This window comes from Callithrix jacchus, chromosome 7, assembly GCF_049354715.1.
Source record: "Callithrix jacchus isolate 240 chromosome 7, calJac240_pri, whole genome shotgun sequence".
NCBI lineage: Eukaryota > Metazoa > Chordata > Mammalia > Primates > Cebidae > Callithrix > Callithrix jacchus.
The window spans coordinates 66,147,276-66,291,454 of record NC_133508.1 but is presented as its reverse complement, the minus strand read 5'-3'; the positions used below and the strand labels follow the sequence as shown (position 1 = coordinate 66,291,454).

Here is a 144,179-nt window from a genome sequence, read left to right as displayed (position 1 = left end):
AAAATGGACCTTCTCCTTCCCATTCCCACTGCCCGTCCCACTTCAGTTCCCACAAACACTCCCCTTATCTACATTCCTGAGTGGGTCTGCCAGTGGCCACCTCAATAGATCCTCCTGTCTTCCTTTAGAAACTGAACCTCAAACTACAGCCTTGTACATGCTGCTCAGAAAAGACAACATTTCCCAAGTTTTGGAAGGCTACACTTCAGTCCATTTTCCCTGCCTTGAGTTGGGCAAAGCCAGACCCCAGACAGGGGGAAGGGAAAGGGCAGGACACTTACGAGGCCACTGATGGGGAGGAAGGTTTTGGCTCTCCAGCTCCTGCCCACCACACCCTCTGAAAGAAGCCCTGGGCAGGGCTCAAGGACCCAGTTCTTACTGCTGGACCTGCTCTGGCCCCTGTCACCAGACCTAAAGGAGTCATCAAATAAATCCAACATTCAGATAAAGGAGTGGTGGTGGGGGACTGCAGCTGACACTTTCATGAAATCCAACAGCAATAAAAAAGAAAAATGGACCAGCTCACTCCAGATAACCACCTCCAGAGAAGTAATTACCCCACTTCTGGTCCTGAGCAAGGATGCTGGAGGCAGAGACGCCTGCACAGGTAATTCATCAGCCTGAGATTTATGAACAGAGTCCACCCTCTAGTTCACTTGAGGCAATGCTATTTAGATTTCGTGAAGATTACCGCTCTTCTCTGGCATCCCTGAGCAGGGAAGCGGGCTCCTGTGAGTCCACGGTGAACACTGGCCTGCTGGTGCCAACTCGGAAGACAAATCCTCATATGTGAGCCAGTCACTTCCAGCTTCCTGAGACCTCCCCAGGTCTTGGTTCCTCCCTCCTTTAGTCATGGAACTGCTGCTGGTGTGACACCAGGCAAACAAAGAGCCCAGCTTTGTGCTCATAAGGAATGAGACTGTGTCATGTAGAAAGTACCACAAGCCTCTGTTTTCTCACCTGTGAAGTGGGAATAAAGGTCTGAGATGATGGGGGCTCTCACTTTCTCTGCCGTTTGAAGTTTTTTTTAATGAGCATATATATATATATATATTTTTTTTTACAGAAGATAAATTTTATTCTAGAATCTAGAGCACAAGAGAAACCACTAGAGACTAATATAAACAATGCAAGACTTTCTCCAAAAAGTAAAGGAATAAGCAGAAAGAAGTACAGTATTCAGGAGATAAGCAACTAATCTAATTTTACTTTTTTTTCATTAAATGGTTTATCTTCAGTAATAAAGTATCTACAAGCTCACTTTTATGTGTCAAAACCATAGTGATAAATGCATGATAGCAAATATAACATTAGACTTTTTTAAAGAGCATTTTAAGAAGAATCTCTTCATAAAACACTGCTTTATAGAGTTATAAAACTAAAAGAATACATACAAAGATATCAGAAACTTACTGATTGATCACAGGAAGAATTTTAAGACTGTCTCTTTCCTCATTCCATTTTTTGGTCCTTTCTCCAGGATAGGTCAGGGTTAATGGGTAAGCTCATTTTGATGGTTCTCAGTGCCACAGTTTGTAATATTCACAATCTTGAGCACAGAAGTTAAAGGCCTGGGCCGGTCTGGGTGTTCTCTTCCCAGTTCCCTTTCTGAGCCTCTAAATCTTTATTCCCATGTGGCTGCAAGAGAAGAATCAACCAGTACTCTTAGAGCGGTACCACCCTAACAAGGTCTCTGGCAAAGACATCTAAGCAAATTCTGCTCCCAGTCTTAGAAACAACACAGTAGCACGACTTATGCTATCTGGTCATTACATTACTAGTGAGCTTGGGCTTTTCTCATCATGTAAGGGTAAATTTTTTTAATTGCATTTTAGGTTTTGGGGTACATGTGAAGAACATGCAAGATAGTTGCATAAGTACACACGTGGCAGTGTAATTTGCTGCCTTCCTCCCCTTCACCTATATCTGGCATTCCTCCCCATGCTATCTCTCCCCAACTCCCCACCCCCTGCTGTCACTCCCCTATTTCCCCCCAACAGACCCCAGTGTATAGTGCTCCCCTCCCTCTGTCCATGTGTTCCCATTGTTCAACACCCACCAGAGCAATCAGGCAAGAAATAGAAATAAAGGTATTCAATAGGAAAGGAGAAGCCAAATTGTCTCTATTTGCAGACGACATGATAGTATATCTAGAAGACCCCATCGTCTCAGCCCAAAATCTCCTGAAACTGATAAGCAACTTCAGCAAAGTCTCAGGATACAAAATCAATGTGCAAAAATCACAAGCATTCCTATACACCAATAACAGACTTAAAGAGAGCCAAATCAAGAATGAACTGCCATTCACAATTGCTACAAAAAGAATAAAATACCTAGGAATACAACTCACAAGGAATGTAAAGGACCTCTTCAAGGAGAGCTACAAACCACTGCTCAATGAAATAAAAGAGGACACAGATAGATGGAGAAACATTCCATGTTCATGGTTAGGAAGAATCAATATCGTGAAAATGGCCATACTGCCCAAAGTAATTTACAGATTCAATGTTATCCCCATCAAGCTACCAATGACCTTCTTCACAGAACTGGAAAAAACCACCTTGAACTTTACATGGAACCAAAAGAGAGCCTGCATAGCCAAGTCAATTCTAAGTAAAAAGAACACAGCAGGAGGCATCACACTACCGGACTTCAAACTATACTACAAGGCTACAGTAATCAAAACAGCATGGTACTGGTACCAAAACAGAGATATAGACCAATGAAACAGAACAGAGGCATAGGAGGCAATACAACATATCTACAACCAAACATTCTTTGACAAACCTGACAAAAACAAGCAATGGGGAAAGGATTCCCTGTCTAATAAACGGTGTTGGGAAAACTGGCTAGCTATGTGCAGAAAGCAGAAACCGGACACCTTCCTGACACTTTACACTAAAATTAACTCCAGATGGATTAAAGACTTAAACATAAGACCTAACACCATAAAAACCCTAGAAGAAAATCTAGGCAAAACCATTCAGGACATAGGAGTAGGCAAGGCTTCATAATCAAAACACCAAAAGCATTGGCAACAAAAGCCAAAATAGACAAATGGGACCTAATGAAACTCCACAGCTTCTGCACGGCAAAAGAAACAGTCATTAGAGTGAATCAGCAACCAACAGAATGGGAAAAAATTTTTGCAGTTTACCCATCTGACAAAGGGCTGATACCCAGAATTTATAAAGAACTCAAACAGATTTACAAGAAAAAAACAAACAAGCCCATTCAAAAATAGGCAAAGGATATGAACAGACACTTTACAAAAGAAGACATACATGAGGCCAACAAACATGAAAAAATGCTCATTATCACTGGATCACTGGTCATTAGAGAAATATAATGAGCTTTTTTTTTTTTGAAACGGAGTCTTGCTCTGTCAACCAGGCTAGAGTACAGTGGTGCAATCTTGGCTCACTGCAACCTCTTCCTCCTGGGTAATGAGCATATATTTCTTTTGCATGAAGAAAACTAAGTACAATAAAAAGGTAAATAAAATGAATATACAAGCAGGCACGCCATCAGTTGCAGCGGGTGCTCAGGACAACCCCGCACAGGTCCCAGCTCACACTGAGCACGCGATGCCTGGGCTTCCAGGTCACACTGGTTGTTGCTGTTAGAAGTCAGAGTTCTTAGAGGCTGGCCGGCCAAGACAGATGAAAGAAGTTTTCATGGCTGGGCATGGTAGCACTCACCTGTAATCCCAGCACTTTGGGAGTCTGAGGAGGGTGGATCACGAGGTCAAGAGATCGAGACCATCCTGGTCAACATGGTGAAACCCCGTCTCTACTAAAAATACAAAAAATTAGCTGGGCATGGTGGTGTGTGCCTGTAATCCCAGCTACTCGGGAGGCTGAGGTGGGAGAATTGCCTGAACCCAGGAGGAGGAGGTTGCAGTGAGCCAAGATTGCGCCATTGCACTCCAGCCTGGGTAACAAGAGTGAAACTCCATCTCAAAAAAAAGAAAAGAAAAGAAAATACAAAAGTTAGCCAGATGTGGTGGTGCATGCCTGTAATCCCAGTTAGTTGGGAGCCTGAGGCAGGAGAATCACTTGAACCCGGGAGACAGAGGTTGCAGTGAGCTGAGATCATGCCATTGCTCTCCAGCCTGGAGAAACTCCACCTCAAAAAAAAAAAAAATGAAAATGAAAATTCTTTTTGTGGCATTTCTAATACCTGAAGTCCCTGTTTGTGAGTCACCTTCGGGTTGGCGACCCTCAATGTTCAACCTTCAGGAGGAGAGGAGGTGGCTGCAGAGGCCCCTTCACTGTACCATATCCCAGTGCCTGCGCTCATCCATTATTCTTTCATTCATTCATTCATTCATTTAGACACCCAGGAATATTTATTTAGACTGTTTAGCACAGTCTCCCAGGAGCCCTATGCCTGGTGGGTAAGAAGCACACAAGAACAGGTAAGTCTGGTCCAGTGGGAGGTACTAGAAGAGCTCTGGGCAAGGCTTGTCTGAAGCTGCCCAGGGAGGTCAAGGAAGCCTCGCAGAAGTGACATTGAACTCAACAAGAAGGGCAAATAGGGATTTGTCAGGGGACATGGTGGGAAGAGCACTCCAAGTAGAGGGAACAGCATGTGCAAAGCTCAGAGGCTTGGGAGCATTTTGACCTCTTCAAGGAAGAGCACATGGTCAGGATGGCTGGAGAATGGGCTGTGGTTTAAGGGGTAGAGGAAGAGATGACGGATAAGGATGGAGAGGCCAATGTCTGGAGTTTCCTTCTCCCTGTTTCCCTATGAATAATGTTTGCAGGACTTCTTTCCATGTCTGAGTTCAAGTTCCAGCTCTGTTCTTAATCTGCTATGTGACCCTAGCAGATTCAGAGTAAGTGGCTTCACCTCTCTGAGCCTCAATTTCTTCAATGATGAAACGAAGATAAGATGTATTTCATAAGCTCATAAAAGGAGTAAAGATTTCGTTCATTCATTCATTCATTCATTCACTCATCCAGCAAGTGTTTATCAGGTGGCTCCTCTATGCCAAGCTCTACACTAGACACAGGGCCACAGCTGAGGACAACATAGACCGGGTCTCATATAACCAGCAATCTCATGAGAGACTGCTGTAAGGATGTAACTGAGCAAACAGGGAGCCAGGGATGGTGCAAAACCAATAGAGGGACCAGGATTTGTAAGGGCCTTGGGGGAGGCCCATCAAGATGTGTTTAAGGAACATTAATTAGGCTGGTGTGGCCAAGGCAGCTGAGTGAGGAGGAGAGACAAGGAAGTACAATCATAGGGGTGGCCAGGGCCCAGGTCATGGGGCCTCGGAGACAGAGTTCAGGACCATGGATGCATCCTAAAGGCAAGGAGTATGTTTGTAACCCTGAGCCTGTTACAGCTGCATTTGTTCTGAGCCCCTAGTAATCCATGGCTGATGTGACCTCCTGTTGCTGTAGTGGCTGCTGGCGGTGATCCTAAAGTGACCTTCTGGACGCAACCACACTGGCCTGGACCCCGGGCAAGGAGGCAGCTGCCAGGGAAGGAAGTGGGATTCCCGCTGTGAAAAGGGCCATGCTTTTTCCTTGGGGCCCTCCCACCCCATTGTCCTCTGCCCATCCCTTTTCCTCCCTGCCCTTCAGGGCCTCTCTTTGCCCTTGTCGAGGGCCCCACACAATAAATAAGCACAAGACCAAACAATTTTGAAAAAGAATAAAGTAAAAAGACTTACACTACCCAATTTTAAAACTTACTAGAAAACCACATTAATCAAGACAGCGCAACACTGGTGTAAAGAGAGGCATATAAATCCATCTATATGAAATGATTTGAGGGTCCAAAAATAATCCCTTCAATTTGTGATCAATCAATCTTCAACAAAGATACCAAGACCATTCATTGAAAGGATAACTTCTTCCACAAATGGTGCTGAGGCAGTTGGAAATCCACATGCCAATAAACCCTCACTTTATACAGACACAAAAATTAACTCAAAATGGATCAAAGACTTTAATGTAAAACCTAAAGCTATACAACTTCTAGAAGAAAACAAAGAGGTAATCTTGATGACCTTGGGTTAAGCAAAGAGTTTTAGAAATGCCACCAAACACATATTCTATAAAAGAAAAAAAATCAGTAAATTACTCTATCACAATTTAAAACTTTTGCTGCAAAGGACATCATTAAGAATACGAAAAGATGGCCAGGTGCGGTGGCTCACCCCTGTAATCCCAGCACTTCGGGAGGCCAAGGCGGGCAGATCATGAGGTCGGGAATTCAAGACCAGCCTGGCCAATATGGTGAAATCCTGTCTCTACTCAAACTACAAAAGTTAGCTGGGCATGGTGGCGCATGCCTGTAGTCCCAGTTACTCGGGAGGCTAAGGCAGGAGAATTGCTTGAAGCGGGGAGGCAGAGGTTGCAGTGAGCCGAGATCGTGCCACTGCACTCCAGCCTGGACAACAGAGAGAGACTCCATCTCAAAAAAAAAAACGAAAAGGTAAGCCACACACTGGGAGGAAGTATTTGTAAATCACATATCTGGTAAAGAATTTGTCTCCAGAATATATCACGAATACTTACAACTCAATAATATAATAAGATGGCAAAAAAAATTTTTTAATGGATAAAAGACTTGGATAGACATTTCACCAAAGAACAAGTATATGAATGGCTAAGTCATTCATAAAAACAAACTCAACTAATTAGTAAAATGCAACCTAAAATCACAATGAGATGCCACATGATGTCTATAATTTTTAAAAAAATGGCAATACCAATGTCAAGGATGTGGTGAAACAGGAACTCTTGTAGACATTTTTTTCATAACAGTGACTTTATTCTTGGCAAGTAGATGATACTAGACTTTCAGAATTGGCAAATTTTTCAAAATAATTTTTCTTTGTGTTTGGAAAATGTGGTCTCATTTTGACATCACTTTTTTGTATTTGTTTAAACTTTTATTAGGTTCAGGGGTACACAGGCAAGTTTGTTACATGGTAAATTTATGTCACAAGGGCTTGCTGTACAGATTATTTCATCACCCAGGTACTAAGTCTAATACGCAATAGTTATTTTGTCTGCCCCTTTTCCTCCTCCCACTCTCCACCCTCAGGTAGGCCAGAGTCTGTTGTTTCCCTCTTTGTGTGCATGCGGCACTCTCATATATCGCTGTTGGAAATGTAGGAATGTAAAATGATACAATCACTTTGAGAAAACAGTGTGGCAGTTTCTTAAAAAGCTAAACATAAACTTACCATAAGACCCAGTAATTTCATGACCAGGAATATCCCCAAGAGAAATGAAAATATGTGACCATAAAAAAATTCACACTCAAATGTTCATAGCAGCATTATTCATCATAGCCAAAATGTGGGATCAACACAAATGTCCGTCACCTGGTAAGTGGATGCACGGACGTCCATCACCTGGTAGGTGGATGCACGGACGTCCCTCACCTGGTAAGTGAATACACGGACGTCCCTCACCTGGTAGGTGGATGCACAGATGAAATATCTCAGCAATAAAAAGGAATGGACTACTGATGCACACTACCGAGGATGCACCTTTAAAATTTTATGCTAACAGTCCAGATGCAAAAGACCACATGTAGGAGGACTCCCTTTATATGAAATGCCAAACACTTAAAAAGCAAATTTATAGAAACAGACATTAGCCCTGTGAATGCCTGGGATACTGGGGAGTTGCGGAGGGTGGGGATGAACTATAAATGAACACACGGAACTTGTTGAGTGATAGAAATGGTCACCACTGGACTGTGATAGTGGTTGCACAACTCTGAACATTTATTAAAAGTCATTGGATTGCATTCTTTTTAAAAATTTTTTCTTACAGAAACATTATACATATTCATGGGGTGTGTGCAATCTTTTAATAACATACGATGTGGAACAAACTGTCAGATCACAGTATTTAGGATGTCTATCACCTCAAACATTTATCATTTCTTTGTGTTGGGAATATTTCAAATCTTCTCTTCCAGCTATTTAAAAATATACAATATACAGTCGTGAACTACAGTCACCTTCCTGTGCTATCAAACACTAGAACTCACTCCTTCCATCTAAATGGGATTTTGTACCCATTAACCAATCTCTCTTCACCACCACCCTCAAAATGTGCTTTATAAATGGGTGATTATTACTATTAATTATATCTTAATAAAAATATTTATTTTAAAATACTACATGATTTCCAGTTTCATCCATATGTCTGCAAAGACATGAACTCATCCTTTTTTATGGCTGCATAGTATTCCATGGTGTATGTGTGCCACATTTTCTTGATCCAGTCTATCATTGATGGACATTTGGGTTGGTTCCAAGTCTTTGCTATTGTAAACAGTGCCGCAATAAACACTGGAAACCATCATTCTCAGCAAACTAACACAACAGAAAACCAAACACTGCATGTTCTCACTTATAAGTAAGCGTTAAACAATGAGAACACATGGACACAGGGAGGGGAATATCACACACCAGGGCCGGTGGTGGGTAGGGGGCTAAGAGAGGGATAGCATTGGGAGAAATACCTAATGTAGATGACTGGGTGTATCCCGACATAACAAACATGCACATTCTGCACATGTACCCCAGAACTTAAAGTATAATAAAAAAATACAACATGAGTGTGCCCCACAGAGATGGCCAAATGAGGAAAACGGTAAGGAACAAACAAGTTCTGTCTTCTCTTTCCCTCCCAGTTCTTGGTTCCTTCTGAGAAGAGACAGGAGATGGAAAGCAGCCTCAGTGATTTGCATCAGTCTTAGCATGAAGGGAAAACTCCCCTGCTCTTAGGATAATGGCAGAACTCCACACGAACAGGCCCTGCTCCTCCCCACCCTTACCTTCCGCCAGATTCCCAGCCCTCATTTCCGCCCCCAAACACACTGACCTTCTTTCAGAACTGCAGGCATATTGGCACAGTCCCATTTCAGTGTCTGCCCAGCTAACTTCTACTGAGTCTCAGACCTCAGCTTCTGGGTAAGTCTTCCTTGATTTCCTGGACTAGGTCAAATTCCTCTACTCATTGATATCACAGACGTCACCCCTTTTTCCTTTATGTAACGTATCACAGCAGCAACTTTTCCTTTATTTGGGATATCATTTGATTCATGTTAGCCCAGTCCATATGAAAATAGGAACGATGTCTACTTTGCTCACCAGTGTATTCCAGGGCCCAGCACAGTGACTGCCCCACACAGCAGATGCCCGCTTATTTGTTAAATGACTTGCTGAAAGCTAAAATTCTAAACTTCTTAATATTAAGTAATTGTAGCCCCCAAACTTTTCTCATTTTGAGATGTAATTATGCAATTATTATGTCCCTGAAACATATCATGTATCAAGAGCCAAATATTACAAAACACTGTTAAAATCTGATCTTGTAGTTTATAGTTTCATTATTTAAGGAGTTTTTTTCTCCTCTGAGCAAATAAGAAAAGGAGGGAATATACAAATTACCAATGTCAGAAATTAAAGAATAGTCACCACTATTGATCCCATGGACATCAATAGGATAATAAGGGACTGAAAAGGAAACAACTCTGTGGGAACAAATTGAATAACTTAGATGAAATGATCCATTTCCTTGAAAGACACAAGATACAAAGACTATAAAAGGATAGATAACCTGAATAGCCCTATATCTATTGAAGAAATTGAATCAGTAATTGAAGACCTTCCAAAAAAGAAAACACCAGGCCCAGATATATTTACTGATAAATTCTACCAAATATTTAAGGTAGAAATATTACCAATTCTCCAGAAATCTCTTTCAGAAAATAGAGGCAGAGAGAACACTTCTTAACTCACTCTGTGAGGCCAGCATTATGCTAATCTCTAAACTAAATAAAGACATTATAGCAAAAGTCAGAGAAATACCTCCTATGAACATCAGAGACAAGAAAATCAACAAAATTTTAGCAAATCAAATTATATATTAGAATAATTGCACATAACAACCAAGTGAACTTTATTCCACGTGTGCAAAGATAGTTCAACATTTGCAAATCAGTCAATGTAATCTGTTATATCAAGAGGCTAAAGAAGAAAAGTCATATGATTCCATCTACTGATGCATAGAAAGCATTCAACAAAATCCGATACTCACTCATCATCATCAGAAACAAAAAACAACCCAATTCTCAACAAACTAGGAGTAGAGGAAAACTTTCTCAGCTCAACATGGAACATCTAAATCCACAGCTAACATCATATTCAATGGTGAGTCTAAGATCAAGAATAAGGTAAGGACATCCTCTCTCACCACACTATTCAACATTGTATTGGAAGTCCTAACTTCGCAATAAGACAAGAAAAAAAAATAAAAGGTATATCCATCTTTATTCACTGATGGCACAATTATTTATGAAAAAACCCTAAAATTCTGCAACAAAAACCTCCTAGAATTAATAAATAAGTATATCAAGGTCACAGGATACAAGGTCAATATGCAAAAATCAGTTGCTTTCCTGTATACCATCAACAAACATTAGAACTGTAAGTGTTTTTTCAAAATACCATTTAGAATAGCAACAAAAAAGTGAACTATTTAGCTATAAATCTAACAAAATATGTACAGGATCTGTATATTTTAAAATTCTAAAACATTATTAAAAGAAAAATTTAATGATCTAAATAGAAGACATATTCCATGTTCATGGATTGAAAGACTCAACATTCAATTTTTTCCAACTTGATCTATAGACACTATGTAATAACAATCAAAATGCTACAATATTTTATAGATATTGACAAACTGATTTTAAAATGTATATGGAAAGGCAAAGGATCTAGAATTGCCAATACAATACTGAAAAAGAACAAAGTTGGAGGACTCACACAAGACTAACTGTAAAGCTATGGTAAACAAAACAGTGAAAATTAGACACACAGATCAAGAGACCAGAATAGAGAGCCCAGAAACAGACCCACACAGATATAATCAACTGATTTTTTTACAAAGGAGAAAGGCAATTAAAAACTGGGGCTTGAACAATTGGACTTCCATATGCAGAAACAAAACAAAAAAAGAACCTAGGCACAGATACATCTTTCACATAAATTCATTCAAAATTGGTGATGAATCTAAATATAAAATGTAAAACTCTAAAATTCCTAGAATAAAATGTAGGAAAAAATCTAGGTGACCTTGGATTTTGCAATAAATTTACAGCTACAACACCAAAAGCATGATACATGGGGGAAACTGACAAGTTGGAGTTTATTAAAATTAAAAACTTCTACCATAAGAAAGACACAGTTTAAAAATGAAAACATAAGGCAGAGACTGACGGACCATATTTCCAAAACACATATCTGGTAGAAGATTTGTATCCAAAATATACAGAGAACTCTTAAAATTCAATAATAAGAAAACAAACAACCTAATTTAAAAATGAGCAAAAGATCTGAGCAGACTCTCCACACTCAAAAAAAAAGATACACAGGTAGTAACTAAGCACCTGAAAAAATGCTCAACCCTCAACATAATTTAAGGAATTGCAAATTTAGACAACAATGAGTTAACACTACATACCTATTAGAATAGCTAAAGGGAAAAGAGAACCGATGATGCCCATTGCTGGCAGGTATGTGGAGCAACAGGAACTCCCATTCATTACTAGTGTGAATGCAGAATGGTACAACCACTTCAGAAGACAGGCTGGCAGTTTGTCACAAAGCTAAACATGGTCTTACTAGGAGTCTCAGTAGCCATTCTCCGAGGTATTTACTCAACTGCTTTGAAAATTTATGTGTCCACAAAATAACCCTACAAATGCTTACAGCAATTTTATTCAGAATTGCCCCAAACTGCAAGCAACCAAGATGTCCCTCAATAGGTAAATAAACTACGATACATCTATAAAATGGGATATTTTTTAGCAATAAAAATAAATGATAAATAAAATTAATTAGCAATAAAAATAAAATGTTGCAAAAACACAGGTGAATTTTAAACACATATTTCCCAGGGAAAGGGGCCTATCTGAAAAGGCTACACTTCTATGATTCATTTACATGACATTCTGGAAAAAAAAAGCTATGGAGATGGTAGATCTGTTTCCTCAATACACACACTTGCACATCTCAAAGACACCTCAAACTTAACTTGTCAAATATGGAACTTGATCTACCCTTCCACACCCGGCCCTCTGTTGTCACTGTCTGTGGCTGGTACCTCCATCCACTCACCCAGTTACCCAAATTGGAAACTCAGGAATCACCATACCTCCCTCTTCCTCGTCTCCAACATCCAGCCTCTTACCAAATCCTGATGATACTATCTCTTAAATATCTTTTAAATCTGCTGCTTTACTGCTTTTCTTTGTCCACTTTCCCACACCCAGCTCATTATCTCTGGCCTGCATGACTGTGTTATAACCAATATCCCTGCAGTCTCTCTGGTCACCCTCCCTCCAGGTCATTCCCCACTCATCAGCTACTGTGATTTTGGAAAAGCAGTTATCATCATGTCATTCCTCCATGTACAGATACTTCAATAGCATCTAGTTTCCCTTGAGTTAAAAACAGACCTCTTTGGCCTTTCAAATCTCATATGGTTCAGCCTCTGCCCATCTCTCTGGGTCATCTCTCAGCATAATCCCTGTCTCCACGCAGGGCTGTGGCCTCACTGGCCTTCCCTCAACTTCTTGGCCATGTTATGCTTCGTCTCAGCACAGGGCCTTTGTCCCAAAGTGATAAAGTTCCCTCCTCCTTGACCAATGATTCCTGACTCTTCACTCTCACCCATCTCAGCTGCACTCAAAGCTCATCTACCAAAACCCATCATTTTGCAGGAAAACAAATAAATCAAAAGAAATCTATCTCTGCAACATGGCCGCAAGGATTCCCAATCCCCAAACAACAGAGGTATAAGCAGGTTCTAAAATAAAAAGGATAACTTGAGGATGAAGTAGGGCAGGGTGTGTGCCTAGTGGGGTTCCTGAAAACTCTAAAAAGGTGCTGCTCACTCCTCATCTGCCTTCTCTGTGTGTGTCTGGGACTCGTTTGCATTAATGGATTTTTCATGGTAGCTTCAAAAACCATCCTGTCAACATGTCACCCAATATTTTTCAAAAAACTTCTCTTTGGTGGAATATGCCTAGTGGTAGTAGAAGTGGGTAGAGTAGCTATTCCCCCTCCCATCTCTCAGCTACCCTTATGTCTATAGTTGAGCCCGTTCTGGCTACCCCTCCAGCCTGGGAGACCAGACTGGAGCAACTCTTCATTCTGAACTGTGGGTTGGATTTGCTTATGCTTAGTCTTGCTAAATTGCCTGTGGCATCAGCTCCTCAGGTAAGTTCTTAAAAGCTTCCTCAATGAGAGAGCTGATAGTGTCAGTTTCCTTTTGAACACAATATCTTTTTCCTTTTTTGAGATGGAGTTTCACTCTTATTGCCCAGGCTGCAGTGCAATGGTGCAATCTTGGCTCACTGCAACCTCCACTTCCTGGGTTCAAGCAATTCTCCTGCCTCAGCCTCCTGAGTAGCTGGGATTACAGGCACCCACCACTATGCCAAGCTAATTTTTTGTCTGTTTCAGCAGCTGGCCATTTCAGCAGTTACCACGTAACACTGGTCTAAGGGTTATAGTAGTCTGTTTCAGCAGCTGGGCTTGAAGAAAATTCAGTTTTGGGGAGAGCAGGAGCTATGAGGCCCAAGTGCTTTATTCCCCCGGCCCCTGACTCTGATTTAGTTGGAATATGACAAAAATGCAGTTACTCAGCTTTCCTATTTCCTTCTTATCAAGATATTTATGTGGAGGCATCAGTGAAGCATCTTGAAGTCAAGCTTCATCGTTCCTCTGTACTGGGATGGTCCTGTCCCAGCTTCTGTCCCACACTGGGGAGAAGGTATAGGAATCTGTGTCAGGGACCCAGACTACATTTGAGGAACAAAAAGGCCAGAAGGAAAAATTTTCTCAGGAAAGGCTTGTCTGGGGTCAAGCACTGAGTTTCCTTATATTAGTTCCATGGGTATTAGCAATCATCTCAAAGCCTTGGGTTAACATTATCCTGTTGGGAGAACTGGCTTTACAGAGCTTACACAGGCAACAAGAATGAAGTTTAAGGATTGGAATACGAAAAAAAATAATGAGCAACAGTATAATAAATTTACTTTGTACAAGGGTTTTGAACCAAGAACCCAAGGCTAAGGGAAACTAACTAAACAAATCAAAGACTGTGAGGGAACTGAATGAGACCTGTTGTAGCTGAGTATCATTTTATGACTGGGTTGAATTAAAGCAGAGACTGCCAACTCCATAAGAGCAACTAACTGCTAGCACAACTGTAAGAAGTTGTGTTAGGGATACTGTCAGAATTACCCACTAGGTAGATTAAAGGATTTGCAGCAGGGTATTGTGGTTTCAGGTTCTGTCTAGTGAAAAAGGTAGGCATTAAGAGGGGTTAAGAGTCTCATTATAATAGGAAGGCTTGTCCCAACACCTTGGGAAAGGCTAGCTGCAGTGTGAAAATGTCAACTTCTTATGCTGGTTTAGCTTGAATGTCTCTGGTTATGGCACTGGGTGGTTTAGTGAATTCTTTATTTGGTCCATACATCAAGCACGAGACTTGTTCCTTAAAATTTACTTTGGGCTGGGCATGGTGGCTCAAGACTGTAATCCCAGCACGTTGGGAGGCAGAGGCAAGCAGATCACCTGAGGTCAGGAGCTCGAGACCAGCCTGGCCAACATAGTGAAATCCCATCTCTACTAAAAAAAAAGAATACAAAACTTAGTCGGGTGTGGTGGTGGGTGCCTGTAATTTCAGCTACTTGGAAGGCTGAGGCAGGAGAATTGCTTGAACTCAGGAGGCTGAGGTTGCAGTGAGCCAAGATCTCACCACTGCACTCCAGCCTGGGTGACAGAGCAAGACTCTGTCTCGAAAAAAAAAAAAAAAAAAAAAAAAGTAGTTTTAACTTATATCTTCAGGAATAAAGCAGTTCCTCTTTTTAATCATTTTATGGAAGAAAGCTGGGTTGGAAGAATCTAGAAAAATTCCGAATTTAATCAAGTCCATGGTTAGATAATGAAGACTTGAAAACAGTGCACAGAGCGAGCTACAAGCTGATAACTGATACAGCTTTTCTTTAGAAATATATTTTTCTCTACATGTTGATTACAAAGGAATCTCGGATTTTTAAAAATCACTTGAGTCTAGCAAGCCAAACCAAGGCAGATGCTACATTTTACCTACAGTGTAAAGGTTCCTGAGCATTCCGGGAAGTGACCATCCTCACTGACTCACTCTAAGGCTGAGAACTCTTGAAGTCGGGCATTACATGCATATTTTAAAATATGACATTTCAGTCAAAGCCTTGGCAATATAACCAATGTTTTCAATTTTATCCTGCTATGAAGAGAGAGCAGATTTTTATTGGACTTGTGTAAATAACCATATTGCCATAAGAATACTCATGAATAGTTTTTAAATTCTGAAGGAATCCAGTAGAAATAAAAAGCAAATGTTTCCCATTCTGTTTACAAAAGTATGCTTTAACAAATTGCTGTAAACTATAGTTAGCTTAAGAGAGAAAAATGTTTTCAGTCTACAAAACAGAACAATTAAATAAAGGTCAGGCTGTTTTAAATAAAAGTCCTAAAAACATTCTATTTATCAGTCAATCCCATGTAACTAATTTCTGTTCTGCTTGATCTTGATTAGCAGTTTTATAAACCCATTAGTTTTTCATTAGAGCTTTGAAAAAAATTTCACTTGGTCCATTGATCTTAAAGATATTACAAACTTGTATTTTAAGAGTATTCGTTAGAGTCTTCCATACATCTTATTATAAATGTCTTTAGAGAAGAATTTAAAATGACAAACTGTGGATGACAAAAACTTAGAATTGTCATGGTTCAAAACCTGATAAAAGTTCATTGTCATCAGAAATTGGCAAGAAAATTTATTTTGTGGCATATAACACAATATCTAAATTTATGACTGATGGCATATCAGATTTCTAAGAATTGTATATAATTTTGGAACTTTAATATCAATGACATACCCATAAATGTAACTGGAAGAGAATCTAGCATCACTCATTATTGGACAATGTTTTCCATACAATTTATTAAATATGCCTAGTCATTTAATATATCTATGAGATGAGAGCTGCATTCTTTGAAGTTCTCCAGGGGCACAACTGGAAAATTCCAAAGTTAATTCTGGGTCAAAAAAATTTAATTTAGAATTTGATTCTGGGAAAGTTTGTCAAAGATGTCCAAAGCCTCAAAACATTTGATCAAAACAGGATGACAGGTCACTGAAATAATAGTCATTCATTTAATCAGTGATACCCCAAAGGCTTAAAAATCAATACAGAAAGTTGCAAGAATTTTAAAAACCTTAATTCTTTTAGAGCTCAGTTTTTCTAAGTAACCAAAAATCTAATAAAGATAGCACTGAAAGTTATCTTAATGAAATAGAAATGTTTTTTCAAGCCAGTTACTGAAAAGGTAAAGAAAAATCTTTTGTGGTGTGATCGTTTCTCCTTATGGGAAGCCCGTTTAGACAACCTGGAAGTTTAACCTGTTGAAAAGGTACTTGAATTTCATGAGATACAGGAAGAATATGTGTGTGAGGTTAAGAGTGTACACTATATTACAGAGGAATATAAACACGAAAACTAGTACCGAAGCTGGGAACATGTGGCTCATAGTAACAGCATGGAAAGTTTCACAGTATTATGAAACAATTCAGACACATCAAGAAATGCCAAGAGTACAAAATTAAGTGATACTGAAGAAAAACATTGTTTTTCTTTTTTAAATTTATGATAAAATATTTTAATAAATAAGAAGTTGGAATACTATGCAGCCATAAAAAACGATGAGTTTGTGTCCTTTGTAGGGACATGGATAACCTGGAAACCATCATTCTCAGCAAACTGACACAAGAACAGAAAATCAAAACCACATGTTCTCACTCATAGGCGGGTGTTGAACAATGAGAACACATGGACACAGGGAGGAGAGCATCACACACTGGGGTCCATCGGGGGGAAATAGGGGAGGGACAGTGCGGGGTGGGGAGCTGGGGAGAGATAGCATGGGGAGAAATGCCAGATATAGGTGATGGGGAGGAAGGCAGCAAATCACACTGCCATGTGTGTACCTATGCAACAATCTTGCATGTTCTTCACATGTATCCCAAAACCTAAAATGCAATAAAACAAAAGAAGTTGGGCTCAATAATACTACAAGAGTAGTGAACAATTGGATGTTAGCGCACACACAGAATCACTATGATGGTGACAGCTATAGATGGTGTTGTGTATTGGCAACTGAAAAAGCTCAAGCATTGTTGCCATAGGGGAAATGATTTTCTGAAACAGTGAACAGCTGGAATGACTAAAACAAAAAGTCAAATCATTCCTTAATTGACATAGTTGTCATGGACACAGGGAGGGGAACATCACACACTGGGGCCTGTCTTGGGGTAGGGGGATAGGAGAGGGATAGCATTAGAAGAAATATGTGATGTAGATGACGGGTTGATGGATGCAGCAAACCAGCATGGCACATGTATACCTGTGTAACAAACCTGCATGTTCTGCACATGTATCCCAGAACTTCAAGCATAATTTTTTTTTAATTTAATTTAATTTAAAAAAAGAAAAACATTGCTTTTCTAGGCCTTTAAGATAAACATTTCAGCATCAGGCCATAAAACCAGTGTTAGAACCAGAGAAAAAATTATAGGAGCTGATGAAAAACTTGAAGGAGAAAGTTATCATCCTAGGCCTTCTCAAGAGGAGAACGCACAGAAGGCAGTAATGTATGACCTGAAAATTACATGCAGTGAGATACAGCAAAAGTTGAAATTCTGAAATAAGAATCTAAGAAGCTTCAAGAGGAAAACTCTCCAAAAAATGAAATTTGCATTCTGAATGTGAAACTAGGAAAATTAAATGAAGCCTGTAAAACAGAAAAAAAGCTACTATTAATTAAAAATCAAAACCTCAAGCCAGGCGCAGTGGCTCCTGCCTGTAATCTCAGTACTTCGGGAGGCCAAGGTGGGTGGATCACCAGACGTCAGGAGTTCAAGACCAGTCTGACCAACACAGTGAAACCCCATCTCTACTAAAAATACAAAATTAGCCAGGCAAGGTGATGGACGCCTCCAATCTCAGCTACTTGGGAGGCTGAGGCAGGAGAATCACTTGAACCTGGGAGTCAGAAGTTGCAGTGAACCAAGATCGCATCATTGCACACCAGCCTGGACAACAAGAGTGAAACTCGATCTCAAAAAAATTAAAAATTAAAACCTCTTGGCATTTTTGTAAAAGCAGGTGAGTGTTTTAAGAACATCTTGTTGTGTAAACATAAGAGACCACATGTTTAGTTTTATATTAGTTTATTTTAAATATCAAAGCTCAATCTTTAGGAAGATTTATAACTAATTCCCTTTTAATTATAGTCATTGTGATCACACACATAATTCATTTTATAAATTTATCCTTTAGAAACTTTGTCATTATGCAAACCTTTGATGACGTCCTTAGACTTTCGTTGTCTTATACTTTTTCTAAATAACCAGTCATTTTATTTTAGGCAAAAGTGTATCAAAAAATGTTTTTATACAGTCATTTTTCTTTTTAACCAAAAATACATCTTTAAATCTATAAGTTTCTCTATATCTTTCTCTTACTTATAGTTTACTTTGTATCTTGATTTTATTTGATATGTATTTTGAAACAACATTTAAAGAACCCCCAAATTAGACAAAATATTTTTCTTTTTAATAAAAATACATTTTATATATTTTTTATAATTTTTACATGTATTAATACACTCAAATATATTTAGTCTTTTTATGAAATTTAAAAAACCAAGAATAAATTTATGTTCAGCAATTTATTTCCATTTTTAACCTTATTTTAGAAATGACCCACTTAATAAGTACCTATAATTAACATAACTTTAAGATTTCAAATTACATAAAAAGTCTGTCTATAAACAATTATCTCATTTACATTGACTTAACTTATTTTTAATAATTTACTCAGACTACTTATTAAAACTCAGATATTAGATAAAGCTACTCATTATTTCAAGTTCTTTTTCTATTAACCATTTTCATAGCCTAAGAATATCTGATATTCACCTAAGTAAGAACCTCAGAGTTAAATATATGGGTATTTTAAGGGGGTGGATCTGCATGATGGACTAGAAGTCTCCACTAATCATCTCCCCCTCAGAAGGACACCAGTTTAACAACTATCTACACAAAAGTAGCACCTTCTTATTAAGAACCAAAAGCTAGGTGAGCACTCACAGTACCTGGTTTTAACTTGATATTGCTGAAAGAGGCACTGAAGAGGTAAGAAACACAGTCTTGAATCACTGATGCTACCCCTCCGTCACCCCCTGGGCAGTGGCAGAATGGAACAGAGACTCTTTCTATGAGCTGGTGACAAGGAGAGGGTAGCAATTGTGAAGCATTGAACTCAGTGCTGCCCTGTTACAGCAAAAAACAAAACTGACCAAATTCAGGTGACTTCCACCCACAGAGGGAGCATTTAAACCATCCCTAGCCAAAGGGGAGTCGCTGATCCCAGTGGTCCAAACTCGAGTTTGTGTGAGGATCACCAATGAGAGCTAAAGTGCTCTTGGGCTATAAATAAACTTGAAAAGCAGTCTAGGCCACGAGGACTGCAACTCCTAGGTGAGCCCTAGCACTGAACTGTGTCCAGAGGCAATGGACTAGGGGGCCATGAGACTTATCGAGACACCAGCTGGCGTGGTTAAGGGAACGCGGATATCACCCCCTCCTAACCCCAGGCTGTACGGCTCGTGGCTCCAAAAGAGACCCTTTTGTCCACTTGAGAAGAGAGGGAAGAGTAGGGAGGACTTCGTCTTGCATCTTAGATACCAGCTCAGTCACAGCGGGATAGGACACTGGGCAGAGTCGTGAGGCCCTCTGTCCAGGCCCTAGCTCCCATACAACAATGCTGGACACACCTTGGGCTAGAAAGAAACCTGTTGCCTTAAAGGGAAGGACCCAGTCCTAGCAGAACTCATTACCTGCTAACTGAAGAGTTCTTGGGCCCTGAATAACCAGCAGCCATACCCAGATACTACATCAAGGGTCTTGGGTGAGACCCTGAGACTTGCTGGCTTCAGGTGAGACTCAGCACATTGCTAGCTATGATGGCTACAGTGCACGACTCCTTCTGCTTAAGAAAAGTGGAGGGAAATTTAACAGGGATTTTGTTTTGCACTGTAGGTACTAGCTTGGCCACAAAGGGTTAGAGCATATTTCTGACAAAATGAATTAAGGCTAAACTAACATTTTGTTTTTCCTAATTAGCAATCTTACAAAGGCTGTGAATCAAATTTTAGTTAAAGCAATTTGAGTCATTTACCGATATATTACATTTGGACAAAGTATAGTTAACTGTGAAAATGTGACTGAATTATACGAGGAAGCCCAAAAGATGAGAGTTATTATAACAAGATCTGTAGAGTATTCTCTTCACCTCAATTCATCGTCCTTGATAATAAGAGTGTTGCTCTTCCTTTTACTACAGAAGGATGTCCTTTACATGGGAATTTCATCTTTTGCTTTTAAGAAACAGCACAAAGGTCAAAGTGATTTTCTTTTGTCTCTACTGGTTTTAATATGTCTTTATTTAAATAATCAGTATGTCAGAATAATTGAGGAGTTTTTGCAAAAAAAAGAGTTTAGCTTAGAAAAAGATAAAGAGGAAGAGATGTAGAATGGAGAGGGAAAAGCTTTGGAAAGAAACAACGTCAGCTAGAATTGAGACAGTATTTTTCATTAAGGTGATCTCTTGAGTTCTGGATGTATTTTGTAGTCTTGACATACCAGTTGAGATATGCAGCCTATCTAGACTGTATAATTCTAAGGCTGCAGTCTTTTAGCTTAGTTTTAAGGAAAAGACTGTTTGAATGATCCCATAAAGTTTGAAGATACCACCATCTAGAGTCCCAGAAGTGGGAAACATTCTTGGCATGCCTTTGAACTTTGAGAGCCCATTTATAAATAAATTTTTCTAGGTGATTCAGTGTAATGGTGAATACACAAAAGACAAATTAAATCTAAGTATGCAAATGAATTGGAAAATAAGGTAAGTAATTATCAAGAAGGATGATAGACCATCTTCAATGGGAGGAAAAAAAATCCCTTTAATCACAACCAGGAGGAGGAAGACCACTCCTAACCAATTCCCAAATAAAACCAAATTCAGCCAAAAGAAAATGGAGGTCTGTCTGATCTAAGAAAGACTGACCACAGGTTAAACAGGTGACCCATGGAAGAAAAGGGGCTCAAGGGGTCCAAGTATGGATATTTCATGCCATAGTTCCAGGGGCCATCGATGTCTCCAAGGTGAGTTTGAACCCCACTCCTGACATCCAGTACGTCGAAGTCAAAATAAAATATAGACAAATCTCTATATTAAACTTGGTTGGAGGGAGGGTTGCTTGTTTTGCTTGGTTTGGTTTGGTTGCTTTGCTATGGAGTCTTGCTGTCACCCAGGCTGGAGTGCAGTGGCTCACTGCAACCTCCACCTCCCGGGCTCAAGTGATTCTTCCACCTCAGCCTCCGGAGTAGCTGGGATTACAGGCATGCGTCACCATGCCCGTCTATTTTTTATATTTTTAGTCTGCTAAAACAGGGTTTCACCATGTTGGCCAGGCTGGTCTCAAACTACTGACCTCAAGTGATCCGCCAACCTCGGCCTCCCAAAGTGCTGAGATTACAAGTGTGAGCCACTGCACCTAGCCTAAACATTTTATTTGAAAATCACAGAGTTGTAATTTGGGGCATACACACAGACCAGGATGGTCTTTAGTGTGTCTAAAAAACAAACAGAAGTTTGGGAGTTTTATTAGAAAGAGAAGTGTTACTTACCGTTTTGAAAGAAAGCTCATTGACACTAGAGAAGTTTTGGTAGCTGGCAAGCTCTGACTGATGAGTGACGGCTGTAGGTAAAAGTAGTCTTAGAGCCACAGCAGGTCATTGCAGCAGTTACTGCATAAAACCAGTCAGGGTTACAGTGATCCGTTGCACCAGCTAGGCTTGAGGAAAATTCAGTTCTTGGACCTAGTGCTATGCGTCCTTGAGTGCTTCCTTCCCTGGCCTCTTGACTGCAATTTAGTTGAGTATGACAAGAATGACCCAATTCATATAATCAACTTTCCCAGAAACGTAAAAGAAACATGTTTATAAATCAAAAATCATTTTTGTGGGTGTCTAGAGAGTGCAGCAATTCAAGGAAGGCTTTGGCAAATCTTTTTGTAAGGTGGGGAATTGCTTCATATTGTAAATATTTCTTACTTATAAGGCTGTTTCACACTCAGGTGTGTGTGTGTGTGTGTGTGTGTGTGTGTGTGTGTGTGATCAGTGAGAAAATGTAAGGGTCATATGTTACTTTGTAGGAAGAAAGGGAGTGAGGAATGGAGGAAGAGAGGGAAGAGAGAGGAAGGAAGCAATAAAAAAGACAAAAAGGAAGGGGAAAGAAAGGTAGAAGGGAGGAAGCAGGAGCAGTTGGATGTAAAGGCTTGAAATCAGGGAGAGAGAAGGCTGAGATGTAAATTTGGGAGCCATGAGTATATGAACAGCATGTAAAGACCCAGGATCTGATGACATCCCCAAGGGTGTGAGTGAAGATAAGAAGACCAAGGGTGGAGCCCTGGGATAACACAAGGTTTACAAGGCTAGGAGCCAAGAATGAATCAGCAAAGAAAATGGAGGCGGAGCAACAAGAAGGTAGAAGAAAATCAAGAGACTGTGGAGTCCCAGGTGCTGAAGGGAGAGAGGGTTTCAGAGGGGAGGAATGAGCAGCTATGCCAAACACCAATAGGCCAAGTGTTGTTGAAAGTTGACCATTAACCCGATGCTGAGGTTGTTGGTGACCTTGCCAAGAGCATTTGTAGCTGAGTGTGAGGGGTGGAATCTGAGTAGAGTGGAGTAAGAAAGACAATAGGAGAGAAACTGTTGGTACCAAGTAGGATGGCATATTGGTTTTATTGTGAAAGGAAGCAAAAGTAGCAGGAGAGATTTTGTATTGACTTGTTTTTGTTTGGAGGATTAGAGAATCAGTGGTATGCTCGTACACTAATGGAAATGGTCCTGCGGAGAAGGGGACATTGACAATGAGGTGAGAGGGGAAGGGATCTCAGAAGCAAATGGCATTGGATAAGGGGATGGAGAATTCATGTAGTCAGAGAATCTCAACCGATTAGGAAATTTCCTGAGAATCACCCAGTACAGGTGCACATCTTTCCAGATATTTATCTATGTATAAACCAAGATTATTGTCATCTTTATCATACTGTTCACATTCTCCAGCAACCCACTTTATTTAAATACATACCAGGGGCCGTCTCCCAAGTCAGATCATAGAGGCCAAACTCAATCATTTTTTTTTTTTTTGAGATGGAGTCTCGCTCTGTTGCCCAGGCTGGAGTGCAGTAGTGTGATCTTGGCTCACTGCAACCTCTGCCTCCCACGTTCAAGCAAGTCTCCTGCCTCATCCTCCTGAGTAGCTGGGACTATAGGCATGCACCGCCATGCCCAGCTAATTTTTGTATCTTTAGTAGAGACAGAGTTTCATCAGGTTGGCCAAGATGGTCTTGGTCTCTTAACCTCATAATCCACCCGCCTCTGCCTCCCAAAGTGCTGGGATTACAGGCATGAGCTACCATTCCTGGCCCAACTCAAGCATTTTAATGGCTGCTTAGTATAAAGGAGAATGGATGTGCCATAATTTAGGTAATCATAATTCATCATCTACCAATGGATATTTAAATTTGTCTAATCTTGCAATTGCAGGGAACATTCTAGTGGTGGTTCTTATATGACTTTATATTCATGAGTATTGCAGAAAAATCAACTACTAAAAGTTAAGTTGATGAGACAAAGGGTCCCAGCATTTTGAATATTGATAGATGCTGCCCAAATGTTCTCCACTAAGGTTTCCCTAATGAACAGCCTACCAGAAAGATGTGAGAGAGGGATTGTGATGCTGGGGGTAAGGGTAGGTTAGTTTGGGTTTGGACTTTTGATAGCAGACTTGTGGTTTAAGTAGCTCAAGTTGAACACAGTGTCAGAAACATAACTGATGAACCATCAACCCCTCCTCTACAGGATCAAAGTCCTAGCTAACCCAGGCTGCTCTGGGGAACTAGAGAGGCAGAGAAGTGTGACGGAGAGAAGAGACAGGCAGACAAAGGGAACAGGGACACCAATTTGGGTAAGCTGTTCGGTGCCCTGGGGCTAGCCTGGCTCCACCAGCACCTGCCTTTGGGGCCTGGGCAGGCACTCAGCCTTTCACTGCCTGTTCACCACAGCCAATGAGCTCATATGTAGATCCAACGAGGTAACAAATGTGAAAAGACGGCAGCAAGTGTTGGTGCAGAGACTGCAAGTTGTCTGTCCACTGACATTTATTTTCCTCTGCTTTCTTACTAACAGAACCCTTGTTTCATCAGGGACAATTTCCCTTCTTAAAAACAGGCAATTTCCCTCTGCAGTAGTCATATGACACAGCTCCAGCCAATGAAATGGGAAAACACTGCATTTCCGGCCCCACTCTTAGGCAGTCATGTGACACAGCTCCAGCCAATGAGGGGAAAATACTGCATTTCCAGCCCCACTCTTAGTCATGTGACACAGCTCCAGCCAATGAGAGAAGAGCAGAGGTTGCTTCAGGGAATTCTGGGAAAGCCTGTAGGACTCTACTAGAACAGCCCTTGCCCATCCTGAAAAGAGACTTGGGGTTGAGAGAAGGAACAGCCACCATGCTGTGACCTCAGGGACCATGGAGGACATGAAGGGGAAATAGAGGAGGAGACTAGCCCTGATGGCATCTTGGAGCTGCTGGGCCTTGGAGCCACTGGTGGCCACTACCAGATGTCCCTTGAAGTGGGAAAAATAAACCCCTGAATCGTTTAGGCCTCTGTTGGCCGGGTCCATCACTCTGGGCACAGCATTCCCGAGTACACAAGCAGCAGTGGGAGATGGAGGTTTGGGGGTAGACAATGCACCAGACTGGACTCCAAGAAACCTGGCCCTCTCCCTCTTCACCACTGGCCAGCTCTGTGTTGGAGCCCAAGTGGCTGGGCCTCTCTTTGCTCTGTTCCCTCATCCATAACTAGGGCAACGGTCCCAGTGATGCCATCCTATCAGGGATCCAAAGAGGATAACGTGGCACAAATTCTTTGAAAGCTTCTATCCTGCGATGCAGGGGGCTGGTCCTGATCTCTGATACGACCCCTCAGTTGTCTCATGTGTAAACAGGAGAGTGGATGCACCTTGCAAAGGGCAACAGTGTTCAAGGGGGAGAGGTGGTCAGCATGTAAGTAGGTGTCAGGGTAGTTGGTCTCTACAAAGGGCCATGAGGGTTGCAGCTCGGGACTGGTGCAGCCTGCAAGGCCAGTGGTGTGGTGGGAGAGCAGTAGAGTGGAAGCCAGGGGGCCTTCCATCTGGAGTACTCCACCTGTCTTGGAATGTAAAATACAAGGTTTTAATTAGATGACTATGAAGAGGTTCATCACTTCTCATACTCTTGGAATTAACTTTTCTAATTTCACAGACCCACAGGGAGGTGAAGTAGGAATGGCAGACATTGGGATCATCTATGCAATTGGGAGTGTGAGGTGTGAAAAGCCACAAGATCCTCAGAGACAGGCTTACACAAGATTACACAAGGTAGGAGCTGTTCATGCAGGGGAGGGGGTAGAAGGAGCCACAGATGTGGTCAGGAACCCCTTTTCCTCCAAGCCTAGGGCAAGGTGGACTCTAGCCCACAGGCTGGACTGCTGGTTTGAGCAAGGGAGAGGCTCTTTTGCAGACGGTTCATTGTAATTCCGAAGCAGCTCTGAGCAGGTGGATGCTTACTGAGATGAGCTTTCTCTGGGAAGACCTGGGTATTTCACCTGTGGGGCCTTGAGATGGTCATTTAATGCCTCTTCATTTTTCTTGTGTTATTTATAAACACGAGAGTGTCAGGTCAGGTGCTTTTGAAGGTCCTTTCAGCACTAAAACATAGGAGTCTAGATTTAGGGCAAGAGTAGTTACAATCTCACTGGGTTATTGGGAAGCTGAAATGAAATCAGTCATGCTTCATGGACGTCGGGATTCTCTTCCCCTCTCCTTCTTGGTTTTATTTAAAGCATTTGCTTTTCACGACCTTCACCCCAAGCCCAGAAGAGGGTATCTGTGGGCTTTTGCTCCCCGGTGCTCTTGCACCCTCTTGCTGGGAAAGCCATACCCAGAACTTCCCCCTCCTACTATCAGCACATCCCTGAACCTAAGCAGGTTAATCCTACCCCCTACCCAATTGCAGGATGATCCCTGATTGAATCAAGCCAACTGCCACATTCCCTCTCTCTGGCCATCCAGATTTGTCCACGATTGAGTGTGTAACCAAGGGGAATCAGCCAGGACCTTTGATTAACTCTTGGGAAGAAAAGATCTTTCTTCTCTGCTGGACTCTAGTCTGGATGGAAATCATCTAGCCCCCAAGAAGGGGGACCTGAACGTGGCCTCACATTAGAGAGAGATTTTTAAAATATGGAGATGATGCTGGTGGGATTCATCATTTGAGACCCCACAACAAGGCCCTGCCATCCATCCCTGAGCTTTTCAGTGACATAAAATCACTAACTCCTTTCTGAGTTCAAGCTGGGCTGAGTTTCCTAGTACATAAAATAAAAGCACCGTATAGCTGTCTCCCCTCTGGCACCTATGTCTCCAAGCTGAGACCCGCACAAAACTTTGCTGTCTCAGCCTCTTCTCTCTAGGTGTAAGGTTCATCTCTCCCTGCCCATTCTCCCCCATTTTCTCCTTTCCCACAGAGAAGGCTGACAAAACTACCCAGTAATGGCACCTCCAGGGGTGAGAACACATTAGCCCTAGACTCTAATGAACCGAGCAGTCCTGTCACCACCAGACCCAGCATCACACAGTGACCAGGAGGGGCTGCTGAGTCAGCACTCTGGGTTCCTGGTCCTGACTTGCCTTCTTTTGGAAGAAGGCAGTTTGTGCTGGAAAGCCGCTAGGCAGATTTTAAGAGGATTGGGTGAGGTTGGGAGTTGGTAAAGCAGGCATCACACAGAACCCTGTAGAGTCAAAGCCTAACCAGGGGAGGGGTTTTAGAAGTGACTGTTCTGTAGATGTACAGACTAAGTCCAGAGAAGGCAAGTGACTTGCCCCAGGTCACACAGTTGTTTAGAGACAGAGTTGGGCTCAGAACCCAGATTTCCCAATTCTGCGTAGTTGCTTCTTTAACTCTGCTGTCTTATCCCCCAAAGATAGATCTATGTCCTCCCCAGGAACCCCCACGGGTTCTCCTTCCCTTCTTTATGAATCCCACTAGAGTTAATCCTAAGCAGCCAGTCCCATAGGATCCTTCCTACCTCCTAGAGTCTGCACCACACTGAACACCCCCTGTTCCCAGCAAGTCTGCTCAGTTCTTCTTCCATCAGCGAATCCTACAATGGTGAATGCAGATACAGAAGGGCATTGCAGCAGCTGCTGTGCTTTTATTCCCAGGACCTGAGCTGGGCTCTGAGATCCAGCTCTATCCCTTTTCTCCTGGCTTAGGGATGTTCCCTTCATTGCTAGTCAGGATCCACCCTCCTTGCCTGCCCTTGGCCTCCAAGGTGGGTGGAGCTGAGCCTGACTGAAGACACACTGTGCTCTGCCTAAAGACAGACTGCGGGCTCTGTCTGCTGTGTTGCTGAGCACCTGGCCTGACCCTCTGGTCATCGCTCACTTGCCCCTGCCTCTCTAAATGCTGAGCGTTCCTTCCCATCAGGGGTGGCAGGGGCTGCCCCATAGCCATCTTGTCTGTTTGGGCAGGAAGGTCCCTTGCCCACATCTCTGAGTCTCACTTCTGGGCCATCTCAATGTTGACCCACTTTCCTGCTGCCCAAGGGTGCCCAGGGCCTCCTCAGATGGTCAGTAGTGGGACGAGTGAGGGCTGGAAGTCAGGGCACCACATCACACCTCACCCCAGTCAACAGCCATCTGTGCACCCAACTTGAGCCACTGACACTGATGGATTTGAGCACCTGCTGCCAGGCACTGAGCCCCATGGCCCTCACAACCACCCTGTCAGGAGGGTTCATCTGCTCTGCCTTCCAGGTGGGGAAACTGAGGCACTGAGAGGAGAATTCACTGCCCCAAGGTCACCCACCTGCCCCTAAGGAACCAGAAGGGTCAGAGGAGAAGAGAACGCACATACCTCCCTCCTTCCCACTGCCCCTGTCTGCAGAGATCTGGCTTCCAGTAACCTCCGGGAACAGCCTCCTGGACTCTCCCCTTCAAATCCTTCCTGGCCAATGTTTACCTGAACTCATCCCATCGATCCCAACAAGCAAATGTCTGAGATTGTCTCCTGAAACAGGAGGTTGTGACTATCTGGCCGGCAGATACCGGGTGAAACCCCAGCCGTGCTCCCAAGAGGGACCTGTTCAAGCGACAGTCACTGGGGCATTGTGTCTGTGAAAAAACCTGCTCCACTTTGAACTTTGTGGCAATTGCACAATGACTTGTTATCCAAAGTGATTTAGAGAGGTGGAAAGGTTTCAGATGAAGAACTCAGTGGTGGGACTGCTGGACCCAGGCAGAAATGCAAGGCCATCAGTTAGCCACTTGGGTAAAACACAATGACTGTCATGAACTTTTAATTAAACTCATACTTGTATGAATAACTAAGCATGGATTTGGGAGTGCTGACCTCCTCAGGCCTTCCCTGAAAGGAAAGCTCTGCTTCAGGTACGTGGATCTGTGAGAATCTGCAAATGCCCCCTCTACTAAGGAGCCAAACATGGGTCTTCACCGCTGTGGGCCCAGAAAGCTGCTCTCATGAGCTCTCCTCCAGGGAGACCAGTTTCTCCCCATTTCCTGCCTGGATTGGCCCTGCAGGAATTGACAAGTGAAAGTAGTGGATGGGAAGACGAGGAAAAAAAGGCAAGGGGCTGGGCGCTGGGTGTGGAGTCTGGAGTCCAGCTGACCCTCAGATACAAGTTATGATGCCGTAGTTTGTTCCCTGTAGTATCTTGAACCTCTCTGAGCTTCATTTTCCTTATCTAAAGAATACAAACTATAATTCCCATCCTTTTAGAAATGTTGATTGTTTTCTCCTCATTATTTTCTCCATCCCTCCCTGCTCAGCCTACAACCCTGCTAAGCTGCTCCTCACCCACCCACCAACCCATAGCTTATACAGTAATTAGGACACCTGACCCACACTGGCCACATTATCCAATTTCTCTCCAGGGAATCTCCATTTGGAACAGGGAATCTCCATCTGGAAGAGCACATGGCTCTGGGTCAGAGGCCACAATCTTGGTAAGGCCATTGTGGGTCAGAAGTGAGCAGAGAAGCCAGTCTACAGTGAGGGAGAAGAAGACCAAAGGGAAATAGAGATGAATTATCCACAGATCCAGGATGGGAGACAGAGGAAGACCCAGAGAGAAACGGGGTGGGGGGGGGGCTTGCTGTTGGGTGGCTCCCAGGCCCCAGGACACCTGGCTGAACTTTCTACAGTTGGGATTGAGGGGGCCCCTGCATCCTGCAAAGCCCTTTTTCTGCTTTGCAGATTTTTGTGGGTCTGTGAACCTGTTAAGGTTCTTCTCTGTTGCACATGTCAGAAAACTCAACCCAAACTGGTTTAAGCCAAAGGAGCTCCCTTGGTTTACATTGATGCATGTAATGGAAGTGTTCAGAAATAGAGCTGATTCCAGCAGTGACTTGAAGGGGCCTCTGGTGATGTCATCAGGACCTGGCTTTTCTCCATTTCTCCTGAACACATTGCTGGAAACAGATGCACAGCGCTACAAAGAAAAACCAGCAATGAGACAAAGGATTTTTTGGCAATTTTTACTTCCTGGACTGCAGGAAGGGTACCCTTGCTAGCCATCTTGCCACAAGAGTACAATGAACAAAGAAAAGCAAACATATTTATTCCTTATGGATTTAGGGCTGTCCTTACTGCTGTGTCTGATCTCCGTTGGCTGGAGCCAGACCTCACAGTCTAAACTAAAACCTGATTGGCTAACATCTTAAAACTTTTCTCAACAGGTAAAAGCAGTGGAGAGCTGGGACATGCCTGTGAGCACGTCCAGCACAGATATCTCGGTTAAAATACAAGGACACAGAGTGTACTACGTGCCTGTAAGCATGGCATGTTTAACAGCTACATAGGATAGGGCTTAACAAAGAGTTATTCGCACACTTATTCTTTAGCAAGAAAGGAAACTTTAAAGACGAACTTTTCTACTTCCCACACATATTGTTTTCATTCTTAGGCTGAACCTAAGATGATGGCAACAGCTGTAGACCATGAATTTCCAGGTGGTGAAGAGTAAGAGTGTCTTCGGCAGGAGGCCTGAGAAACACCCATTGGATCTAGGTGGTTCCCTGGATCATTGCCCTCTCTGAGCTGATTTCTGTGCTGGAAAGATATATTGCACAGGTTAGTCAAAGTGTTAGTCCCATGGCCCACTGCTGAGCTATGGGTGCAGCCTCATAGGAAGAGTAGGGAAAAGAGTGACCCACAAATGCGAGTCAGTGCAGCCGCTGTAGTGAGAGGAATACAAGCAAGCAACCTTACCTCTGCATTGCCAAAGACAAGACCCCAAGGGGGCTGGTGAGAGTGAAATGAAGTCCCTAATGAAATGCATCAGTACCAATGCTGATTTCTCTCCTTGCTCCTAAGTTGGTAGCTTTTCTGTAAAGCTCCTTGATGCTGGGAGTCGAGCCTCTTCTCTTGACCATCCAGTAACTGGGCTTTTTTGTGGCCCTGACCTTGCATGTGACCTTCCCCTGCTCTGGACTGACCTTCCCATACCTTGTCTGCTCAGGGTTTGAAATGGGGAACAGATTACTGGCTGCCAAGGTTTAGAATAGGGGACCAGTGATCACTGGGATTACGCCTGTAATCCCAGGACTTTGGGAGGCTGAGGCAGGGGATCATTTAAGGCCAGGAGTTTGAGACCAGCCTGGCCAACATGATGAAATCCCATCTCTACTAAAAATACAAAAATTAGCCAGGCATGGTGGTACATGCCTGTAATCCCAGCTACTCAGGAGGCTGAGGCAGGAGAATTGCTTGAACCCAGGAGGCAGAGGGTTGCAGTGAGCCGAGATCTTGCTACTGCACTCCAGTCTGGGTGACAGAGCAAGACTGCATCTCAAAAAAAAAAAAAAAAAATAGGGCAGAAGGGGGCAGGGGGTGGGGAGGAGTGATTTTAAAGGCACAACGGGAGGGTATACTGATGAAGGAACTATTCCAAATCTTGACGGTAGTGGGGGATAACCAAACCAACACAGGTGTTAAATTGTATAGAGCTAAACACACATACATACTTTCATAAAAACGGTACCAGTAAAAACTGGAAATGTGAGTAAGATGGGTGCATTGCACCAGGGTCAGTATCCTGGCTGTAATTCGTCCTATAGTTTTACAAGATGTTCCCATGGTGGAAAATGGGTCAAAGGTACACAAACCCTCTCTGTATTCCTTCTTTTCTTTTTTTAAATTAAGCTTTCAAATTCTCCTGTAGGGATGAAGAGCCCTTCCTGAGCTGGGCGCCTCCTTGCTGGTGTCGTGGGTGGAGTTTTCTTTAAATCCTGTGGGGAAGAGGCCTACTTGAGCCACCTTCTGTTGGGGGTAGTAGAGAAACTCCGGGCCTGGGTCTCCTTCCCCCTGGGTGGGTGAGGGGGTCTGAGATGCTTGTCACTACATTGTTCCTGCAGTCCTGGGCTTCTTAACCGGTCACACTGCTCTTTTCGGAGTGCTCCTCTGGGAGTGTCCTGTGTTACTTCCAAAGCTGATCGTTGTAGTCAGTGGGGAAGAGCAGGAATGACCTCTGTCACTCATACAACTTCATAGGACTCTACAGTTAGCTCAGAATCAAAAGGTTGATTTAAATAATGAAATAAATATATGCCGGGGGAAAAACAATACATAAGACTAAACACCAGCAATCTGAGTGACTGTGGAAAGGGAATTAACATATGCAAAGACCTTCACATGCCTATCAGTCAGGAGGTGCATCGTGGACATTCATTGCTTCTCCAGTAATTTAAGAGTGCTGTGTTCCTCAAGATTTTTGCAATTCAGAACATGTCTTTTCATAAAGCTCTGCTGTAGACTGGGGTTAGTCAGTCGAAAAGCTCTAATGGCTTGTACTGCTAATAACCATGAATAACAATATTTCTTTCAGAAAATGTAGTCCGGACTCCAGGCACAAGCAACACTTCCTCCCTTCCACAGGCCACTGTTGAGAAAGGAGAGTAAACTATTTTAGTAGGCACGGCAAAGAGAGCAAAGCAGAGTGGGACTGGGCTTTGTGGACCGGCAGCCCGGGTCAGGCCCAGGTCTATGGAGAGCAGGAGCAGGGATGCACCCTGGGTTTGCACCCATGGGAAAACCAGGGAGCCCACCCCCTGTTAGCCAGGGCTGTGTGTGTGTGTGTGTATGTGTATGTGTGTGTACGTATGTGTAAGTGTGTGTATGTGTGCATGTGTGCGTGTGTATGTGTGTGTGTGTAGTGGGAGTGTTGCACACATCAGTAATTGTCATGACCACTCATTAAGGAAGGAACTGGTAGTGACCCATTTTTCAGCTGAGGAGGCTGAGACCTTGAGAAGTTGAGGAACTTGCCTGAGCTCACAGCTTGGATCTAAATCCCAGGCCTGTGACTGCCTCCAGCCCCTGCCCCAACCACGGCACTCACCGCACGTGCTCCCAGTGTCCATTTGTGCCTCTTGGAGGGCTTATCTCCACCACCACCCTGGGAGGAAGGGGCTGATGGAAGCACTGTCCCCCCAGACCCCCCACAGATGAGAAAAGGGCCCAAAGAGGGGAGGCCACTTGTCCATAGTTAGACAGCAGGGAAGTAGAGCCAGGACTGGAAGCCCTGTGGGCCTGACTCCTCCTCCAGGGCGCCCTCCCCTGCTCCCCACCAGCCTCCCCTCAACACCTCTCATAGGAAAGCACAGACTGGGACCCCCTTCTCCCTGTAGTGAAGGAAGCCTTTGGACTCACAGAGGCCTCCATTCCTCAGCATCTCCTGTGCTGGTGGCCAATCCCCTCCTCCTTGGTCTACACTGTACCCCCATCCTGGTCCTCCTCAGAGATCCCCAGGGCTATCACTTCCTTACTGTGCCTGCTTTAATTATTATCTTCAAGAAGAGACTCGATCCAGGAGATAAACCCAAGAGACGTGCTGCTGATATTGAAGCCGTCCTGCCTCCCTGGATGCAAATGGAGAGCCGGCTGCAGCCCTGGCAATGATATGCCCTAGCTCCCATCAGGGCTGACCAGCCCCCTTAACATGCTTCATCTCCCTGTCCCACAGGTGCTGGGACCAGCACAGTGGCAGGCAGAGGAGTGTGACACCAGCATTCCACAGAGAAGAGGGGTAAATCCAGAGCCCTGGAGCTAACAGCCAAAAATGGGGTGGATCGGGGACAAAGGGGTCGGCAGACAGCCATTAGCAGCTCCAGCGTGCGGGAGAGAGGCGGCACCATGGTCTCCTTTAGCTAGGAGACCCAGCCACTCCCAGGCTGGCCTGGGCACTGCCAGTCCCAGAGGACACCGAGGGACACAAGGGGGTGTTCGGGCATCCCTCAGGACCACTGCTCCTAACCAGGCACTGCTCCCCACATACATCCCTCTGCCTTGGCTGATGGACTCAGTTTTCCTGGGCCTGGATCTCAGCTTTCCCTTGAGTCCCACTATTTACGAAGCCTCCAGACCCAGTGCCATGGCCTGCCCTGGACAGAAACAGTTCTCTGACCCTGGTTCTGCAAGATACACTCCTAAGACCAGACTCAGATCCACACACAACAAGACCTGCCCCCTTCTCCTTCCTCTCCCCTTTTCCACACACCCTGGAAAGAAGAGGTCAGCAGCGAGGAGAGATCATTTCAAGTAAAGGCTCTCTCTGTAGCAGCACCTGGGGCAGACAGTGGGGTGTGACAGCCAGCCGAGTGGCAGCAGAGCCCGGGAAGCACTGTGTACACTCGCAGGTCTCCCACAGAGTTCAGGAAGCATGGTGCACACTCACAGGTCTCCAGCAGAGGCCGGGAAGCACCGTGCACACTCACAGGTGTCCAGCAGAGCCTGGGAAACACCGTGCACACTCGCAGGTCTGCACTCTACTCCACCATTCACCATCTGTGGCATTCAGGCAATTATTTAACCTCTCTGAGTCCCAGCTTTCTCATCTGGAATGTGTGAAAAAATACCTCCTTTCTCTTTCTAGAACTCAATTTCCCTTCCATAAACTGTAAAAAAAAAAAAAAAAAAAACTAAAATTATATATGTATAATGATAATATATATATTTCTTTCAGAAAATGTAGTCCAGACTACATTTTAGTGTCATTTCTTATATTTTATATATAATTTTAGGGTTTTTTGCAGTTTGTGGAGGGGAAACTGAGATGCACACACACACACACACACCGCACAACAGCATGACAATTGACTGGCTCCTGTCTGTGCACTCAGCTGGAATATGAGCTCCATGGGGCAGGGCCAAGCCTATCTTGCACCCCATTGTATCCCAGCACCCCCAACATAGTGGGTCCTCAAGAAATACCTGTGAAATAAATGCTGTGAAATACAAGACGACCTCTCCCAGCCCCTGCTGCTCCGTGTGTGGGCTGTGTACCAGCAGCAGCAGCTCTGGGAGTTTGCTTGACCACAGCATCTCAGGGCCACCCAGCCCCCTGCATCAGAGCTGGCCCTGCACAAAAGCCCAGGGCGGGTGTGTCCATGTCCCAGGAGCCCTGGAGGCTCCGCTTCCCCTCCACAGGCCCTCCTCCTCCATGCTGACTTGTCGGGCTGCCTCCCAGGACTTCTGCCTTGCCCAGCACAATAGTACCTATTTTCCCAGAGGAAGGTTAGGACAATTGAGTGAGATCATAGCTCCAACGCACCAGCTTCACGGAGATAATCCACAAACAGGGCTCCATCTCCATCTCCGTCTCTCTGATCCAGACCTAGACCACTGCAAGAAGTCTAAGAACAGCTCACTTCCTGCTCCCGGCAGGCTCTAGAATTCACTGTGCAGCCCAGGCTGGGAATGCACCCATCAGAGGGGAGCCCTGAGCCCTGGCTACACCTGAAAGCAAACACCCTTCTCTAGACCCGTCCTCACCCCTCAACATACAGCTGCTGCCCACCCAGTTTTCCTGCCTGGCGTTGCAGCCCTTTCCAGAGCCCCTGTGGGCCACCGTGAGACCCTGGCCCCTTTCATGGGGGAGGTCTCCCTCCTCCTCACTAGAAGACTGGCTCATGTGACTCTGTCACACCTACCACCTGCACTCTCTGCTGGCCCTCCCCTTCCACCCCAGCACTGCCTCGATGCTCAGATGTCCAGCAGGTCTCTGGTCTCCCTGCTGTGGCCCTGCCTATCAAGCTGCCCACTGGGCTGTATGTTGACGCCATCCAGCTCTGATGCTCCGGAATATGTGACATTAGTTTTCTATGGCTGTCCCCTCTGTCCTCAGCTGTGTTCCTGTCCATCATGCCACCACCAGCCTTCCCCTGCCCCTACCCCTGCACTAGGTTCCAACTCTCACCTGTCGACTTGAGTCCCCATGTGGATGGAGTTCAGTAATGCCACACTGACCACATAGCAGAGTTGATGGCCAGGTCCCAGCACAGAATCCCCACCCAAACCCACTCTCCACCTGCAGGGTTGGGTTGGGCTGAGGCGGGCAATGGCTATGGCAGCAGCATGGGGACGCCCTTGTCTCAGGCAAGGCTGTATTGTGTTGGTCATAGGAGGGTCAAGTTTGCTGGTTCTGAGACCCAACTGCCCCATACACAACTTTGTTGTTAGAGACTGTAGCAGACACCTTGGGTGTCCCACCCCTGTCCCCTGGGCATCAGCCCTTCCTGAATCTGCAGTCTCAGCTCAGAGCCAGGCACAGGCTGGCCCTCAATAAACATTTGACAACTGGGCATTTAGATGAACTGAGCCCACTCCTCAAGCCCCTTGTGTGGGGAATGGGTGAGCAGGGGCCTTGTCTCCCTTCTCTCATCTCTGGTGAAGATTGGGGCTTCTGCAGCCCATTTTGCCCAGGGTCTCTGGAGCTCATTGCTCTGCATATGGCCCAGGACAGGGAAGCAGAGGAGGGCATAATTAAAGGAGAGCATGGGACCCCCTCTCCACCTCCCCTCTCCACCTCCCCCCTCCACCTCCCTTTACCCCCTCTCTTCGCCAGGCAAACCCATCACCCATCTACCCCCACCAGTGGGGAGAGAATAGCAGAGCTGGGGTAAGGACAGGAGCAGGAAATGCCACATTACACAGCAGAGAAAGTGATCCAGAACATAACAGTCCCCTGGAGAACATGAGTGCAAGTGCTTTTTGCGAGACAGGCGTTGAGAGGCACACCACACATGGCACACGTGGCCGAGCGCCCTCCTGTCTCATGTGAGACCACCCTCCATTTCCCCCTCAGCGCCTGTTTTAAGCACATTGTTTTTCTTTGTTTGATAAAGTGTAACTCATTTAAGGCTCTCTGATGGTTATTTCGGGTCTCCAAAGCATAGTTTTCATGGAAAGATCAATTTCAAGAAAACACTTAAAGTCTGTGGAAGTTAGATCCATTAACAAGTGCTAAGTGGCCACTCACTCACAGAGGAGGCCTTTGAGTAAGCCCAAGAAATGATTAAACTGACTGGGCAGCTCTGCCAGGAGCCCTGAAGCAACATTTACAACACGCAGGTTATGAGCCTTTTTTTCTCTCTCTGCCTAAAATTAAAGTCCATTTTGGAGACCAGGGAAGATTATCAAGAGGGCAGGTAGCCAGCCCCATACAGTGGACAGAGGAGGTGCTCCCAGATCACTCCTGGAAAGGGGTCTCTGCTCCTCAGAAAGACTGAATCTGTGCATCCAGGAGCCCGTGGAAGGGTGAGTCAGTCATCCTCACATGCGTGTGGGTGGCACTAGCAGGAAACCCAGAATGCCACCTCAGTGCCACAGCTTACTGAGCAAAGAAGGCCAGGTGGGAAATTCTGACGCAACAGAGACCATCTCTGGAGGAAAGGCCTGGGGGAGAGCAAGGAGAGGGAAGGACACACCACTAATCATCTGAGATCAATGATGGGGTTGACGTCGTTTGAGCCTCCTAATAATCCAGTGGGTTAAATGGTACTATGACCCCACTTTACAATGAGGAAACTGAGGCTCAGAGAGGGGAAGTCCATTATCCTGAACCATCCAAGTTACAACTCAAATCCAGATCTGTCTGATGCCAAAGCCTGAGCACGTCACTAATATTCCTCTCTCACCTCATGCTTGTATACCCCTAAGGAGGGGAACCTCACTACCTCTCAGCACAGCCCATTCCATCTTGGGACAGCTTTGACGGAAAGTCCTTCCTTCAGGCCACACTAAGGGCATCTACTTCTTCCACATGGCAGCACATGTATTTGAAGACAACTGTCATCCTTCCAGGGATTTTCTGTCCCCAGGTTCTACAATTCCTCTCCAGCCAAGCTCCTCTCTTTCTTTTGAGCTCTCTGATGCAATTTCCCAGGGAAGGTCTGCCCAGGGCAGGGCCCAGCTGAGACCTCTATCTGTCCCAAGGATCCAGCGAGCCCTGGGCCAAGTTTCTCTCTTTTGTTTTTTTGTTTTGTTTTGCTTTTGTTTTTTGCTGACCCTTCCTGAATAAGGAGCCATCTGCCCTGATATGGGGTTGGTCACGGATGATAGGGTAAATTCTCCTTTATTCCCCAACCTGTTCACCTGATTCCTGTCACAAATGTCCCCCTGAACCGTAGCAGGAGATCTGAATAATAAGAAATTTTTAACCACTTTCTTGAGCTACAACTGACATGAAATAAACTACAGGTATTTAAAATGTAAAATTAGCTATGTCTTGATGTAAATATACATCCTTGAAACCATCACCACATCAAGATAATAACTTCATCCATCACCCTGAAAGCCTCCATATGCCCCTTTCTCATCCCTCCCTCCTGTCCTCCCTGCCTTCCCCCAACCACAGCTCCAACCCCAGATAACTGTGGATCTGCTTTCTGTCACTGCAGCGTGCATTTCTTAGAATTTTATGTAATTAGAATCATACCAAAACATAGCCCTTCAAGTGTGGCTTTAAAGCAGGAGTGGCCATGAGAAACAGACCTCTCGGACGCCGAACTAGGAGGGAAGGGGTGATTTATTCTGCCTGCCCTGCCTTTATAAAGGCTCACAACTCTACAAATTACACGTGAAAGGGTCTTGGGTTTACAGCTTTAGAAATTACATGTGAAAGAGTCTTGGTCCATGGAGTAGACATGGGGTATGTGGCTTAGGTGGCTGTTTGATCTTGTTTAAGCAAAAACAAAGCCTTCCAGAAAGATTCCCCCACACCATGCCTGCGATCTACGGGAAGGTGATTAAGGTGGCGCCCGGTCTGCCAGACTTTACTTCTATTGAAATGCAGTGTGGAAGTCAAGGGGGAGATGGCCTTAGATACTTAGGTCTCCCTCTTCAGCTTCAGTGCAACTATTTTGAAACTCATCCATGTCATTGCATATAACAATAGTTATTATATTGCTAAGTGGCATCCCGTTTTACTTATATACCAAAATTCATTCATCCATTTACCTGTGAATGGACATACAGGTTGTTTCAGTTTGGGTCTACTGTAGTTAACATTGCTATGAACATTTCTCATAAATAACAAGAAGTGGAAAGGCTACATTCCAGGGTAGATGTTTAACTTTTTAAGAAATTGTCAGACTGTCTTCTGAAGTTGTCAAACCATTTTATTTTCCCACCAGCAGTTCATGAGAGTTCCAGTTCCTCCGCATCCTGGGAAGAGCTCGGTATGATCTTTTTAATTTTAGCCATCCTGATACCTCAGATGTGTAGTGGTACCTTCTTGTGGTTCTTAATGTACATTTTCCTAAGGACTAAAGCTGTCCAACATCTCTTCATGTACTCATTTACCATTCACATATCTTCTTGGGTGACGTGTTCAAATCTTTTGCCTAGTTTTTATTGATGACTTGTTTCGGGAGTTACTTACATGCCTTAGCTATAAATATTTTATCAGATACATGCTTTGAGAATATTCTCCCTGTCTGTGGCTTGTATTTTAGTTGCCTTAGCAGTGTCTTTCAGGAAACAGAAGTTTTTAATTTTTATAAAACCCAATTTATCAATGTTTTCTTTTATGAGTCATGCTTTTGGTATTATATTTAAGAAATACTTGACTAATCCAAAGTAACAAAGATTTTCTCCTCTGCTTTCTTCTGAAGTTTTATAATTTTAGGGTTTATTTGTAAGTTTAAATTTTTATGTCCTGGAAGGTGTGAATGAAAGCTCTCTGTTTTTGCTTATGAACATCCAACTGTGCCAGCATCATTTGTTGAAAAAGCTTTTTGCACTTGCATCGGAAATCAGTTGCTCTTATATGCTTGGGTCCATTTCTGAACCCTCCATTCTGTTCCATATAAACCTTTCTGTTCATATTTATGCCAATACCACCTTGTTTTGATGATGCCAACTACATTCTTTTTTTATTCTTTTTCTAAGTTTTTTATTTTGCTATTCTAGGTTTTTTGCATTTCCATATGAATTTTTTAATGACTTTGTACATTTCAGCTGGTAAATCAAAAGCCTCATGGGCTTTTGGATGGGATTGACTTGAATCTAGTTATCAATCTGGGGAGAACTGACCATTTTATCAATACCAAATCATGCAGTCCATGGACAATATATATCTCTTCATTCATTTGGGTCTTCTTTCTCTCAGTAATGTTTTTAATTGAGAGTGTATGGGTCTTGCACACCTTTTTCAGATTTATCTCTAAGTATTTTATATTTTTGATGCTGTTCTAAATGGTAACTTTTGTTTCAATCACTGATTGTTTCACTATCAGTATTTGGAAATACAATAGATTGTTCCATACAGACCTTGTATCCTTAAACTTTGCTAAACTCACTCAGTTATATCGTGTTGTTTCCAACTAAAAGGTTTTATTTATTCCTTCCCAACATGGATCCATTTAATTTCTTTTTTATTCTGTATTTCACTAGTTGGAACTCTAAGTAAAATGTTTAGTAGAAGTGGAAGAGCAGATGTCTTTGTCTTGTTCCTGATTTTAGGGGTAGAATAGTCAGTCTTTCTCCATTAAATATGATGTTAGCTGTTGGTTTTTCATAGGTGCTCCTTCTCAGTTGGCAGAATTTCCCTTCTGTTCTTCGTTTCCTGACAGTTTTTTATCAAGAACATAAATAGTGCATAATGGGATGTTAAACGTGAAAGATTGGTTGGAAAACATCTACCATTCTTCTCAATTTGTATCTATATCTAGTCCTTTGAAATATGACTTTGCTGTTCTTCCCATCAAGCAGTGAGGTCTATTTCCTCAACTCTCGAATCTGGGCTGGCCCTGTGACTTGCTTTTACCTATAAAACATGACAAAAGTGATGTGCCAGTTCTCAGCTGTTTTAAAATGTACCTGGGATCTGTTTTAATCAGAGATTTACAAGGCACACAAATATGGAAATGATTGTCGTGAAGGAAAATGTTTATTCTCGCAGATTCTTGGAAACTCAAGTCATAGCATGTCATGCAGGGAAGCAGTAGGGTAAGTCAGGAGACAGAGGGAGAAGAAGAAATAGAATGGTCCAGGGCATTCATTGGGGCTCTCGTGGGCAGGAATGAGCAAGGCAGGGTAGGTTGCTGAGTAAACTTAGGGTTGAATGGTTGGATAATTTCATTGAGCTTTGACCCATAAGGGTGGTCCCTAGATGTCCACTACCTGGACCTGGGTAATTCAGGATGGGACAGGGGGAATATTGGCTTGGTATGTGAGAGTTAGATAAAGGAGGAGGTTGGGGGTGTGGGCTCTGGATTGGTTGGTTTGACTATCAAAGATGTGCTCCCAGGAGAGTCCTTTGCTATCTCTGGAGAATAACTAGCCCTGATAGGGGCGGTGTCTCCAGGATCAAGGCCCTAAATGCTAGAGTTTCAATAACACAGAAATGAGAATATACAGTCAATATACCCACCTATGCCTCAAAACACCTTGTGTACTTTCACCCTCTCCTTCAACATTCATTTCCACTCATGAAGACCTATCTGAGCTGGCCTTGCAGTCAAATGACACCACATGAAACAGAAATGAGTCAACTCCCCTGAGACCATGCTAAGCCAGCCATCCCCCAGCCAATCCACAAGCTGATTGCAGATGCAGGAGTACATCCATCCAAGATCAACCAAACCCACCCCATGTCAGCAGAAGCACCCAGCTTGTATACACACTCCTGAGCTCCATAAATGCTTGTTATTCTGAGCCAATAGGTTTGTAGTGGTTTGTTATGCAGCAGGAGCTAGCTGATACACCATAGCTCTCTCACCACAAAGCTGTTTGGCTCAACTGCCTGGTAGTATTTCATCAAGTGCCTTGACTCTTCTCACTTCTCTCTTTATTACCATCTTTGTTTCTAAAATTCCACAGTTGTTTCTCCTGTGCCTAGAGAAATTTTAATGGAGTTGCTAGAACCCATTTCCTGCTTTCAGTGCCTCTTCTTCAACCACTCAACAAACGTTTAAGGTGTGCCGTTACATGAGTCAGGCTCGAGGAAAAGATGTAAGTAAAAGCGATGTATGACTGCCACCAAAGAACTTCCAGGAGAGAGGGGAATTCAGTAAGTAACTGCAGCAGAATTCCACGTAGCACTTTACACATAGTTTGTGTCATTCTCCATGTGAAGTGCTCCAACCTGCAATGAAATTGCAGCCTCCGTGCTCAGCCAGAAGGCTCAGTGCCCACCTGACACAAGAGCAGGTGCTAGCAGTGAGGGGAAGCCACACTCAGAAATGAGCAGCTGGACTCACCCTGTGAGGTGGGAACACCAGCTCCGAATCCCAGGAGTTACCGCAGGGCTGTGCCTGGCCCCTCCGGCTTCTACCAAGAGAGGGTGGCAGGGCCTGCCTGTCTGCATGCAAGGCTGGAAAGAGGGCATGTGTCTTCAGGGCTTCCACCAATGAGACACATGCTACCTGAAAGCCACATCAGGGAGGGAGAGGGGCCAGCAGCAGACGTTTTCCAGATGCTTTTAGTGTTCAGGGAAAACAAATGCATTCTAGCAAGGCCTGAGTTCTGGCCCTTTACAAAGAGTCCTCAGTGTCTGTCCCCAGGAGGAGCCTGGTTTGTTCCCATAACCTCCTTCACACCATATCCAGATTCTCTCTGTGCCATTTTCTGTGGCTCTGCTCCCATCCTATGACTCTCTCCAGTGCACCAGGGGCATTTTCCCCACTGGGATATGAAATTCACGCCGTGGTCATCTCTATGCCCTATGGAGCCTGGAACAGGTTGAGTTCTCAATGAATGAGAGTGGACTGTGGAATCTGGGACTGCCTGGCTGCTGGGCTAGATCTCAGGAAGGGGGTCTACTCCTCCATGTTCCACCTGGCCCCATTCAGCCTCTCCCCAGTGGCCATCCTGGAGCTGGGTGGGCCAGGACACAGCGCAGAGTGGGGGAGACCAGCACGTCCTAGGCACCGGCTGTGTGGAGAACTGTGCCTTCATCGGCTCATGTGAACCTCACGGCAAGCCTGTGGGGTGGCAAGCCTGTGGGGTGGCAAGACTCAGCCCCATTTTGTTGATGAAAAACAGAGATGTAGGCTTCCTGAGCCATATGTAAGTCAGGGTGCCCCTGGCTCCTCAGCCTGGCTCCTGTGTGGTGGTGGAGAGAGCCCCTCCCCACACAGCCCCCATGAAGATGCTCCAGGGTCCTGGAGGAGGGCTTGGGAGGGAGTAGAAGACAGAGCACCGGGAAGCAGCAGGAGGGGCGGTTGGGGGGGAACCTGCACCGGGTCAGCCAGCCAGGGCCTGTCTCTCTCCCTCCCACAAGCCAGATGACCTTCGGGCAAGTCACTTCACTCCTCTGAGCCTCAGTGTCCTCATCCACAACCCTGCGCCATAAACCGCTGTCTGCCCGGGTTTCTGCGAGGGTAGCTGAGCTCGACGCTTGTGGAAGTGCACAGCGCAGACCTTGGCCTGCTGGAGAGGGGCTGGAACTGAGCCTCCTGCACCATATGGAGAAGGCCTGGGACCAGAACCCGGGGTTCTGATGCCCGACTCAACCCACCTCCCCTTCCTCCTGTTTCAGAGGCTGCAACCTCTGGCCCCAACCCCCTTAGACCCAACAGTGAGGCACATAGGGCCCCTCCTTTGGCCCTGTGCCCTTCGCAGGCATTTGAAGATGCCAGAATTAATCAGGCACCGCTCACAAGGCTGACTGTGACTACAGCTCCAGCAACAGCCCCTTTTCCATCCCCCTCCCGCCTCTGATGATCCCACATCCTGCAGTAGCTAAGCCAATCTGCAGGAGCCCTGATGGAGGGTGGGGCCCTCTGAGGACTGCTGCGCATTCCCTGTAATGACGTTCATTAGTCTGTCTGACATCAGGACCGTTCTCAGGTTAATATGTTTAACTTAATGAGGCATTTGTTTCCTGTTAGAAAACTCCTGAAGAAGTATGTTTGCTCCTGATGAGCTCAGATGATGAATAGATTAATACCAGGCTTGAGAAGCTGACTGAGAAAACAAATCTAACCAGTTTATTTTTCTTCTTCAGGTATGGGCTGAGCTAGAATTAATTTGAGTTAATTGTCATTTCTGAGAGGAAGAAACAGGAAGAGGATCCCTACCTGGCTCTGTGACACGTTCTCCAAGTGCCTGTTCCCCTCCCCAGACCCCCAGACCCAGCTCCAAGCATATCAAAAGAAGAAGGGCCAGCAGATGATGAGGCAGGGAAGGGGTCCTGAAACCAAGCAACAGGAAAGTGAGAGCGTGGACAAGCTTTCGCATGATGACAGTGACAGTGACAGCAACCGCAGTGACAGGGCAGGGGGTCCGGCTGGCCCGTCTTGGTCATTTGTGGGGTTCACCATTATCACCCCAGCACCCAGCACCCAATGGGGACTCATAGATATTTATTAAAATAAGTAAAAAGGATACTTAACAATGATGACCATTACTGTGAATCAAGGAGTCATATGATCTCAAGAGAGAGAAGATGCTCAAGGTCCCAGACACATCTGATGGGTGAACCAGAGTTCAGTGACTCCTGCCCCAAGAGCCACAGATGACCCAAAGGCTAATTTTCTTAGGTGCCTTGCCAATGCATTTTCCTACATCTCTCTCACCGTGGTCTCTCTCAGCCACTGCCATCCATGAGCAATGCCAGCCAGCACCCACTGCCCTCCCTCCCAGAAACAGCTTCCAGGTCATGTTGGTTCAATGCCTTCTCCTGTCCAAGCCAGAAGCAAATCGTTGAGTGATACTGATTTTAGGAAAATTGACTCATGTTTCAAACAGGTGCTGTAACAAAGCTGCATAATCTGTGCATGTTGCCCAGAATGTAAAGTATAATAAATAATTTTTTAAAAAAAGAAATAAAGAAAAGTTTAAAATTAAAAAAAATGACTTGCTCTTGGTTTAAAACTTAAATAAATATAAAGTGGCATGTTCTGAGAAAGAAAAAAAATTAAATATTGGGAAATACACACACCTGCGTGCACGTACACACACACACACACACACTTGAATTTTCCCAAATCAAACCCCTTCTTCTGTAATCAACTTTTTCAATGGGATTTTTTTTTTTTTTTTTTTTTTTTTTGAGACAGAGTCTTGCTCTGGAGTGCAATGGCGCAATATCGGCTCAGTGCAATCTCCGCCTCCTGGGTTCAAGCAATTCTCCTGCCTCAGCCTCCTGAGTAGCTGGGATTACAGGCATGTGCCACCATGCCATCAATGGTATTTTTAAAGTAGGTATAATAGCAAACAATATTCACACAAGCAGTAGATCAAGTGTACCTTACTTGGAATGAAACTGACAGCCACTTTAGATCAGAAAATGTAACTACTGTTGGGATCTAAAGAGAAGATACAGCTCCAGGGCAAGTCAGCCTTGAGCTTTTCAAAGACCGACTTCACACTTGTTGGGCTTTGCTCTTGTTGCAAGTGTCAGTAGGGAAATTCCTAGACAAGGTTGGACATCTTCCTGGAGCGTAGAGAGTAGGCAACCACATCAAAGTTCATCCTTCTGCGGCTGGAATTTCTGTGTGGAGCTAAGAGCTGAACAGCAGCTGGCTGGGTGATCTTGAGGTCATTGCTTTCTCTCTTTGTGCCTCAGTTTCTCCAATGTGTAAATGAGGGGCCAGCTGGTCTCTGATGATTCATCTAATATAAAATTATAATAAATGAAAGTAAAACTAGGATGAAAGAAGGCAAACGAGCACAGTGTGGGAAGGAGGAGGGAAGGATAATCCTGGAGGAAAGAGCAGGAGCAAAGAGCAGGAGAGGAAACGTCATCCGAGGTGAGAATGCCAAGGCAGCCCCGGATGAATGACGCCGCAGAGTTGCTTAGACACCATCGCCTCCACCGTCTCAGTCCTCATAGTCCCAGGAGGTGGATTAACCCCATTTCATGAATGTGACAGCTGAGACTCTGAGAGGGGGCAGTGTGCCGAAGGTCACACTGTGAGTCAGAGGAAGAAAACAGCGGGAGAGGGGGCTTCTGCTGGCGACAGCCTCCAGGGAGCATCCAGAGGTGAGGCCAGATCTGCCAGTGCTAACTCCAGGGCCCTATTCCTCAGTCTCTGCATTGCCCACAGCCTGCTGGGCACCTCCTGGACACACTGTCAGTGCCACCAAGATTGGTGCCAGCATCTTCCATCACATAGCTGGGCATGGAGCAACGGGAACTTGAGCCCAGGACCAATCGACTCTGAAGTTCTTGCACTTTCTGTTCCATGACATTCCCCCTCCCAGTAAATCACACACCAAGGTTTGGCGTTCTCTCAACATAAAGTTTTTGGTCCCTCTCTTCCTCTTAGACTCAACCGTCCACCTTTGGAGCATAGGAAGAAAGGCCCAGGCTCCATCTCCACACTTGTCTATGAACCCCACAAGGGCAGGACCCACAGTTGGTTTAACAAAGACCCCCCATGCTCAGTAGAGCACCTGACCCATGGACCCCCAGGAGGCCGGTCAGGATGTGAGGGAGGCTGTGCCACCAAGGAAGGCCCCAGTGCAGGGAAGGCAGCCAGGTCATACCACGCCCAGAGGATGCCATTCAGAGTGGCTTGAGAATGTGTCTCCAGGAGCCAACAACAGGACCCAGGCACAGAGAGTCCTGCACCAAAGACCCAGGGAAGGACAAAGACTGGGAGGGAAAACTGAGCAGCAGGCCCAGGGGACCTGAGACAACCCAAGGACCAGGTAAGGTCATGGGAGGTCAGGTGGCTCAGGGACAAGTCTGTAGACAAAGCCTCATAAATTGGAAGAACCACTTTGCAAAACTGTTCAGAGTCTCTCTTGATGCTGAACCTGTGTGTAATTTATGACTCAGAAATTCCATTCCTAAGTATCTGCCCAACAGAAATTCACCCATATGTTCACCAAAAGCACTTGCAAAAACCTTATAGCTGCACTGTTCATAACAGCCCCAGACTGGAAAGTACTCAGATCTCATTTAGAGTTAGATGGGTAAACAAATTGCTGCATATTCATACAATATACAAACATCACACATCAATAAGAATCAACAGTGTGCAACTCAACACACCAACCTGGATGAAACACACACATGATATTGAACAAAGTGGAAACGAGACATGTAGGAGCACCAGACGGTGTGAGTGCATTTGTATGAAGTTCTGGAACAGGCACAGGTGATACGCGGTGTTGGAAGGCAGGACGCTGTTCATCTGTCTCGACCTGGAGAAAGAATGACAAGCAGGGGTGTGAGGGGCTCCTGGAGTCCTAGTAACATTCTCTTTCTTGATCTGCACTGGTCCCATAGGTGTATTTAGTTTCAGAGAGTTCTTTAGCCATACGCTTACCATTTGTGTTCTCCCTTCTGTGTGAGTCTCACGTTACATTAGGCTACACTAAAAGGTTTTCTTTAAAAAAAGATAGGCCCCAGGGCCCTTTTGAGTGAAATGCCCAGAATATGCCAATGGGCCTGGCTGCAATCCCACCTGACGGACACACCCAACACACTATATATGAACAAATCATTCATTGTTGAATGATAAATGAATGAACAAATTGGCAACCGCATGGAGCGTTGAACAAATGAATGGACTGAGGAATCATGAATCAACAAATGAGTGCAGTGACAAATGAAAGAACCATCAACAGAAGCAGAAACAAACCAAGGTTCGGATCGAGGGATGCATTAACATGTGATGACTGCATGAGTAAAACAAATGAAAGAAGCAACGAATGAATGACAAATACCAGTCAAAGAGGCAAATGAATGGGTATTAAAAAACAATAAGCGAAAGAGTAATTGTGCAAATGCATAATGCTTACGTGGACACATGGTTCGATGCGTTCCTGCTGGACATGAGGGGATGTCATTCCTAGAGCAGAAAACTCCCACCTCGGAGGAAAGTGTCTCCACTCAGACCTCTGGGACCCAGCTCTTAGCAAATCAGCATGTTCTCCTTCCAGTGAAGGTGCCTAAAGTGACTTCAGTGCAGATGTAATAAGAGTATGATTGAGTAAATATCACAAATGCCGCAGAGTATGCCGTGCCCTCCCCAGGATTAACTCGTGTTCTCTGGAAACAGCTAAATGGAACTGACTGCATTGTTTTGCCAATTATGTGGCAGATAATTACCTATTATGTAGCAGAACCCCAGGATGATTTTAATAATCGCTATTTAAACAACACATTTTTACTGCCTCCTTACAAATTAACCTCCAGGAAGTGTAATTAATGTCAGTATGGGAAAGTTGGCAGGGTGGCCTGGGAAAGAGGATGGGTTGAAGCTGTGGCTGCGATTGTCCTGTGAGACCCCGAGGCCACGTGATGCTAAGGCCAGAGCTCAGGTTGAGAACTCAAAAAACCTGGGTCCAGGACATCAGACAAGTCTCGCCCCATCTGAGCCTTGGTCACTTTGCCTGTTAAACTAGGATGATTCCCAAACTCACTAGGACATTAGAAGATCTGACCGCAGGCCTGGAACAGAGTCAGCGTTCATCACACAGACACCCCCACCAGGTCTCCACCATGATGGCACATCCTGCATTGTGGGATGGCAATGGGGTCTTTTCTTGACCTGTGCCCCCTCCCCAAACAGAGGGCAGGGACTGAGTCTCCCTTCTCAGTGAATCTCAGCACTGGCATGGAGCCTGGCACATAGTAGGTACTCAGTAAGCACTGGTTGAAAGAACAAATTAACCCCATCACATACTGTGTGTTTTGTAAACTGCCTTTATAAACACAATATGGTTTGAAAGACACATGGCCACTCACCAAATGCTCCTCCGTCTGCTCGTGGTTGTCCAGATCCCTCCTCACTCCCAGCGCATCCGTCCTTCCAATTTACTCCCTCGGAATCTGCCTCCCTCGGCATCTCTCCCACTTCTGTCTGATGCCTCTAGCAGCTGTGAGCCTAGAGAAGGTAGAAAAGCCATTTGGACTGTGATGAAATACCTATCGCCAGGCTCTGAATGAGGGGCCAGGAGCTGTGCTTTGAGGAAATAAGATGTGTCTGGGTGTCCACACTGACCCTGACATGGGGCCAGCATGAAAAAGAGGTCAGCTTGCAGAGTGACCTCAGAGCCCAACTCTTTCCCTGACAACAGGGACCCAGTCCCACAGGGGCTGCCCCAAGAATGGAGGTCCCTTGACCACAGACTTGATTCGTCCCTGCCATCCATTATGCAGGGTGAACGCCGTGCGACCAGCTAATCTTTGCAACTTGGGAACTTCTGCCTGCTTCCAGAAGAGAGAGCAAGCTGGAGAAGGGCAGCCCCAGAGTGGGGCAGGACTCCCCTTCTCAAGTTTGCCACATTCTTCAAATTGTCCCTGATCACCGCAAATTGCTCTTGGAAGAAGTTCTAGAAAGAAAAGAGAAATAGAAGTGGCTTCTATGAAATGAGATCAAACTCCTTTTACACAATTAAAAGGGCATTTAAAGACCTTTTCACACTGGTAGATTCGTCAATTAAATGATTGGAGGTTTCCAGTTGTTGGTTTCTCAGATGTCCGTCCTTGGAAGAGTCTAACCTGCACAGGCAAGGAAACAAATACCCACCCTGTTCTCAATGGCACAGGATCCCTTTCAAGGACAAAGTCCAGAGAAGGACACAGAGATGATTAAGGGGGAAAAGCCAGTTAGTCCCATAGGAGGAAAGATTGAAAGCAGCATAATGATATTATTTATTATGTAAACTTAATGAATAAGTGTCATATTGATTGAGACATTTCTATGTACCAGGCACTGCTCTGTGCATTCATGTATTTCATCTTCATAACAAACCCGTGAGGCAAGTATCATTTTTATCCCCATTTTACAGATGAGAAAACTGAGACACAGGAGTTGAATGGATTAAAGGAAGGGGAAGTGGCAGTGTGCGTGCCCAGACTTGAGAGTCAGGCAAGTCAGAGTTCACATCTCTCTCCACTGGGTCCCTCACCAGCTATGTGGCCTTGAAAGAGTGAGTGCATGTCTCTAAGCCTCCATGTTCGCCTCTGTAAAATGAGGAATAGGATATGACCCCAGCAGGACCTGGAGAGATGATATGCTCATCTCCTCCCCTGAGTTGGAGTCAATGCTGACACTCTGCCAGTTGGTGGCAGGCACATTCAGGCCCGAGCACACCCAGAGGAGGACACCAGTTCCCTAGCAAGAGGTAGTCTAGCTGATCTACCTGCTGAGGACTGCACTTGGTCTGTGGGACATACAGAAGGTGCAGAGATCTATAATCCCAGCAGCCTTTCCAGAGCCTAAATCCAATCCCAGCAGGGAGTGGTGGACACTCAGCACCTATTCTGAAAATCTTTTTAGCAGAAGAGCTGAGTGCCACAGTCAGGCATAGAGTCTTGGGTAAACATGTACAGATTCTCCAATTAAATTCCACACTTCGAAGATGGCCGATCACTAGCAGCTCAGGCTTGTAGCTCCCAGTGAAAGTGCAGAGAACGAGAGAACACCACACTTTCAGACGAATTTTTGTTGCTCATGGACCAGGAGATTCCCAGCAGAGGAGCCCCATGGGTCGCCAGCGCGATTCTTGTGGCCAGCATGGTGGTTTTGCCGGCACCCCAGAGTGGCAGTTCTCAGTGCAAAGTAAACGGGACTGGGTCCCCTTTTGGTTGACGTTTGGAGCTCTGGGAAGGCAGAATCACCCATTCAGCTGATTGAAAAAGGGACTCAAGAAGGAAGTCAGACCAGAGACTCCTGGCCAGAAAAGCACCAAGAATCTTGATACCACTGTTTTACCCGGCGCAGTGGGTTGGTCAGATTTCGGTGCTGGGAATCAACAAGTTGGACGTCCACTCGAGACCTAATTTGAAGGTCAGTAATTACAAAGATGACAGGTGGATAAATTTACAATGACGGGGAGAAACCAGCATAAAAAGGCTGAGAATACTCAAAATCAGAATGCCTCTCCCTCTACAGAGGATCACAGTTCCTCATCAACAAGGGAACAAGGCCTGATGGAGAACAAGTGAGTTCCAATGACAGAATTAGGCTTCCGAAGGTGGATAATAAGAAACTTCTGTGAGTTAAAAGAACATGTTCTAGCCCAATGTAAAGAAACTAAGAACCTTGAAAAAAGGTTTGAAGAAATCCTAACGAGAATAGACAATCTAGAGAGGAATATAAGTGAATTAATGGAACTGAAGAATATAATACGAGAACTCTGCGAAGTATGCACAGGTTTTAACAGTTGAATTGATCAAGCAGACGAAAGGATATTAGAGGTCGAAGACCAACTTAATGAAATGAAACAAGAAGACAAGATTAGAGAAGAAAAAGTAAAAAGGAATGAGCAAAGTCTCCAAGAAATATGGGACTGTGTGAAAAGACCTAATTTACATTTGATAAGTGTACCTGAATGTCATGAAGAGAATGAATCCAAGCTGGAAAATATTCTTCAGGATATTATTCAGGAAAACTTTCCTAACCTAGTAAGGCAGGACAATACTCAACTCCAGGTAATACAGAGAACACCACAAAGATATTCCTCAAGTAGAGCAACCCCAAGACACAGAATTGTTAGATTCACCAGGGTTGAAATAAAGGAGAAAATTCTAAGGGCAGCTAGAGAGAAAGGTAAGGTTACCCATAAAGGGAAGCCTATCAGACTCATGGCAGATCTCTCAGCAGAAACCCTAGAAACTAGAAAACAGTGGGGATCAATATTCAATATCCTCAAAGAAAGGAATTTTCAACCCAGAATCTCATATCCAGCCAAACTAAGCTTTATAAATGAAGGAAAAATAAAATTTTTCACAAACAAGCAAGCACTCAGAGATTTCATCACCACCAGGCCGCTTTACAAGAGTTTCTGAAGGAAGCACTACACACAGAAAGGAACAACCAGTATCAGTCATCCCAAAAACTTACCAAAAGGTAAAGAGTATCTCCATAATGAAGAATCTATATCAACTAATGGGCAAAATAGCCAGCTAGCATTAAATGACAATATTAAACTCACAAATATCAATATTAATCCTAAATTTAAATGGATTTAATGCCCCAATCAAAGACACAGACACGCAAACTGAAAAAAAGTCAAAACCCATCGGTACATTGTATCCAGATCCATCTCATAAGCAAGGACACATAAAGACTCAAAACAAAAGGTTGGTGGAAGACTCACCAATCAAATACACAGAAAAAAAAATAGGAGTTGTAACTTTCATCTCTGACAAAATAGACTTTAATAGTAACAAAGACTAAAAGAAACAAAGAAGGACATTACATAATGGTAAAAGGATCAATGCAACAACAGGAGTCAGTGATCATAAATATATATGCACCCAATATAGGGGCACCCAGTTACATAAGACAAGTTCTTAATGACTTATAAAGAGACTTGGACTCCCGCACAATAATAGCAGGAGACTTTGACACCACATTGTTAATATTCAATGGATCAATGAGATAGAAAATTAACAGGGACATTTATGATTTGAACTCAGACCTGGAACAAGTAAACTCAGTGAATATTTATAGAATTCTTCACCCCAGGTCCACAGAACATACATTTTTTTAGTATCACATTACACCTATTTTGAAAGTGACCACATAAATGGAAGCAAATCACTCTTCAGCATTTGCATAGCATTTCAGATTTAAATGAAATATTGGTTGGCTGTTTGTTATTTTCTTTCCTTATTCCTTCCTGTCTCCGCTGTTAAGCACAATTATTGGCATAAAAGAGGTTTTTAATACCTACTTTTAGATTGCATTTCAGCCTGGGCAATAGAGCAAGACTCCTGCTCTCTCTCCCCCTTTTCTCTTTCTCTTTCTTTCTTTCATGAAAAAAAATAAGAAGTGGGGAGGAAGAAAGGGGATAAGATGTGAATTCAGATTAATTTGTTCACGGATTAGAAGAGGCTGAGCTTCACAGGAAAGGATTTCAATGGCTTGGAAAGACAGGGAATCCCCCTCTTGGTTGTAAACAACAGAAACCCAATGCAGAGTTAGTTAGACAAAGAATTTACCAGCTTTAATAGCATCTATATAGTGATGATTTCCAAATTTACATTGCCAGATTACATAAATTAATAAATAAGTAGAGCTGCTGTTTGTGGCAGGCATGGTGGCTTCAGGTTACTTTGCAGAGCTGGAATGCTGGCCATGTTGGCTTCGAGGGCTTGCAGTCCCAACTGGGGTACAGTCGCAATTAGACACATATGAGTCTGGAAAACAAACTCATATATATCCAATTGCCTAGTGGATATCTTTATTTGGATGTCCAAAAGGCAAATCAACATGGCCCAAACTTGTTCCTGATCTTCCCTTTCCAATTCCCCCTCACTAAAACTACTCCTCCTATCATTTCCTCAAAAAAGAATTCCACACTTCTAAAAAAAAAAAAAAAAAAAAAAAAAAAAAAAAAAACACGTATAGAGCAGAGTGTCTGGATCATGTAGATGCATGTTAACTTAAAAAAAAAAAAAAGGCCAGCCACAATAACTCAGGCCTGAAATCCCAGCACTTTGGGAGGCCAAGGCGGGTGGATCATGAAGTCAAGAGTTCAAGACCAGCCTGACCAACAGTAAAACCCTGTCTCTACTAAAAACACAAAAATTTGCCAGGCATGGTGGCACGTGCCTGTAATCCCAGCTACTCAGGAGGCTGAAGCAAGAAAATCACTTGAACCCAGAAAGCAGAAACTACAGTGAGTTGAGATTGCACCATTGCACTCCAGCCTGGGCAACAGAGTAAGACTCATCTGAAAAAAAAAATTGCCACACTGTGTTCTGTAGTCTAACATTTTCTATTCCCACCAGCAATGTATGAGGAGTCAGTTCTCCCACATTCTCACCAATACCTGTTATTTTCAGTCTTTTTAATTTTAGTCAGTCTGGTGGGTGTAGATGGCACCTCATTGTAGCTTTAATTTGCATTTCTTTGATGACTAATGATGTTGAGCATCTTCTCTTGATTTATAGGCCATTCATATATCTTCTTTTTTGATTATTTTAATGAAAAACACATTTGCATTCAAACTGAAATTATATTGTCAACAGTTAATTATCACTTGTCAAACAAGTGTGTGCCCAGATTGTGGGTTTCGTTTTCACGTAGGTTTGTAAATGCCTCATTCCTCTTATTTGACAAGGCCTCTCTGAGCAAAAGACATTCATTGTTGGAAATGATGCTTTTTTTTTTAAAGGAGTTTTAAAAATAAATAGGTTTGCCTGGTGTCTGAGTCAGGGCTCTTTGCAAGTAATAGGAAACCATTCATTCCAGCTTAAGGCAAAGAAAAATTGTGTGTGGAGGGGTATTATGCCAGGCTGGAGGAGGGCAGGGGTAAGGGGAAATCTCTAATGGAACTTACAGAAGACTGGCCTACCAGAGCCTGGAACCAGGACCTGAAACCCCAGCTGGGACCCCAGTCAGCCACTCACCCGCCCACCCCACCCTGCAGCTCATCTCCACTTCTCTCTGAGCATCTGTTTCATTCTCTCTACAGCTTGTCTTCCCTGATTCTCTGCTGTCACCAGAATGACCCTTCCCCCTCCCTTGAAATCACACATCCTCAGGTAAAGGGTGGCAGAAAATGACCCAAGAGGTGAGTCATACCCTTGTTTGGCTGCTGATCTGATGCCCTAGCAAATCCTTAGCCTGACAAATCTGTACCTGTCACCCGGGCCAAGTCCTGGCTGGCTCATTTGTGCACATGCTCACGTGCTACATATCGTCACACATCTAGAGCACTTTACTCTTGGCCAGGGACCCAGAGAGGGCCAGCCTGTGGGTTCAGGCCGGCCGGGGAAGGGCAGGAATAAGGAGCTCAGGGCAGGGAACTCCTCAGGGCTGAGAGAGCAGAACGCATTCCTGACTCCTCAGAGGGTGATAATGGCAGCACTGGCCAGGTACTCAGATCAACCCCATGGGTGGGAGGGAGAGAGGGTGCTGACATTCACAGCACCCCAATCCCCTCTGCCTGACAGGCTCACATCTCCTGCAGATCAGGCTTTGAAAGCTACTTCTGCCTCTGACGTTGGCCAAGTGAACATGTGCCTGCCTGTAATGTGAATTCATGCATATGCATTCCTGTGTGCATGTGTGTGCATGGAGTGCTTGTCATTGTGTCTGTCTGTGTATGGTGGATGTTTATGTGGATGTATGTGTCTGTGTCTGCGTAAATCTGTATGTGTCTGCATTGTCTGTGTATGCACTAAACATATCTGCACACCTATATACACATTCAGAGGGTTCTAGGTGAAGGCCCAGGGATTCTTCAAAACTCAGTACCCAGCAGAACCCAGGCTCCAGCCCCTGAGCTCCCGGTACAGGACTCTCTCCACTGTCCATGCAGCCCCCACTGCTATGACAGAAGAGGACTCTCCACCCAGACCACCTTTCTCTCCATCTCCAGCTGCAATCGACATAAATGCTGCTCTAATTTCTCCTCACTTTCAGTAATTTACAAAATGGTTTCATTTGTTCCTGGCAAAATGGTTTCATCGGCTCCTCGTCACTTTCAGTAATTTACAAAATGGTTTCATTGGTTCCACAGAGTCAGCTCCGCTGCGTTTCTCCTGGAGGATCTTTCAGAAGATGAAATGGCAAACTGTTGCCTTGTGGTTAAGCAAAAAGTGGTAAAAAAGACTAAAGCATCGTGTGGGGGCGGGGGTGGATGGAGGTGAGAAAGGTGTTCATGGAGCATGAGAGTGATTACAGGGAGATGATGTGAGCAAGTCATTTAAGCAAATTCTTCACTAGTAGTTCCATCAGTAATAGACCAGCCTCATCATCTCCTGTGACAGCATTTTTTTTCCCTTTTCTCCATCCAGCCCAGAGCCTGTCAGCCCAACAACTGCTGCCCAGGAAAATGGGGCTGACACCGGTAGAAAACCCAGAGATCATTTAATGTAAAACCAGACATGATCAGAGCCCTCCATTCAGCTGTGGAATGTGGAACTTCCATCCAGAGATGCAGGTCTTGGCCATGCAGGGGGTGTGGCTAAACTTTCCCCAAATGCTTTGGGTAGGAGGCCAAGGTCAGTGACTCTGCCCACACTGACTCTTCACTGCCCACTTCCCTGCTCCTCCTCTCTTGCCCCCTAGACACTGGCTGGTCCCACAGTCTCTCTCAGGACAGGAGACAGATGGCTGTTCTTGCTTTTACTTTCAGCCTAGCATTTTTGCACGGATGACTTTCACAACTTTCATCCTGATTTGATGAGCACCTGGGAATTTGGTGCCACTCCCTTCTTCCACCCTTGGGAGGTGCCCAACTCCCTCCACGTGTCCCTGAGATGTCACAAGGTACACACAGCAACACGAGGAAGGAGAGCCTGGGCAGTACAGGGAAGGCACCACTAGCCCTGCCTCTGCCCTGCTATGTGACACCACCCACTGCCCCCCACCTGGATAAGGATGGTTCTAGCAGCTGGTAAACCCGACAAGGTCTGCACTTTACAAAGCCCCTTGCAGATCCTGTTTCCTGAAGAGTGAATAGAACAGAGAGCATCATGGCCTTTGTTCTGCCGGGGTGGACTCAGGCTTGAGAGGCACCTGGCCCAGCCGAGTTACAGCCAGTGCACAGACAGTGAAATTCCTGAACCCGGAGCCCAGGCACTCCCCACTTGGCCTGCAGAGCTGCTGTGAGGGACTTTCCTGCTGACCCAGCGACTGTGCTGGTAAAAGGAGCAAGTGCTTTGATCATTCACAACCTTCCGTTAACCAGGAAGGCTATTCACTCCATATATCTTAACCATAGGTAGTTTCTATAAATTCATACTGTTTTACCAACATCTCCTATTGGAGGCTATTCTAACAAAGTAGAAATGTAGAAGACTAAAGAATCAAAATACGTATTGCAGTGTTACAACAGTAAAAAACATAACCATCCAAATTACATAAATAGGAGATGATTAAATAAATTATAGAATACTCATCACATGGACAATTTCCTTGAATACACAATGCATTGGAAAACTGATCAGCCTGGAGTGTCAGGTGGGAAAGCCTCAGATCTGTGTCTGCACGTGGGAGGACACAGCTGGGTCCACCAATGTCCACTTCTTTTTCTGGGCCCGGAGGAGAATGGCATCTCCCACGGCTTTCACATCAGGGTGGCTGTAAGAATTGCACTGGTCAATCGATCATGAATAGAGGTGGCAAGTGTCCCTTCCAGGTGGGAGCATCTGAGTCAGCATCTGAGCGCTCAGCTCCCCTGTCACGGTGACTCTAGAAGCACATGTGGAGATGCCGGCATCCTCAGTCGGTGGAACCTCCGTCGGTGGCAGTCCCTGCATCTGTGATGACCAGGCCCTCCCTGCTGACCACTGAGGACATGTAGCAAGAGTAGGAAATGATGTTTGTTGTTTTGGGGGCTTGCTTATTTGTGTATCATATCCTAGTCTATCCTGACAGCTTTGCCAATGGGAAAGCAATTATGAAAATATATACTTGTATATGAAGAGAAAAAGAAGAAAGATGTTAATCAGGAAAAACTACTGTCTTTGGAAGGCAAGACACAAGATGAGTTCTATACGCTCTTACATACATGCCTGCATGTGCCAAACGCCTCATAGTCAGGATGCCTGGCTGTGTTAAGGGGAATGATCAGTGTCATTCACGAGAACACCTGGGTCCTGGCCGAGGCCGTCCTCATCCCAGGCTGCGTTTTCCTCTCCTTCATCTCAGGCTCCTGGTCCACTTAGCATCTGTCCCACCCAATAAGCCCTTTATTATAGATCGTTTTGTTCTCGTCTGCCCTGCATAATTTAGCACAGTCATATACTGTCTTATTGCCAAATGTTTAATTTAGTGTCTTTTGGCCTCAGTTTCTTCATCTCAAAGCTCAGTGGTGGTAGAAAAGGAGATCTTCAGAAGCCCCTCAGTGCCAACGTTCCTTTGGGGCCAGGAAGAATCAAAGCTAGCACTGGCTTGGCACTGTGTGCCAGGCACGTGCTAAGTACTTTTTCTGCATTAGTTCACTTAGTTATTTCAACAGCTCCATGGAGGAGGTCCTATTGTTATCCACCCCTGTCACCTATTTTACAGATGAAGATGCTGAAGTTCAGAAAGGTTTAGAAACTTGTCCATGGTCACACAGCTTAGAAGCAGTGGGCTGGACCTTGAACCCAGGCAGTCTGCTCCAGGTCCCTGCTCTTCCTGCTCTGGTGAGTGTTAAGCCTTTACTATGCCCAGACCCTGTGCTTGATGCATGAAGGGGCTTGATGCATGAAGACAAGATGGGGTGCTTGTCTGCAAACAAAATAACACCAACGATGATGATGATGAAAGTAATGATGATGATGATGATGACGATGATGATGATGATGAAAGTAACAATGATGATGATGACGATGATGATGATGACGATGATGACGATGATGATGACGATGATGACGATGATGATGATGATGACGATGATGATGATGAAAGTAACAATGATGATGATGACGATGATGATGAAAGTAAGGATGATGATGATGACGATGATGATGATGATGAAAGTAACGATGATGATGACAATGATGACGATGATCATGATGATGAACGTAACGATGATGATGACAATGATGACGATGAAGACGATGATGATGACGATGATGATGATGATGACGACGATGATGATGAAAGTAACGATGATGAGGATGAAAGGAAGGATGATGATGATGACAATGATGATGATGAAAGTAACGATGATGATGATGATGATGAAAGTAACAGTGATGATGATGATGATGAAACGATGTCAGCCGGCAGGCACTGGGAGCTCTCTCAGGTCCTGGAGTCCCCACAGCATCCTATGCAGCAGAGGCTCCCAGTCTCCACGTTAAGGATGAGGCTCCGAGGAACAGAGAGACCCTGTGTTTTGTTCAGAGTCCCACCCCCAAGTACACACTGAAAGTGTCATTTGAGCCAGGAATGTGCCTCCAGCTGATGTACCTTCGTGAAGTCCTCACATTAACCCTATGTGCTCAGTATTATTGTGCCAATTTACAGAGGGAAAAACCAATGGGGTTCACAAAGGTTAAGCCACCTGCCCAAGACACACATTGAGTGAGTGTTGGAGGCTGAGCCTGAACCTGGGTCTGCGCACTCCAGGGCCCATTTTCTTCCCACTGCTCCAATGGTGAGAAGCCGAGAGGGGCCGCTTGAATGCTCTTGGGGAGAGAAATCACACGCTGTGACGCAACAAGATAGCAACAATAACAGAATCCTCACTGAGCTCGTTACCTGTGTTGCTACATTTAATCCACCCCATAGGTAGATGCCATTATTATGTTCAACTCACACTGAGGGGACTGAGCTCAGAGAGGTGAAGTAACCTTCATGAAGTCTCAGAAGGGACATGGAAGAGGCAGGGCTGGAAACCAGGGTTGACCAGGTTGCGATCCAACCATTGGGTACTATGGTTAGTACTGTAGTGTGGTACGATACTGCGCCTGGGGCTCAGGGATCATTAACAGAGACTGGGCCTCCTCCACTGGGGTTTGGAACCAGAATCTAAAATCCTGAGAAGAGGCCTGCAGAGATAAAAGGTCTGATGCTGTCCTGAGAGCAGAGGAGAAAGAGAACATGAAGACTCTGGGTAGGAAATGGAGGGGAAGCCAGGAACCCAAACAGCCTAGGTGGGCTCCCTGCAGAGCCCAGGGGGAATAAGCCAGCCCTGCTTGAGAGGGGCTGCACCCTCTGCCCATGGGAGTAAAACCGCCTTTGCAGAATTAAGACTGAGACAGTGAATGAGATCTCACTTAATCGACTCCATGTTGCTTCTAACCTCCAAGCTCTCCTTGTTCATGCCTGGGCATAAACTGAACTGACTTTGGGAGAAACTTAGTCTTTAGTTTAGAACAAAGACGGTAACAGGCCTTTCCTATGTCAGGCCTCCTTGCCTGGGGACTAGATTGCCTGAGTAGGACTAACCTTAGCCACAAGATTAGAAATCACAGTTTAGGAGTCATGCAGCTGGAGCCTACAAGATTCTGACCTTCCCTAAACTGCTCATGAGATCAATGCTTGCGATATTTTGCAGATCCTGCACCTGATGGATCAGCTGGCACCTCCTAGATCAATCAACTGGCTCATCTGATCTTGTGCCCTCCCCACCCAGGAACTGACTCAGCACAGGACAGCTTTAACTCCCTATGATTCCATCCCTGACCAATCAGCACTCCTGGCTCACTGGCTTCCTCCCACCCACCAAGTTATTCTTAAAAACTCTGCTCCCTGAATGCTTAGGGGAGACTGATTTGAGTGATAAAAACACTTCTCCTTCACAGCCTGCTCTGGGTGAGTTACTCTTTCTCTATTGCAATTCCCCTGACTTGATGAATCGGCTCTGTCTACGCAGTGGGCAGGGTCAACCCCGTGGGGGGTTACAGGGGCCTGGGATGAGTCACTGCATAACTGTGGCCAGTGCTGTCCACAAATTGGAAACCTGTCAGGCACAGCCAGGGTGACCAGTGGTCTACTCATTGAGCAAGGCTCTGACTCAATGTCAGTACTACATCCAGCGAGAGTTGATGGCCCAGCAGAGTCATTCTAATTGCCATGGTCATGACTAAGAACGTTATGTGACAGCCACAAACTCAGAAAGTCTGAAGTGGGCCCCAGAGTGGACCATGGACACGATTTAAAGGAAAGTATTGGGGAAGTAACTGGAAGCCTTGGGGAGACTGAAGTTGGGGGGACTCAGTGTCCACACCAGAGGTGGGAGAGGGTCACTTCACAGGGTCACAGAAGGCTGCATTCACCAAGGGGGACTCAGAGGATGTTGAAACAAATCTGAATAACAAAATGTTATAATCTTCAAAGATTCTAAATAGAGGATAAAAAGAGAGTAAAATAGCCAAAATCAAAGTGAGTTTCACAAAACAAGAATATAGTTGGAGGTAAGAATGGGACAATGTTGGACACTTAGAACGCTTGCATCACAAGATCTTGGAAACAGGCTGTGAACATCTTGTACTCAGAGAAACCCAGGCAGTGTGAGGTCAGGGGGACTGAGGGGCTTGAGAGGAGACCAGGTCTGCCTGTTCTTCTGCCCTTCCATCCACCTAACTAACCATCTCACCTGGCCTGGAAAGACGCCTCCAAGATCATCCAGACCAGGAGTCTGGGACAGAGGCTCTGAAGGCTGAAGAAGGAAGTGTCACAGCAAGGAGTGGACCAGGCCTATCTGCGTCCACCCACAGTGCCTCCAGGTCTCTCTGCTACTGCGACCCCGCCATCGGCACACTGACCACTGTGCAGCATCACCATGTATCTAAGCCTGTCTCCCTGATGAAGCTGAGAAAACACGGACCCTCCCTCCTTGTTTCTCTTTGCTTCCCTGGCCCTCAGCATGGGACCCACAGATGACCAAGAGGCATAGATGTAAGTGATTGGAAAGACATCCTCTCTGGGCAGATCAGTTCACCTGCCAAGCCTTTGCCCATATTGTCCCCAGGTGCCAGCGAGGCCCTGCTCTCACTTCCTTCAGTCCTGCTCAACATCCCCTGCAAGCCAGGTTTGCTCTGATCCCCTCCATGAGCTAATCCCGGTCCATCATTCTCTCCTCCAGCCCACGTTGGGTTTCCTCACATGTTCGTCACCACCCCCTGTCACTGCAGCACCAGCCCAAAGTCATTAACGATTGCTTAAGTTGTTACAGGTGGCACAAAGGCAAAACGGCCTGGGCATGCATCATGGGAAAAAGCTTTGCCCTGATTGTTACCACCACCTGCCTGGCAGACCAGCAGCACTGGCATCACCTGGGACTAGTTAAAAATGCCATCAAAGCTTGACTCAACCACCAGACCAGGGAGACAGGCTTGAGCGTCACCGCCTACCTCCTTGCCAGTGGACTTGCAATATGTTTTTCTTTTCTCAAAAGCTGGTGCCATAGTACTGGCTTCTGTGTGTGTCATAGTGAGCTGTAGCCCCTCCCTACTGGTGCTGTGAGCCCCTCTCTGCTGGTGTGGAGACAAGAAACTGTAGAAATAAAACACACAAGACACAGAGATAGAGAAAAGAGAGTTTGGGCCCGGGGTCTACTGCCAACCAAATCGCGGAACCCAGCCGTGGCCCCCGTGTCCACACACTCTGACTTTCATTGAGTACAAAGCTGGGGGCGTGGTAGGTAGGACGTGGCCTTGGTGGTCAGTGATAGGGTCAAGCACATTATGTGTCATATGGGTAGGGCCCAGCGCTTTCTAGTAGCCGAGATGAGGTGAGGAGCATAATGCGTCAGCACTTTTCCATACTTCCACATAAAGACATTAAGATTTATTTACTTTTACCGATTATCTCTTCTAAGAAAAAAGGGAACCAGGTGCAGAAGCGGATCATGAGAGTGGACGTGGGACGTGACCACTGAAGCACAGCTTCACTTGGAGACACTCGAGCCCCCGGATGTCTGCGGGCCTAACTGACAGCCGTCGGGCCTACCGCAGGAGCCTGGAGGAGCAGAGCTTTCTCCTCACTCCCCAGAGGAAGGAGAAGTCTCGGCCGTCTTGAACGTCTCCTTCCCTAGCTGGCTAAACAGCGGGCACTTTCCCAGCGCTGGCGCTGCCACACAGCCGAGGCGTCCTCCAGCAGCCCCCACATGGGCGTGGCACAGGGCTTAAAGCGTCTTGCCTTAGGGTCATTCCTTTCACAATGTCACCCCAGGTTCACAGCTCAAGACCTGAGAGGCATTAGTAAAAGAACTAAGATCACCTATGAATATTAATAACTAAGATTACCTATGAATAACTACTGTGGTTATATCTCTAGTTATTTTCTTCTTCACTGTTCATATGGAAATAGGCTGAGGCTTCTGACTCCTGCCTCAGCACTTATGGGGTCTTTTCCCTACAGTGAGCCAATTGCTCAGTTACCACTGTGGTAACCCAGATGGGACGAAACCTGCCCAAAGCACTGTACCCTCTCAGTGGGGTGCAGGCCCTCTTCACCAAGCCTCAGTGGCTACCTATGCGCTTGTCTAGAGGCTTGGCTGTGAGATCCTTGCTTCTCTGTCATGCCACTCCAGGCTCCTTGGTGCTACTTTCACTTTTGAGAAAAGAAACAGCTTTTGGATCAGACATCTTTTGAGTACGTAGCCTTGTTAATATGACCTTATATTTTAAATTGATTTGTTCGCATCATAAAGATTGTGGGTTACAGTCCCACCCTTGTCAGGTTGTGGGTTAGAGTCCCACACCCCAGGAAGACCTTGGCCAGGCTAGAGAGACCTAGCTGGCTTTGGGCTAGAGATCCAACAAATAAGGGTGATTCTAAAAGCTCTATCCACTGAGGCACTCGATTTGCTTTGCTTACATTTTTGGCATAAGACTGTGCAGCTTTTAAGGTGACTGCAATGGTTGTTGCTGCGGGGAGCTGCTTCCATATGTTTAAGCTGTGAGGGCCTAAAAGCTACAAGTGCTTTGTCGGCCCTGTTCCCTGATGGGATCTGCCCTGAACTCATTAATTCAACGGAAGAAACCGACTGAAAAAAACAGCTACGCGTATAAATGAAGTTGGTCTCCTCGTAAAATTCTATGGTGAGTTCCTATGATTTCGTTACTTTGGCATCCATTTTTTGGTCTTGGGTCTTCCTCTAGCACACCCAAGCTCCTCCTTTAAGGTGTTTGAACCCTCACTCTCTCTCTCCCCACTTTATGACATGGATTGCTACTCTGTTTCCTCTGGGGTTCAGTGAGGGCTGGGCCATGTGGGACAGGTAGAGTTTCACTTGTTCCACTTTCAAGGGCATAATTTGAATCCAGCTGTCCTTTTAGAATATTAAGTTTTGCCAGCTTTTTTTATTTTTGAGATGGAGTCTCACTCTGCCGTCAAGCTGGAGTACAACAGCACAATCTCAGCTCACTGCAATCTCCACCTCCCAGGGTCAAGCCACTCTCCTGCCTTGGCCTCCCAAGTAGTTGGAATGACAGGTACGTGATACCAAACCCAGCTAATTTCTGGGTTTTTCTGTTTTTTTTTTTTTTTTGAGACGGAGTTTCGCTTTTGTTACCCAGGCTGGAGTGCAATGGCGCGATCTCGGCTCACCGCAACCTCCGCCTCCCGGGTTCAGGCAATTCTCCTGCATCAGCCTCCCGAGTAGCTGGGATTACAGGCACGCGCCACCATGCCCAGCTAATTTTTTGTATTTTCAGTAGCGATGGGATTTCACTATGTTGGCCAGGATGGTTTTGATCTCCTGACCTTGTGATTCACCTGCCTTGGCCTCCCAAAATGCTGGGATTACAGGTGTGAGCCACCATGCTCAGCCAAGTTTTCCCAGTTTTATGGCTAGAGTTTTAAAATCAAGGCACTAGGGGTTTGTGTCTGTCTATATATGTCTCTATATTGTCTATGGGACCAAGTTGGCTTATAAATAAAGGAGTATTCGTAAATAAGTTAAAACACTTTTCAAATTAATATGATTTTAGATAAGTAAAGATTTAAAATTGTTGACAAATTAAAATGTCTTGAATTCAGACATTTTTGCCTGAGTCTTCTGGTCAGGCAGGTTTATTCTGTCTCTGCTAAATGTTTAAGTTCATAAAACTGTTGCTCACGTAGTACTTTTGATACTTCATTCCTTTATCAGGTCTTCTGATTATTTGGCAACCTGAGTCTGCTCTCTATCAACGAGTCTTTTCAAAATCTTTTGCTCAAAATAAGATCACAAATTATTGTCAAAGATGACATTTGCAAATTCTAAATTCAATCTTTATGTCCTCAGACTAACTCTTCGTATGTTAGGGCCCCTGGAAGCCCAGGAGAGAGATAGCAGGTTTATTTTGTGTGTTGGAATTGTGCAGAAAACATTTGGGTTATATTTGTATGACTTCATTCTTCCTCATCCGCAGTCCCCTGCAATGGCTCTACTATATGCCAGGTACTGTTGAAGGTGATCAGGAAGAGCATAAGACCCTCTCCCCAAAACTGGAGGCCTACCAATCAGGTAGGGTGGTCAGTCTTCCACATACCTGTCAAGGTACCCAATTTGGCATAGGAAATGCTCTTCCTCAGTTCCCCCTTAGCAGGACAATTCCCACTAAGACAAGTCCCTGTGGGTCTTGATAAACAAGGGGATTCTTATATATGAGCATTTCCCTTTTCAAATTCAGATTTATACGATTGAAAAAACAACATGTCTGCCTAATGAGATGATCCCCAAAAGATGAAAAGTTTGTTGACATTCACCTTTGCTACTGATAACTCCCGTTAGGCTGACATTCAGGTATTTACGAACACCCTCCTTACTCTGGAAAACATAGGATGATACTGGAAAAGGATCATCAGGAGGCCAAGAGGCTTCATTAATTATAACCTAACAATCCAATCAGAGCCCCAGCAATGCAGACCAAACCTAGGGCTGAGCCAGGCTGGAACCCCAGTGACCCCAGAGACAAGGCAAAGTTAAGCTATTAAAAAGAATGTTTAATAATTGGAATGCAGAAGAAGGTCCCAAAACTGAAGAGCCTAAATAAGGTCCAGGAAGTACAACGGGGACCAAAGGAAAATCCTCTGCCTTCTTGGGTGGGTTTTTGAAGCATACAGACAATATGCTGACATTGAACCAGAACAACTGCAGAACATGAGACTGGTTATATGACTTCTATAGTCAGAGTGCTCCTGACAAAGAGTAGGGGGGCTTTAGGGATGCCACTACCCACTGCCCCACAGGGCTATCCAAGGGAGAGAATACAGTCAGGGGTTCTTTCTTTCTGTTTCTGGTTGGGCCAGTAAAGCCCCTTCCTCGCCCCTCTTTTCCACTTATCACTAGAGACAGAAACTGAAAATCATGGCTTCAGGCTGCTAAAAGCCTAAAGCAAAATGAGACAGAGCAACAACAGAATAAGGTGGGTTGGACGAACCAGTGTCTAAAGTGTCTAATAGCCATGACCAAGTCCAGGAGAAGCAGAAACAGTAGGACACAAAAGAAGCTGCCCTGTTTGCTACAGCTTTCAACTGCCATCAATCAAGACGCAGTAAGGCACTTGCGGGGGGAAACAGACCACCACAGCTAAGCCCTCCCCCATCAGACCCCACCACTTGGCCAAAAGAGCCAGCCATCATTATGGTCACAGCAGCATCCATATTGTAAGCAAGAAGAATATCGGAAATGGGAATGCCCTAACCTCGCCTGATGAAAGAGGAAGGAACTTCCCACAGGTTAATCTACTAGATGCCACAGCTTGCTATTCGCAAACAAGGTGATGGGATCCAGGGGCGCCTATAGACTCAGCTCTGTCAACACTTCCCACAAGGGACCTCAGGTGATAATCACTGGGAAAGGCTCAGACACTTTTTAATTGGCACTGGGGGTACATATTCTATTCTAAACACCAGACAGGGACCTGTCTCCCCAAAGACTGTGGCTATTACTGATGTATGTGGCAAAACCTCCCATAAGTCCTTTCTTCAACTGATCAAATGCATCCCTGAGTTCTGAGTCCCAGGAACTGTTTGCCTTTGAATTCACGCATCAGAAATTAACGTGAAACAACAATATTATTGGACAGTCCTTCTACAAGGTTTCAAAAATGCCCCCACCATCTTTGGGGAAGCTTTAGCTAAGGACTTGAGAGAATCTTTCTCCAATATAGAGATGGTATCCTGATTTCCAGCAAAACTAAAGAAACCTCAGATCAAAACACAATTCTGACCCTAAATTTTCTGCAGACCAGAAATACAAAGCTTTTAAGAAAAAGGCACAGTTATGCAATCAACAATAAAGTGTTTGGAGTCTGAGCTATCTAAAGGGCAAATAATTTTTTGCCATTTTGAAGGGAGGCCCTAGCTAGAGTTGGCTATACCCACGACCAGAACAAGGATGAGGGTTCTTGGGAATTACCAGGTTCTGTTGTATCTGGATTCCTCACTTTGGACTTATAGCAAAGCCTTCATATGAAGCCCTCAAAGAAAATGATAATGAGCCATTAAATTAGACTACAGCACGCTATAGGACATTCTGCAACATAAAGGAAAGGCTCCTAACAACCCTGTCCCTTTGTCTCCCAAATATAAGAAAGCCATTTGATCTTTTGGTGCATGAACAGCAAGGTGTAAGTCTTTGAGTACTGGCACGAAATTTAGATAGCACCAAGAGGCCTGGTGTAAACTTTTCTAAACAAGGGTAGCCGGTTTGTCTTCAAGCAGTAGCTATAACCTGTGATCTCTTACAAGAAGCTGAAAAATCCACTTTGCACTTTGAGCCAGCCTACCACATAGCACACCCTGCACTATATACTGCCCCTCTTTGAACAAAAAGCAGGATATTATCTTACATCTACAAGAGTAGGGAAATACCAGGCTAGTCTACCAGGCAACCCAAATATAAAATTTAAGGTAGTGCTCACACTGAACCTAGCCACCATGCTTCCAAGTACTATAGAATAAATTGTTTGTGGTTGTGTACAAATAGTTGAAGCTTATTCTAGCAGACCTGATTTGACTAATCCGCCTTTGGAAGATCCAAACCTGAAGACGTTTATAGAGAGGAGCACCTTCTTGAACTGAAGACTAAAAAACTTAATATGCAATAGTGACTCTCCAGGAAGTTTTAGAAACTGAGAATCCCCCACCAGCTACCTCTGCACATACCTTGCAACCTTGAGACAAAGAAAAAGGTAACTATTTGCACTGACTTCAAATACGCTTTTGTGGTAGTGCATGTACATGAGGCCACCTGGAAGGAGAGAGGCTTTCTGACTTCAGGAGGAAGAAAGGAAAACATGAAACCAACTTAACCTGGGATAAAGTCTTGCCTACTGCCCTGCTTACAGTAAGATTAGCCCCGAGAAGCAAGCCCCAAGTGAGCACTTCCTCAAAACTGAATTTTGTTATAATTCCAAAAACAGTCATATTATAAAAGAATTAGGTACTGTAAACTATGTACAGTCTCTGGGTGCAACTTTGTCTATTATACATAAGTACGCGTCTAGCCATTTAACATTTCCTACAGATGTTCTTTTACATTGTCTAAGCCCAGGAGACTGAGTACCAATTACAGCCTAAACGAAATGGACTCTATGAAGTTCTTCTGGTGACCCGTCTGTCCAGCAAGTAGTTAAGCCCTGGGTTCACCATTCAGGAGTAAAGATAGTACCTGTTAATAGTTAAGACTCTCCTCACCCCCTATATAATCCCCACACAGGCTACACTTATCACAGACAACAGGGAACACAGGACGGCTGAGTCATCCAGACACCATATGGCTATGGCCTACAGATAGCACGGCCTACAGATGACTTCTCCATGCAGGAATATGCTTGTGAACTCCTAACAAAGTGACTCCTAAAGTTATTTTTCAAAAAAACAAAACAGTAAGACTTAAAGAGCTCCTGGATCTCTAGATAATGAAAAGTCATTCCCGTTTCTAAACCCAGACTCCACCTGATCAGATGGGAAGGCCAGAAGTAGATGGTAACTGAAGGAGACAGCTTACCCGAGATACCTGACCAGGCCTGTATTAATGCCATTAAGAATAAGATCTATTTTTGAGAGTCTTCTTATGTTAGGAATTGTGGTTCTATGTGTGCTGAGATTTCTTTTCATTCTTCTTAAGGTACAGATGGTGCAGAGCGATCTCATGTTTCCATCCCCCCTGCTCATTCCTCAAATCCACACCTGTGCCCCTTGGAAGCAGGAAGTAGCTAGAATGGTCATCACCCCATTTCTCTCAAAAGTGAGGAATATACAACAAAAAGGGAGGGGGGGATGTGGAACAGCAGGACCAGCTGAAACGCATCAACCATTGTCTTGTTATAGGTGATGCAGAGCAAAAGATTGCCTGGGCACATGTCATGGGAAAAAAGCTTTAATCGGATCATTAACAACCACCAGCCTGGCATATTGGCTGCACTGGCATCCCCTGGAGCTAGTTAGAAATCTCATAAAAGCTTGACCCACTCCCAGATCAGGGAGACAGACCTGAGCGTTGGCTTCTGTCTCCTTGCCAGTTGACTAACAACAAAGCTTTTTTCTTTTCTAAAAAGCCAGTGCCATAGTATTGGCTTCTGTGCCCATCAAGCAGCAAGCCCATTGCGTGGTAGCACCCCCATCCATCACTCTCTCCTCCTGCTTGTGCTAGGTTTCCTCACATCCCCCTAATCCATCACTAACTCCTCCTGCCCATATTGGGTTTCCTTGGGTTTTCATCATCATCTAGTATCTATCGGTTTGTCCGTCTTCCCTCCCAGGATGCCAGCCCCATGAGGGCCAGGATTGCTTTTCTTCATGGATGCATCCCCAGCGCTTAGAACAGAGCCTGGCACACAGTAGGTACTCAGCAATTATTGGGTAATTGAGTGAGTGAATGGACCTCAGTTCCTCCATCTGTAAAATAGAGATTGTGCTCTCCATGTTCTTCAGGGTCCCTTCCAAGTCCCTCCCACAAGGTCAGATAACTAGAGAAGCCAGGGGGGTCAGAAAGGCTGAGAAGGGCAGTGTTGGGTCAGGTCTTCATGGGTCCCACAATGCCAACAGTCAAGTCCTTCTTAGCAGCTCTGGGCTGCAGGTGGCGAGTCCCACTTAGTGCCCAAGTTCACATTGTGGTGCGCATCTCAAGTAGTTATTAAACTGTGTGTCTGCAAGTATACAATTTTGGAAGTGGATTTTGCATATTTTGGCAAATTTATAGATATGAAACATATTATCCATCGCTGGCATATGCTTATGTTCTATGTTAAATGTATATAATGTGTATTTCCCCAAAGAATGATAGTTGCCAATTCATAATCAGGACACAGTGACACTATTGATTATACAGAATGTTTATTCATCAACTTGGAGGAGGACAGCCAGGATGGTGGGCAAATCTCCCATGCCACAGGCAGGCCTGGGGCCCTGGAGCTCCAAAAGGGACAGAGAACAGGATTGGGAGAGTGATCAGCCCAGCCACTGGCCTGAACCCAGGTGATATCGGCAGGGCGGAAAGGGGGTCACCTGGACACTTACTTGTGCCAGCTCCACCCAGGGCCCTGCAGTGGGTCAGAGCATGATGGCTAGAATCCGAGCACCTTGGAGCCCCATCTGCCCTCATTCCACCTGTGTTCACCTCCTTGAGTCTCGGTTTCTTCTCATATAAAATGGGGGTGAAAACAGCTCCCTCCTCAAGGTGGCTGTGAGGATTAAGTGAGTGAGTGCAAGTACAGGGTGCCCAGCATGCATAGAAAGTACATGAACCTATGAACTGCTATTCCTGCTGTTGTCACCCCAAGGGCAGTTACAGAGAGGGCACTAGGGCCCACTTTACATATAAGCGTCACTCCTGCAATAGCTGATGAATGTTAACACCCCCATTAGCCGGGCACCTGCACACACGACCCATGTCACCTACATAACCTCCTTCTGCAGCAGGAGCTGTCATGGTCCCTGCTCCACAGGGAAGGAGGTAGAGTACGTCCCAGATCACACAGGCCCCAGGGCTGGAAGCTCAGAGAAGGGCTTTCTGTTCCCAGGGCCAGGCTTGGCCCCCACCCAGCCTCCACACTACCAGGAAAACTCATCAGCAAATTCTGACAAGAAGGTGGGGGACAAGTGGGGTTGCCCCTAGTGACCCCACCACTCCTTCACTCACAGAACCCTGAGTTTGTTCTGCAGCCACAGGCTCAAGCCTGGGGGCCCTCCAGCCCTGGGTTGAAGCTGAGCCAGGTACCCCAACCCCCTTCTCCAGAGATTGTTTGGGGTGACTACATGACCCAGACCTGGCCATTGAGGTATGAGGGGAAATCTGTTGGTGGAGGGAGTGCTTCTGGGAAATATTTTTTTCTGCCTCACCCTACAACCTTCTTCTTGACTTGAAGGCTGTAGTGTGAGACACCACGTTTGGAGCTGCAGCAGCCATCTTGCAACCATGAGGCAACAAGAACAAAAAGCCAATATAGCCAAGGATGGTAAGGATGGAAGAGAGAAAGTGCCTGAGTCTGGGACATCCCTGAGCATCTGACGAGGCTGGACCACCTCCCTCCCAACATCTGGGACAGGAGTGCATTTCATGTTCCAACTGTTTGAGCCACTGTTGAGTTTTTTTATGACTTGCTGCTCAAAACCTCTAAACTGAAGGCAGCGCAGCACTCCACGTAAAGCACACAGCTATTATATTTTTCTGCCAGTGGATCTCCCTCAACAATCCTTGAACTTTCAGAAAGCAGAAGTTGTATCTTGCTAATCTCTGTACCTGCTCTGCCCCAGGAGCTAAGACAGGGCTTAGTGCATAGTGAACCCAATTCCACTTGTTGGGTAGCGTGAATAAATGATGAGCAAATACGCAATTGAATAAAGTGATGGACGAGCATAAGGAACACAGAAGCGCTTTGTAAACTGTAAAGTGCTAAGCCCAAATGAAGTCCCCACACCCTCAGCAGGGATGACAGTGCTGTCATCCTCCTGGACATCCCTCCTGCTCACACAAAACTCGGGCCTGTAACATCCCATATACCCCTTCATGCCCCTTCTTCTATTCTTGCTGGCGTTGACAATGAGCACCTCCTTCCCTCCCTCAAACAGACACTAAAAGACAAGACTTCGTGCACATCATTTCCTCCCTAAAAGGTCGGCATGGGAAACCGAATGGTCATCATTATGCCAGCTGAACTTCTTTGCTGTTATTTAAGAGATGAAAGATAGGGCACCAGAAGAGGGGGCAGTCAGGAGAAGTGGGAAAAAACCTTTCAGGGTGAAAAGGCTTTAAAATTTCAGCTCCAGGTCTCACAGGGAGACTGGATTAAAGGATCATTTCAAATGAATTTTGCCATCAGAGTGGGAGATCTGTTCCCCAAAAATGCTTCAATTTGACAGTTGGCTTCATGGAGTTTGGCAGAATTCATTTTGTAAGCAGACAAGATCAAGGAATGGAACACATCCAGCCATGAGAACTCTGTTAACCACTTGACATAATTGCGTTTCATCTAAAGTTGGGTTTTGGGCAAAACTGAAGAGTCCTTCTCATTCCACTGGCATCCCTCATTTGTGGTGTCTGGGAAAGTCCTTGTGTGGTGGAGTCAGCAGGCAAGCAGGCAGGGGCTGGGGTGAACGTGGCTGCTGCCCGGGCCCTCCCTCCATTGCCCCCACCCTTGGAGTTACTGGGGGAAGCTGAATGGAGATCGCTGGACAGAACGGGCTCTAGGCTGGCATCTCTTCCTGGGCAGAGCTGCCCGGGGCCAGCAGCCCATTCCCCCTACCCCTACACCTATCTCTAGACCGGAGGATGAATTTTGGGGCAGACATTGACTCCTCACTCTCATCCTGGCTGCCTGGACTAACATCCCCTATGACATACAAACTTTCAGCATCACCCTGGCAGGGGACGTGTCAAATGAGGCCACACCAGCCTCTCCACCATGGCATCCCTAGGCCCTTTCAATGGGTGATTTACAAGCCAGATTTGTATTTGCTGCACCAAGATCCATTTAAATACCTCCCCAGCTAAGATTTTTGTACTTGAACAGCTAGCTCCTTGCCCTCCAAAACATCTAAGTGCACTCTCTCAGCCCTGAGCTCACAGCCGGGTCCAAGGCGTCACTGCCGATTCACTGCTCACTGAGGACCCCAATCGCTGTTTTGGCTGCAAGTAGGGATCACAGATCTGCAGCTTCAGCTCTAGAGCACAGAAGGACCCACCAGGAGCCTGTGCCCAGGAGGGTCTCTGCACCCAGGGAAACCCCGCCCAATCCCACTCGAGGATCCTCACCCTCCCCATCTTCAGTGAGGATCCCTCTCAGGCCCATGAGGACACTGGTGGTTCCCTCCCCTCAGCCCTGGGAACGTGGTTTATCCATCACAGGAACACAGGTTACACAGTTAGGATCATGTGTGTATCTCTGATGAGCAGGAGCCATGGAGCAATTCAAATCCCTGAGGTTCTGGGGAGGGGAGGAAAACCTCAGACAAAAAGAGGAAGGAGCAAAGAGGAAATAGGGATATGCCAGAGAGATTAATCCCCTGCTCAGACATGAAAGAAATATGTTCAATTATACGTGCTGCATTTCATTTTAATGTACACGTGTACTCAGCTGCCAGCAAGGCTTGGATTTCCTAAAGAGAAAACTCAATGAAAGACAAGAGAATTGAAACACACAAAAAGTGCTCCTGAGATTGGAACCTCTAAGAGAGAGAAACAAAAGGCAGGCTCCAGAGGCCATGTGGCACTGAGTCCTCCCAGCACTGATGCCAGGCGCCTGCAGCTGAGCCCCAGCCCACACTGCCCACCAAGCCAGGCTCCAGAGGCCCTATGGCACCGAGTCCTCCCAGCACTGATGCCGGACACCTGAAGCCAGACCCCACGCTGCCCAGCAGCCCTGCTGCCCTGATCGCCTGGAATCAGGGAGAGACACAGCCAGAGGCAGGAGGCTCCATTGGCCTCCTGGAGCTGCCCCTGACTTGCCCTGGGGAAAGCCTGTGCCCAAAACCCTCCCAGGTCAGGAATTGGTTTTGGGCAAACAGGGCCACAGAAACCCCACAGGCACTCCCAGGTGCTGTACACCCAGCAGGGCTCCAGTGAACCTGCGGCAAGGGTGTGGAATGAACGGGATGCACTCCCTCCTTTCAGAACCTTCTCACAACACCCCCCCCCATCCCACTTAGTGCCCTCAGGGAAGGCCCTGGAAACCCCTCTCACAGCAGCACCATTGGCTGGGGCAGGCACTTGGTTCCCCAGGGCAGCATCTCCTGTTCCCAGAGACAGGGTCTCCAACAGGCGGCTCCTGGAGCCTCCAGATCCCTGGCCACTGTTTGGGCCCACCCTGGAGGCCAACCCAAAACCACGTAGGGCACAGCAGGCAGAGCCGCTGGGAGGGGACCCACTGCCCAGCACCCAGCAACTGTGTGAAAGAAACACACACACACCACACACACACACACAAAAAAAAAACAGGCCACACCATGCCACACCACAGCACACACCATGCAACACGACACAACATACACACACAGCAGGTCACACCACGTCACACCATAGCACGTACCACAGCACATACCACACCACAGCACACACACACAACAGGCCACACCATGCCACACAATAGTATGCACCACAGTACATACCACACCACACCACAGCGCACACACACACACAAAACATGCCACACAATGACACACCATAGCACACACCACACAACATACCACACACCACACCACACACACAACAGGCCACACAATGCCACAGCATATCCCACACAGCACACACAACACAACACATACCATGCACAGACAACATGACTCACCACAGCATATCACATGCCACAGTACGCCACACCACACAACATACCCCACACCATAGACACACAACACGTCATGCCACAGCATATCCTACACCACACCACACAACACACACCATACACACACAAAACATCACACCACATACCATGCACATACAACATATTATACCACATACCACGCAAACGCAATGTGCCAGACCACAGCATATCACACACCACACAACACACACCATACACACACAAAACATCACACCACATACCATGCACATACAACATATTATACCACATACCACGCAAACGCAATGTGCCAGACCACAGCATATCACACACCACACAACACACACCATACACACACAAAACATCACACCACATACCATGCACATACAACATATTATACCACATACCATGCAAACGCAATGTGCCAGACCACAGCATATCACACACCACACAACACACACCATACACACACAGAACATCACACCACATACCATGCACATACAACATATTATACCACATACCATGCAAACGCAATGTGCCAGACCACAGCATATCACACACCACACAACACACACCATACACACACAGAACATCACACCACATACCATGCACATACAACATATTATACCACATACCATGCAAACGCAATGTGCCAGACCACAGCATATCACACACCACACAACACACACCATACACACACCGCATACCATACCAACAGCATGCCATACACAACACAACATACACCACACACAACATGCCATATCACAGCATACTACACACAACACAACATACACCACATGGTGTACCCATGGTGTACCATGTGTATGTATCAGATTTCACCTGCTCCATGGGAGTCTCTGTCCCAACCAGCCGAGGTTCGAATTCTGCAGCTTCCTGCTCTGTAGACTCAGACAAATTGTTCGACCTCTCTGACCCCAGCGTCCTCATTGTGAAATGGGAAATCTGCCTCAGGATGAAGTGAGATGGCACAGGCAGTGCCTGGCACAGCAGAAGTTGTCGGTAAGTGGTGGTGGTGGTGGTGGTGGGTGTTACCACTCTGCACCAGTTCTTTATCCTTCAAAACACTGTAGCATGAGCTCTGGAAAGGCTCCTGCCTGCATATTCTAGGGGGCATCCTTCAGGGCATGTCCATGTGTGAGCTGTGCAGTGCACAGCCTGTGCAGCAGTACGCTGAGGCCCGAGTTCTAGAAAGCCTTTCCTGACTGGCCAGGTTTGGTCAGGGGCCCCCTCTCTCCTCTGTCACCCCGATCCACACCAGATTGTGAGTTGCTTAAAGGTAGGGGCTTTGTCCTGCCCATGCCTGTGTCCCCAAGCCCAGCTCAGCACCTGGTCCACAACAGGACAGGCACCAGCAATCGTTCCTTCAGCTCATGGGCCGCTGAGCAGAGATTTACATTTATGTTTAGGCTCCAAAGCTCTTAACTGAGGTCCAAAGAGGTTAAGCGCCTGAAGTAGCTAAAGGTGCCCTACTGACATTTGCAAAGCCAGAGACCTGAGGCGGCCAATTAGACACAGCATCGTGTCAAAATGCACAAGCCCCATGTCTCATTGCCCAGTCACATGCCCAGCGATGCCTATGTCCCCCCCGCTCCGGGCTTAGCACAGGCTGAGCCCTCCCGGAGACGCAGCCAGGGTGTCTGTCTCAAACATCACTGAGTTCCCTGGCACTGCTGGAAACCTAAGGGTCTATTTCCTAGGCCGTGTCAAAATGTTTCTGGTGTTGCCCAAAATAGCTGTGCCAGACACTCGTGCTGTGCCAACCACAGGAGAAGAAATGGCCCAAACGAGTGACAGAAGCTGGTGTGATGAGCTGCAGCCCCACCACACGGAGGGGGAAGCTCCGAGTGCAGGACAGTCCCAGCCTTCTCCAGACGCCCCCAAGGGGCCATGCGGGCAGTGGGGGTGGGCGCCCACTCACCCCAGGCATCTGGTTTCCCACAGTGCTGGCTGGGAGGCAAATCCCTGGAAGCGGGTGTCAGGCTCAGTGAATGGCCTCTGGGGGCAGCTGGAGCCTCCATGTGCCAGGCACTGGGGATGCAGAGATACCAGACGCCGTCCGGGGAGGGGCATCTATGCCGGGCCCTGACGGTGAGACGTTAGGCCGACCTGGAGGGTGGGGACTGACCATCGCTCCCTGCTGTCACCTGCCACATGCTGAGCTGTGTTCTAAGTGTTTACTTGTATTAAATCCTCACAGTAGCCCCCATGGGAGTGAGGCAGACACTACCACTACCACCAGTTTACAGATGAGGAGACTGAGGCACAGAGAGATTAGGAACTGCTCATCATCCGGTCACTGACCAGGTCAGGTTTCAGAGCAAGGGGCCTGGCTCCCCAGTCCTCCTGGGCCCTGCTGTGCATGGGCAGAGGGAACAGCAGAGGCAAAGGCTCAGAGCCAAGAGTGAGGACAGGGAAGAGTCGGGAGAGGGACGTAGCTAAGTCTCACCTGGAGCAACAGCGTGGGCAGCTGAGGGCGAGTGAGACTAGGGGAGAGGCTGGCCCTGGGGAGCCTGACCCCAGGTCAGGGCATGGCCACCCACACTCACTGCCCCAAAGCTTGGCCCTCAGGACACTGGCTGGTGACTCCCGCAGGTCTCACTCCCCCACCAGAGCTGTGTTGTCACCCCTGGGCCCCTGGCACAGGGCAGGGGAAGCCCTTGTCCATTTGTCCTGCATGGGCATTTGCTTTCTCCTATCTGCACTCAGCCCCAAACAGGCACAATGGGGCTGCAAACATGGGGGACACTGACCTCGATGGCTCTCAGCCCAGCCGGGGACAAAGGTGGGCATCCTGAGTGCTGCACCCGACATCACCAGCTCCCTCATTCCTGACACATGGCAGGGTCATCCCTCCCACCACCTCTGAAGGCAGATGTGGCCACATAACTGGTTCTGGCTGCTGTGCTGTGAGAGGTGGCGGTGTGTGTCACCTCCAATGGGGGAATAAAGGACCAGGGCAGGGTTGATGTCTTCTTCCTTTTGCTGTGTGACCACGGAAGCCCCAGCCAGGTGAGAGGTGAGAGACTGCAGTGAGCAGAGCCCCGAGCCCCGCCCTGAACCTGCCAGGCAGAGGCAGGGAGGCTGCTCCCGTGCTGAGGGCATGGGGCCGTTGGTCACTGCAGCACAGCCCAGGCCCAGCCAATGCCCTGCACGGAGCCGGATCACCCGAGAAGGGGAGCACCACTGTGAGAAGCAAGGGGGCGGGAGGCTGACTGTCCAGCCCCCAGACCTCCATGGAGGCTGGTCCCTGGGGGACAGGTCCCTCAATGCCACCAGTCACAGGAGCCTCAGGGGAGCTCCCAGGCCCCACCTCCAGCCTCTGACTCACCCAGACCTGGGGCCAGACAGGTGCATTCCATGACAACATGCAGCTGCCCCGGGGAGCACAGGGCGCCCCATCCCTCTGCGTTTCCTCGGCCACTCAACAAGGAACAGAGCCGGGCACCGACCATGTGCCAGGGCGTGCTGGGCCCTGGAAACACCCGGGAACAGGACCATAGGCCCCTGCCTGCCTGGAGCTCACTGACTAGTGAGAGCAGCAGTCGAATCCAGTAAACCCCCAAGGAAAGAATTCCAGAAGGTGCCGAGAGAAACCAGAGGGACGCCAAGAAGTTGGGGTGAGGGGAAGCAAGTCTGCGGAGTGGTGGGGGAGAGGTCACATCTAAGCTGATAAGGATCAGAGACCGGCCACGTGGAGGAGAGCAGGAAAAGGCATTGCAGGTGGAGGGAACTGCATGGGCAAAGGCCCTGTGGCAGGAAAGGGCTCGGGTATCCATGGGAGAGACAGCAGGGAGAGGAGGGAGGGCGAGGGCTGGCCCACACAGGCCTGGGGGTGGCAGTGGGGGGTCTGCACTTGATCCTGGAGGGAAGGAGAAGCCACTGAAAGGTCAGGAGGAAAGGAACGTGACCAATCCTCATTCAGAAGAACCTTCTGGGAACCCAGGGCCTGGCATACAGTTGGTGCTCAGTGAATGCTCACTGACAGTGACACTGCAGGAGGGAAGTGGGGAGACTCTGTGTAGGGCAATACTGACCGGTCCTGCATGATACACCTGCCCTAACACCCAGCTTGGGGGAGTCCCCTCAAGAATAGTGTGGAGCCGGTATTTATGGAGCAGCTGCCACCTGCCTGGCCCTGGGCTCAAGCTCCTTACATGACAGCTGAAATGTCTTCAGTGATGGCCCCAGGAGGAGGGGGCACAGATGTCCCCAGTGAGGACCAGGAGGAGGAAAACAGGCGTCCCAGGAAGAGGGGCACATGTGTCCCCTGTGAGGACCCCAGGAGAAGGGTACATTGTCATCATAGTTAGGATCCCAGGTGGATGGTCCACAGACGGCTCCAGTGAGGACGGGAAGAAAAGCACACCAACCTCCCAATGGGAACCGATGCTGTTTTTACAATGAGAGAGGCTCAGAGCTCAATGCTCTGACCTGATGCTAGTGCACTTGAGACAGGACTCTCATCTAAAAGTGCATCAAGAAATATTTCAATCCAGAAATCAATGGGAGCTCATGGAAGGAATTACTTGCTGAATAATGAGGAAGGACAGGTCAATAGAACTGGGTAAACGGCAGAGGAGAAAGCCGCAACTCACCTCCTGATGATGGGGTCTGAGACACCAAATTGATAAAACCATGACACTGAAATATGAGAAAATACGCAACTTCTTAACAAGCGGAAGAAACCAGCTACTCTGACAACAAAAGATAGTGGGGGACATCAGAGCCTGCAGCCAGGTCTGGACATTTTCTAGCCACATGAGTGACTCTGGAAAACCCCACCTGTATTCCAAAATGAGCCCTGGGTTGGACCCGAAACCTGGCCACACCCTTGCTTCTCACAGAGTCAGAGCTCAGACTCCTAATACCTTCTCTGTCTCAGAAGCCGATCAGCCCTTTCCATCCCTCCACCCTCAGCATGTAATCCACCCCTTCCAGGAAGTCCACCCTGATTACACCAGGCCCCACAGTCACCCAGCTCTGACCTCAGCCCATCTTCACCTCAAGGGCAGGTGGGCACAGCAGAACTTCCTGAGCCACGTGCTAAAGTTTAGTAGTAAAGTGGACAGGGACAGAATAATGTTTCTGCAGGTAAGAATTTGGAATCTGGAGTCAGAGAGACCTGTGCTGATATTCCAGTTTGCTGCATGACCCTGGTCAAAGGGCTTTACCGTCTGAGCCTCAGTTCCTTCATCTGTGAGGTGGACTCACGATTCCCACCTCACAGCAGATTTAACAAAATGCTGAATGTAAAGTGTTGCCATGACGCCCAGCATTTAGGTGAGGCTCAAGAAATGTTGGTCACAGTTATCACAGCACTTCACGGTCTGCAGAGCCCAGCCACACCTGTCAGGTTGGAATTCCGTCCCCCGTGGAAGGGACTGCATCTGGTCTTTCTGCAGCACTTCAGAGTCTGCAGAGCTCTTCCTCGGCCTTCATCTCAGGGGATCCTCAGAGCAAGCCCAAGGAGCAGGCAAGAGTGCACACCTGGGGCCAGAATCCCTGGGTTCACATCCCACCTCCGCCATGTCCTAGCTGACCTCGAGCAAGGAATTTCCCCTGTTTAAGCCTCAGTTTTCCCACCTGTGAAATGGGACCGCCAGAATGCCTGCCTTGCATGGCTGTCATAGGGTTGCACTGAGAAAGCATCTAGGGTGTGTCATGTCTGGGATCTTCATCATCCTCTCCATTTTACAGATGAGGAGACTGAGGCTCAGAGAGGGAAAGTGGCCTCCTTGAGTCCTCGCAGCCACTGATGTTGCTGGGCCAGGATTCAGCGGGTGCTTTGACCCGCTGTCCACCACGCAGTCCTGGAAGCTGCTTTATCTTCCCAGCTCTATCAGCACAGACATGGGCAGAAACCCAGAGTCCCTCATTATTGTCCGCACGGGCTCAGGGCCAGGCTGGCACCTGCTGCCCAGGCAGTGCCCAGGAGAAGGGGGTAGCAAAAGCATTCAAAGACGACTGACCACACGCCCATCATGGCACTGAGCACCTGGCCTTCATTTTCCCTTTTGTCACGACAACCACTCTATTCCCACTGCACAGAGGGGCAAACTGAGGCTTGGGAGGCTGAGGCACGTGTCCGGGATCACACAGATAGCGGCTGTCAGAGTTGGCTCTAACTCGGATCTGTCTTTGTCCAGGCTCCACGTCCCACACGCCCGAGCCAAGTGCTGTGCAGCTCCCGGCACACACTCAACTCATTGAATCCCGCCGCAACCTCGGAGGGAAATCTCCTCACTGCACCCATTGTGCAGGTGAGGAGACTGAGGCCAGGCATGGAACTACCCAAGGCCCCACAGCCAGTGAGTGGAAGAATCCCACAGAACTCAAACCCAGGGCCGTCTGTTCCCAAACCCACAGCGAAGGTGGTTCCCTCCTCCCTGCCTTGTTCCCAAAGCCTGCAGGGGGCTGGATGACCCCACTGCGGGGAGGCACTGCAGGGACAGAGGGGCCAGCTGGGGCCTGCAGGGGGTCAGGCAGGGCAGCCAGCCTCCAGGTCTCCAGAGATCGCCCAAGTTATACAGTTGCACGGAACTTTACACAGACTTCCCACCCTTTGAAAAGCTGGAGGGCTTAGGGCAGAGCCAGTCTTCTGAGAGCCTGGGTGGGAGAAAGCAGGGGAAGCTCACTTCCTGGAGTTCATTCCTCACACTGCTCCTCCCTGTGGCACTAGGAGAGCTACTTGTCTGCACCAAGTCATGTCTCTAAGGGCCTAGCGATAAACCCCAAGAAGATGGATTTATCATAAATCCCTCATTATCTTCCCTCCCCAGGGTCAGAGGTCACATCAACAACTTCCTGCCCCCTGCTTCCTCATACAGATTCACGTCAAGGCTGCAAACCTATTTTAGGAACTGTAAATCCATCCTCACTTTCCTCTAGAAATCAATTGGAAACTCAGTTGTTAAATCCACCCTAACATAAAATCTCTTAAACCGCAGGCTTTTTCTGGGCCAGGATGGGGCCACCTCCTGAGTCTGCAACTCTTCAAATCCGGCTTCTCTATAGGGTCGTGGGGAACGATGGGGGTTTCTCTGGGCCAGGCCTAGCAGGGAACACAGAGAGCAGGTGACAGCGGGAAAACTCAACTGGGCAGGCTCTGTGGAGCACCGCCCTCTCCACCTACTTAGAAGCCTGTTCCCCCTGGGCAGAGATAATCTCTATCAAAGGGAAAAAGATCAGCTCAGAGATCGTGAGGGTCCCACCTGGCTTCCACTGTGTGTCAGGCTGCCCAGGCCAACCTTCAGTCTAGCAGATAAGGCTTTCTCACTGCATCAAATGTAGACTCATGAACCCAGGATTTCCTTAGGATAAGCTGGCTCTGAATCAGACCAACTAGTGTGATCCTCATAAGCTCCCCTTGTTCATAAAGAGGAGAAAACTTTTATGTGCAGGTGGAGAATGGACAGTCCTGGGGTCACAGGAAGGAGGTGACTATCACTGCGAGCATTGCAGGGCTTCAGCCTCCTGCCTTCTTGTGTTCCAGAACAGAAGAGAACAGGTCATGTGCCTTTGCTGAGTGATTGACTGGGACGGGTCAGACTTAGATATGTCACCTAGAATTGGGGGTGACCTTTGACCAGGTTTCTGCAGTATTGTCCACTACAAACAGCGGCAACGTTAAAACATTGTCACAAATGCTTTGATTTCTCCTCCCCTGGGGAAGTGGAGTCTATGCCCTTTCTCCTGGAATATCTGAGGGTTGTGACTGCTTTGACCAATGGCATATGACGGAAGCTGTATCACTTACAGGGTGAGTTCCCAAAAGCTGCCATGTGAGAAGTCCGACTACCCCAAGGCTGCCATGCAGTGAGGAAGGCCAAGCTACGTGGAAAGGCTGCAGGTAGAACTCAGGTTGACATCCTCAGCCAAGTGCAGCCTTCAAACCCATCCCGGCTCAGCCATCAGACACATGAAGGAGGAATTATCGGTGTGCTTTCAGCACCCAGCTGTTCAGGTCATTCCCCGCCATTCAAATCTGGCCAGATTTGAATTCCAGCTAAGGCCCCAGACATTGTGGAATGGAGATCAAACCATCCCCAGTGTGCTTTTCCAAATTCCTGACCCATAGACTCCAGCTATTATTTCCTACCACTAATGGGCAGCCAGAATACCAACCAAAGGACGCTATCCAACCATCCAAAACCATCCAAAGTGCTTTGACTCTGCACCTCCATCTTGAGATTCTCAGGAAGGCTGTTTGCTTCTCTTTGGAAAGCTCACCAATCCCTTTGCTGTGCAACGCAAATCACCCCAAAACTTAGAAACTGAAAAACAACAGTGCTGGAAACATGCTTGGTGCTTCAAAGAAAAATTAGCACTGAGACAAAGGATCTCTCGGTAAAGCAATTTTTACTTCCTGCCAGAAGAGGATTTTTGCCAGCCACTTTGCCGTGAGAGTGCAACAAACAAGGGAATTGCAGACATGCCTATTTCTTGGGCGTTTGCGGTTGTTCTTACCGCTGTGTTTGATCTCGTTGGTTGGAGGCGGACTTTGCAATCTAAACTAAAACTTGATTGGCTAATAACTTAAAAAGTTGTTAAAACAGGTGAAAGCATCAGAGAAGTCCAAATAAGGAAGAGGCATAGGCTTCAAGCTGGGACATGCCTGTGAGCACATTTAGCACAGATATTTCAGTTAAAGTACCAGGACACAGAATGTACCATGTGCCTATAAGCATGTTTAACAGCTACACAGAATAGGGCTTAACAAAGAGTTATTAGCAAAAAGCAAGAATGGTTTATTCTTTAACAAGACAGCAAAGTCTAAAGAGGAACTTTTCTAGTTCCTACAAACAGCAATGCACTGTTTCTCACAATGCTGTGGTCGGCCAAGCAGGTCCCTGCTGGTCTCACCTAGACGTCTTCCTGTGCTGCATTCCATCTAGCCTGGAAAGCCCAGTTGGACCTCTCTCACATGGACAGCGGTTGGCTGTTGGCCAGGAAGCCTCAGCAATCCATGCTCCCACTAATCTCCAGCAGGCCAGGCCGGCTTCCTTAAGTGGTGGTCTCAGGGCAGCATTCCAAGAGGGCAGAAACAGAGGCTGCCAGGCCCCTGAGGCCATCTCCCAGAAGTCACATAAAATCTCTTCCCTGAATTCTACAGCAAAAGCAAGCCATGGACCTGCCCACATTCAAGGTAAGGGGAAGTAGACTCTGTCTCTTTATAAGACAAGCAACCAAGTCCTGCTTCAAAGGGCATGCACATCAGGATGGGGGGAACTTGTGGCCGTGCACTAACATCTACCAACCTAAGGAAGCACTCGGCAAGCCTGTGGGAGCAGGGTGTGTGTTCATGAAGAGAGAGAGGTTCAGGGACAAGCCTGAGAACCTGCATGAGGGAGTGGCAATCTGGGCTGGCCTCGTGCAGAAGACAGCAGGAGCATGAAGACTCCACGGCCCTTGCAGCTGCCTGGATAGTCTTGGCCCCCAGTGTCAGGGAACGGAAGTCAGATACTTCCCTCCCTGGTGTTACGTCTATAGTCTGCTTTCCGGTCCCTGCCCCAGAGCCTTCTGTGATGGTGGGCCCTCCTACACGATGAACAGGACCCTGCTGAGCACCTGGTGAGGTGTGGCTGGAAGTGGGCCTAAGGCAGGGTTGGGTTGTCACACTGCATGGATGGTAGAACTGGAATGGAAGTGCCAAATGCAAGGACATCTGGAGGGTGGGTGCAGCTCAGGGACAACACAGGAGGAAGGAGGGAGGGAAAAAGGTAAAAACAAAAAGCTGAGCTGGGGGATGTCGTGGGGTTAAGACATGTTAAGGAAGGGCCGCCTCAGGCTCTGCTGGGAAGCTGCCATGTTGGGGTGAGGCAGACCCCTCCAGCACAGCCCCACCTGGGGACAGAAGCCTATTGGGGGTTGTCTTAGTCTATTTGGGCTGCTACAACCAAATTCCTTTGACTGGGTAATTTGTGACAAAAGAGCATTCATCACCGTTCTAGAGGCTGGATAGTCCAAGATAAAGGCTCTGGTGATTCGATGTCTGGTACATCCTCACAAGGCAGATGGACAAATACTCCCTCACGCCTCTTTTATATAAAGGCACTAATCATATCTACAAGGGCTCACCTAATCACTGCCTAAGGCCCCATCTCTTAATACTACTGCACTGGAGATTATAGTTCACATAGGAATTCTGGGGACCACAAACGTTCAGACCATGGCAGGAATCTACCACCAGCAGCATGTGGAGTGGGGGTTCACCTCAGTCTTAGCTCTCAGGGGTCTGCAAGCTGGGGGACCAGGATCAGCCCTTCATTAGCCAGGCACCAAATTCAGACTAAATTATAGTGAGCAGGAGAGGGAACGAGGTCAAGGAAGACCTTGGAGAGCCCCCACTATTGCCATGTGGAAGGGATTGGGGAGCAGGTGCCTTGAAGAGAAGGGGAACTGGGAAAGTTGCAATTCCCATTGCTCAAATGAGAAAACCGAGGCTCATGGAGCAGAGGGAGCTTGCCTGAGGTCACAGAGCTGAGGCCTGAACCCATGACCCATTGTGTCGCGGAGTCTGTGCTCTAACCAGCAGGCAGCAGAGCCTCAGACCCTGCAGAGATGGGGGGTGGGTTGCGGGGCCCAGGAACCAAGACACCTGGGAAGGCTGGCACTCTGCTCCAGAGTCCCTCAGCCCTCTCAGAAGGCCCGGCTGTGTGAGCACATCCAGCATGTGGGGGCTGAGGCGGGGGCACGTCTAGAGCTTCCACTCCTCACAGGCAAAGCTAGTGCCAGTAAATCACTCCAAATAATGGGGCCGTTTGCTCAGAAAATCGAGGAGGCAGTAAACAGTTGCCAAAGTAATTAAACACACACAGTGGACGTGCCAGGCTTTCCAATGCTGCCAAGCTGCTCCAGTGGTAGCCTCCCCTCCTCAGGGTGGGAGGAAGCCTGAGCAATCGCGAGTCAGAGAATTCAATCAAAGCCTTGATTTACAATGGGGAAGCTGAGACCCAGAGAGGGTGAGAGACCTGCCCAAGGACACACAGCTGGCTAGAGGCAGAGGTAGATCAGAGTTGCTCCCAGACACCTAGCTAAGCAGAGGGTCAAGCTCATGGGGGACAAGGGGTGAAATCTGGCAGGGGATGAAGGAGGAAACCAAGGCTCACAAAGCGTAGGTAACTTGCCCAAGGATTCACAAGTTAAGTCGTGGAACGAGGAGTTGAGCCCAGGTCTCTTCAATGTATTTTAATTGTTCTCTGCTGCCTTTTTCACTTTAGCTGTGGGGTCAGGTCATCCTTTAGCAGGAGGATGCCGTTGGTCAGAGAGATTTCTAGCAGCAAAGGAAGGTGATTCCAGGCTGAGGGTAAGCACAAGCAAAGGCAGGGCAGGGGAGGCAGGGACTGGGGGGACCCTGCCTGGTGCACGTATCAGTTAGTCCTCCGTGCAGCAGTAAGAAGTCCACTCACTCCAGCTCGAAGGCCAAGGGAGCTTACTGGGTCATGAAACTGAGAGGTCCAGAGTTAAGCTCTGGACACCTTCCATGTGTGCATCGGGACCCAGCTCACCCTGCTCCATGCTCCAGAAAGATGACCTGTGTGGACTGCACCTACCGTCTGTCTAGCTGCCAGTGGGGAGCACCCCCAAGACACAGGAGGGAGGGAGGAGTGTGCAGCTAAGGCATTTACTGCCTGTCTCCCCGAAAGGGCTACCAGAGTCAGTGACCCAGGCTCACAGCTCCAACAGGGCAGCCCTCTCCCCGCAGCCCCCTGTCTCCAGGCTCTGATAATTGCTCACTCTCCTCACCCTTTTCAGGCTCCAGGGTAGTAATGACTCCTTCGTTAGTTTCCCAGAGGTGCTGAACTATCCCTGGAGTCTCCCCTTCACCCTGCCCTCACCTTTTATAAATTGTTCATTTATCAAACTCTCCTCAAATTGCCCAGTTTTGTTGTCTATGGAGATACAGACTCATGAACAACTTCAGGTGTGGCTTGATCTAGCTGCTCAAATGATGTCCATCTAGACACAGGCTCTCACCATTTCCCTGCTCTGCCTTCTGAGTTGCCAGTTTCATCCTCAGGGTCCCCAGGATAGCACCCTTCCCTCTCTCATCCCTTTCCACCCCCACCTCCCCACCCCACTCCACCCTCAGCTCCAATGACCCACATTCTCTCCGTCTCACCTCCTCACATCACACCATTCAGAGAGGAAGAGAGTCTCTAACCATAGCTGAAGGGAAAAATAACAAGTCGTTTCCCTGAAGTTGGAGCAGACATCTCCACATCTCATTGGTTCTGATTCAATTACATGTCAAACCCAGCCAGTCACTGTGCCCAGTGGCTATCTGGCTCAGACCAATCAGGGCCCACCCTGGAGCTGTGAGTTGGAACAGGCCATCCCACCCAAACCACACAACTGAGAATTGTGAAGGGGAATCCAGGAGAGACTGGAGGTGCAGGGTAAGGGATGGGCACTCAGGAGGCCGTCGCAATGGCCCAGGTGAGCACTGACAGGCCCTGGCCTAGGGCAGTGCGGGGGGCGGTGAGAAGCAAGAGGGTTCAGAGGCAGAAGTGCAGACATCCACTCCTGCATCCCAAGGCCTGGCTGAGAAGTTGAATTCCAGAGTTGGCGTCTGGCCCTGCCTAATTCAGGACTTGTCTCCTAGCTCTCCCCAGACAAGGTTGGTGGATAATAGTGGGGAAAGCCCAGCAACCGTGCAGGACAGGGGAAAGGCCCGGACTGAGGAACCCTATGGACCTGGGTTCAAATCCCAACCCTGCCCCACACTTGCTATGCAACCCTAAGCAAGTTACTGATGTCTCTGAGCCTTGGGTTTCTTATCTGTACAAAGAGGGGTTAGACTTGCTTACAGGGATCAACCACCAAGCCGAATTCTGGGGCAATGCAGGCTACAGCACAAAGATAGACCCTGAAATGGGAAAGAAGTTTCCCACCTGGTCCTCCATCCCACCCAGCTAACAACAACAACAAAAGACCCAGCACTTAGCTGTGCTGTTTGGGTACTGAAAACAGTATGAGCCTCTGCTAGGTGTTCCCTTGAGCCTTATGTATACATTGACCAGAAAACCTGTTAAGAGCACCTGGGGCCTGAGCAGCAGGTGGTACTGAGAAACAGCCCTACCCTTGGAACCCAGAAGCCCAAGGACCCTAACTCCAGATCTGTGGCTGGTTGGAGCCTGTGGTGAATGGAAGATGTCTTAACCTGCAGGCGCTTCTTGGGGTTTGGGGATCCCTGCATCCCCAACGAGGTCCCCTGCTACACTCCACTGGGTAAACAGCTAAGCCTGCCATGGGTGCTTGTGGAGACCACATACCTCATTCAGACGCCCCAGGTAACGCCAGAGCAGATACTTCCACCTCAGGCTAGTCCACTCAGATCCAGGCTGTGGCATTAGGGGCACAAGAGCATTCTCTTAGTAAATGGAACAGAAGGTTCAAGGGGAAAGCAACTCTAGCTGCACAACCGCGTCCCCGTAATTCAAAAAGGATACAACCATACCATTAGGTGTCCTGTCACCTCCCCTCAGTTACCCACAGGGATGGTCTTTCACTACCTAGAAATATTGGTCTTAATTCCAGGGAGGTCCTGAGAGTTCTCGGGCTCGGTTTACTGGCAGCGCAGCCAAACTATAAACTCATGGTGTCCACCGGGCAGCTGTCCGGCCTGAACAACTCAGAAACTCCCACTTCAGGAAGGGTCAGTGAGCACAGTGGGCCCAGTTGAAAGTTGCCATTCTTGTCTTAGACGGGACTCCTAAGGACCAGACATGTTCTGTTTTCATCAGCTCTTGAAAATGGCCAGTGATCCAGGTATCTGGTCAGCTGCCCAAACCACTTGACTGACAGTTGTAAAGAGGAGCCTCAGTTTGCCTGTCTTGAAATGGCAATAATAACATGCGTGATGGTTCACTGGTATATTAAGGACACCTTTCTGTGGAGCTGTGACCTCTGAAAAGCCATGGCAGCAGCCCATCGGGACATTTGCAAATCTGTGTGGGTGCCTTACTCACAGGAGACCGGGTGGAACAGGTAGCCGACATCACCACTAGGATCCATCGCTGGGCTGGGCACAGTGATTCTGTCACCATAACCCAGTGGGCTCAAAACACAGTCTCCATCTGCCCACCAAGAGGGGACTGTGGTACCTGTCAGTGGTAGCTTCCCGTTCCTTCCAGGAAGGAAACACACTTGCTTAGTACCTGTTACAATGTTTGCTGCTTGCTCAAAAAGTACCAGACCCTTACCCCCGGTTCCTCAGCTCCAGCAGGACCCCCATGTGCACAGCATCCACCAGAGTCTATCCCTTTGACCCATGGGACTTGGGGCAGGGAATCCGTGCAACTGCACTAATGGGCCTGCTGCCTGCTGCGTGTAGGTGAGAAACTGCTGCACTCCCATCTACATAGTCAAGTCGGCTTTAGGCGTCTGTGGCATGTAGTGGGACTGCTCCTTGCCATCATCTGCAAGGTTGGAGTTTTTCCATGACAGGCCCCCAGGGCTGGGGAAGAGACAACGGGAGCTCTCTAAACAGAAGACAGAGCTACAGGAATGGAACTCTCCTTGGCCCCCAAGGATTCTTTCTCTGCCTGTCTTTCATCTGTCTCTGCCTCAATCTGCAAAGCAGCCTCCATTTCTCTCACCACACCCTGTGAGGACAAGGAAGGGGGTCCCAAGCAGCTGCTTCCAGCTCCGTGACCCCAAAGCCAAGAGTCCCTCCCACTATCTGCAGTGGAAGTCCCAGGGAGGGCTCTGATTGGCCCATCTCTAAGCCAATCCCTGTGGCCCAGAGTGTGACTCTGACTTGCCAAGCCTGGATCATGTCCCTATCCTGGACCGGCTCCCGGGAGAAGAGGTTAAGGAATTGAGAGCTCCCAGAATCACATGGAGCCATTGAGAAGTTCTCACAAAGGGTAAGAAGGTGCTGGTACTAGAAAAGGGGAGGGGAGATCAAGAAGTAGACATTTTATACACCCACGCACATGCTCACACACCTAAAGTCTGTTTCACCTGGTCAATTCCTATTCATCCCTTAAGATGGCCCAGCTCTGTGAGCCCGTGGAGTAGCCATCATGAGCAAAGCTCACCCTCCCAAGTTGAAAAAAATTCATGGACAAGAAGTTATCATTGAAATTAAGTGGTGGCAGACATGTCTAAGGAATATTGCAGGGATTTGATCACTTTATGAATCTTGTGATAGACGAATGTGTAAAGATGGTGACTCGTGGGCAACAGAGAAATATTGGAATGGTGGTAATACGAGGAAATAGTATCATCGTGTTAGAAGCCTTGGAACAAGTATAAATAATGGCTGTTCAGTGGAGAAACCCATGTCCTCTCTCCATAGGGCCTGTTTTACTATGATATAAAAATTAGGTCACGTATAGTTTCATATTAGACTTTTTGTTAAATAAACTTTTGTGATAGTCAAAAAACAAAAAAACTCAGCCCAGCCTCCACCTCTCCCAGAAACCCCCTCCCCCTCTCCCGAAAACCCCATCCACGACCTTCTTCTATCAGAAGCCCCTCTTTTGTGTCGCAGTAGCATCCCACATCACCACCATTACAGTCCCAGGCAGCTGGCCCGAGTGTGTCCCTCCCACCGGGCTGTGACTCCCGGGGCCAGGGCCCTGTCTGGTGCACATCCACTGGCGTAGAGGCTCTCTCAGCAAGAGCGTTTTGTTCAACACTTGCACACCTTTCCTGACCTTCCATAGGGTTCACTGGCAGTCTGGATTAGTCATCACCAGTGGGACAGAGAAGAGAGAGGGGACCAAATGGTGTGTGCAGCTGGGCCAATAGGAGACCCGAAGGGCTGTTCTGATCATTCTGCCCAAAGGGCTACCTAGCCAGGACCTCAGTGTCACCAGGAGCTGTCCAAGCTCTTCCTGTACCTTTGTAATTCCTCTCACCTGTTCTCCATTCCCAAGCAAGCACTGATCTGTTTCCATCACTGTAGATTGGTTACATTTTCTAGATTTTAATATACGTTGTCACAGCAAGTAAACTATTGAACAAATGGAAGATCCTCTCCCATCTTGCTAACAGCCACCTGGGACCTGTAACCCACGTCTTCCACAGCCTCCTGTGGCCACAAACAAGACCCGCCCTGCATACCCCTCCACTCTGCAATTACACTTCTGGTTACCAGTACTACAGAAAACCTCTCGTGTGAGTACAATGAGGCATGCACAGAATGTTTATTACAATATTTTTATAGAGAGAAAAAATGGGAACAACCTAAATTTCTATTCGTAGGGGAATGATGACGGAAGGAAAAAAGACCGAGGGAGGGAAGGAGAGAGACGGGGAGGGAGGGAGGGAGAGAGATGCAAGCAATTGAACATGCCTTATGAAAAAGAATGAGAAAGCTCTGTATATAATGAAGGATATCTATAATTTTAAATGATAAAAAGCCAAATACAAAACAATTCATATAACACAATCAATACCTTTTGTGTTTTTAAAAACACACAGAGCAAACATACATAGCTAAGCATACGTGTATGTACAGAAGTGCATATTCATAGCGTCTGTAGGGCTCACACACCACTCTGATAACCGTGTGCTGTGGGGAGATTGAAAGTTGGAGGTGACTGTGGAGGGGGTTAGAATGGAGGACTTCCTTTATCTGAATTTGTGACTATAAGACAATGAGCATGTCTGCATGCAGCACTTGTGTCATTAAAAATAATTTTAAACAAATGGGGAAAAAGTGACTGGATAAGCTTATTGTAACATTGCTGTCATAGCAGAAAATCCAAAACAACCTAAAAATTCATCTGTACGGAGCTAACTAAATACATGACAGTGCCTATGGCAACCAAATTCTAGGCAGCCAGTGATAGAACGGAGAAGATCCACTGGGAAGATCAAGTGAAAAGCAACTTGAAAAAAATGCATATTATATGATGCTTTTTTTTTTTTTAGCTTGAGTCTCGCTCTACACCCAGGCCAGAGTGCAGTGGCATGATTGGCTCACTGCAACCCCTGCCTCCCAGGTACAAGCAATTCTCCTGTCTCAGCCTCCCGAATAGCTGGGACTACAGGCGCACATCACCACACCCGGCTGATTTTTGTATTTTTAGTAGAGATGGGGTTTCACCATATTGGTCAGGCTGGTCTCAAACTCCTGACCTCAGGTGATCCACCTGCCTCGGCCTCCCAGAGTGCTGAGATTACAGTCACGAGCCATGGTGCCAGGCCATGATGCCATTTTAAAAAGAAAAGAAAGAAGGAAGGGAAGAGAGAAAGGAAGGAAAGAAGACAGGCAGGCAGGCAGGCAGGGAGGGAGGGAGGAAGGGAGGCAGGCCAGGAGGCAGGGAGGCAGGCAGGGAGGGAGGCAAGCAGGCAGGGAGGGAGGGAGGCGGGCAGGCAGGCAGGCAGGGAGGCAGGGAGGGAGGGAGGCAGGCAGGCAGGCAGGCAGGGAGGCAGGGAGGGAGGGAGGCAGGCAGGCAGGCAAGGAGGGAGGGAGGGAGGCAGGCAGGCAGGGAGGCAGGCAGGAAGAGAGGGAGGCAGGCAGGCAGGCAGGCAGGGAGGCAGGCAGGCAGGCAGGCAGGGAGGCAGGGAGGCAGGCAGGCAGGGAGGCAGGGAGGCAGGCAGGCAGGGAGGCAGGCAGGCAGGGAGGCAGGGAGGCAGGCAGGCAGGGAGGCAGGCAGGCAGGCAGGCAGGCAGGCAGGCAGGGAGGCAGGCAGGCAGGCTGGTAGGGAGGCAGGGAGGCTGGGAGGCAGGCAGGGAGGAAGGAAGGGAGAAAAAGAAAGCATAGAATATACATTAAAATGCATGCCATATTATGAAGAGCAGGGACTTTGGAATTACACAGAATTGGGTTTGAATCTCTGCAGTGATGGTTACTAATCGGGTGGCCTTGGATAGCTTACTCCATATCTCTGAGCCTCAGTTTGCCCATCTTGAAATGACAGTAATAACAATATCCACCTCATGAGGTTCATGGGGGACTGACTGATCTGACATATCCAAAATGCTTGTCACGGCTGATGCAAGAAAGTTTATTATTGTTGTTATTATTATTGTTGTTGTTGTTAATTGCAGTGTTTCATCTGAGAAGTGGATTTGGAGTGAAGGAGAAATAATGCTTTTATTCTTTCTTTAAAGAGCTGCTTTGAAGTATAATTAAAATGCAATAAACTGAACACATTTAAAGTATAGAATTGGATAAGTGTTCACATAGGTACACACCCATGAAACCATCACCACAATCAACAGAAAGAAGGCATCCATCACCACCGATAGCTTCCTCCTGTCCCTTTGTAATTCTTCCTTCCCATTCTCCATCCCCAAACAAGCACTGATCTGTTTCCGTCACTATAGATTGATTACAATTTTAGATTTTAATATATATTAACTCACACAGTGTGTGCTTTTTGATCCAGCCCCTTCCACTCAGTGTAATTATTTGAAGATTTAGCCATGTTGATAAATGTATCAAGAGTTCATTCATTTTTATTGCTGAGTAGTATTCCATTGCCAGATTTATGTAACTCTGTTGTTAGATGTAGTTCTGAGTATTTCATATTTTATGCCATTCTCAATGGTATTTTTTAATTTAAATTTCTGATTTATTATTGCTATTGAGATTATCTTTTTTTTTTTTTTTTTGAGACAGAGTCTCACTCCATCACCAGGCACCAGGCTGGAGTGCAGTGGCACAACATCAGCTCACTGCTACCTTCACCTCCTGGGTTCAAGCAATTCTCCTGCCTCAGCCTCCCGAGATTATCTTTTTTTAAATGTGTTATGGTGATGAACTACATTGATATTTCATATATATAGAATATGCATATATATATATAGGCTACACACACACACACACACACACACACATATATATATATATATATATATATATATATATGTATGGTTATTCAGGTTATCTGTTTCTTCTTCAGTGAGTTTGAGTAGCCTATGTCTTTCAAGACACTGGCCCATTCCACTGAAGTTATCAAACTTATGAACATAGAGTCATTCACAGTATTCCCTCCTGTCTATGAGCTTGATACTGACATTGATGGATTTGGTCTCTCTCTCTCTCTCTCTCTCTCTCTCTCTCTCTCTCTCTCTCTCTCTCTCTCTCCCCCCCCCACCCCCCCGCCCGAGGATGTACTCATTTTGCTTCTCTTTTCCAAGAATGAACTTTTTACTTTATTGATTCTATTAATGATCTGTTTTCAGTTTCATAGATTTGTCCCCCAATTTCTATTATTTCTTTTTTTTTTTTTTTTTAATTTTTTATTGGATTATAGGTTTTGGGATACATGAGCAGAGCATGCAAGACAGTTGCGTAGGTACACACATGGCAGTGTGCTTTGCTTTTCTTCTCCCCTTCACCCACATTTGGCATTTCTCCCCAGGCTATCCCTCCCCACCTCCCCCTCCCACTGGCCCTCCCCTTTTCCCCCCAATAGACCCCAGTGTTTAGTACTCCCCTTTCTGTGTCCATGTGTTCTCATTTTTCATCACCCACCTATGAGTGAGAATATGCGGTGTTTCATTTTCTGTTCTTGTGTCAGTTTGCTGAGGATGATGTTTTCCAGATTCATCCATGTCCCTACAAACGACACGAACTCATCATTTCTGATTGCTGCATAATATTCCATGGTGTATATGTGCCACATTTTTCCAATCCAGTCTATTATCAATGGGCATTTGGGTTGATTCCAGGTCTTTGCTATTGTAAACAGTGCTGCAATGAACATTCGTGTACATGTGTCCTTATAGTAGAACGATTTATAGTCTTTTGGATATATACCCAGTAATGGGATTGCTGGGTCAAATGGAATTTCTATTTCTAAGGCCTTGAGGAATCGCCACACTGTCTTCCACAATGGTTGAACTAATTTACACTCCCACCAACAGTGTAAAAGTGTTCCTTTTTCTCCACATCCTCTCCAGCATCTGTTGTCTCCAGATTTTTTAATGATCGCCATTCTAACTGGCGTGAGATGGTATCTCAATGTGGTTTTGATTTGCATCTCTCTGATGACCAGTGACGATGAGCATTTTTTCATATGATTGTTGGCCTCATATATGTCTTCTTTCGTAAAGTATCTGTTCATATCCTTTGCCCACTTTTGAATGGGCTTGTTTGTTTTTTTCCTGTACATCTGCTTGAGTTGTTTGTAAATTCTGGATATCAGCCCTTTGTCAGATGGGTAGACTGCGAAAATTTTTTCCCATTCTGTTGGTTGCCGATCCACTCTAGTGACTGTTTCTTTTGCCGTGCAGAAGCTGTGGAGTTTCATTAGGTCCCATTTGTCTATTTCGGCTTTTGTTGCCAATGCTCTTGGTGTTTTGTTCATGAAGTCCTTGCCTACTCCTATGTCCTGGATAGTTTTGCCTAGATTTCCTTCTAGGGTTTTTATGGTGCCAGGTCTTATGTTTAAGTCTTTAATCCATCTGGAGTTAATTTTAGTGTAAGGTGTCAGGAAGGGGTCCAGTTTCTGCTTTCTGCACATGGCTAGCCAGTTTTCCCAACACCATTTGTTAAACATGGAATCCTTGCCCCATTGCTTGTTTTTGTCAGGTTTATCAAAGATTGTATAGTTGTATGTATGTTGTGTTGCCTCCGGTGCCTCTGTTTTGTTCCATTGGTCTATATCTCTGTTTTGGTACCAGTACCATGCTGTTTTGATTACTGTAGCCTTGTAGTATAGTTTGAAATTCGGTAGTGTGATGCCCCCCGCTGTGTTCTTTTTGCTTAGAATTGACTTGGCTATGCGGGCTCTCTTTTGGTTCCATATGAAGTTCATGGTGGTTTTTTCCAGTTCTGTGAAGAAAGTCAATGGTAGCTTGATGGGGATAGCGTTGATTCTGTAAATTACTTTGGGCAGTATAGCCATTTTCACGATATTAATTCTTCCTAACCATGAACATGGAATGTTTCTCCATCTGTTTGTGTCCTCTCTGATTTCGTTGAGCAGTGGTTTGTAGTTCTCCTTGAAGAGGTCCCTTACGTTCCTTGTGAGTTGTATTCCAAGGTATTTTATTCTTTTTGTAGCAATTGCGAATGGCAGTTCGCTCTTGATTTGGCTTTCTTTAAGTCTGTTATTGGTGTAGACGAATGCTTGTGATTTTTGCACATTGATTTTATATCCTGAGACTTTGCTGAAGTTGTTTATCAGTTTCAGGAGTTTTTGGGCTGAGGCGATGGGGTCTTCTAGGTATACTATCATGTCGTCTGCAAATAGAGACAATTTGGCTTCCACCTTTCCTATTTGAATACCCTTTATTTCTTTTTCTTGCCTGATTGCTCTGGCTAGAACTTCCAGTACTATATTGAATAGGAGTGGTGAGAGAGGGCATCCTTGTCTAGTGCCAGATTTCAAAGGGAATGCTTCCAGTTTTTGCCCATTCAGTATGATATTGGCTGTTGGTTTGTGATAAATAGCTTTTATTACTTTGAGATATGTTCCATCGATACCGAGTTTATTGAGGGTTTTTAGCATAAAGGGCTGTTGAATTTTGTCAAATGCCTTCTCTGCGTCAATTGAGATAATCATGTGGTTTTTATTTTTGGTTCTGTTTATGTGGTGAATTACGTTGATAGACTTGTGTATGTTGAACCAGCCTTGCATCCCTGGGATGAATCCTACTTGATCATGATGAATAAGTTTTTTGATTTGCTGTTGCAATCGGCTTGCCAATATTTTATTGAAGATTTTTGCATCTATGTTCATCATGGATATTGGCCTGAAGTTTTCTTTTCTCGTTGGGTCTCTGCCGGGTTTTGGTATCAGGATGATGTTGGTCTCATAAAATGATTTGGGAAGGATTCCCTCTTTTTGGATTGTTTGAAATAGTTTTAGAAGGAATGGTACCAGCTCCTCCTTGTGTGTCTGGTAGAATTCGGCTGTGAACCCATCTGGACCTGGGCTTTTTTTGTGAGGTAGGCTCTTAATTGCTGCCTCAACTTCAGACCTTGTTATTGGTCTATTCATAGTTTCAGCTTCCTCCTGGTTTAGGCTTGGGAGGACACAGGAGTCCAGGAATTTATCCATTTCTTCCAGGTTTACTAGTTTATGTGCATAGAGTTGTTTGTAATATTCTCTGATGATGGTTTGAATTTCTGTGGAATCTGTGGTGATTCCCCCTTTATCATTTTTTATTGCATCTATTTGGTTGTTCTCTCTTTTCTTTTTAATCAATCTGGCTAGTGGTCTGTCTATTTTGTTGATCTTTTCAAAAAACCAGCTCTTGGATTTATTGATTTTTTGAAGGGTTTTTCGTGTCTCAATCTCCTTCAGCTCAGCTCTGATCTTAGTAATTTCTTGTCTTCTGCTGGGTTTTGAGTTTTTTTGATCTTGCTCCTCTAGCTCTTTCAATTTTGACGATAGGGTGTCAATTTTGGATCTCTCCATTCTCCTCATATGGGCACTTATTGCTATATACTTTCCTCTAGAGACTGCTTTAAATGTGTCCCAGAGGTTCTGGCACGTTGTGTCTTCGTTCTCATTGGTTTCGAAGAACTTCTTTATTTCTGCCTTCATTTCGTTGTTTACCCAGTCAACATTCAAGAGCCAGTTGTTCAGTTTCCATGAAGCTGTGCGGTTCTGGGTCGGTTTCTGAATTCTGAGTTCTAACTTGATTGCACTATGGTCTGAGAGGCTGTTTGTTATGATTTCAGTTGTTTTGCATTTGTTGAGCAGTGCTTTACTTCCAATTATGTGGTCAATTTTAGAGTAGGTGTGATGTGGTGCTGAGAAGAATGTGTATTCTGTGGATTTGGGGTGGAGAGTTCTGTAAATGTCCACCAGGTTTGCTTGCTCCAGGTCTGAGTTCAAGCCCTGGGTATCCTTGTTGATTTTCTGTCTGGTTGATCTGTCTAGTATTGACAGTGGAGTGTTAAAGTCTCCCACTATTATTGTGTGGGAGTCTAAGTCCTTCTGTAAGTCATTAAGAACTTGCCTTATGTATCTGGGTGCTCCTGTGTTGGGTCCATATATGTTTAGGATCGTTAGCTCTTCTTGTTGTATCGATCCTTTTACCATTATGTAATGGCCTTCTTTGTCTCTTTTGATCTTTGTTGCTTTAAAGTCTATTTTATCAGAGATGAGAATTGCAACTCCTGCTTTTTTTTGCTTTCCATTAGCTTGGTACATCTTCCTCCATCCCTTTATTTTGAGCCTTTGTGTATCCTTGCATGTGAGATGGGTTTCCTGGATACAGCACACTGATGGGTTTTGGATTTTTATCCAATTTGCCAGTCTGTGTCTTTTGATTGGTGCATTTAGTCCATTTACATTTAGGGTTAATATTGTTATGTGTGAATTTGATACTGCCATTTTGATTCTAAGTGGCTGTTTTGCCTGTTAGTTGTTGTAGATTCTTCATTATGTTGAAGCTCTTTAGCATTCAGTGTGATTTTGGAATGGCTGGTACTGATTGATCCTTTCTATGTGTAGTGCCTCTTTTAGGAGCTCTTGTAAAGCAGGCCTGGTGGTGACAAAATCTCTGAGTACTTGCTTGTTCGCAAAGGATTTTATTCTTCCTTCACTTCTGAAGCTCAGTTTGGCTGGATATGAAATTCTGGGTTGAAAGTTCTTTTCTTTAAGAATGTTGAATATTGGCCCCCACTCTCTTCTGGCTTGTAGTGTTTCTGCCGAGAGATCTGCTGTGAGTCTGATGGGCTTCCCTTTGTGGGTGACCCGACCTTTCTCTCTGGCTGCCCTTAGTATTCTCTCCTTTATTTCAACCCTGTTGAATCTGACGATTATGTGCCTTGGGGTTGCTCTTCTTGCGGAATATCTTTGTGGTGTTCTCTGTATTTCCTGCAATTGAGTGTTGGCTTGTCTTGCTAGGTGGGGGAAATTTTCCTGGATGATGTCCTGAAGAGTATTTTCCAGCTGGGATTCATTCTCTTCGTCCCCTTCTGGTACACCTATCAAACGTAGGTTAGGTCTTTTCACATAGTCCCACATTTCTTGGAGACTTTGTTCATTCCTTTTTGCGCTTTTTTCTCTGATCTTGGTTTCTCGTTTTATTTCATTGAGTTGGTCTTCGACTTCAGATATTCTTTCTTCTGCTTGGTCAATTCGGCTATTGAAACTTGCGTTTGCTTCGCGAAGTTCCCGTATTGTGTTTTTCAGCTCCTTTAATTCATTCATATTCCTCTCTAAGGTATCCATTCTTGTTATCATTTCCTCGAATCTTTTTTCAAATCTTTTTTCAAGGTTCTTAGTTTCTTTGCATTGATTTATTACATGATCTTTTAGCTCACAAAAGTTTCTCATTATCCATCTTCTGAAGTCTAATTCCGTCATTTCATCACAGTCATTCTCCGTCCAGCTTTGTTCCCTTGCTGGTGAGGAGTTTTGGTCCTTTCTAGGAGGCGAGGTGTTCTGGTTTTGGGTGTTTTCCTCCTTTTTGCGCTGGTTTCTTCCCATCTTTGTGGATTTGTCCGCTGGTCGTCTGCGTAGTTGCTGACTTTTCGTTTGGGTCTCTGAGTGGACACCCAGAATGTTGATGATGAAGTATTTCTGTTACTTGGTTTTCCTTCTACCAGTCTAGCCCCTTCACTGTATGACTGTTGAGGTCCGCTCCAGACCCTGCTTGTCTGGGGTGCACCTCTAGTAGCCGTGGCACAGCGAGGGATGCTACCAGTTTCTTTTTCTGCTCTCTTTGTCCCAGGATGATGCCTGCCTAATGACAGTCTTTTGGATATAGAGGGGTCAGGGAGCTGCTTGAGGAGACAGTTTGTACTTTATAGGGGTTTAATTGCTGAGCTGTGCACTCTGTTGTTCATTCAGGGCTGTTAGGCTGCTATGTTTGATTCTGCTGCAACACAGCTCATTAAACAACCCTTTTTTTTTTCTCAAATGCTCTGTGTTGAGGGGTTTGGGCTTTATTTTTGGATGTCCGATCAGGTGTCCTGCCCAGCTCAAAGGCAGACTAGCCACTGTTTGGCTGCCGAGGCTCCGCCCTGCTGTTGTGTGATTCGCGCTGTTCCTACCGGCTCTGCTGTGGTCTCCGCCACGCCCTGCGGCGGAGTCTCTTCGTTGTAGCGTGTTGCCTCAGCAACGGCAGGCTGCGTCAGCAGTGGGCGTGTATCTCAGTAGGGACGGGTTGCCTCGGCAACGGCTGGCTGCGTCAGCAGTGGGCGTGTATCTCAGTTGGGGCGGGTTGCCTCGGCAACGGCTGGCTGCCTCAGCAGTGGGCGTGTATATCAGTTGGGGTAGGTTGCCTCCGTAGTGGTGGACGCCCCTCCCCCACAGAGCGTCTCGGACCGTCTGCCCGGGATAGTTTGAAATCGCGGTTTTGTTCGTCCCACTGGGTATCCCAAGCGATCTGTCCCTGCAATCCCCTGGGCTGGGCTACTGTGCAAGTCTCGTTCAGTCTCAAGTCCAGCCCTCTCAAGTCTCAGGTTGCCGGTTCAACAAGGCACCCGGACAAGCTCGCCCTGTGGGGATTGCTGGGTAGGGCCGGCCGGCCGCCGCCGCCCCGGCTGCCGGCTTCGCCAGGCAGACCTACTGCCTGGCGTCCCGTGTCTTTTTATACTTGGGAGTTTCCCCGTTCTGTGGGCAACAAAGATCAGTCTGGAAATGCAGCACTGACTCACCGTTTGCGAATTCAACGCGGGCTCCAATCCTGGGTTGTTCTCACAGCGCCATCTTGAGTCCCCTCCAATCTCTGTTTTTCTATTATTTCTTTCTTCCTGCTTGATTTAGGTTTAATTTGTTCTTTTTTCTCTACTTTTTAAAAGTTACTGATTTTGAGATCTTCTTTTCTAATATATGCATTCAGTGCTATAAATTTCTCCCAAAGGGCCACTTTAGCTGCATCCTACAAATTTTGGTAAGTTGTATTTTCATTTTCACTTAGCTCAAGGTAATTTTTTATTTTTCTTAAGACTTTCCTATTGATCCATGGTTTATTTAAAAGTGTGTCACTTAATTTCCAAATATTTGGGAATTCTTCTGGCATATTTCTGTTATTAATATCTAGTTTGATTCCATTAAAATTAGAAAACATACTTGGTATAATTTCTGTTGTTTTAAATTTTTTAAGGTTTGTTTTATAACCCCAGGTATGGCCTATCTTGGTGAAAGTTCCATGTGTACTTGAGAAAAATGTGTATTCTGCTATTGTTGGGTGAAATGTTATATAAATGTCTATCAGATTTAGCTAGTTGATAATATTGTTCAAATCTTGAACAATTATGGATTAGTTTCAATTAATTGGTTTTTCTCCTCATTGTGGGTCATATTCTTCCACTTGTTTGCATGCCAAGTAATTTTTGACTGGGTGCCAGACATTGTGAGTTGTATCATCCTGGGTGGTGGATATTTACATGTTCCTATACACGTTCTTGTGCTTTGTTCTGGGACGCAGTTTTTACTTTGAAACAGTTTGATTCTTTCAGGTCTTGCCTTAGCCCAAAGGAGTGTTTAGTCTTGGGATAATCATTCCCCATTCCTGAGGCAAGATCCTCATGTGAATTCTACTCAGTGTCATGTGAGTCAGGAGGCTTTCCCATCTGGCTGGCAGGAACAGACATTATTCCCAGCCCTGTGTGAGTACCTGGCACTATTCTCTGGTTGGTATTTTCCTCCAGCCACAGGAAGATTCATCATATGTATGAACTCCGGTGAATACTCCAAAGGACCCTCTGCAGTCCTCTCTCTGCATCGCTCTCTCCTTTCCAGTACTCTGTCCTGTGAACTCTAAACACATTGGTCTCCCTAGACTCTCAGCACCATCTCCTCAACTCAAGGAATCCACCGTGTTCTGTTGGGATTCCCCTTCCCTGCACAAGATACCACTGAAAACTCTCTCAGAGCAGTAAGCCAGTGACATCACAGGGCTCACATCGTTTGTTTTCCATCTCTCAGAGATCATCATCCACTGCCTGGTGTCCAGTATCCTGTGCACTTTGTCTTATATTTTTTAATTTTATATATTGTGTTTATTTTGTGGCAGGAAAAATCCAGTCCCTGTAACTCCATCTTGTCCAGAAGCAAAACCCCTCATTTTATTCTTTATACACTTTTATGTTGTGTGAATGTTTACAATGCACTTGTATTACCTTCTAAATTAAAGGAGAAACACATGTTAATTAAGATTAAGGTACAGGGATGTATATGCTTATTACAGCACTATTCACAATAGCAAAGACATGGGATCAATCTAAATGCCTATCAATGGTAGACTGGATAAAGATTTTGTGATATATATATATACATACATATATATACACATACATATATATACACATACATATATATACATACATATATACACATACATATATATACACATACATATATATACACATACATATATATACACATACATATATATACATACATATATACACATACATATATATATACACATACATATATATACACATACATATATACATACATATATACACATACATATATACACATACATATATATACATACATATATACATACATATATACACATACATATATATACATACATATATACACATACATATATATACATACATATATACACATACATATATACACATACATATATATACACATACATATATACATACATATATACACATACATATATACACATACATATATATACACATACATATATACACATACATATATATACACATACATATATATACACATACATATATACACATACATATATATACACATACATATATATACACATACATATATACACATACATATATATACACATACATATATACACATACATATATATACACATACATATATATACACATACATATATACACATACATATATATACATACATATATATATACACATACATATATATACACATACATATATATACACATACATATATATACACATACATATATACACATACATATATATACATACATATGTATACACATACATATATATACACATACATATATATATGTGTGTGTGTGTATATATATATATCATGGAATACTATGCAGCCATAAAAAAGAATGAAATTGTGTCCTTTGCAGGAACATGGATAGAGATGGAGGCCATCATCCTTAGAAAACTAATGCAGAAACAGAAAACCAAATACCACATGTTCTCATGTGTAAGCAGGAGCTAAGTGATGAGAACACATTAACACATTGAAGGGAGCAACACACTGAGATCTGCTGGAGGGTGGAGAGTGGGAGGACGGAGAGGATTGGGAAAAGTAACTAAGGGGCACTAAGCTTAATTCCTGAGTGACAAAAGAACCTGTATAGCAAACCCACATGACTCAAGTTTACCTATACAACAAATCTGCATATGTATACCTGAACCTAAAATAAAAGTTCAATTTAAAAATATATCTATTAAGATGCAGGGAGAGGTTAATAACCCCAGCCCAGCAGCTGCCTGTGACACATTCTTTCTGCTAGGTTCTACTCCCTGTGCTACCCTGAAGTGAAGGTCCTAGGGTCATGGAGCTGGCCCTGCTGGCTACAGCTTCCGGTAGAGTATGCCGGGCCATCTCCACTCTCACCTCGAGAAAATTGCTTTCAATTCTCTATGAATTATGGGGAAGTACGTGTGAGGTGAGCCAGGTCCTCAGAGCACAGAAAGACAGGCCAAGATGGTCACTTCCTGGCAAGGGCTTAGCTATGTCTGCCCAGTGTTCTCCTATTGGGCACACTTGCCCTGTGCACTGACATAGTTTTGAAATGTCTCCAGCTGTTGGTGGCAGGGGCTCCAGCCACATGAAATTATACAGATAAACCCTTAAGCAAAGAGCACTGAGACCTTGCATCTCTGATATTTTGCCACCAGCTCCACCACAGCCCAACAGGTACATTAAATCACTAGAGTCCATAATGAGATACTCTAAGGGCTGAAATAAAGAAAGAGGGAGAAAGGTGGGAGGACCACAAAATGAGCTCTTGTTTGAGAGCTATGTGGTTGTGTTGCAGTCACTTTTGGCAGAAGGAGCATCAGGCAGGTTCTGGGAGGCTCCACCCCATCGTGGCGGAAGAGACACCACCAGCCCCATCAAGAGGATGTCAGATCCACATGCATCCACAGAAACGCAGGCAGCTGGTCTGTTGGCCTCTGACCTGCAGGGTACAGATCAGTTCTTTGAAACAGAAAACATCAGTCCATTCAGCTGTGTGGTGGAGTTGGAGCCTCCATCCCATGCATTGAGCACCTACTATGTGCCAAGCTGGGGCAGGTCCCAGGGATGCTGTAGCAAACAAGACAGGCAAGACCTCTGCCCCATGAACAGTCATCATCATCTTTCCCATAAGTAATATGTCCCTTGGTGGCTATGGGTGCAGTTCTGTGCTACGTGCTTCACATGCATTTTTTTTTCCAATTAATTCTCTCAAACAACCTCTGAAGTGGAATTTTATAGAAAAGGAAACTGGGGCTTACAGGAGTTAAGCATGCTGCCCACCAAAGGCAGCATGTTTATATCTTTTCAATTTTACAATTTTAAATACTTTCTAAGAGGCAGCATTAGAGTTTGAACCCAGACCTCCTCTGTCTCCAGTGCCAAACCTGTAGTATTGCAGGGTCTAGCATCTCTCATTCCCTAGAACTGCTCTGTGTGGCACTGGGTGAGTTGTTAAACCTTGTACAATTGGCTAAATAACCCCTGCCCTGGGTACACCCTTGTGTGAATTTCAACAGCTCATCAACTCAAGACGAGGTTCCTAATAATTGTTTTCCAAAATCCTCTGTGTCCCGAAACCTGGTCTTCTCCAGTGTTCATATTTCTACCCCCACATCATTACCTTCCCTCTGCCTTCCAATCTAAGCAGCCAGGCATGAAGGTCCTGGAGTCTTCCGCACAGGTCCATAGATGAGGGGAGGGACCAACTGGGGCAAGTGGTGAGGGCTGGAGAGAGTTCTCTCGGCTTTGTTGTCTGACACCCAAAAGGCTAAGCACTGAACTGGCAAGGTGGGAATGGGGAAGGAAACGGTGTGAGAGAAAGTTTAACCAATCTCCCAGTTTGAGAGCCTTAGGCCTCAGTGTCTTTACCTGTAAAATGCAAATAATAAGTTCAAATAGTTTATTTAGTAGTGGGGAGTGATGTGATAATGTGGGAAAAACATGGAGCCCCATCTACAGTCTCTCTCTGAAAAGATAAAACAATCTGAACCATTTGGAATTTTTGCATGCAGATGATAGAAAACCCAATCTGAACTTAAGACAAGTGGAATGCATCAATTGCAGTAACCAAAAGGATTATGGGGCATTCCCGTTTCTGACCTGCCTTCATCTAGGGCGAGCCCATGCTCTCCCCAGAACTTGGTGTCTCTCTCCCTCTCTCGCACCTCCAATTTCTCTTGTCTGGCTGCCTCTTCAGACCTGCTCTCCATTGATAAAGATGAGATGTCTGCTGCAACAATACACCTGCTCCACAGGTCAAAAGGAGTTTCCCTGGCAGGCTCAGCATAAGTCCTAGAAGTCGCTTTTATTTCCTCCCTGATTTTTATGATTTTCTTTCTTCAGCTTACTTTGAATATAATTTGTTCTTCTCTTTCTAATTTCCTAAGGTAGCAACTACAGTCATTAATTTGAGATATTTCTTCTTTTCGAATGTAAATTTGTGGTGCTATAAATTTTCCTCAAGATACTGCCTTAGGGACATCCCACAAATGTTGATATGCTGTTCTTTCATTTATATTCAGTTCAATATACTTTCTAGTTTTTCTTTGATCCACAGGTAACTTTAAAAATGTGTTTTTAACTTCCAAACTTGGTGGGTTTTATAGGGAGAGTTCTTGTTTTCATTTCTAATTTAATTCCATTATAACCAGAACATAGTTTGACAACTTAAATCCTTTTAAATTTATTGAGATTATTTTATGGCCAAGAATGAGGTTTGTTTTGATAAATGTTTAAAGTGCACTTGCAAATAATGTATATTTTGCTGTTATTGGATACAGTGGTCTATGAATATCAGTTAGGTGGAGTTGGTTAATAGTGCAAGTTCTCTGAGCCTAACAAATTTTCTGTTCACTTTTAAAAATCAATTATTAGAAGAGGAATATCAACATCTCTGACCACACTTATGGATTTGTCTATTTCTCCTTACAGTTTTACTAGTTTTGTTACATATATTTTGAAACTCTGCAAATAGGAGCATAAAAGCTTAGGATTCTTATGTCTTCTTGATGAATTAATCACTTTATCATTAGGAAATGTCCTTCTTTATCTCTGGTTATGTTGTATGCTCTGAGATCTATTTTTGGGGTATTAATATGATCACTTCAGCTTTGTTTTGATTAGTATTTGCATCGCATATCTTTTTCAACCCCTTCTACTTTTAAGCTATTTGTTTCTTTATATTCAAAGAGCATTTTATAGGTAACATACAGTTGGATCTTGCCTGTTTATCCAATATGACAATCTCTCCCTTTTAAATCAGGTAATTAGACCATTAATATTTAATGTAATTATTCATGTAGTTAGATTTAAGTCTCTTGTCCTATTTGCTTTCTATGCTTTGCAACTGTTGTTTCTTTTTTTCTTTTTCTGCCATCTTTCAGATTGAGTTTTGTGTGTACATGTGATTCCATTCTGTCTTCTTTATTAACTTATTAGAGCCATCTCCTTGTTTTGTTATATTAGTGGTTTGCTTTGGGGCTTATAGTATACATTTTCAACTTATCACAGCCTACCTTCAAGTGATATCATATTGTATCATCTATATCTTACTTCAATAATATGACATATTATCATATAGCATGAGAACTTTACAACATATACATGCTTTTCTCCCTTCCTGGCCTCTGTGCTATTTTTTCTGATACGTTTTACTTCTACATTTGTTATAAATCCCACAACACATTGTCATAGCTTTTAATTTACAACAAGGTAGTTATCTTCTAAAGATCTTCTAAATAATCAGAAAAAAAACCCGTTTGTTATTTACCCATGTAGTCATTATTTCCTGTGATTTTCATTCTTTGTGTAAATCCATATTTTCATCTGGTATTATTTCCTTCTGCCTGAGGGATTCCATCCTATCATAGTGTAGGATGAACTTGTCAAGAATGTGTTATTCAAAGTTTTGCACTCAGACCCAACACCACAATTTCCCAGGAATTATGCCCTCCAAAAAAAATCAAAGTGAACCAACATTTCCTGTCAACCTGGTGGGGAGACAGTGTATGAATACACAGAGACACCAGCCAGACACTCTTTGGTCTAGTATTCAAGGTCCTTCTAGACCTGGTCCTGACCGTTCCTCAACCCACGTCTCATATGCTTACTATCCTTGGAAACCATCTGCTGTTTCCTGCCTCCATCCTTTGACACACACTGTGCTTTTGTTCTTCTAAACATGTCTTTCCCCAGCTCATCCAATGAGCAAACTCCTATTCATCCATCAAAAGCCCAAGCAGAGGCCACAATCTCTGAAAAATACTCACTGCCCTCCTCCAATTCCAATTCCTGTAGAATAAATCTTCTTTCTATTGCTTCTGACCATGTAACTTCTTACACAGGAGTCATTATCAATTAAATTGTAATTTATTGATTTGAATGAATGTCTGCCCCATGCACAAGTATAGAATGCTGTAAGGAGGTCAGTACAGACCTTGCCCAAGGCTTGAGCCATTAGCTCACACTGGAACACTGCTGTTTCCAATCCTAGTAAATTGCAGGGTCTGTGGACGCAACCAAGCATGTGCCCCATCACTCCCCTGGCTTGAAGTGTGTATCCCTTTGAGATGCAGCACTCCCCAAGGGAGGAGACTAGAACCTCATCTTCTTTGCCTCAGTAGTGTCATGGCTAGCAGAGGTTGCCATTTAGCAGGTGTTCAGGAACCAGGAGGTGAAGTGTATCATGGATCCAGGAAGGGAAAATGTTCTCTGCTTCTGTGTGAAACTCAGCACTACTCTGGTAATTAGAGGATAGGTACCTCAGAGAGCATCAGAACCCAGAGATCCCTTGGCATGGACACTGCCATCCTCGTCCCTGCTGGGCCACCACTGGTAGGGCACCTCCAGGCACCTCTGGAGGCTCCTGAGTAGAGATCACTGAAACAGCCAGGGGAAGACAGCATAGCCTCCACCTGGTGACTGTGGCTGGTGGGTTGGTTTGTGAACCCACAGGAGCCACCCCAGGGACTCCCAGCCAGGTAGTTTGCTAAGGGATGGCTGTTCCCCTGGGTGCAAAAGGACTGTAGGTTTGTGCAGACCAGCCTTCCTGTGACCTACTGCATTTCCATGCACTGGCTGTTGAGATCACTAGCCACAGCTGACCCCCAGCTGGGTGCACACATTCCCCTGAGTGCCCCTCCAAAAAGGCCCCTGAAGCCCAGAGTCAAGCTCTAACTCAGGAAGAAAACCTGGCCCATTTTGATCCCTATCACATCTTCATCCCTGGAGCTATCAGAGTCTGTGAATGGCACAACAGCAGCTGGGTCCAGAGCTGCTTGTGCAGAAACATGCTGCCCCCCACCTACTCAGATCTGTGCCGGGGACATGAAGAGCTCTGCTCACCTGATCTTTTTCTTCTAAGAAATCAGTGTGCTTTTTCCAGAGCCAAGCAGTGTGAAAAGTACAATGTTTGCAGGTATCAGAGGCATAAAAACCAGCCTCAGATTCTGCAGGTTTTATTTGTCTCACCCATGGTCACCCGGTGCCCCTCTCCTCCAGGGTCACCAGGGATGGAACATGCACAAAGCCCCGTGCTTCGGTCCCCAGCACAAACAAAGGAACAGTGTTTGTTTTATTTTCTTTGTTTTTTCCTCCTTTTTCTCTTCCCGTTTCCTTCGTCCTCCCTTGCTGCCTATAATCTCTGAGAACAGAAAAACCCAATTTCAGAATGGTGTTGCCGTCCTTTAATCAGAGCCTAATTCCTTTATCACAGAGCTGAGAGATGGAGATTTCCAAAGGAGGCAGATAAGGAAGGTACTGACCACAATTAACATTGCTTTGCAGAAAACAGGAATTATTCTAGGGTGTGGGTTTCTTTTTAAGGAGCTTCAACATGGGAGACACTGGGAGGCCAGCCATGGATTAGCAGATACCCCAGCAGGAACAGCAAGAAATCAGAGGAAAGGAGGGATGCCAAGCTGAGAGATGAGTGGATGAGCCTTGAGGCAGGATTGAGGGGCCCCTGTGACAGGAGCAGGAGCCCTGGATTCCCTCTACGAGGACAACAGGATGTTCTGGGCATCAAAGGAAAGAAGGGAGGGAAGGTGGCGCCTGGATCAGTTCTGCCAAGTTTGCAAAACTGTTTCTAGTTTCAAATCTCTCCTAATCTTCTGTCCATGTGGGGGTCCGGCACGTCTGCTAGGGGGCTTCCGACCAGCGGAGAGCCTCAGCCCCACTCAAGTGTTCTTAACCTGGAAGAGGGAGTGCGCGGAAGAAAAGATAGATAGAGAGTGGGGTCTGGAGGACTGCCAGGCAATGCCGGAGCAAGAAGTGCCAAGACAGCAAGTTTATTTGTGCAAACTACAGGTTATATACCTTTCAGTGTTTGAGGAGTGGCGTACATTCCATTGTATCTTGAAATAAAATCAAGAACAAAAATCACAAGAAAAGAGGTACAGAAAGTATGACTCTTAATCAAAGGGTGTACAGCAAAGGGACAATAAAGCTTGCAAAAAGGGGATCATAAATCTAAACATGTGTTTCTCTAAAATCAGTTAAGCAAGCAAGTAAGATTGTTAACAAGGTATAGCTGGACCTTTCTAAATGTTATTCTAACCTTGCCTATTCATATAGGATCATATGCAAACAATATGATTGAGTTAGCAGAGGTAAATGAAATCATACAGTTATTGTGCGGAGAAGGAACTAGAAGGCACACAATGTCTACCCATACAATGTCTCATTAGACCATAAGGCCTGAGTTCAGCCATTCTGTTGCTAATGTCAGAGGCAAAGATTGATGTTTATAAAATCAGTGCAACTAGACTTCCTCCTTTCCCTTAGCTCAACAGCCTCCAGGAGAGGAGAAACGTGTATGGGCTCAAGCTCAAGATGGCGAGGGTCCTGTCAAGGGCCCTTCGCAGGAGCGATCCCCACATGTCCATACCCAACCCACCATACTGTGTTAGTAAAAATAGTCTTCTGAATCCCAGAAAGTCAGAAAGTTGTGAGAGAGAATACCTGGTGGCCAGAGGGGAGGACACTTTGGGGAAGAATCAGGAAATAAGGGCGGGGCGGGGCAGAACTAGTAAGAAGCTGGTATAGTCCTGGCCAGCGATAGCGGTGATGCCTGGAGGGGAGAAGGAGGCAGCTCCATTACAAGGCAGCAGGTGCAATCAGTGAGACTTGGTGGCCCTGGCCTGTGGAATGGGACTCATGAGAAATATGTGTGTGGCAAGGCCAACATCTAAACATGAACTGGGTTCCAAAGCTGATGTTTCTGAGGCAGAATTGAGTCCTCAGGGACAGCGCAGACATGGAGAGGGCTGGGAGCAGAAGAGGAAAGATGTCGGAGTTTTCCATCCCACTCTCCTCCTGTACAGTCTGTATGGGGCCTCTTCCACCCTAACGTGATTCACCCAGTATCTTAATGCCCGACCCACCCCTCCCCAGCCTCTTGGAAGAGCACTGAACTTGGAGTTCAGCAGAAGGACAGAAGTATTTTTTTTAGATGGAGTCTCTCTCTGTCGCCCAGGCTGGAGTGCAGTGTTGTGGTCTCGGTTCACTACAGCCTCCACCTACCGAGTTCAAGCGATTCTCCTGCCTCAGCCTCCCAAGTAGCTGGGGTTACAGGCACGCACCACCATGCCTGGCTAATTTTTTTGTATTTTTAGTAGAGAAGGGGTTTCACCATGTTGGCCAGGCCGATCTCAAACTCCTGACCTTGTGATCCATCCGCCTCAGCCTCCCAAAGCTGTTTCTTGCTGCCCCATCTGCATAGTACACTCACAGTATCCAGCCTGTGAACTGAGAATTCTAGGTGTGGACAAGGTCAGCAAGATCCAAAGTGAGCACAAGGCAGGAGTGTTCTGTCTAGGACCCAGTGGGTGGGAGTGCTGACCACCCCTGAAAGGCCACGCTTCCTGTCTGAACCAGAAAGATCTTCAAATGCAGAAAGAGGCGATGGTGTTCTATGAAATATAAATGACTGAGGAACCCAATCACGTCCTTTCTTCCTTGAATATCTACCCTGCACTAACCAATGACTTGGACTGCAAATGATGAAGAGAGAAAGGAAAAGACAAAGCAACTCATGGTTTCTTTCCTCCAGTCTTTCCTTATTCATGAACCAAAGGTAGAGCGTGTTGGCAGAATGTGCATAGCGAGAAGTGAAATAAAAGCACTTGATTTGGTGCAGAATTTCCACTCTTCCAAAAAGAACGAAATACCTGTGCATGAATGACCTATGAATACAAATTGTATAATTTCAGTGATTCTGTTTGTCGTTGAATGCTCTTATAATTTGCAATTAAAACTGGCATTGCATAACATAAAAATGAATGGTAAAGTTCATGCTAATAATTTAAAGTTCTAAATTTTTACTTAGAACAACATTAAATAGTAAATAAAAAATAACATGGCAAGACAAGGGAGACTTCGACAGAAAAGAAGACTTCATATTTAAGTATGTTTCATGGCGTTTTTTCCCCCAGCTCTTCAAACAAGGGCATCACATATCCATCTTTCCCTGGGTCCTACCAATTATGTAACTGGTCCTGCAGGGAGAAGTGAACGCACTTCTCCAGGGCAGGGAGGCCGTGTCCACCTTACGTAACTCCTCAGTAGCAGGATGTGCTAATTAAGCAGGGAACTTCAGGACACAGTGCTGCAGGAAGTTTAATTACCTCTCCTCTGAAGGTTGGGAGAAGGCGTGGGGGTGAGGGGTGGAATCCTGCAGGGGAGTGGAGCCCAGGCCCCTCAGAGGTGGAGGTGGGGATGGGAGGAAGTGTGGAGGGAGGAGGAGAGGCTCAGGTCACCCAGCCCGCGCCCTTGCCTGTGCTGTTGCTGTGTCTGAGTCCTCACACGTGTCGCATGCCTGGGGGACATGTGGACTGTCACCCCTCTGACAGATCAGGAAAGTAGGGCCTGAGTGATGAGGAGACTGGTCCAGGCCCCACAGCCAGGGAGAGCAGAGTTATATGGTCACCACGGGGACAGAGATGTCATCACTGCCCTCCAGGCCCCCAGTCCAGTGGAAGACAGATGATGGCAGCACAATGGGATCTGATGGGGAGGCACAGGCAATCACAGGGACCCCTAGCCCAACCTGGAGGGTCAGGGAGCTCCCGGAGGAGGTGCTGTCCACACTGGGGCCTGCGGGAGGGCAGAGGTGTAGATAGATATAGACATAGACATAAATCCTCCTCCTGCCGCTTAGTAAGTACCCAGGTTAATGGGAGGAGCACATCCACAGCCCTCACACACACAGTAGGTGCTAGTAAACCTCAACATCCACCTCTCCTCACAAAGACCAGCAAACTCTATAAGTTACAGCCAATGCAGAATCAACAATGAAAGAAGCTTCTTCGTGAATCCTTGATTAGAGCAGCCTCGGGCCCCAGCCCCACTTCTCAGAGGTCCCAGAAGGACCTGGAGCCCACCCCAGCCTAGGTCTCCTAACATCATTTGTGTAGTTTTTGCACAGACACACTTTACACCCATTATTTAGAACAAATCTTCCAGGCTGTTCAAATTTCACATAAAAACTTCTCCTCTAGAGGAATGGCCGCACTCAGCAAAGGTCACACGCCGCACTGGAAGAGGGAGGAGGCGAGGGCTGGATGAAGCAGCAGCTGCCATTCGTTAGGGGAATCACAGCGCCTCCTTTCAAGGAGCTTCCCAGGGCTGCAGAGCCCCATGACTGCACTTTCCCCGCAGCAGCCCTGCTTCTTACAGCCTGTACTGAGCGCTGCCTCCTCCGGAACCCTGCACCATGAGAGGATCATTACCCCCACTGTAGGGATGGAGACACAGGCTGAGAGGCACAGGGACCTGCCCAGGGCCACACACAACAGGAAGGGGTGGGCTGGGCTTTGAACCCAGTGTCCCTGGCTACAAGGCCCTTTCTCCTTGTCCCACTCTCCTGATCCCAGGGAATGCAGTAAGATTACAGCGGGAAAGGTGAGCACAGAAATCAGCCCAACCCAGCCCCAGGCTCCCAGGCTTTAGGTTCAACCCACTCTTCTGTTCATTTACATATATTTGCATGCCAAGGCTCCAGAAACCTCAAGTATAGGCAATAAAATTGATTAATTGCTGCAACTGACCAGTGGGCACTTAGCTGCCAGATGCCCTTCATCGAGGTAAGAAATGGAACAGATTCTGAAAATGATCTGCTTCATCACCTCCCAGCTCAGTAGAGCTGACCCTAAACCAGGCTCAATCCCACGACCATCAGCACCTTCCAATCATAAGTTTGATGCTCAGGGGGAAAGATCTCCCAAGCTCAGTTTTCTGGGAGAACAGATTAGATACAAATATAGATGGCATAGGCCGGGCACGGTGGCTCAGGCCTGCAATGCCAGCACTTTGGGAAGCCAAGGCGGGTGGATCATGTGAGGTCAGGAGTTTGAGACCAACCTCGCCAGCATGGTGAAACCCCTTTCTCTACTAAAAATACAAAAAGGCCAGGCATGGTGGCTCACGCCTGTAATGCCAACACTTTAGAGGCCGAGGCAGGAGGATCACCTGAGGTCAGGAGTTCAAGACCAGCCTGGACAGCATGGTGAAACCTCTTCTCTATTAAAAATACAAAGAAAATTAGCCAAGCATGATAGCAGGTGCCTGTATTCTCAGCTATTGAACTCAGGAGGTGAAGGTTGCTGTGAGCTGATATTGCACTCCAGCCTTGGAGTGAGGCTCCATCCCAAAATGTGTGTGTGTGTGTGTGTGTGTGTGTATGTATGTGTGTATATATATGTATATATATAAATCTACATATATATGTATATATATAAATCTACCTATATATGTATGTGTAAACAGAGTCACCTATCCCATTCTTGGGCAGATCAGGCCACTGGTGCTGAGCCTAAATTTGCGCCCATGTGACCCACCCACCACTCTGGCTCCTTGCTCCTCCCTAAATGAAGAGCTAACAGGTAAAGTGATCTGGACGCCCACACAGAGGCTTAACCCAGCCCAGCACAGCTTGATCCTTGGCCAGAGGGGTCTGTCTCCCTCTAGGGCAGAGTCAGGCACCAGGACGCAGGAACTGATTGGGGCTGCTTGGCTCACCTCAGCCCACTTCAGTTCACCCACACGAGCAGGAGGAGTCGAGTCTGCTCCTCTTCTGGAGGACAGGCCAGTCAGAGACAGGGTGGAAGGTAGGAACGCCCACCGGGAAGGAAGCTCAGTGGTGCCTGGGAAGAAGGAATGATCCGGTTCTCAGGAGTAGAGAGAATGCCCGGGGCCAGAGGTGGCAAATAAGGTTGCTCAGAGTTATCCCAACCCTGCCGCTGACCATGGGGAGACTTTGGGAAATCACTCAATGTCTCAGGGCTTCAGTTTCTCCATCTGTGAAATGGGCTGATGAAGCCCCTCTGTGCGATTGGTGCGGGGCAGTGTTGGGACTCACAAAGGGCACTCACCTCCCAGCACGGCCCTTGGCACACATCAGGGCAAAATATATTAATTCCCTTCCCTCCCTCCATCCTTGGACCTGGGGGATGAGCAGGATATCTCCGGATGGAGAAGATCTGGGAAAGGCATTCCAGGCGCAGGGAACAGCCTGTGCAAAGACCTGGGAACTGGGAGAAAGTGAAAGCACTTGGAGTGTCAGGATGTAGGGTGACATCCAGGTCTGCTCTGGGGGCAGTGGGCCCTGGATGCCACCACCCAGCATGGTGGCGTGAGGACACTGGGAGCCGTGGCAGGCAGAAATAGCCTCCCGCAGAGACCCTCCACCCTCCTTTGGGGCCCAGTCTCTGCCTGGGGAGAGAGTGCAGCTGCCCAGCCGCCTGAGACCCCCCCAGACAGGCAGGGACAGAGAAGTGGAACCAACGAAAACGCATCAGAAACAATCATCAGAAAGACGAGGCCCGGCCCAGCCAAACCCCAGCCCTGAGTACTTGGAATGATCTGCTGCTGAAACCCAGCACCGGAACGTTAGGGCAGTTTAGGAGGGTCTGGCATGGTTTTATTCTGACATAAAGGGCTGGATCTCATTAAGTGCACTTCAAATGCCAACTGGGGAATAAAGGAGGCCAAGTCTCCTGATGAGCCTGGGCCCCAGCACCAGCCCAGGGCAGATGTGTGGGAGCAGCCGGAGGCGCGTTGTGGGGACACAGGAGGCAGGGATCTCAGCTCTGCCCCATGAGCTGTGTGATGTGGGGCACGTTGCCTAACCTCTCTGTGCCCATGCTCCTCCTGCAGGACAGGGTTGATGCTCATGGCTCTCGTGAAGGGCAGCAGCACAGACTGAAGGAGGCAGCTCAGAGACGGCCCCAGCTTCCTCCCACCCGGGCTTCACTCTGTCTCCTGTTCCCCGGGTGGTCATTCATTCTTCTCTCCCATTCCCCCACCACCTGCTCAGGACCTGCTTGGAATTATTCCCCATCAGCCCCAAGCTCCCCTTCCTCGGTGCATTTATTCATGGCCCAGCCTTCCCTCAGCCCCCGACCCCTACCTGCGCATGACTCTGGTCTCTGCTGTGAGCAGCCATGATTGATCCCTGCTGTGCTGGTGAAGGAGGCTGGGTCATTTAAAGAACCCAGCGTGACTTCATTTAGGCCTCAAGCCCCAGGTCCCTGACCAGCCTCCTCCTCCCAGGTCACTCAGGGGCAGGGCATTAATGGGTAGACCCTGGGGGAGTCCAGAGCCGCCCATCAGAGGGGAGCCTGCCGCCTCTCAGTGGTGTCTGTGTGACCTGGGCCAGATCACCTGTCCTCGCTCTGCCCAGGAAGTCCTTTCATCTCTGGGCATGGGGAGCTGTCTGGGCCTCCCTGTGGCTCTTGGCTGGGAGAAGCCTCTGCCTCTGGCCAGTTTGCAGGGAACACAGGTCATTATCCATCCTGCTTCTCACAGCCCTGTTTGTATCTATATCTATATCTATATCTGTATCTGTATCTGTATCTGTATCTGTATCTGTATCTGTATCTGTATCTGTACCTGTACCTGTACCTGTACCTGTATCTGTATCTGTACCTGTACCTGTACCTGTACCTGTATCTGTATCTGTATCTGTATCTGTATCTGTATCTGTATCTGTATCTGTATCTGTACCTGTATCTGTATCTGTATCTATCTGTATCTGTATCTGTGTCTATCTGTATCTGTAACTGTATTTATCTGTATCTGTATCTATCTGTATCTGTATCTCTATCTGTATCTGTATCTCTATCTGTATCTCTATCTATCTGTATCTGTATCTGTATCTATCTGTATCTGTATCTGTATCTATCTGTATCTGTATGTATCTATGCCTATATCTATCTCTATATAGAGAGAAAGAGAGATGGAGGGAGGGGAGGAAATGAATATATTTTGCCCTGACCTGTGCCAAGAGCACTGCTGGGAGGTGAGTGTCCTCTGTGAGTCCCAACAGAGCCCCACACCAATCATACAGAGGGGCTTCATCAGCCCATTTCACAGATGGAGAAACTAAGGCCCTGAGACATTGAGTGATTTCCCATGGTCAGCGGCAGGGCTGGGATAACTCATTTGCCACCTCTGGCCCTGGGCATCCTCTCTACCTCTGAGAACGGGGTCATTCCTTCTCCTTCTCCCGGGGCCACAACCCTGCGAGCTGCTACAGCTCACCTCTTGTCACAGATGAGGAAACTGAGGCTCACAGAGGTGCAGAGACCTGTCCAAGGCCCCTCAGCCCCAGGCAGAGCCAGGCTGGCCCAGGTGTCTGACTCTGGGGCTCAGAGGCCTCATCTGTGTCTCCCACACTGGACAAGTTTCTCTGACACTTTCACGCTTTTCACTGTTCCACCCACCCCGTATACAATGTTGACTCACTCTTCCCTTTAAACTGATTTGAAATAGGCCCCCCATTTTCCATTTGTCTCACTCTGAGCAACAATATCCGTGAAATCAAGGCTTCAATGTGCTAATTGCTGGTGGGCTTTTTCCTGATACTATTAAAATACATACATGACTGGGAAAGTATGACATATAAAATGTTGGTGCACGCACAACCCATGGTCACCTCGTATCGCAGTCACACCCCACTCCCTGGGCAGCTCTGACTGCTGTTGGAGAAGTGGCAGGAGCCGGGAGAAGGCGGCATCCTGGGTGGACATGGCCTGGCCTCTCCCAGCCCAGCCCAGCCCACGGCAGGGCCAGTTCCTCTCCCTCCTGGGGAGGCCCCATCCACACCTGCTGCTCCCAGGCGGGGTCTGGGCAAAGGAAATTCCATGGGCCCCATGCAGGAAAGCCCATCAGGGGAATCCAGGGCTGTGATGACCCCAAGGGATCTGAGAATGGGATGCATGTTGGGGTGCTCACCATGTGCCTCTCCTTCTCCCTGGCACCAAGGGGCAGGATTCCAGGCTCTGCACCACCCCAGGGAAAGAAGCCAAAAGGTGGCTTCTGTTCAGGTGCCAAGAGTCCTACCAGGAACAAAGAGGAAACTGCAAGGGAAAATCTGACAATAAGAAAAGGGAACAGAACCTTCCAGAAAGGCAGCCATATCTGAACCAGCCCTAGCAACCATGACAGGGTGGGGAACAGGCAGAGACGCTTCCGGGAGGGAGTAGAAGCGGCTGAGAAGGGCATGGGGGGCATCCAGGCACGGCACCAACCTGGGTGGGGACACCAATCCAAGTCCCCTGAAGAGTACATGGGGGAACGAGAGGTTTTCCACTGGGGAAGAGAAGCATTAGGGGCCTCATGGGGCAGACAGGCCCAGGTTCAAGTCCCAGCCTTTCCCCATACTACTGCAAGGGCTTCCTCTCTGAGCTCATTTTCCCTCATCTGGAGGATGGGATCAAATAGAGCCTGCATCCTGAAGCCGTTGTGAAGAACAGCAGTGTTGAGCGTGCAGCTTTGCCTTGAACAGCAAGGGCGCCCAGCCCATGCTCTGCACTTTGCACACATCCCCTCATTTCATAGTCTACCCGCAGTGAGGAGAATTATTCTCCCCATCTCCCAGGGGAGCAAACTGAGTCTCAGAGCTGCAGTCACATGACCACAGCCACAGGGCATGCCAGGGCTTTGGATGGCAGAGTCTGCGATCTCTCCAAGGTGCCTGTGTTGGGCTTCCTCCGATACCTCTGCACATCATCTCTAGTATCCCCTTCCCCACCAGGCTGCAGCAATTAGGGCTCACAAACAATTATATTCTGATTTGAGGACAAAGGACTTAGCCATTTGCAAATAGGAACAAGAGAGGATAGGGCACAGGATGGTGCCTCCTGGGCGTGCCCCTCCTCAGCCTCCACTTCACTCCCAACACACAGGTCTTGGCTGCTGCCCCTTGAATTGCAAAGACTCTACATGTACAAAAGCCAGGGAAAGCAGAGGTGACCCTCACACAGACACCCCAGAGTCATATGTGGAGGATGACCCAGCTGGAGAAAGGGGTGTTGTCTTCTCTGACACCACAGACCCTTGGTTTGTCCTAAAAGTGAGGTCATTGCCTACCTTGGGAGTTTTGGGGAAGAGGAGGTTAAAGGGTCAGATGCTACTGACATCCCTAAAGGGTCAGTAGGTACCCAAGAAGCACCAAGAAACAATAGGTGCTTCCTGGGTACCTACTGTGTGCTAGGGGCTTTACCTGCTGAGAGCTCAAGAGAGGACCAAGGCTGTCCTGACCCAAATCCCCAGATATTACATCCCCGTGGGCAGTGCAGCCCCTCCCTACACCAGCATACCTGCTGCCAACTGAGCTCTGGTGGCTGAGCTTCCAAGCCACGAGGCAGCTCTGAAGAGGAGGCAGGTGCATCCTCAGTTAGCAGGAAGCCCCTGAGAAGCTCCTGTCTCCTCCCCTATTAATTGCATTTGCATCTAGAACAAATGGGGTGCTGGGACTTTCCCCCCATCTTTCACAGAGCTTTGAGCCAGGACATAGCCATATAATTAAAAGAAGAGAAATGCAAAATAATCCTCTTAGTGAGACTTAACTATCCTCCCTCCCTTGTAAATCTATTAATGAACTGTAATTGCAAAGACAGACCCTTTATTGAAACCTGGTAATCAATTCACTCTGGAGCAAAGAGGTTCCCAAGACCTAAAGATGATAAGAAGTGTATATTAATTAGCTTAGTTCTTTATCTGTATAAAAATCAAGCAAACAAAAATATTGGCTGCAAAGCAATTTGCCATCTGCCAATAGACTCTGGCTGCCCTGGGGAGAGGCTGGTTTCCTTTTTCCTGAAATTTGTTTATAATCTTCTGTTAATCAAACCTAGAGCAGAGAGAGATGTGGAAATTATATGCAGAGGACGGATTTCATGAGGACCTGGAGCAGACACGGGAAGAATTGGGACAAGTGAGCAGCAGGAACCTGGATTGCAAGATCCCACAATGCCAACCCTCCCTTGCTGGGAGCTTGGCTGATTTCTGAATCAGCCTTTCACAGGGAGAACGTGATCTACGGGATGGCAGGTGCCCAAGGATAGCTGTTCTAGAAGATTCCATCTAGGTCTGGCTCCCTAGAAGCAGAGCCTGAGATGGAGACAAGTGGGGATGTGTGGGATTGTGGAGGGCATAGGCTCATGAGAACAGGAGTGAGGGAAGCAGCAGAGGCCAGACAAGAAGCCAGGCCAGGGCATGGGCTCCAGGCAAGTTCAGCCCCTGCCTGAGCCCGTGGGGAACTCTGGAACGTTATATGTGGCACCACAGGGCTGTCCTGCCCTGAGCAGTGAGATGGATTTTTTTGCACCCTGTGTCATTAGCTGAAGGTCACCATGCAGGGAGAGTTTCGCCTTTGCTCTTAGCCTTTGCAAGGTGAGTCTGCAGTCAGCGCTCTTGAGCTGAGGTTAATACTCACTGCAGCCAGAGAATGGGTGCCCTGGCCAGTGAAGGGGATCAGGGTGGGTACCAGCTGTCACGCCTGTTATGGCTTGGGTTGTGTCCTCCGGCTAATGTCGAAGGCCTAACCCCTAGTGCCTCAGAATGTGACCTCATTTGAAGATAGGGCCTTCACCGGGGCAATCAATTTAAAATGAGGTCACTGGGGTGGGCCCCAATTTAATATAACTTGTAAAAAGGAGAAACCCGGACGGAGAGACACACATACCAAGAGAACGCCGTGTGAAGACGAGGGTAACGCTTCTACAAGCCAACGGACGTCGAAGATTGCCAGCAACCCCTGAGAAGCTAGGGGAAGACATGGAAGGTTGAAGGAACCCACATTACTGGTACCTTGATTTGGGACTCCTGGCCTCCAGAACTGTGAGGGAGCATAATACATTCTGTCCTTTAAGCCCCTCAGTTTGGGACACTTCGTTATGGCAGCTCTAGCAAACTAATACAAAGCCCATCTCTGACTCTAGCCACCACCACCATCTGCTGATTCTGCCCACCCACCAGAAACCTCGCCTCTGATGACAGCCTCCTTATTTCCCTGGAGAAACACTCTTCATCCTAGGAGGTCCTGCAGAAATCACCCCGCCCCAGATGGAGGGGTAGCCAGAAGCCCAGACCTGGCCAATCAGAGCCTTTCTTCCCCAGCCACAGTGATTGGTTCAGGGATGAGTACATGACCCAATCTGAACCAATGAGGCTGAATTCTGGCCCTGTCCGCGGAATTCACAGGGTGTGAGCGTGGGACGATGGGGCCATCTAGAGGAGACAGCCTGTCTGTGTGTGAGGCTGGCGTGGACACCAGAGCCAAGAATAGAGACCTGATGATATCATCAGGTCTTTCGTTTCCCCCATCGTCCTGATTTCTGTAAATATATTTCATCCAATGTATAACTGTAAACTGTTTCAGATCAATTTTGGAACTTATAAATTTAAATAGTACAAAAAAAAAATAAGTTGATTCAGACTGCAGTCCAGGGCGACCTTGAATTAGGAAGTGACACTATGTTATTAAACAAAATTATAGCAATCATTTATTAAAAGTGAGTTACATACTATAAGTGCCAGGCATTAATGCATTTGTCTTATACGCATTACCTTAAACCTCATAACCACAACCCTTCCTATGATGTGGAGCCTGTGATTTCCTCATTTTTCGGTTGAAGAAACCAGTGTTACTTTCATCCAGCCATTCCTCTACCCTAATACCAAAAAATAAAAAAATAAAGACAGCACACAAAAAGAAAACTACAGACCAATATCCTTTGTTTCTTTCTTCTGCCTTCCTGTGGGTTATGTGAATAGTTTTTTTAGACTTCAGTTTTGACTTATCTGTACTGATTTTGAGTATATCTCTTTGTATGATGTCTCTAGTGGGTATTCTCAGTTACGTTATATTAATACATACATAACTTATCACAGTCTATTAGTGTCATCATTTTGCCAATTTGAGTGAAGTATAGAAACCTTGTCTCCCTTTGCCCTCCTCATTAATAATATAATTTCTTAATTTATTAATAATAAAGTTTCTTAATTATTTCTCCTTCATACATTTAGAACCACATCAGAAAGTGCTATTATTTTTTCAACCATCAAATACAATTTAGAAAACTTAAGAGGAGAATAAACCTTCATTATATTTACTCTTATTTTTGCTTGCTGTGTTCCTTCTTCTTCCTGGTGTTCTTAATTCCTTCTTTTACTGTTTCGTCTCCATTTAGAGAATGTTTTAGCCATTCTTTTGGGGTACGTTTCTGCTAGCAACAAATTATCTTAGTTTTCCTTCCTCTGAAGATGTCAATTTCCTCTTCATTTATGAAGTATATTTTCCCTGGATATAGGCTTCTGGGTTGACAGTTCTTTTCTCTCAGCACTTGAAAAATGTTGAGCCACTTCCCTCTAGCCTCCATGGTTTCTGATGAGAAATCCTTTTTGGTTCTAATATTTGTCCCCTACAGATAAAGTGTCATTTCTCTCTCACTGCTTTCCAGGTATTTTATTTGTCTTTAATTTTCAGAATTTTGACTATGATGTGTCTTGGTGTGAATATCTTTTGAGATTATCCTGTTTGGGGTTCACTTGGCTTCTTGAATCTATAGGTGTATGTCTTTTGCCAAATTTAGGAAGTTTTCAGCCATTATTTCTCTGAGTCATTTTTCAGCCCCCACCTCCTTTTTTTTTTCTCCTCTTGGGACTCTGATGACATAGTGTTAGATCTCTGGTTATAGTCCCATAGGTCCCTGGTGCTCTGCTCTTTTTTTCTCGCAGTATATTTTCTTTCTGTGGTTGAGATGGAGTAATTTCTGTTGTTCTGTATCCAAGATGACTGTCTCTTTCCTCTGTCTCCTCCATTTGGCTATTGAACTTATTTGTTAACTTTCATATTTCAATTTTTGTTATTTATGGCACAGGATATAGTCTTATCTGAGTGTTCCATGGGCACTTGAAAATAAATGTGTATTCTTCTGTTTGGGTTGGAATATTCTGTAAATGTCAATTAGGCCCTTTTGATCAGGGGTCCCCACCCCCTGGGCCACAGACTGGTATTGATCCTTGGCCTGTTAGGAACCAGGCTGCACAGCAGGAGGTGAGTGGTGGACAGGTAAGCCTTACTGCCTGAGCTCCGCCTCCTGCCGGATCAGCAGCAACATTAGATTATCCTAAGAGTGTGAACTCTATTGTGAACTGGGCATGTGAGGGATCTAGGTTGCCTGCTCCTTAGGAGAATCTAACTAATGCCTGACAATCTGAGGTGAAACAGTTTCATCCCCAAACTATTCTCCCCACTGCCCTTGTGTCCATGGAAAAATTATCTTCCATGAAACCAGTCCCTGGTGCCAGAAAGGTTGGCAACCACTGCTCTTGATGGTGTTGTTCTGATGTAAAGCTTTACTGATGATCTGACTATTCATTTTATCAGTTGCTAGGAATAGAGTATTGAAATCTCCAGCCACATTTTTTGATTTGTCTGTTACTCTATTCAGCTTTATCAGTTTTGCTTCATGTATTTTGAGACACTATTATTTAATGCATACACTCTTAGGATTGTTATGTCTTCTTGGTGAATGAATCCTATTATCATTAGGTAATGTTCCTCTTTCTCTCTAGCAATTTTCTTTGTTCGGAAATCTACTTTATCTGATATTAATATAGCCACTCTTACTTTTCTTATCAACATTTCATGGTGTATCTCTTTCCATTCTTTTAATTTCAACTTACTTATGTTGTTGTATTTGCAGGGAATTACTTGAACGCAGCATATTGTTGGATTGTATGAGGTTTTGCTGTTGCTACTGTTGCTGTGTTTGCTTGTTTTAAACCACTGTGTCAATCTCTGTTAATTGATGCATTGAGACAATTTGCATCTAATTGTTGATACATTAGGGCTTAAGTCTGCCGTTTTACTTTTGTTTCCTATTTATTTTCTTTGTGTCTTATTCCTCTGTATCTCTTTTCTTATCTTCTTGTGGGTTACCTAAACATTTTTAGGATTCTGTATTGATTTATTTATAGTGTTCCTGAGAATACTAGAATATAACTTTCTATAATTTTCTTAGTGTTTTCTCTAAATATTGCAAAATATATGCATAACTCATCCTGTTCTAAAGACGTTGATGTTTTAACACTGTGAGTAAAGCATAGACCCCTTACTCCTGTTTGGATCTCTTTACATACTTATGAGGATAATCATAAACCACCTCCCTATATACATTATATACCACATTAGATGGTTTTTAATTTTTGCTTCAACCAGCAAATATGACTTAAGAAACTCATAAGAAAAAGGATAGCCTACTTTGCTTACCCCTCCCCCGATTCTTAGAGTCTTCATTCTCTCTGAAATTCCAAGCTTTCCTCCATTATCATGTCCTTTCTGTTCAGAGAACTTCCTTTAGCTATTCTTTAAGGGTGTATTTGCCAGCAACAAATTCTCTTAGTTTTTCTTCATCTGAGAGTGCCTTTGTTTTCCCCTTAATATTTTTCACCAAATATAGAATTTACTGTTGACAGTTCTTTTCTCTCTGTACCTGAAAACTGTTGTACCACTTAATTTGAGCCTCTTTGGCATCAAAAGAGACATCAGCTATCATTCAAATTGGTGTAACTTAGAAGTAACATGGTTTCTTTCTGACTGTGTTCAAGACGTTTCATTGCCTTTCATTTTCAGATGTTTAATTATGATGTGGCTTGACATGAATTTCTTTATTTTTGAGACAGGGTCTCACTCTGTCACCTGGGCTGGTGTGCAGTGGCACATACACGGCTCACTGGAGCCTCGATCTCCTAGGCTCAAGCAATCCTCCCACCTCAGTCTCCCAAAATGCTTGGACTACAGGTGCATGCCACCATGCTTGGCTAATTTTTGTATTTTTTAAAGAGACAAGGTTTCAGCATGTTGCCCAGTCTGGTCTCAAACTCCTGGACTCAAGCAGTTCACTTGCGCCAGCCTCCCAAAGTGCTGGTATTACAAGCATGAGCCACCACACCAGTACAGGTATATGTCTTTCTCTAAATTGGGGGAATGTTCGCCATTATTTCTTCAAATACTTTTTCAGTCCCACTCTCTCTCCTTGTCTTGAGACTTCAACAATATGATTGAGAGCTATTGTGCTGATGTCCACAGGTCTCTGAGACTTTGGTTTTTTATTTTTCGGTTTATTTTCTCTCTGCTCTTAGGCAGGGTAAATTCTATTGATCTTTCCTCAAGTTCATTGGTTCAATCCTCCATCATCTCCACTGTTGAGTCATCCATTCAGCTTTTTACTTGGTCAATGTATATTTCAGTACCATAATTTCCATTTTGTTCTTTTTATTAACTCGATTTCTCTACTGAAATGTTTTATTTTTCACTTGTTTCAAGATCATCCGTAATTGCTTATTGAATCACTTTTATGATGGCTGCTTTAGAGTCCTTGTTAGAGCATTCCAACACGTGATTCATCTCAATGTTGGCATCTGTTGATTATCTTTTCTCATTCAAGTTGTGATTTTCCTATTCTTGGTATAAGTGATTATTTTTCTATTGTATTCTAAGCATTTTGAATAGTATAAGACTGGATTTTTTTCCCGCAGGTTTAAAGAGAGGGCCAGACGGATATGTGTGTTCAGCTCCCCTCTGGCCTGCCTGCAAAGATGGGGTCAGCTCTACTCCCCTGCTGCCTCTGAGAGGAGGTGTTAAGCTTAGCTTCCCACTGTGGCCTACTGACACCAGAGGTAGAGGGAGCTGAGGGATGACTCATCACTTTGTTCTTGCAGGGTAGAGGCAGAAGCTCAGTTTCCCACTGGGACCTGCTGACATGAAGTGAGGGGCAGGAGGGAAGCAGAATGCCAACCAGCCCTACCTCCTACCACCTTGTTCTGCCTTATGGACACCAGGTTAAGGTACAGGCAGTTTCTCTCTAGACACACTGATGATTGCCAGTTGGATGGGGGTTGAAGGTGTCAAGTGTAAATAGCCCCACAGTGCATCACCCCCTTAAGTCTCACTGCTGCCTACTGGAAGTGGAGATTCAGCTCATGGCTGGACCTGCTGACATCACCCTAGCAGGGGAGTCAGAGCATCTATGCCTGCTACATGCAGTGGAAGTGGGGATGGATGGAGCATCAGCTTCCCTCTCCATCCTGCTCAAAATACAGGGCAGAAGGAGTGGGGGAAGAGTAGTTTTTCTGTTGGTGTTGGACTGCAGTCGGGCAGGATTTGACAAAAAATATTTCCTGTCATTAGGCTTCCCTTTACCCAGTCCTCTGCACAAAGCAAGAGGTTTTTCTTGGTACTTTTCAGGCCTGTGTCTGTTGGTCGTTCTAGGATGGGGACTTAAGCAGCACTCTGTCCAGGAGATAAGGGAAGCAATAAGGAAAGGCAGGGAGCGTGCCACCGAACCGTTCCTCACATTCTGAGCCTCCAGGCAGTCTGCCTTGCCTCTGTCCTTCTGCCTTCCTGTGCCTACTGCTGAGTTATGTCCATGGATTTTTAGTTGTCATGGGCAAGACCTAAGAGGACTGGGGAGACTCTATCTTGGAGGAAACAAAAGCGTCATCCTTTTTTAATGCCTCTCTTAGAAATAGGCATGCCCTCCCTAACCCCCATAATAGGTGAGGTCCCCATTACCTGTTTCCATGGCAACCCATGTCCTTCCTGTGTGGCACAATCAGTTGTTTTTTTTAATAGATGTGTGTGTGTGTGTGTGTGTGAGTGAGTGTGTGTGTGTGTGTGTGTGTGTGTATCTGTCCTGGCTAATGTTGGTCCTCATCATCCCTTTTCTTTTGTTTTTTTTTTCGATTTTTCCTTTTCCTCAATGGAATCTGAGGTTCTCATCATTACTCATCAACAGGACGCACAAGGACCCAAGAACACGGACATGTCCTGCTCACTGCTGTGTCCTCTGTGCACAGCACAGAGCCTGAAAAAGAAACCACGAAATGGACTAAGGCACCTGCACTGGATGCAGGGCTGCTTTCGGTAGAAGTTCCCAGAGGGCCTCAATGACGTGGCTGATATTAGAAAGACAAAACAACAGAGCCAGGCAGATGACACTCAGAGCCTCCCTGACAGAGGGGGCGTCAAGTGACCAAGACCCGCCATGGAGATGAGTTTGGTGCATTTTCAGAGCAGTGAGGAGGCCAGCAGATATAGAGGGAGGCAAGGCAGCAGACCACAGGGGTCACCGTCTGCCAGCACAGGAGGCGATGGGAAGCCAGGAGGGGACATGACCTGATTTGGGTTTGGGGAAGAGCCCTGTCTGTCACCATCTGCATGATCTGCATGGGCTGCAACAGGCAGCCAGCAAGGAGGCTGCTGATATGCTGATGAGAGATGGGGTGGGGGCCCTGAGTCAGGCTAGGGAAGACATTAAGGGGTACCTGGATTGGGGAACTCACCACCTGCAGAGGGTGAGGGGTAATAATGGGGCAGGGTTCAGAAAGCCTTGGGCACATAGTAGGGCACCCCCCCAGTAGAATCAGATTTCTCCTATCTCAGCCCCACCCCCACACCCAGGGGCCTCTGCAGAGAACAGGGTCTGCACCAGCTGCTCCAGCTCTGAAAGGGATACTGTCAGCTGGCCTCCTGCAGAAGCAGATATTCCTGCATGTTTTGCCTGTGACTTCTCACCACAGGTTTTTTGGTGCCTATCTCAGCACACTCTGATGCTGGGGGCCTCCATGGAAGCATCTCCCCCAAAGCCTCACCTGCTAAATCTGGACCACTGTAAGCCAACCTGCCAGCCACTGCCTACCAGAAATCTGCCATGCATCCAGGGGCTGTGCATGGGATCCTGTTCTGAAAGCACAAGGGAAACCCACTGCCTTCAAGACCAGTTCCAAATCTCATGAAGGCAAGAGCACTGGAACTCCGCACCCTCCCCTCCTGCCCCTGTACCTTACAGATGAGGACGCTGAGGCTAAAGAAGGTGAAGACCCTGAGGCCCTGCTGTAATCATTAAGGGGAGTGCTTCGGGGTCATGTAGATCTTGGATTCACGTTCTAACTCTACCACCTCATTGCTGAGAGCTCAGGTAAGTGACTTTTCCACTCTCAGCTTCCTCATCTATGAAATGTGGACAATAGAAATAGCCAACCCTTAACCTGTGTCTGACATTATTTTAAGCCCTTTACATATTCACTCTTTAAATTCTCAAAACAGCCCCATGAGATGGGTACTATCAATACCTCCCTGTTACATGGGAAAGTGAGGCACCCAGCACTTAGGTAACTTGATAAAGACCACCCAGCCAGTAAATGCAGAGCCAGACCCAAATCCACCTGACCTGGTCTCCAAGTCTGTGCTCCCAGCCAATCCCACCCTGTCTCCAGTACGCACTTGAAGATGACCTTACGTCCTTGAAGGTCATCTTATGTTAATTAATGTATGTCTGTAAAGGGCTGAGCGCCGTCTTGGCACACAGCCAGTGCTCAATAAATGCTGGCAAAGGTGTCAGGCACCACCTGCACTCTAGGGAAACAAAGTGGCCAGACGCAGAGTCAGCTCTCAGGGGGCTGTCGGTCCCATGGGGAGGTCAGAGGAGTGAATTGTCACTTACACTGCAGATGGCAGAGCTGGGACCAGAGATGTTCAGGGAGGCACAGGAGCTCAGGGAGGGGAAGTGGAGGTGGCAGAAGAGGAAACAGCATGTACAAAGGTGAGGCAGGCCCAGGGACCCAGAGAGGAGACAGGAGCCACTGTGGGTCCTAGAGGTCTAGGAAGGGACACAATGAAGGAGTTTTCCAGGGTCGCTGTAGTGAGGGAGATCTACTGAGGGAGATCTGTGGGGATTGCTCCCGTGTGAGGCCCCTAGGAAATGGGCCTCGCCATACGGTGAGCTTGAGCCTGGACACAGATCCCCAGTTGGGGGAGTCGAGCTGAGGGAAAGCAGGAACAGAGGGAGGGACTATGCTATTCAAAATAATTAACAGACATTACTTTATGGATATGAGGACTTGGGAGGCATTGTGTCCACTTTCGGCTCCTTATGGTTTATTGTTTAATTGTGTTCATTTTGGATACTGGGCGTAACTTACTTACTGTAACTTACTGGGTATAACTTACTTACCTTGACTTACTGGGCATAACCTACTTACTGGGCGTAACTTACTTACTGGGTGTAACTTACTTAGTGGGCTTAACTTGCTTACCTTGTGACTTAAGTATTTTGATCTGACATAAACAACATTAAGCAGAAAACTATATAATGGAACCTATTGCAAAAATAAAATTGCTGCATGGGCATAGCACATGTAGCCCTCCAGACTGCACTCTTTTCTTTCTCCTTTTTTCCAGCGCATGCTCTTTTCCAGGTTTGGGACCCTCTCGCTGGACGAGATTCCTGGGCTTGCGTTCAGTTCACAACACTGTAGAGCAGGACAGGAATAGATGGGGAGAGGGTGGAACCCAGGGTCAGAGGCCAGTGGACAGCTGCCAGGGTGGAGGCTGAGCTCACATCCAGGTCCTCACTTCCTTACACTCCATGGGCTTGGCGGGGTGGGGAGTGGGGGTCACAAGGTTAGTAGTTGCCCCTAATCTCCCTCTTATGGTGTGCTCTAGATTGGAAAGAGGGATTCTACGGGCAGACGCTGGCACCCCAACTTCCTTCCACTTCTCCCCACCCCATCCCCGCTCTCCCTAAAGCTGTTCCTGCAACAGGAAGCACCCTCATTTTTGACAGCTCCAGCTCCCAGCAGGCAGGCTGCAGGTGCCTGGGCTGGGGGAGCACTCAGGAGAGACAGCAGACAGGGGCGGCTTGGGTGGAGCAGCAGAGCCTGGACAATGCCACTGTCGACATGGCACTATGCTGTGTCCTGAGTCTGGTGCCACAGGTCAGTATACAGCTACACTGGGGATTTTTCTTTTTGTGTACTCACCCATGGTCCCATTTGATCTTGACAACAACCTGTGGCACCATATTAGCACTCACCCCATTTTAAGCCACAGATATGGGCACAGAGAGGGAAAATGACTTTCTCAAGGTCAGACAGCTGGGAGGTGGCAGAGCTGGGATGATCTCTGTCTCTGCCATGTGATGATACAGCAAGAAGGTAGCCATCCACCAACCAGGAAGAGAGCCTCAGCAGACACGGAGTTGGCTGACACCTTGATTTTGAGGTTCCCAGCCTCCAGAACCAGGAGGAGTAAATGTCTGTTGTTTAAGGCCCCCGGTCAATGGTATTTGTTATAGCAGCCTGAACTGACCAAGACACACGCTCACCCCACACAGTGACACAACTAGCTCACATGCACTCAGACACAGACCCCACATGCTCACATTCCATGCCATCCTTTACCCGCTTAATAAATGCGGGCTGCTCTTCCTAAGACCAGTAGGTTTGCATCCTAGCTCTGCCATCAGTCTCCACTCACCACCCAGGGGGTCCTGTGGACAGCAGTCAGGAGAATGGTAAGGACCTTCTGGGGGAAAGCAGCACAACCTCAAGAAGAGAGGACCCTTGCTGTGTGTCCTTGGGCATGTCCCTTCACCTCTCTGAGCCTCTTTTTCCCTACCTGCAAAACAGGAATCATTCCAGATTAAGATGCACTTTATTCCTGGCTCATTTTCATTATTGTCACTTCTGGGTGGCTGACCTCAGCCTGGAGAAAGGAGAACTGAAAGGGGCCTGGGCTAGAGACAGGAATGAGCCCATGTGGCCCAAATCCCGGGATACTAGGGTGACTCCCTGCAACTTGGAAGCTCGAAAGAAACAGCTCAAGAGGAAAGAAAAGGCATTTCTGCTTCCCAGAGCAGAGGCTGTCAGTATGGGATGTCACACACAGAGACGTGACCGAGGCTGGGACTGGAAATATTTAAATTTGTAAGTATTCAATTATTTACTCTGGGCTTTGTTCCACAGGGGATTTGGAAGAGCTTGCAGCAAAAGGCCATTCAACAAAGAGAAAAAATAAACAGAAACACAGACATCAGGACCAAGGAACGCAAACCACAGTGGGCATGGGGACCCGGAGACAGCATTGCTTCTCTTCCCCAGGCTGAGACCTCTGTGAAGTGGGAAAGGTTCTGGATTATAGGCTGTGTGGATGCAGTGTCTGGCAGCTGCTCCATCAACACAGGTCAATGGATGGACAGGAGCCAATGACTTCGGTTCAGTTCAACACACATTGTTTAGATAGTTGCTCTGAGCCACCTGGGATAGAGCGATTCACAGCCTGGGCCTCGAGTCCTATTTCACTGGAGAGGGCAAGCTCAGGAGAGGGAGGAGCAGGAATGAACCAGTGTTCATAGTGCACCTGCTATGGGCACACTTACCATTATTTATGTTTCACAGCAGCCCCTGATGGACAGAATAATAATTAGCCGTATTTTTCAGAGGAGGAAACGCTGGGTTCAGAGGAGCAAAATTCGTTCATTCATTTATCAGCTTACTCAACAAATATTTATAGAGTCTGTACAATGGTCCAGGCACTGTGCTGGGCACTGAGGATCTGGGGTGGGAAAACAGGCAGGCAATCTGCTCTTGCATAGCGGGTAGGCTGTACAGGAGAGCAGCATTAAACAAGAAAACACGGATGAACGCATGATTACCAGTTGCGGCAAGTGCTGGGAAGGAAGCGAGCGGGAGGCCAGGAGTGAGGGCAACAGAGGGAGGAAGTATTTGGTGGGTGGAAGGGGGAGTCAGGAAGGTTCTGAGGAGACCAAAGGCATAAAGAGAAGGGAGAGAAAATGCAGGTATAGACGACTCCACATGCAGTGGCTCCGAGATGGGGAAACACAAGTGCCGTGTGGCTGGAGAGGGAAGAGCAGCGAGGCGCAGGGGCTGGGCCATGTGGGGCCACCTGAGTCAGAGGAAAGCCTGTGGGCTGCGTTCAAAGAGCACCAGGAATCCAGCGAAGGGCTTTAGGCAAAGGAAGAGAGACAGGATCTGAGTTTATTTTTTTTTATTTATTTATTTTGAGATGGAGTCTCACTCTATCCCCCAGGCTGGAGTTCAGTGGCACGATCTCAGCTCACTGCAATCTCCACCTCCTGGGTTCAAGCAATTCTCTGCCTCAGCCTCCCAAGGAGCTGGGATTACAAGCACCCACCACCACGCCTAGCTAATTTTTATATTTTTTGTAGAGATGGGGTTTCACCATCTTAGCCAGGCTGGTCTTGAACTCCTGACCCTGTGATCCACCTGAGCCTCCCAAAGTGCTGGGATTACAGGCATGAGCCACCGCACCCAGCCTGAGTTTATCGTTTATAAAAATAACTTCTGTGTTGTTCAAGGCAGAACCAGAACTGAATCTCCACACATCTCCCCAGACCCCCACATCATGCCATCATGCTGTTGTATCAGACCGAGCATAGAAAGGCAACACCAAGACAAAAGTATGCCAAATTGCAGGGTTTATTGCTAGCAACCACAGAGGACTCACGTCTCTCCAACCCGTGGCCCCATAAAAGAGGGTGACAACACCTTTCATACCCGTAAAAATCACCTTGGGGGTGAGGGGAGAGGATGGGGTGAGGGGCTTCAGATATTCCGAGGGTCAGTGGATTCAAATCACCTTCTGGGTGGAGATGAGGGTGAGGGGGTTCCGGACATTTTGAGGGCCAAGGGACTATTTGACATTCTGATTGTCATTTAAGGGGTTCACAGATGCTAAGATTAGCATTCATTTACGCATCGTCTGGGTAGGGGTGGGATCCACAGATTTTTATTTACTTGGCGCCAGGATGGAATTATCTGGGGGTGCTTACTCTGGTAAACAAAGGCCGGCAATTCTGGCAGTTACAGATAAGAGAAGGTATGCAGCTCTACCTCACTTTCCATCCTGCAGAGTAAACTAGCAGTTTAAGGAAGCCAAGATTAGCAGTCATTGTGAGGAGAATGGAAGCAGTCTTGTCCATTTATAAAATGGCATTGTACAGGTTCTAACTCTAGGCCAGCTATGTCACAATGCTATGTCATTCGTCCAGCCCATCCCCACCCAAGCCTCTACCACCAGCCCCAGCACCCTGGATCCTCCCATCTTTCCCTGGGATGGAGATGTGCTGTGTGACCTGGAGCCAATCTCCTGCCCTCCTGGCCTCAGTCTTCCTCTCTTCTCCCCTCAATCTGTAGCGTTCCCTGTGGAAGGCCCTGAGCCCGAGTCTTGGGACAGGCATCAAGAGGCCTAGGGCTTCTGCCCCTCAACCCAGAGAGGCCTGGGGCAGCCCACGACACCCCATGACTCAGCCTCCCCATCTGTGAAATGGAAATCAGCTTGCTGTACACTGTGGATGATGTAATCCAAAAATAAACCACGTTTGTAATCCCAGCACTTTGGGAGGCTGAAGGAAGGGTTCACTTGAGCCCAGGAGTTAGAGACTAGCCTGGCCAACATGGCGAAACCTCATCCCTACAGAAAATACAAAAAGTTAGCTGGGCATGCTGACACACAGCTGTAGTTCCAGCTACTCAAGAGGCTGAGGCAGGAGGACCACCTGAGCCTGGGAGGTCAAGGCTGCAGTTAGCCGTGATTACACCACTGCACTCCAGCCTGGGTGACAGAACGAGACCCTGTCTCAAAATAAAAACAAAGTAAAATAAAATTCTAAGCCCCCCAACCTACTAAATGGATCCTCCTCTCAGCCAAGCGGATTTGGAAGAAACCTAAACCCTAATGCCAGGATGGGAAGGGAGGGTCAGACACGCCTCACTATTCCCACCTCCCTTTGGAATTCAACGCAGCTGGCCAGCATTAACATTAAAACGGAGATCTTAAGACTTGCAACACAGACTTTGTAGCAATAAAATACCGAATTCCAAACTGACTCTAGTATAGCATCACATGACAGATAACAGGCACTGAAAGAAATCAAAATATTTTACCCCAAAATATATTTCTTTGACATATTTTTAAATGGCCCTGCAAAGTTGTCTCTTGTGAGGAAAATTTACATTCTGTAGAGAATTCCTTTCCTTTCCAGGTCGTTTTTTTCTGATCCTGAAGAGATTAGCTTCCAGTCTAGCTCCTTTTAGAGGTCTGAATAGAAAACATTCACCTTGTACTGCTTCTGCGAGTGGCCACCTAAGAGACTTCATCTACATAATAAGAACCTTGGTCTCTAAACTCCTTATCTTAAGCCAGACACTCTTTTCTATTGAATCCAGGTCTTTAGATAATAACTTAACTCATTCAACCAGTTGCCCAATTGCCAGTCGGAAATTCTCCGAATCCACCTATGACCTCCCCACCTTTGAGTTGTCCCACGTTTCCAGGCTGAACCAATGTATTGGTTGTATTGATGTCATATGTATTGATGTCTTAAGTCTCCCTAAAACATGTAAAACCAAGCTGTAACCCAACCACTTGGGCACTTGTTCTCAAGACCTTTGGAGGCTGTGCTTCAGGCCGTGGTCATTCAAATTTGGCTCAGAATAAACCTCTTAAAAAATATTTTACAGAGTTTGACTCTTTTCATTGACAGCGCTTACTGGTAGCATAGGGCTCCTGACCCAAGCTGTGTTCCCGGAGCCCCCTAAGGGGAAATCTAGCTCCTTTAGTGATCCCACACCCAGGGGCAGTCAGGGGGAGTGAGGGTGGGCCAATGTGTATCCTGGGTGTCCAACTCACTGTGCCCACCCTCTGTCCCCAACCAAGTGGAGGTGCAGGCAAAGGGCTGACCGCTGAGGGCAGAGAGGCCGGCAGGGAGGGGAAGTGGAAGGTCGGCTGCATGGATGATGGCACCCTGGGTGAGCAGTTACCCTCCGGTCGGAGTGTGTGGGTCAGGGGGTATTGTGTGTGTGTGCGTGCGCACATGTGTGTATGTGTGTGAATGTATGTCTGCATGTGTGTCAATGTGTTTGAATACGTGTGTATGCATGTCTGCATTTGAGAGTGCATATGAGCATCGATGTGTGCTTTTCTGTGTATGAGTGCGTATGAGTGTATATCTACATGTGTGTCTGTTTATGTGTTTATTTCTGTGTATACGTGTGTGTATGACTGTGTGTGAAAGCTCTGTGGCCCCCAGGCCCTTTTCCCACCTCCTCCTCACTTCTGCAGTAGGCTTGGGGAAGGTTCCACAGGGGCCTTGGGTCCTGGTCCTTAATGTCTCAGCCTGACCAGCATTTGGGACCAGGAAGGTCTTTCTGACCTGTCCAGTCCTTGGCCAGTCCCTCCCCAGCCTGGGAAGCACGCAGGTCCTGCCCTGCTGCCTGGGCATTGCTTCAGCCCGGCCTTGGTGGGTGGACCTGGGACACGACTGTGCTGTTCTCTCTTTGCACGCTGCCAGGAGAGACCACTATGCCTACTCCTACTACCCGTAAGTAGCTCCACCTGGCCTGGGAGTCCCCTGCCCCGCCTAGGGGAGACCTCCCGTCCCCACCCTCTTTAGCTGGGCTTGGGCTCACTGCACCTGGCCTGGCCTGGTGTCCGCCCCGTTCTCCAAGGCCACTGAAGCTTCTGACTTTCCCTCCCCTGCTCTGTCCCTCCCCTCTGCATCTTCCTCTTCGAGTCGTGGTCACCAGTGCTGGAGCTGACTCTGCGGAGTCACCTGAGCAAGTCACCTCTCCTCCCTTAGTCTCAATGTCCTATCCACCACCAGGGCAGGTCCTTATGTCCTTGAACCATTCCTTGTGGTCAGAAGGATGTCCTACAGAGCACAGTGGCTCATGCCTGTAATCCCAGCACTTTGGGAGGCCAAGGTGGGTGAATTGCTTGAGCCTAGGAGTTTGAGACCAGCCTGTGTAACATGGCAAAAGCTTGTATATACAAAAAACAGAAAAATTAGCCAGGCATGATGGCACATGCCTATAGTCCCAGCTACTCAGGAGGCTGAGGTGGGAGGATCACTTGAACCCAGGAGGTTGAGGCTGCAGTGAGCTGTGTTCTGGCCACTGCACTCCATCCTGGGCAACAGAGCAAGACTCTGTCTCAAAAAACACAAAAGATGAAGGATGTCCTGACCTCCTACTACATCCACATCCAGGAGCATCCTTACACAGGTCCCACTCTGGAGTCCATGCCTGTGTGCTTGCATGCACCAGGGTGGGGCCAACCCGTCCCAATATTGGCAGCTCTGTTCACAGCACAGAAGACTCTCAGATCCCCATGAATTTCTTCCCTAGCCGGGCAGCCCCAGCTCTGCAGACCCACCCCTTGCTGGGCACCTCCTCCGGGCCAAGCCCTGGGCTCAGTTCTGGACACACAATCCCCAAGACAGCCCTGACAATAGGAGCTCTTATTGCTCCCACTTTACTGATGAGGAAACTGAGGCCCAGAGAGGCCAAGGGACTTGTGGTAAGTCGCAGAATGTGCCAGAGCTGGGACATAACCCAGGTCCCTGCTGACTCCGCAGCCTGCAGATGCTACTGTCTTCTGTCTCTGTCTTCTCCTCTGCAAAGCTTCCAGAACACTCCTCCCACACCTATGCTGGTTTTCCCTCCCTCACAGAGCAGACCCAGATGGCGCAGGGCCAGCCCTGAGGACGACAGGTCTCTCACCTCCTCCTCCCTGGGCCGCTCCTTACCTTGCTGATTCCCACATGAGGTTTTCCAGCAACTCAACACCCAACGACTGGAGCCGAACCCCCAGCTCAGCTCCTGCAGGGGCTGCGGACAGGCAGCTCTCCCTCCCCACTGCTTGCGCAGTTAGTTTTCAAAGCCAGATGCAGACTTTTCAAAGCGTCTGTATTAAATTCCATCTGTTTAATCTCTCACTGAGCTCAGCTGGTTGCCAGCAGCGTTAGTGTCCCTCCCGGGTTTCAGCGTCTGTGGATCGGGTTGGTTTCTTTCTCCAGGGCTGGGAACAGAGCTGTGGCACCACCGGAGACCTCCCTCTAGGCCAGCATCTGCTCACTGACAGGGCCTCTCTGGGCTCCATGCGCAGCCACCCTGGCCGGCTGTCCTCTGCCCGTGGCCCTGTCTGTCTTCCCTGTCCCTTCCTCTCTCTCTGTCCCCTTCCCCATCTCTCCATCTCCTTGTTACTGTCCCTTTCTCTCTTCTCCCCGCTCCTTCTCTGTCTCTCCCTAGCCCCTTCCCCACTCAAAGTAGTCAAGGTCACAGCCACAGAGGCTGCTCCTCACCTGCCCCCAAAGGGGGCTTTGGCTCCAACCTGGGCCACAGTGAGGGCGATGCCCAAAGCCTGGCAGGGGCTGGGGGTAGGAGGCCTAGGCCTGCTGAGCCGTCTCCCATCCAGGCTGGGAAGGCTGTGCCCTCCTCAGTGCCTGACAGCAGTGGTCCCAGTGGGGACACACAGCCTTCTTCTTAGCATGGGAAGGACATCTTGGTCCTGGCAGGAGGGGCATCCAGAGGTCATCCTGTCCTTCCTTTGCCCAGGACAGGCTGGCTGGGGTTTTCCTGGGAAGATCCTTTCATTGGCCTCCCTGTTCCCATGGATGGTTGGTGTCCCTGAGCCCTCATAACCTGGAAGTCCTTTCTCAGGTCTACTCTGCATCCTGCATGCTGTAGGGCCAAGCAGGTGAACAGCTCTCTCCTCTGGCCCCTCAGGCTCACCTCCAGCCTTGATAAGAGTCCCAAGTTGTTTCCCCTGTGCCTGTTTCTTGAACCCTTCATCATGGAGTTGTCCCCTGCCTCTCCACTTCCTTCTCTCCCTCCCACTTTCCCCAAGCTTTTCCAGGATCACAAACTGCTGTCCTCATGCATGAAACTGGACCTGGAGGCCCGGGCCGTGCAGAGCTCTTTCCCAGAAGCTGCTCCAGAAGCTCTGCCCCTCCAGTGGAGGGACCAGGGCCTCTCACCTTCTCCCCCTGCTGCTTGGGCTGATGGGGGGAGGGGGGCTGGACGGGCTGATGGGGGTGGTGGGAAGATGGACCCTGGGTGGGTTTCTGTTCCATATCCTTTGTGACTGGTAACAGGCCGAGGCCTGGTGGTTTCTGGGAGAAATGGGCACAGGACTGAGAGGCGCAGGTTGGAGCTCAGCAGCTGCCGACAAGAAACCTCATCAATCAGGCTATTGCCAGACCTCAGTCGTGAGGAAGGAGGGAGGATAGCTTCATGCAGCCCATTCCCACTGCTGGAGAAAATCAATTTGACTGTAGGTCTTGGGAGTGGATGAGGGGAAAGGGGATGGAGGTGGAGACACACTGTGCTGGAGCCAGGCCAGCCACCTTCCTAATTCAGGATGCAGTAGGGCAGGGGAACTGTCTGCTGTGACACCAAAGTAGGCCTGGAGTGGCTTTCCCTTCCATTTTCTGAGCCCATGGGGCCAGCGAGACTTAGAAGCAGGATCCCAGCCTGAGGTCACTGCTGCTCTATGCCTTGCCCTCAGCAAAGGTCCCCAGGACAGGGACCCTGCCAGCTTCATTTGCGGGAGGCAGCAGATCTCTGGGTTTGATGAGTGAAGGATGGAGGCAGAGCCCTTCAGCATCCACAGATGCTTCAAGGACAGCTGCTGGTTCCAGGCCTCAAGACCCTTGACTTTAGGGCCTCCCCACCCACTTCTGAGTGCTGTCCAGCCCCACACAGTGCTTGTGTCTCCCGTCAACCCCCCAACCCCACCCCGCAGGAAACTGGTGAACGAGACCAAGACCACTGTCAATTACCACCAGGAGAGGACCCACATGATGAGTGCCATGGACCAGAGCTTTGCAGACCAGAGCCCCCTGCAGGAGGTGGAGTGGCTGGGCCTGTCCTTCATGGACATCCATAGCTACAGCTCCCGGGGTGAGTACCCAGCCTGGGATGAGGTCCCTTCCTCATTGCTCTGGGGCTCCTGACCCAAGCAAAAAGGATCAAGCCCCTCTGGAGTACTCCTCACATTGGATGAGTTCTGCAACACCATGAATCAAAATCGAAGCATCTGTCGTGTCCCTTCTGGGTACCAACACTGGACTAGAAACACAGAGAAAGCATATGGGGTATCTTGTACTGGAGAAGCTTTTAGAGCATGGAGGACTTAGACAGAGACTCGTGCTAAAGCCCTCTGCTGGACACTGCTCTGGTCCCACCTAGCAAATATTAAAAGCAAGCCAGCACAATCAAACTGTTTCCAAGTAACTTAACTATATGCCAGACAAAGCTCAAGAATATTTATAGGAATACAAAATTATGTGGCCTCCAACAAAAATTTGCAATGTCTGACATCCAATCAAAAATTACCAGACATGCAAAGAAGCATAAAAATATGACTAATAATGAAGAGAAAAATAATTCAATTGAAACTGATTCAGCAGGCAGACCATGGTCAAAGCAGGGGTAACTGGGAAATTCCAGCTGTGTTCAAGAGACTGGAAGCGAGTCTCAGCATTTTCTATCTCCTTTCACCACTTACCACCCACTGGTACAGGATCCACCTTGCTATGGTTGGAATGCCACCTCCAAAACTATGTTGACATTTAATCCCTATTATAACAGTGTTAAGATGTAGCCTGTGAGAGATGATTAGGATAAGATAAGCTTAGCATGGTGGGATCCCTATGATGGGACTGGTGGTTTTATAAGAAGAGGAAAAGAAGTCTGAACAGGCATGCCCTAGCCCCCTCGCCATGTGATGCCCTCCACCACTTCAAGACTCTGCAGAGAAGACAAACAAGGAGATTCTCACCAGATGTAGCTCCTTGCCTTGGACTTCCCAACCTCCAGAACTGTGAGAAATAAATTTATTTTCTTTATAAAACACCAAGTTTATAGTGCAACAGAAAACTACCTAAGACTCACCTCTATCCTTTCTCCTTCCAAGTGTAGAGACCCATCTCCTGTGGCCTAAGTCTGAAATTCATGTTATTTTGACCATTCTTCAATATGAACGTTTTTTAAAATGGACTTATCAAACATACCTCACACCCAATACCATTTTCCAACAAAAGGAACCAGAGGTCTTTGAAGAAATTTGGCTGATTCTAAGACTAGGTTAGTAAATGTACCAAATGAGCCTGGAGGATCTTGTAGTGCCAGAAAGTAGAAAGTGCTCAACACATTCACACACAATAATAAAAAGTGTCAAAGGAATACAGGTGCCAACTGAAAAATCTCTCAATGACCAAAAAAAAGAGCAAAAAGTCATTAAAGTAATATCATATTATAACCCAAAGTATAAAATAAATATCTGTGACTTCATATCGATTTAAATAAATTATTGAATAAGTTAATGTGGAAGAAGACTCTCCTCTGCAGGGTCTTGAAGTGGTGCAGGGTGTCACATGGTGAGGGGGCTAGAGCACACCTGCTCAGACCTCTCTTCCTCTTCTCATAAAACCACCAGTCCCATCATAGGGATTTCACCCTGATGAGTTTATCTTATCCTAATTATCTCTCTTTCATCTTCTCCATGAAGAACAATTCCAAATAATTTAGATGCTCAGCACTCAAAGGGGTGGAGCTTAACTCCTCCTTAAGGGTGGCTGCATATAATGACTTCCTTCTAAAGAATGCAGTATGAGAAGAAAGAGAAAGAGTAACTTTATGGTGGAGAAACCTGATGAATGTGACCTTATCCAGGTGATTAAGGTTAACATCATCACTGATAAGTCATGTTGATAGCATGTACTCTTAATGAGACATAATAAGAATGGTGTTTTACCTCTGTAGTCTTCCTCTCTAAAAAATATAACCCCAGTATAATTACAAGAAAAAAAATCAGACAAACCCCAATTGAGGCTTAACAATACTGGGACAACTGTTCGATCAGAGGCAAAAGAAAGAATCCCAACCCCTACCTCACACCATCTACAAAACTAACTCAAAATGGATCTAAGTTCTAAATGTAAGAGCTAAAACTATAGAACTCTCAGATCAAAACATGGATGTAAATCTTCGTGTCCTTGGATTAGGCAATGGACTCTTAGGTAAGACACCTAAAGCACAACTGACCAAAGAAAAATAGATAAATTTGACTCCATCACAATTAAAAGCTTTTGTGATTCAAAGGACACTCTGAAGAAAGTGAAAGGACAACCCATAGAATGGGAGAGAATATTTGTAAGGGCCTAGTACACAGAATATATTAAGAACTCTTACAATTAAACATCAAATAAAAGACAGATAATCCAATTTTTAAGTGGGCAAAGGATGTGCATAGACATTTCTCCAAAGGAGATATGCAAGTGGCCAATACGCACATGAAAAAATGCTTGGCATTATTAGCCACAGGGAAATGTGAATCAAAGACCACAATAAAATACCATCTCCTATTCACTGGGATAGTTATCATTAAACAATAACAAATATATGAACAAAAAACAAATATTAGACTGTGGAGAAATGGAAACCCTTATATATTGCCATGGAAATGTAAAATAATTAAAGCCGTTTTGATAAAGTTTGACAGTTCCTCAAAAAGTTAAACATGAAGTTACCATATGACCCAGCAATTCCATTCATACACATGTACCCAAGAGAACTGAAAACATATATTCAAACAAAAGCTTGTTCACCATGTTCATATTAGTATTATTCATACTAGCCAGAAAGAAAAACCAACTCAAATGTCTTCCAAGTGAAGAATAAATAAACCAAATGCTTTATATCCATACAATTGAATATTACTACTCTCCCATAACAATGAATGGAGACCTCACAGCCATTAGGATGGTTACCGTCATTTTTAAATATTTTTAAAGAAAATGACAAGTACTACATTGTGGAGAAATTAAAACCCTTATGCACTGTTGGTGGGAATGTAAAATAGTGCAGCTGCTATGAAATACAGTATGGTGGGATATTTGTACATTCATGTTCATACCAGCATTATTCACAATAGCCAAGAGGTGACCAACAGGTAAATGAGTAAACAAAATGTGGTGTGCACCTATTATTAGCCTATTCTCACATTGCCATAAACAACTACCTGAGACTGGGTAATTTATGAAGAGATTTGACTGGCTCACAGTGCTTCAGGCTGTACAGGAAACATGGCTTGGGGAGGCCTCAGGAAACTTACAGTCATGGCAGAAGGCGAAGGAGGAGCCACCACATCCTGCACGGCTGGAGCAGGAGGAAGACAGTAAATGAAGGGGAAAATGCTACACACTTTTAAGCAACCAGATCTCATGAGAACTCAATCATGAGACAGCACCAGGAGGATGGTGCTAAACCGTTAGAAACCACCCCATGGGCCGGTGCAGTGGCTTATACCTGCAATCCCAGCACTTTGGGAGGCCGAGGCAAGCAGATCATGAGGTCAAGAGATCGAGATCATCCTGGCCAATGTGGTGAAACCCCATCTCTACTAAAATTACAAAAATCAGCTGGGCATGGTGGCACGTGCCTGTAGTCCCGGCTACTCAGGAAGCTGAGGCAGGAGAATCACTCAAACCCGGGACGCAGTGGCTGCAGTGAGCCAAATTTGTGCCACTGCATTCCAGCCTGGCAACAGAATGAGACTCCATCTCAAAAAAAAAAAAAACTACCCCATGATCCAATCACCTCCCATCAGGCTCCACCTCCAACACTGGGAATTACAATTCCACATGAGATCTGGATGGGGACACAGAGCCAAACCAAACCATATTGACATATGATGGAATATTATTCAGCCTTAAAAATGAAGGAAATTCTGAGACATGCTACATGAAGGAACCCTGAGGACAATATGCTAAACGAAATAAACCAGTCACAAAAACACAGCAACTATATGATTCCACTTAAATGAGGTATCTAAAATAGTCAAATTCCTAGAAACAGAAAGTTGAATGGTTGCCAGGGGCTGGAGGGAGGAGAAATGGGGAATTACTTAATAGGTATAGAGTTTCAGTTTTGCAAGATAAAAATGTTCTGGAAACTGGCTGTATAACAATGTGAATGCACTTAACACTACTGAACTGTATACTTTAAAATGGTTAAGACAATACATTTTATGTTACATGTATTTTACCATAAAACTTTTTTGAGATGGAGTCTTGCTCTGTTGCCCAGGCAGGAGTGCAGTGATGTGACCTCTGCTCAGTGCAACCTCCACCTCCTGAGTTCAAGCAATTTTCTTGCCTCAGCCTCCCTGGTACCTGGGATTACAGGCATGCGCCATCACACTGGCTAATTTTGGTATTTTTTAGTAGAGATAGGGCTTCGCCATGTTGGCCAAGGTAATTTCAAACTCCTGACCTCAGGTGATTTCCCTGCCCCGGTCTCCCAAAGTACTGGGATTACAAGCATGAGCCACTTGCACCCAGCCTAAATTTTTTTCTTTTTTTGAGACAGAGTCTCACTCTGTCACCAGGCTGGAATGTAGTAGCGCAATCTCAGCTCACTGCAACCTCTGCATCCCAGGTTTAAGTGAGTCTCCTGCCTCAGCCTCCCCAGTAACTGGGACTGCAGGCATGTGCCACCACGCCTAGCTAATTTTTGTATTTTTAGTAGAGATGGGGTTTCGCCATGTTAGCCAGGATGGTCTCAATCTGTTGACCTCCTGATCCGCCCACCTCGGCCTCCCAAAGTTCTGGGATTACAGGTGTGAGCAATATTTAAAAAAAAAAAAAAAAACAGAATGAAGTAGAGATACATGCAGCATATCAACCAGATGAAGACAGCCGGAGGCTACAGCTTCAAGCAGGAGTATGAGGTGCAAGTCAGCCCCAGTCCAGCAGGACCCCTGCAGGGGTCTCACCTGGCTCCTCCTCTCTGTGGACGCTGACCCTGGTCTGACCTTAACCTGACTCTAATCATCAACCTAATTCACTTTGACCTTGACCCTTCTCCAATCAACAATCCACTCAGCATTACATTAAGTGAAGGAAGCCAACCACAAAGGCCCTGTATTGTATGATCCTTTTAATATGAATATCCAGAATTAGCAAATCCACAGAAATAGAAAGTAGACTCATGATTGCCAGGGGCTAGGGGTGCTGGGGGAGGGAAAGGGGACTGACTGCTAAAGAGTTCTGGATTTCTTTCCAGGGTGATAAAACTGTTCTGGGAATTAGATAGTGGTGACATTTGCACAACCTTGTGAATATTCTAAAAACCACTGAATAGGCCAGGCGTGGTGGCTCACGCCTGTAATCCCAGCGCTTTGGGAGGCTGAAGCAGGTGAATCACCTGAGGTCAGACCCCGTCTCTACTAAAAATATAAAAATTAGCAGGGAATGGTGGCATATGCCTGTAATCCCAGCTACTTGGGAGGCTGAGGCAGGAGAACTGCTTGAATCCAGGAGGCAGAGGTTGCAGTGAAACTAGATTGCACCACTGCACTCCAGTCTGGGTGACATCTCAAAAAAATAAAATAAAATGGGCCAAGTGCAGTGGCTCACACCTGTAATCTCAGCACTTTGGGAGGCCGAGGTGGGTAGATCACAATGTTAGGAGTTCAAGACCAGCCTGGCCAAGATGGTAAAAGTCTGTCTCAACTAAAAATACAAAAATTAGCTGGGCACGGTGGCAGGTACCTGAAATCCCAGCTACTTGGGAGGCTGAGGCAGAGAATTGCTTGAACCTGGTAGGTGGAGATTGCAGTGAGCCAAGATTGTACCACTGCACTCCAGCCCGGGCGACAAAGGAAAGGAAGGAAGAGAGCAAGAAAGCGAGAAAGCGAGAGAGAGAGAGAAAGAGAGACAAAGAGAGGAAGGAAGGAAGGGAGGGAGGGAGGGAGGGAGGGAGTGAGGGAGGGAGGGAGGGAGGGAGAGAAAAGAGAAAGAAGAGAAAGAAGGAAAGAAAAGAAAGAGAAAGGAAAGAAAGGAAGGAAGGAAGGAAGGAGGGAGGGAGGGAGGGAGGGAGGGAAGAAAGAAAGGAGGGAGGGTGGGTGGAAAGGAAAGAAAAAGAAAAACCACTGAATTGTACACTTTAACATGGTAACTTTTACAGTGTGTGAATTATATCTCAATTCTTTAAAATCCCAATTGAGGAATATTTCTGCAAAATATCTGACCAGTAATCCTCACAACTGTCAAGTTCAATAAAATAAGAAAAGTCTGAGCAACTGATACAGCTGAGAGAACACAAGATGACTCAATGTAAGTATGATACCCTCCATGCGATCCTAGAATAGAAAAGAGATACTGGGCTAAAACTAAGGAAATCCGAATCAAGCGTGGACTTTAGTTAACAATGAGGTATCCATAGTGGTTCATTATCTTTGACAAATGTACCACACTCGGGTAAGAGGACAATAGAGGAAACTGGCTTTGGGGGATATGGGGACCCAACAGTGTACTATCTTTGCAACTTTTCTGTAAATCTAAGCCTATTATAAATAAACAGTGTAGTTATTTTAAAAGAAATCAGTTTGTCACATCAGGCAAACAGCGGCAGGCTGGTATGAGGAGCTTGCTGGGAATTCACAAGCTATTGGAATTCAGTCCCCACTGACTCCGAAGCACAGTCTGGAAAATCCCCCCGGATCCCCCAGCCCCATCCATCCTGAGCTCTTGACCCTGGCGGTTCCCAGTGGATTCCACCGAAATGATTTGCCAAGTAAGTGCGGGGTTCTTTCATTAATGCGAATACTCTATTAACAGGGGAAACACGGCAGCCTAGGGGATAACAAGGTCCCAGCGTCAGGTGGGCCTTGGCGTGAATCCTGAGGCCTCCTCTTTCTTGCTGCATGATCAGAGAAAGGCCATACTCCCAGGTTCAGGAAACACAGGGCCAAGGGCAGCAGCGTCACCTGTAGTCTTACGCTGCCAGCTGCGTTCGCAGAGTGTCTTATGTTGTCCTTGGACTCAGCCAGGAAGCTGCCTGGCTTTGGCTCCGTCCTCCCGACATTATCCTGACCGGGTGGTGCTGGTTGCTGATCTTCAGCCACTGGAAGCTTACCTTGTGCCACTTTCTGATCCCCCGAGGGCACCAGCACTTCCTGGAGCCCTCTCCCACCTCCTCCTTCCCCTGGAGAGCTCTCTGCTGAGCTCTCCCCACAGCTCCTGTGAAGAGCATGACAAGCCCTTTGTCTCCCAGTCCCCTCTTTCTGAGCTCCTAAGAGTTCTTTGAGCAGGAGAAGATTCTCTGTTTGGAAATAGAAGCACATGTTTTCTGTGCTGGCCGCAGCTGTCTCCCTAGAATCATCTCTGCAGTGCCACCTTCCCAGTCCCCGGCCAAGTTCTCAAACTAAAGAAGATTAAAGACAAATCCTGCTCCACTCTGCTCAGCTACAGCTTTCCTCTGTCTGGAATGACAGAGAATTACTATTAGTCATTCCGACTGTACAGTCAATTCTAGTAATAATCATCCCAACACAACAGCTACTATCTGTGAGCATTCACCACGTGTCAGCAGTGGACTGGGTATTTTCATGCGTCGTCTCATGGAATGCTCTCAGTAATCATGGTACCTCTGTTGCATAGTAATAGATTTATCCCCACTTAGCATACAGGAA

The 144,179-nt window shown here is 46.5% G+C and overlaps 1 long non-coding RNA gene and 1 pseudogene across 1 annotated transcript; one reads left to right on the top strand and one right to left on the bottom strand.

Moving 5' to 3' along the window:
- Positions 1-46,589: 46,589 nt before the first annotated feature.
- LOC118155381 (uncharacterized) lies at positions 46,590-134,559 on the bottom strand. Its single transcript, XR_004745851.3, has 4 exons — positions 134,449-134,559; positions 48,287-48,425; positions 47,338-47,496; positions 46,590-46,737 (listed from the first exon to the last, which is right to left on the bottom strand). It is a non-coding gene; the product is annotated as an uncharacterized LOC118155381 (long non-coding RNA).
- LOC108592734 (small nuclear ribonucleoprotein G pseudogene) lies at positions 88,702-88,933 on the top strand (annotated as a pseudogene).
- Positions 134,560-144,179: the final 9,620 nt, after the last annotated feature.